The sequence below is a fragment of the Eleutherodactylus coqui genome, chromosome 7, assembly GCF_035609145.1.
Source record: "Eleutherodactylus coqui strain aEleCoq1 chromosome 7, aEleCoq1.hap1, whole genome shotgun sequence".
Taxonomy (NCBI): Eukaryota; Metazoa; Chordata; class Amphibia; order Anura; family Eleutherodactylidae; genus Eleutherodactylus; species Eleutherodactylus coqui.
In genome coordinates this window covers 222,100,124-222,215,146 of record NC_089843.1, presented here as the reverse complement: position 1 = coordinate 222,215,146, position 115,023 = coordinate 222,100,124, and the positions used below count along the sequence as shown (strand labels likewise).

Genomic DNA, 115,023 nt, shown 5'->3' with positions numbered 1-115,023 from the left:
AGACAGAGGATTCAGAGGAAGAGCTGGTGGATGATGAGGTGACTGACCCCCACCTGGGTTGCTAAGCCTACTGAAGACAGGGCTTCAGCGGGGGAGGCAAGTGCAGCAGCAGAGCAGGTTGGAAGAGGCAGTGGGGTGGCCAGAGGGAGAAGCAGGGCCACAGCAAATAATCCCCCAACTGTTCACCACAGCACCTCATCGCTGCAAGCCTCTGTACAGAGAGCTAGGTGTTCAAAGGTCTGGAGCTTTTTTTTTTAGTGAGAGAGCGGACGACCGACGAACAGTGGTGTGCAACCTGTGCTGCACCAAGATCAGCAGGGGAGCCACCACTACCAGCCTGACCACCACCAGCATGCGCAGGCATATGATGGCTAAGCACCCGACGAGGTGGAACTAAGGCCATTCACCACCTGCGGGTCACGCCACTGCCTCTTTCCCTGTGTCACATCCTGGCACTAAGATGCAATCCCCCTCCCAGGACGCAGGCACGAGCAGCTCCTGGCCTGTACCCACACCTTCACCTCCACGGTCCTCCACTGCCTCCATCAATGTGTCCCAGTGCAGCGTTCAGCTGTCAACCCACGCATTGGAACGCAAGCGAAAATATGCTGCCACCCGCATGCACAATCGCTAAACGTGCATATTTCAAAACTACTCAGCCTGGAGATACTGCCATATAGGCTAGTAGAAACGGAGGCTTTCTGCAACCTGATGGCGGCAGCCGTCCCTCACTACTCGGTCCCCAGTTGCCACTATGTTTCCCACTGCGTCGACTCCGCCCTACACCAGCACGTTTTACGGAATATAAACCGTGTCCTCACCAACGTGGTTACTGGGAAGGTCCACTTAACCACCGACACGTGGACAAGTGCTGGCCGGCAGGGACACTACATCTCCCTGACGACGGCACATTGGGTCGACCTGGTGGAGGCTGAGATTGAGTTAGACCCTGGGTCTGCTCACTTGCTACCCACACCGAGGATTGCGGGTCCTACCTCGGTCATGGTTTCTCCAGCTTATTATGCCACCTCCTCAAAACTTCCTCCTCCACCTCTCAATTAGCATGTGTAAGCACGACGCCTTCAGTCGGTAGTTCGAGGCGCTGCAGCACTGCCGTGGGGAAGCGTCAGCAGCCTGTGCTGAAACTCCTGAGCTTAGGTGACAAGAGGCACACCACCCAAGAGCTGTTACAGGGTTTGATGGAGCAGACAGATCTGTGGCTTTCGCCAATGAACCTCCAACCAGGCATGGTCGTGTGCGACAACGGGCGTAACCTGGTGGCGGCTCTGCAGCTTGGCAGACTAACACACGTGCCATGTCTGGCCCATGTGTTTAATCTGGTGGTTCAGCGCTTTCTGAAAAACTACCCCAATTTGTCGGAGCTGCTCAGCAAGGTGCGTCGCATGTGCGCACATTTCCGAAAGTCCACAGATCCTGCCACCCTCAGGACACTACAACAGTGCTTCCAGCTGCCAGTGCACTGACTGTACCCACGCGCTGGAATTCAATGTTGCACATGTTGGCCAGAGTTTACGAGCAGCGTAGACCATTGTTGCAACATGCCCGTCAGAGTGGTGTACGGGCTGCGGGTACCCGGGTCATCGCTAAGCGACGGTGCGGGAAATACAAACCAAAAAAAAAAAAATTGTACTGCGAATGACCGCCTGTGTGAGTAGGCAGTTATGCGCAGTTCATTACGCGGTCGTACGCAGGGTCACAGCCAGGCTCACAGCTGGGATCCGCTTAGGGCCTCAGCAAGCGGATTCCACCTACGGCTGCGTGAGCCCGGCGTTATTCAGACCACTACCTGTAATCCGTAATTTACAAGAAGCTCCGGGAACGCTCGCCTTCCTGCAGTTCCAGGAGCAGCTTGTTGAGCGTCTTCTGTGTGAGCCCGCCGCACCTCAGCAAGCTTACGGAGACTCACAGAGCGCCACTTTTTACACCCCATACCCGCTACTGAGGTCACAAAATACCCCCAAAAAGCATAAGAGGAGGGGGGATACACGGTTTTATTGCCCCATGTGTCCATTCCAACCAGCCTCCGTAATTACCCCTGTCTTCGGAAATACCACGCAGTTCATATTATTACTTTTATCTAAGATTTGGGGAAAGCCGAAAAGGGCGCTGAATGTGTGTGGGCGGGGGGGGGGGGGGGGGGGGGATATTTTTAGGGAGTCAATTTTTATTCTGTACAAATGAGCAATGGGGCCTGGAATTTATTCAGTTGTGCCCTGCAATCCAACGGGTGTTCCCTCCATTATAGGCCTTGCCATGGGCCCTGTAAGTAGATTAGGGCCACAATGGGTATGTTTCTGAACTCGGGACAAACGGGGGTATCCATTTTGGGGTGAACGTCTTTATTCCTATGTGTGCTGTCCAAAAAAACAGTTTTTAAATTGTAAAAATTGCCAAAAAATTTGAAAGTCGTAATTTTTTTCCTTCTGCTTTGCTTAGATTCATTCAAATACTGCGGTGTCAAAATATGCAGTACACCCCTAGATGAATTTGTTAAGGGGTCTTGTTTTCAAAATGGGGTCATTTGAGGGGGTTCCTTATCGTTTTGGCCGCCCAATGGCTCTATAAGTGGGCGATGGGGCCTGGAATTTATTCAGTTGTACCCTGAAATCCAACGGGTGCTCCTTTCATTGTAGGCCTAGCCATGTGTCCTCTAAGTAGATTAGGGCCACAATGAATATGTTTCTGAACACGGGACAAACAGGGGTATCCATTTTGGGGTGAAAGTCTTCATTCATATGTGTGCTGTACAAAAAAAGCTGTTTTTAAAATGACAGAATTGCCAAAAAAACAAAAAATCACAATTTTTTCCTTTTGCTTTGTTTGAATTCATTCAAAAACCGTGGGGTCAAAATGGGCAGTACACCCCTAGATAAATTTGTTAAGGGGTCTAGTTTTTAAAATGGGGTCATTTGTGGTAGTTTTCTATGGTTTTGGGCGCTCAAGAACTCTACATGTGTGCTATGGGATCTAAAAGGACTTCAAGCTAAATTTCTGTTCTAAAAGACACTGACTACTCCTTTCATTTTGGGCCCCGTTGTGGACTCAGATATAAGATTAGGGCCACATTGGGTATATTTTTGAACACAGAACAAACAGGGGGATCCATTTTGGGGTGCAAGTCTTCATTTATATGTGTGCTGTACAAAAAAAACCTGTTTTTAAATTGACGCAATTGCCCAAAAAATGAAAATCGTAATTTTTTCCTACTGCTTTGCTTAGATCTATTCAAAAATTGTACGGTTAAAATACATAGTACACCCCTAGATGAACGCGTTAAGGGGTCTAGTTTTCAAAATGAGGTCGTTTGTCAGGGTTCTCTATTGTTTTGGTGCGCTCAAGAACTCTACAAGTGTGTTATGGGGCATAAAAGGCCTTCAAGCAAAATTTATGTTCTAAAAGCCACTGACTGCTCCTTTCATTTTGGGCCCCGTTGTGCATCCAGACATAAGATTAGGACCACAATGGGTATATTTCTGAAAACAGCACAAACAGGGGTATCCATTTTGGGGTGCAAGTCTTCATTCATATGTGTGCTGTACAAAAAAAGCTGTTTTTAAAGTGACAGAATTGCCAAAAAAATGAAAATCACAATTTTTTCCTTTTGCTTTGTTTGAATTCATTCAAAAACTGTGGTATCAAAATACACAGTACACCCCTAGATAAATTCGTTAAGGGGTCTAGTTTTCAAAATGGGGTCATTTGTGGGGGTTCTCTATGGTTTTGGCCGCTCAAGAACTCTACAAGTGTGCTATGGGGCCTAAAAGGTCTTCAAGCAAAATCTATGTTCTGAAAACCACAGATTACTCCTTTCATTTTGGGACCCGTTGTGCATGCAGACATAAGATTAGGACCACAATGGGTATATTTCTGAAAACAGGACAAACGGGGGCATCCATTGTGGGATGCAAGTCTTCATTTATATGTGTGCGGTACAAAAAAAGCTGTTTTTAAAATGACAGAATTGCCAAAAAAACAAAAAATCACAATTTTTTCCTTTTGCTTTGTTTGAATTCATTCAAAAACCGTGGGGTCAAAATGGGCAGTACACCCCTAGATAAATTTGTTAAGGGGTCTAGTTTTTAAAATGGGGTCATTTGTGGTAGTTTTCTATGGTTTTGGGCGCTCAAGAACTCTACATGTGTGCTATGGGGTCTAAAAGGACTTCAAGCTAAATTTCTGTTCTAAAAGACACTGACTACTCCTTTCATTTTGGGCCCCGTTGTGGACTCAGATATAAGATTAGGGCCACATTGGGTATATTTTTGAACACAGAACAAACAGGGGGATCCATTTTGGGGTGTAAATCCTCATTTTCATGTAAACTATAGAAAAAAAATGTCTTTAAAATGACATTTGCAAAAATATGAAATTTTAATTTTTCTCCTCTAAATTGAATTAATTCATGAAAAAAAACTGTGGGGTCAAAATACTCCTGACCCCCCTCAGTGAATACACTAAGGGGTGTAGTTTTTAAAATGGGGTCATTTGTGGTGGTAGCTATCATTCTGACACCTATGAGCCTTTGCAAACTTGGCTTGGTGCAGGAAAACAAAGTGTTCCTCAAAATGTTGAAAAGTTATGTTAAATTTGTACGTCTCCTAAATGGTTAAAAAAACATAAAAGTTTTTCAAATGTGCGTCCAGAATAAAGTAAATAAATAGAAATATATATCTTAGCAAAAGTTTGTACAGTATGTTTGCACATATTTGATATATTACAATTGAAAATGTGAAAAAACCATATTTTTCCCAAAATTTTTCCAATATTGGCACTTTTAACAAATATACACAAATTATATTGGACTATTTTCACCACCTAAATAAAGTACAACATGTGGCGAAAAAACAATGTCAGAATCACTTGGATATGCAAAACCTTTATGGAGCTATTCTATGTTAAAGTACACGTCAGATTTCCAAAATTTGGCCTGGTCACTAAGGGGTTAAGCTGGAACAGGAGAACCATACACCCTCTATCACCCCCAAAAAAGGGAGAAGTAGCTTGGTCTATCCTTCTCTGGTTCTCCTCCTCCTAAACCATGTCACACACAGGACAGCCAATTCTTCAGAGGGCTAAAAGGCTCTGTAAAAACTAATTTTTTCGCAGGGCTGCCTCCAGGCTTTGTTAGCAAATTAAGCAAGTATGAGCTGTATTTAAAAAAATAAAAAAAAAATTCATGGTTTCACCTGCACTCTTGGTACACAAATGTTTCAGGGGTACACCTATGCTCTTAGTGAACAAATTTTTCAGGGGTTCGCCTATTCTCTTGGTACACAAATTTTTCAGGGGTTCGCCTATACTCTTGGAAGACAACTTTTTAAGGGGTTCTCATATACTCTTGGTAAAGAAATGTTTCAGGGGTTCACCTGCACTCTGGGAACAAAAATCTTTGGTTGTAGAATGCTGAATTGTGCAAATGGTTAGAAGTACTAGCATCTGAGTCCGCTTTATGGCCACTTTTGTGACGGAGGTGGCATGGGATTGGAATTATTGGAACCCAACAGTCCTTTCTAGGACTACAACTCCTCTCACTGTGTGCATCATCAGTTTGGCTGCCTGGGACTAGTAGTGCACACAAAGCATTCACAAGCATCCCGACTGTATATTACATACCGTTACCGGTTCTATACAGCATACTGCTACTGGTGTACAGAGACTATATAGCAACTAACAAAACTCTCATTTTTCATTCTTTTATTTGTTTTGTGCTGAAAGCATTTGCATAATAGGCCCAAGTGTGTGTCCCGTTGATAGAAGTAGCTTGGTCTATCCTTCTCTGATCTTCCTCCTCCTCCTAAACCAGCATGTCAGCATGCTGGACAGCCAATTCTTCAGAGGGCCCCATAGGCCCCTTAAAAACAATTTTCTTTTACCAGGGCTGCCTGCAGTGTTTGTCAAAATAATTTTTTCAGAGGGCGCCTCCAGGTTCTCGCCACCAATTTTGAAGAGGTTTACCACTACAATTCAGAAAACATGCGGGTTCCAGCATCATACACCCACAGAGTCCACAAATGTATCCCAGCGCAGTGTCCACCTATCTGACACCTAGACAGAATGAATCGTCCTGCTTTGGCCACTCAAATTTCTTCATGTGTCCCGCTGTCCTTGTAGCGATCAAAGGAAGTGTAACTGATTTCATGAGACATTGACAGTTTCACTGTATGCCTGTGGTGGCAAAGTTTGTGACACCTCCTGCTTAAAACCAATCTTTGGTTTTAGAATGCATTGCTGAATTGTGCAGATGGTTAGAAGTACTAGCATTGGAGTCCGCTTTTGGGCCACTTTTGTGGCTCCTGGCAATTTTGTGACGGAGGTGGCATGGGCATTGGAATTCTGATCAGCACTATATAGCAAGACAGAACACTATTTACTATTGTACACTATTTTTGGATTTAAGCGGACGTAAAATACCCTGAGTGGTAAACAGTCGGTTTGGTTTGGGTCTGATAAACGCACACATCCCTGGGGGTCAGCGCTGGTCGGCATGTATTAGCTCTCGTTTTACCACAGTTATCCGAGATATTGGATTGGAGTGTTCAAAGGAAGCGTAACTGATATAATGAGACGTTCACAGGGTCACTGTATACCTGTGGTGGCTACTTGTGCGACACCTCCTGCTTCAAACCAATCTTTGGTGTTAGTATGTGCTGCTGAATTGTGGAAATGTGTAGAAGTACTGGCACCTGAGTCCCCTTTTGGCTCCAGACAATATTGCCACGGAGGTGGCACGGGATTGGACTTCTGATCATACGTTAATTTATCACCAATTCTCATCAGCATAGTGGGATATCGCCCATAATTTCAAAGGGGGTCGCTGCCTGGCCCAGCCAACCCTCTGCAATGTCTGTCTCCTGTTCCTCCTCATCCAATACGCACTTATAAATAGACATGAGGGTGGTGTGGCTATCAAGCGACCGTGTGGCATGAGGGCAGCTGCACTGGGAAAAAATTGAGTATGCTGTGAATGCAGGCTTGTGCTTGTGTGGACAGCAATGCCAGCATGTAACCCAGGAGAAGAGGCAGTGGTGTCACCCGCAGGCAGTGATTGGCCTTCGTTGCACCTAGTGTGGTGTTTAGCTAAGATGTGCCAGTGCGTGTGCCTTGCTGATTATGGGCTGTCCCAACTAAATTGTTAGGGGGGTGACCACCAGGCTCTTGCCGACAATGTGGCTTAATAGTGCGACCTGGGAGCCTCAGATGCAGCCATGCATGCTTCCCCTGCTGTTTCCTATCCGTTTCTGTGGTATTTCCATCACTTTTTGATGTTTTTAGGTGATTCACACAACCTACCCTATGTGGAGCATGGGTCACCTTGAAAAATGCTCGAGTCTCCCATTGACTTCAATGGGGTTCGTTACTCGAAACGAGCTCTCGAGCATTACGAAAAGCTCGACACGAGCACCCGAGCATTTTGGTGCTCGCTCATCTCTAGTTCTAAAGCAACACTTTGTTAAGTGAATATATCTGGCAAGTAACCTCAGGCTGAGAATTTGCTTAGTCGAGTGACGCGTAATATAAGGTATATTTATACCTCCCTACCAAAGGTTATGGTCAAGAATTCAAATTCAACCGTTCCTCAGACCTTGTTCACACACTGTTATTTATCCTGGAGGATCATGAGGGACACTGAAAGAATTACCATGCACAGACCATAAGATTTACTTGGTATGCCCCTTGCTGCGAAAATCACGTTTTTGCCTTAACAATATACTATTGTATTCTTATTCTACTTATGTTGTGTTGAGCCAGGTTCACACGGGCGACAAAATCACGCAATTTTCTGGTGATGCAACAGCGTTATAAATCACATGTATGTGAAGCCCATGTTTTCCAATCGGTTCCTTCACATTAGCGATGTTTTGTAGGCTGCTACATACATTGGGAGAATACAAAATCCTGGCATGCTCTGTACAGCCTCGATTTGCAACATTTTGTAGCCCACGTGTCCCTATGGAGCCTTCCTATGTGTTGCATCGCACGAAAACACAGTGCTCGTGCGGTGCGATGCAACTTTTACAGTAGGAAATCCTACTGACAAAGCCCTAAAATAAACTCTTATCTGCATTAAAAAAAACAATCCATCACCTTACTTCTCCTTGCAGGTCCCCTGCACACTTGCTTGTAGTTTTTCTCCAGCACTTCCTGGTCAGGGGTTCAAAAACTCCACCTCCAGGAAGCGCTGGCTCTGATTCGCTGAGCCACAGCGCTCGATGAACCAATCGCAGCCATCGTATTGAACGTTAGTGCCTGTTAGGTGATGTATTGTGTTTTTTTGGTTTGTTTGGTTTTTTTATGCAGCCAGGGCCTATTTTCAGGGTAGGGCAGGAGTCCTTACACAGATGTGAACGGGGCCTAATCTGTTGGTTTTAGTTTGTTCTTTATTTGCTGCTTATTTCTTTACAGAATAATGAAGATATGATAAAGTAAATTCATATATTTGCTGGTTTTGTTTTACGTCTTTACTGAACTTGTGGTGGCTGAGGTCTGCTGACGGTTGATTTCCTTTACATGTGGAAACTCATTTGATGCGTGTGCCAAGGTTGCTGTAGTCTTAGTCAAGAGAGTCGGCGTGTCAGGGGAGCGACTTCATCCAGAGTTTCATTAGTTTTCGTAGAGGAGCGGGAGGAGATTGGGACAGAAAGGACTGTAAGCAGTCTATAAAGTGTGTGTGCGATAGGTAGGAGTGTCCGGGGAGACAAAAATGTTTGAGCGTAAAGGAGAGAAGGTTATGGTCATAGAACAAGAGAGGGGAGTTTAAAGGTTAAGAGGTGGAACAGATCTGAAGGAAGACCAGATGAAGTGTGTAACTATCTTTCTGTACGGGAGGAAGGTAGATTGGGATGATAAAGTCATCCAAAATTAGAGCGAAGTATCATGAGAGAGAATGGGGAAGCAAGGAAAGTGCTCCAAGAACTGACCCGAGACCGTTCTATATATTACAATAGGTAGGACAGCTCTCTGATGGAGCGCTGTCCTGCATAGTGTAATATACATATACAGAACAGCCTCCGGCGGCGGAGAGCTGTCCTTCATACTCCATTCATTTCTAATTGACATCATAAGACTGTGTTGTTTCTAATTTCTCTAATAATATTTATCATTAAAGAAATTAGAAATGAATAGTCTTATTAAAGAAATATATGTATATCAATCTTCTATATATTTGTCAATGTCTGTTTGTTGGAGCACAAACTGTACGACCGGCTGACATGACATTGTGCGCACCGTATAATCTCGTCCCGGAGAAGGTTATAGGCTAAACAATATTCAGAGATGTTGTTGTCTTCACAACCTTATTTCTATTATTTTGCCTTTGCTTGAATTTTAATGCAGCGACCCCCATTGCTTTCACCAATGGATTCTACGGACTGGATTTAGTATTCCTGGTTGTTTCCAACAAGTAATTCTCACTAGAAGAGTCAGACTGAGCGCTGGACATTTGGGGTTCAGGACTGCCTTTAGCCCCCGTCTAACCCTGGTGGAGCCACCCATCATTGGCCCATTGTGTCCTTCCTAATTCCACCCTGGATATTCATGTGGATAATGATCCCCAGACAGGAAGACATGAAGAAAATATATGAACCCCGGCCCTCATTTATCAGAACTGTCTAAGAGGAAATCAACTAACAGTAAAAAACTGCATCACAGAAGGGGAAATAGAAAATTAAAACCAATCACAGAAAACGGCCGTTACTTACTGAGTGAGGAGTGCATATAGATACATCCTCTCACCATGCAGGTCGCTGACTACCAAATGGGGGAGCGAATAACACCTGTGCAGGACACCGATAAAACACCCACTCACACTGCCTCCTGATAATGAGGGGGGTGGATGCTTGGTGTATACTCCCACACATAGTGGATACAGGGTGCCAGACCATTCTGATACATGTAGTTCACCATGCAGACCAGCAACCTATTAATGACCCCATGATAATTCGGCGGGTTGTCCTGCATATCCATCAGTGAAGCACATTGGTACTGCCACCCTGGGCTCCCCCTGGAGTCTTAATGCCACACTGCATGTGAATGATAGATAATAAATGCAAGGCATTGGTTGGATGTTGGCCAAGATACATCAGCCCACTAACCGCATCAAGGTTCCTTGCCTGTAGTGGGTCCCTACACTAATATAATTGCATCACAGAAGGGGAAATAGAAAATTAAAAACAATCACAGAAAATGGCTGTTACTTACTGAGTGAGGAGTGCTACCTGCATGGTGAGAGGATGCATCTATATGCACTCCTCACTTAGTAAGTTTTTTTTTTTTTTTTTTAGAAAGGGGGGGGGGGGGGGTACTGTCAGGACCGAAGGCTCGCAGGGCCACCTTGCCCACACCGCTGGCTCTATTAGCCGGACTGCAGGGGTGCGGCACAGGGGAGCCCCGGTTCTGGTGACCTCCCCTGGCCACTGGAATCCTACTTGCCGCCGGGTGCCGCCCTGCGCCACGTCCCTGTCACCATGACGACCAGGCGCACATCCTTGGTCTTACTCTCTCCAGCTAGGCTGGGGGCGGTTTCCCCAGTGCCTTGGTGATTGACTTGCTGCTGTCAGGCTCCCCGCCACAATCAGCTGTTGGGGAGGGAGTTCTGACAGCATTTAAACACCTTTGCTCCTTCCAGCATTGCCAGTGTTAGTTTGGTCTCCTGCTACACTCACGTACTTTGCACTTACCTGATTCTCTGTTTTTGATGTATTGCTTCTGACCCTGACTTCGCCTGATCCCTGGTACCGCATATTTTCCTGTTGCCGACCCGGACTTCCTGACTTGCCTCTGTATCTGTTTGTAAGTCTGACCCCTTGCCCCTCTTCCTTAGTGAGAATAGGGACTGTTTCCCAGTTGTCCCCCTGGGACAGGGGTTGCGGGCAGCTTATAGAAACTACCAGTACCTGGACCCCAGTTTCTTGACACACAGTGAGAAAAGGGTGGATTCTTGTGATGTTTTTGAGGTGCAGGTATTGGATATAGGGGGTAAAGGAGAGATTGGAGTTGCATATAACCCCAAGACAGCGGGCGCGCTGCCTGGTTGTTGTGGTTGTGCCACTAAGATGGAGATGTTAGGATGAAGTCGATTAGTGGAGGACACAAACAGGAGAAGGTAAGTTTTTGAGAGGTTCAGTTTTAGGAAGAGAGAGGACATAGTGTTAGAGACAGCGGGCAGACAGTCGGTGTCGTTCTCGAGGAATGTTGCTGTAATGTCATAGGTAGAAGTATATAACTGGGTGTCATCAGCATAGAGATGGTACTGAAAGCCAAATCTCCTGATGGTTTGTCCAATAGGGGCTGTGTAGTTGGGTTCCCCTAGGGCTTGGTCCTCAGCCAACTCCTCTTCTCCAACAGCAAGGGGAAGAGGAGGGGAGGTAGAGTCAGCAAAGGTGACACTGAAGGAGCAGTCAGAGAGGTAGGAGGAGAACCAGGAAAGAGCAGTGCCCTTTAGCCCAATAGAGCGAAGCATACTGAGGAAGAGTTTGTGGTCAACAGTGTCAAATGCTGCAGAGAGATCGAGGAGGATCAGTAGTGAGTAGTCGCCCCTCGATTTGGCTGTCAGGAGGTCATTTGACACTTTAGTCAGTGCAGTTTCTGTTGAGTGTAGAGGGCGGAAGCCGGATTGTAGGGGGTCAAGAAGAGAGTTTTCTGAGAGATAGCTTATAAGGTAGGAGTAGACCAGGCTTTCTAATAGTTTGGAGATGAAAGAGAGGTTGGAGATGGGTCAGTAGCTGGCAGCATCAGTCGAGTCAACAGTCTTTAGCAGTGGGAATATGATAGCATGTTTGAATGAAGAGGGGAAGAAGCCAAGGGTCAGAAAAAGATTGAATATAGTGGTGAGGTGGGAGATGACCTCCGGGATAAGGGACCGGAGGAGATGTGAGGGAAGAGGGTTGCTAGCGCAGGTGGTGGGGCGAGCAGAGGAAAGCAATCTGGAGACTTCTTCCTCTGTTGGTCTGAGTATAGAGGGTGAGCAGGAGCTGTATGCAGTACTGATGAGACTAGGGTCGGGGCTAGTCTGGGATTGGGAGGTCATTTCCTGCTGGATGTCGTAGATTTTCGTTTTGAAGTAAGCAGCCAGCTCTTCAGCACTGAGATCCATCACTGGGGGCTGTAATTTTGGGCTGATAAGAGAGAGGAAAGTGTCAAAGAGTCGTTTAGGGTTGTGAGATAGTAAAGAGACAAGAGAGGTGAAGTAGACGTGGGCTAGGTTGTAGGTTCTGAGCATGAATTTGAAATGAAGATAGTCTGCGGACTTTTGGGACTTTCTCCGCAGCTGTTCAGCACATCTAGAGCACCGCTGGTTAAAGCATGTTTGAGGCATGAGCCGAGGTTGCCGAGGTCTGCATCGGATGGCTTGGGTCATGGAGGGGTGCTGCTTCATCCGGGGCATGTTTGAGAGTGGTGCTGTAATGTGCGGGAGCCAGGTTGGGGCAAGAAAGGAGAGAGATAGGGGACAGAAAATCTTGTAGGGTCTCAGCAAAGTTTTTGGTGTGAACATGTGGTAGCCCAGAATAACAGGGCCCCTCCATAATGTATGCATGCATGTGTCTTGTGCCTACGTGTTGTCAATGTCTTTCATGTTGCATGAATATGATATGTATTGTACCTCTGCAGCACTGAATGGGTTAACTGTCGGTTATGTGAGATGTCTGGAGAATGTATCTTGTTGTGTGTCAGGTGATTGTGCTTTGTATATATGTGATTGCAAGGTGTTTGCAAGACTTCTAGTCTGGGCTTGCAAGAGAGAAGGAAGGAGAGATTGGAGTTCTGCAAGTGAGCCACACAGACACCATCTGCTCTGTGTGGTCCAGAATGAAAGAGGCTGAAAGGTTTCCACCAGCCTGCCCTGGGCCTACTCTAACCAGGAGATTCCAGTGCTACCCTTAAACAGTGTGAGGGAGAAAGAGAGGAACCGCCATGCAGAGTGGAGTGCCTGTATTCCAATCGTGAGTGCTGACTGGTAGAGAGCTGGAGAGAGTAAAGGATTTTGACCGGGAACAGAACCCCACAGATAACGTGGACTGTGGATTCTTCTGCTATCCTGTGATTTTCCTCCCTGTCACATCGCTTTGTGTTTTGCACCATTTTTCTGCTGGCGTGAGTTTGTACCATTGTTGGACTGTACCCAGTTATTTTGCAAGTAAGCGAGCTCTGCTGACCGTTGCTGGCTTTGCTCTTTAAACGTTTTCTTTGTGTGTGGACTGCTTATTTCTGCTATCCGGATCCACCGCAGAGGAAGGAACGGTGGCGTCACGAGTGACAGGACTGTTAAAGTAATCTACATATTGGATTATTCCTGTGAAAGTTCCCCCAGCAGTAACTTGGATGTGCCCCGTGCTACCCCAGGGGAGGAGATGGTAGAGCCCCATGACAAGGCCCAAATCTACCCCACTGTCTTCTCGGCTGTAGGCCACCTCCTAGCTGGTTTAGAGATTTAGCAGTGGAAAAGTCATGGATGGTGGGGAGTTTGTTGCATGCTGACTGGCAATTCCAGAGCGCACGTTGAGAGAAAACCTGGGAGGATATGCACAGCCTAGTGGTTGGGCTAGAAGGGTGTTTTTTAGTGAGGCAGGTGGGGGGTAATAGTTAGGGGCACTAGAGGGTGGGCCAAGATTGGGAGTAATGTCCCCTGCTACTAGTAACAGCAGGATAGTGAAGGTGAGCAGATGGGTAGGGGCTTTATGAGGGTGATTGTTATGTTTCACTATGTCTTAGGAAAGTGAAGAGTGCATGCGAACTGTACATGGGTGAAGAAAGGAGAGAGGGGCTGATATGGATAGAATGTACCAGAGGTGGACGTTGGATGTGGGTTTGATAAAAAACAATAAAGATAAGAATAGAGACTACTGTAGTAGTGATGGTCACGAAGTGCAGGTTTTAAGACAATTTATGCGGCATAGCTGTCGAACTGCCATGTTTAACTGCATAAAAGTACACTTGATCCTGGTCACACTTCATCCAGGGTACAGCAACATTACATAGGGGTGCACCTACTTTTGCAATTAGCATTGAATAATCGAGTTGTGATCCCTTTACCTTTCCTGTTTAGGACCTAAAGAATGCTCGTACCAAATTTCATGTTTGTATAACACCGGGAAGTTACATTACATAGGAGTGCGCCTACTTTTGCACTTCGCATTGAAAAATCAAGTTGTGACCATTTTATTTTTCCTATATAGAACCTAAAGAATGTTTGTGCCAAATTTCATGTTTGTACGACACCCGGTAGTTAGAGAATTAGTGGCGAGTCAGTCAGAGAGGGCTTTTGCCTTTTATATATACTTGCTGATATACTCGGCCTCGCTTGAGTTAATTTGAAACAGGTGTTTGTTTACGTGTTGTTTGTACAGAAAATTTTATGAAGTCAAGGTTACTAGAGAGTAAGGCCCCCTGCACACGGGTGGAAATTCCGCGGCGGGATTTCCCACAGAATTTCCACCCGTGGAAGCTACCATAGGATTGCGTTAGAAAACGCAATCCTATGCAGAGAGCCGCTATTTGTTAGCGCAAAATCTCGCGCGGAAAACAAATCTCGGCATGCTCTATTTCTGTAACAGAGATAAACAGAGTCCATATAACATTCTTCAGTAAATATACGCACCCCACCTGGGTGTTGAGGTTAGGGTTGTCATGCCTGTCAAGCTCCTGCCTTTGCTGGTCTGCACTGGACTCTGGGGCTAGCAGCCCTTCCAGCTCCACTGAGCTGCCGCTCTGGCTCTCTCAGCCAATGTCTCTCTTGCTTCATGCAGAAACTGCCTCTTTTGTAGCAAATTCTTGCTACATCCAGGGTGTTAACCCTCTCTTTCCCCTTTGCCGGTATCAGAATGCCTAACTAGCACACACTGCAGGTCATTCTGTGTAATGCACCACTAAAATATATATTAGGAGGTATACCCCTGCGTCATATATATATATATTAGGAGACATACCTGTGCATTGTGTGTATATATATATATATACATACACACACACACACACACATATACTAGGACAGTGATGGTGGACCTTTTAGAGACTGAGTGCCCAAACTGCAACCCAAAACCCACTCATTTATTGCAAAGTTCCAAAACGTCAGGGGGCGGGGCTTACCACGACATATGATTTTACCTCCGTCGTTCTAAAAAGGACAGGGACGCTTCAAAATAGACAGTGTGCAGATTCTGACTGCTCTTTGGATGCGAAAATACTGCAGAATGTCCCCAGCGGAAATTTCTGTGGAAAATTCTGCAGTATTTGCGCATCCAAAGAGCAGTCAGAATCTGCACCCTGTCTATTTTGAAACAGCCCTGCCCATTTCCGCCACATGTAAACATACCCCAGCGGTAATAGTGACCCCCTCCAGCAGCCCCAGTAGTAATAGTGACATCCCATAGCGGCCCCCAGTAGTAATGGTGACACCCTTATTACTGGGGGCCGCTGTAGTAATGGTGACATAGCCCTACTTAGTAGACTTGCTGGGGCCCACAGTGGGAGGAGCTAACTGCGGCTGCAGACTCCTGGGCCCAAAGCATTACCAGCCGTAGAACAAGGAGCATGTTCACCTCTACGGATGTGAATAGCTGCGTGATGCGCAGAGTGCCTGCTTGATACCCACCACCCGAACCCCGTTATTATTGGGGTGATAAGCCGAATCTCATGGAGCTCTGGCAGGAAATCACTCTGACAAAAAGGAAATGTATCAAACCGGAGACCTTAAAGCCGTGCAGACCAAGGAAGACACCCAAGCCTGTGGAGGAGGCCATGTTGCTGCCAGCCATTCCTTCCACAGAAATGTCAGACCAAGACAAGTGCCGCTGCTGTGGCCACAAGGGAGGGAAGAGCCACTGCTCCTGTGGATTGGGGTCCACAAGGACAACCAACTCGCTCGGGCACTGATACCCCCGTTGTTGCATCCCCTGATCTGGGATTTTGAGGACCCGCGGGTAAAGGTGCATTTCAGTGCCAGGGAGCATCTGCTCCTTTGGAAGGAACTGAGGCCACCATTGACGGGACCTCCAATGATTCCGGAACTGGACATGTCAGCCACACCCCACAAAGAGGTGCAGAGACGGCGCCGGGATCCTAACAGCCGTCCTCAGTAGCGGACATAGAGATCACCTCCTGGGAAAGTCTACTGTCTCCGTTGGGTTGGTCAACTGAATCTGAGACTGGGGAGATTTACGTTTCCCAAACCTTCTAATAGACCCAGACCAGATTTGTCTACAAATAGACTCTTTACGTAAGATACATCGCTCTGTTAATGGGTTTTCATATTTTTCTATTTTTTTCCATACTTAAGCAAAAGCCTCTAACGCACCAGAGACTGCAGTATTATACCGTTAGCAACGCTCAAGAATATGTGCGGGGGGAAGTTCCAGAAGTGCAAAGTTTAAAAAGTTACATACTAGTGTGCTCTCTCTTAAAGTTAATTTTTCTTAAAGGCATTTTTCTCAAAGTTATCATTCTTAGAGTCAATGTACATGCCATAAGTATTGTGTAGTCATATATAAGTAATGTTTAGTATAGAACAGTCAGTGTTAGGCCTTAGTCAGACGGGCGTTTTTAGCCGCGATTTGCGCATGCGTCCGGCGATTTTTTAAAACCATTGCTTTGCAATGGTATCGGACACATGAGCGCTTTTTATGCGCTCGTCCGATAAATTATAGAACAAAAAATTGCAGATCGTACCTATCTGCGATCTGCGATTCCTGTTCTCTTCTGTATATGCGCTCAATGGGGCCGGCGGCAGCAGCGCCGACCCCATTGAGAACATATAGAAGACAAATCATTCTTCTCTGCCACAGCTGTAACAGCTGTGGCAGAGAAGAACGATGTTTGCCCATTGAATTCAATGGAGACGGCAATACAGCCGCTCCATTGAAAGCAATGGGCTGCCGGCGTGCGCGGGGTGAATTGTCGGGAAGGGGTTAAATATATAAGCCCTTCCCTGCAATTCATCCTAAAATGTGTTAAAATTAAAAAAAATTGTATACTCACCTTTCCGCTGCAGCCGGAGTCCAGCCGCCGCCGCTGTCAGTTCTCCTGAACTACTTCTCGGCACTATTCAGCCGGCGGGGCTTTAAAATCCCCGCCTGCTGAATGATCTGCCTCTGATTGGTCACAGCCTGACCAATCAGAGGCTGAAAACACTCACACACCCATTCATGAATTCATGAATGGGTGAGTGACTGCTGCCTCTCAGCGCTGAGCCAATCAGGGGCAGGTCTGACTCACATCCATTCATGAATTCATGAATGGGTGTGAGTGAGGCATGCCTCTGATTGGCTCAGCACTGAGCCAATCAGGGGGCAGGTCTGACTCACACCCCCTTCACACCCACTGCAGGACGGCCGCTCGGAGCTCTGGCTGCCGGCAGGTGAGTATACAATCTTTTTAAATTTTTACACATTTTAGGATGAATTGCAGGTAAGGGCTTATATATTTAAGCCCTTCCCGACAATTCATCCCGGGCTCGCCCGCAGCGCATTGCTTTCAATGGAGACGGCTGTATTGCCGTCTCCATTGAATGCAATGCGCTGGACAGCTCCGGCCCGTTTCTAATGAAACGCGGCTAGGAGCAGATTTTCGGGCGATTTGCGGGCGACTTGCGCGCACCGGTCACGCGATTTGCGGATGCGCATCTGTCATGCGATCCGCAAATCGCGCGAAAAAACGCCTGTCTGACTGAGCCCTGAATGATAATTTCATGCAAAATAATTCAGTACAGTTGATATATTTTTAATATAACGCAAAGTAATGTTAGTAAATAATAAGTAATGTAAATGGATATTAAGTGATGCAAAGTAGTTAATTACATATAGGTATTGTATAAACCCAAATATAAGTCCCCCTATATACAAGATATATGTGTATTAATGGTATGGCTGTAAATGTGTATGACTGGAGGTCTCTTGTGACCCCTTAGATCATTCTTCTGTGTTTGCAGCCCGTCATCAGCCTGTCTCAGGGGGCGGGGCCTTCCCACCACTTTTTCAATCACAGGGCAGCAGTATAGACTGAAGCTACTGACTGATCTGATGATTTTTCTCCTTTTCCAGGTACATCCTGCGTTCTTTCTCTGCCAGTCACCTTTTCTAATTTTTACATAGGTCCCACAGCGTGTTTCATTCTCTTAAAGGGACAGTGATATTTCCACTGATCTCATTTTTCACTAGTCTTTGCAGTAAAGAGTTATGTATGAAGCTCCATAGCAATAACTGAGGTTTGAGATTCTGTCCACCCTGGTAGAATTTTTCAAAAGTACTTGCAAATCAATTTTCTTACAAGCTGTCATAAACCCAAAGTCTTACACAAAAATGACATTTCCTTTAGTCACTAGTACACAGGGGGTGGGCTAAGCCTTATCTACAGGTAAGCAGAGGCTGGTAATTGTGTTTACAGGTTTCCCCTTGCACAATCCTCGACTGCGCAGAACGTTTCTAGTGTTAGTGCAGTAATACACTTAAGATGGCACGTCTCCGGATGTATACACTCTGTTTTAGAGGCGCCGGGTTCAGCTTATTTTTAAGTAGAGGGGAACTGTAGTGTCCCAGAACATCATCCTGGTCCCCTCCATAATTGTCATACATGTTTGTCTTATGTGGATGCACTCTGAAAAGCTATCATGTCTATTTTCTGTATATGAGTTGCACAGCTGCAGCGTCTTAAGGGTTAACTACACTAAAATCATTGCTGTAAGTTTGGTTGCATGTTTGTTGTACCTATCTTGCTATGTCATGTGACATGGTGTGCATGAATCTATAAGTATTAGTGATTGGGTTCCAGAGAAGAGTCGAGTCCGTCTTCAGGCTGCTGAGGAGCGCCCATCTACTATCTGAGGGTTTGCTACCACAGAGGGCATGAGGGCACCATAAGCCCTTGTGCAGCTGAAGTTGGAGGAGACGAAGAGACCGCCAGACTGTATGTGAAGCGCATGGGAGTGAGCCTAAATGTTTTCCCCCAAAAGTCCCACCACAAGAGGGAGCCGTAGTGAGTAATTACCCTGCCAGTGACAAGAAGTGATACAGTTATATAACAGTGCAGAAGTCTACTGAACCGCTGAAGATAATATTGAAATAATTGATGATTCCTATGCGGCCGTCTGGAGTATAGATCACCGTATAGAGGTACACCCAGAACTGACACCCACTCGTACTAAAGTGGGGTGATCATTACTGCCACCCTGTGGCCATTGACTCTCATGTCAAGTATTGCTGAATACGCACTAAGTTTTCCTGCACTCTGCCTGCTGAAGTCTGCTGTGTTATATGGAGAAGTCACTAGTAAAGATTTACCGGGCCTCCCCCGCTCCAGAGGACCTGAGGTACTATACACTTGTCCAGTGTCATTAATGCGCCGAGTGTGAATGTTGGCGTATGGAACGGTGGCATCACGAACTGACAACTACTACCCCCATCATTGCCTGCCGTTACAGGTAACAAGAAGCTTGTTTATAGTTTTAGCCCTCGGCCCGGTGTGACAAAGCTGCCGTTCGTCAAGAGTCTTATTACAGAACTACTTTAGGCAGTCACAGGATGTATATATTTTACATAGTTGTTCACCACATATATACACACACACCAGGTGATATACCCATGGTTGTGTGTGTGTATATATATACTGGGTGATATACCCATGGTTGTGTGTATATATAAATATATATATATATACTGGGTGATCTACCCATGGTTGTGTGTGTGTGTATATATATACAGTATATACTGGGTGATCTACCCATGGTTGTGTGTATATATATACTGGGTGATATACCCATGGTTGTGTGTATATATAAATATATATATATACTGGGTGATCTACCCATGGTTGTGTGTATATATAAATATATATATATACTGGGTGATGTACCCATGGTTGTGTGTATATATAAATATATATATATACTGGGTGATCTACCCATGGTTGTGTGTGTATATATATATACTGGGTGATATACCCATGGTTGTGTGTATATATAATTATTATTAGGTGATATACCCATGTCTTGCTCTTAATTTTATGACTAGCAGTCGTTGAATATACAAAGTGGCCAGAAGAAGGATTCCAGCACCGCACTGTTAGGAAAACATTCCAAAAGAATAATAATAATCTGTATTTGTATAGCGCCAACATATCCCGCAGCGCTTACATAGACAGGGGGGATACAGAAAGACAAAAGTACAAACATTACAGAACCACGGTTACATAGTAATCAGCTGATGGAGACAATGGGGGTGAGGGTCCTGCTCCAACGAGCTTACATACTATAAGTAATGGGGGATACAGAAGGTAAAGGAGCTGGAGATGGGCACAGTATGGGGAGGTGGAGATGTGCACGGTATGGGGAGGTGGAGATGTGCACGGTATGGGGGGGTGGAGATGTGCGCGGTATGGGGAGGTGGAGATGTGCACGGTATGGGAGGGTGGAGATGGGCACAGTATGGGGAGGTGGAGATGTGCACGGTATGGGGAGGTGGAGATGTGCCCGGTATGGGGAGGTGGAGATGGGCACGGTATGGCGGGGTGGAGATGTGCATGGTATGGCGGGGTGGAGATGTGCACGGTATGGGGGGGGTGGAGATGTGCACGGTATGGGGGGGGGGGGGAGATGTGCACGGTATGGCGGGGTGGAGATGTGCACGGTATGGCGGGGTGGAGATGTGCACGGTATGGCGGGGTGGAGATGTGCACGGTATGGCGGGGTGGAGATGTGCACGGTATGGCAAGGTGGAGATGTACCCGGTATGGCAAGGTGGAGATGTACCCGGTATGGTGGGGTGGAGATGTGCCCGGTATGGCAAGGTGGAGATGTGCCCGGTATGGCAAGGTGGAGATGGGCACGGTATAGCAAGGTAGAGATGTCGGGATGGCGGGATGGAGATGTGCACGGTATGATGGGGTGGAGATGTGCCCGGTATGGTGGGGTGGAGATGTGCCCGGTATGGTGAGGTGGAGATGGGCACGGTATGGGGAGGTGGAGAGTGAGGGATTCTATACACATAGACAATGGTCAGACATTTAGCCATGTGACTGCAGAAACAGTATGACTGCAGGAGCGGTTTATGGTGGCTAGCAGGGATTGCAGTCAGTAGGTCAGGGAGCATGTTATCAGGGGGGTACAGAGGGGTTTGTTTAGGGAATGTGGTATGCCTCCCTGAAGAGGTGCGTTTTTAGAGCACGTCTGAAGTTCTGCGGGTCCTGGATTGCTCGGGTAGCCTTTGGTAGTGCGTTCCAGAGGACCGGTGCTGCTCTGGAGAAGTCTTGAAGGCGGGAGTGAGAGGTTCTAATTAGAGGAGTGCGCAGTCTGGTTTCATTAACAGAGTGGAGAGTCCAGGCTGAGTGATGGATTGAGATGAGGGATACAATATAGGGGGCGCTGCATTGTGGATGAGGGATACAATATAGGGGGGCGCTGCGCTGTGGATGAGGGATACAATATAGGGGGCGCTGCGCTGTGGATGAGGGATACAATATAGGGGGCGCTGCGCTGTGGATGAGGGATACAATATAGGGGGGCGCTGCGCTGTGGATGAGGGATACAATATAGGGGGGCGCTGCGCTGTGGATGAGGGATACAATATAGGGGGGCGCTGCGCTGTGGATGAGGGATACAATGTAGGGGGGCGCTGCGCTGTGGATGAGGGATACAATATAGGGGGGCGCTGCACTGTGGATTGTGATAGACATGATAATTAGTTAGTATAAAATGTCTATTGATTTGTATAAACCAAATGTATTATGCTATTGTAATGACTTTTAACTTTGTGGAGGTTAATGGCCACACAATCTCATCATGGTATTTGTTGGACAATGGCATGGTGAAAGATGTGTGGTGTAATGTTAGCTGAGTGCATAAAGTTGCACAAGCAGCCTCTAAGAGTTAAAGGTCATAGTGTTATACGTATACCTGTATTCAATAGTGAGTGTTTTCCTAGCCCTCTTCCACCCCCCACACTGAAGTTATTTAAACAATGAGTTGTCACGTACACAGGAATTCCTTAAAGGGGTTGTCTCGAGGAAGCAGTGAAATTTTTTTTTTGCCCAGTCCCCCTAATTAAGCATACATTACTAAGCCCCCCTGTAAATGACTTTTCTAGCTGGTTTGTACTTACAGTTCCAGCGTTTCAGCAACTTATAAAAAGTTTCCCCAAGATGGCCGCCGGCTCTTTTCCCGTCGCTTGCTGTAGCCCGACGTGCGCGCTCCCGAGACGCTACCAGCTGTGTCTCCCTGACAACCAGACGCCCCGCAGCTGCCGACCGGACCCCGGGATTGAACGCGGCCGACCAGTCACCCACCGCCAGGCAGCAGGTAACCGGCGCTAGCCCCCGGCTCCTCCGCGCTAGCCCCCGGCTTCCCCGCGCTAGCCCCCGGCTTCCCCGCGCTAGCCCCCGGCTTCCCCGCGCTAGCCCCCGGCTCCCCAGCGGTAGGCCCCGGGGCCCAGCGGTAGGCCCCGGCTCCCCAGCGGTAGGCCCTGGGGTCCAGCGGTAGGCTCCGGGGCCACAGCGGTAGGCTCCGGGGCCACAGCGGTAGGCTCCGGGGCCACAGTGGCAGTCAGTCACGCGTCACCCCCGTCAGTCCGTCACCCATCACTTACCTGGGCGGCTGGGCTGGGCTGCTGGGCTGGGCTTCTCCAGTTTCTGCACCTTCCTCTAACAGAGGATGGTAGCAGAATGGCCGCTCCAGCGCGCTCCCGAGAAGATACAGCTCGTTTGCGCATGCGCAGAAGAGCTGTAGAGCGAGCACACTGAAGCGGCTCGTGCTCAGAGCAGAAGACCGGACTGTGCAAGCGCGTCTAAAAAAGCAAGCCGCCAGCGAATTTAGACGGAACCATGGAGACGAGGACGCTAGCAATGGAGCAGGTAAGTGAATAACTTCTGTATGGCTCATAATTAATGCACGATGTATATTACAAACTGCATTAATATGGCCATACAGAAGTGTATAACCCCACTTGATTTCGCGAGACAACCCCTTTAAGGTTGCCTGCATGCTAAGAAGACAAAGTCCAAGCTACATCGGACTTGAGGAAGGGTGGGCAGAGAGGCGGGAGATTCTATATGATCCGACAAATGAGAATCTTATATGTTACTGATGTAATCTGTTGCACGCCCATTAAAGGGCAGGTGTCATGTGTTATAATAAGGCTGAGGCTCTACACATTGTAGAGACTCTCCCGGTTTAGACCAGCATTTGTGTCTGATCTGGTCGATGATGTGTGCACACTATACAATTTGGAAGCTACATAATACCCCGAAGCCTGCTGGAGAAAATATGATCTAGCACAGGATGAGGGATACAATAAAATGGATTATACCTACCTGATAATCAGGTTTCCAGTAGTCTCCACGACAGCACCAATTGAGATTGCCTCCTCCTGATAGGACAGGAACACACTGAGAGGTTAAAAGCTCCCCCCCTTCCCCACTCTCCTCAGTGGATTCTAACGAATTGCCGGGGTAGGAGCTCAACTTAAAATTTTTTTTATTTTTTTTTCTTTTAGCCGGGTTTTTTTTTTTTTTTTAAATAAAATTATATTATATATATGTTTTTTTATATTATATTCTATAGTTTCTTTTCTATGAATTTAGAGGGGGGGGGAAGGTACGGGTGCTGTCGTGGAGACTACTGGAAACCTGATTATCAGGTAGGTATAATCCATTTTTTCCCCAGTCGTCTCCACGACAGCACCAATTGAGACGTACCAACTAAAGTTTCCCTAGGGTGGGATTGTTGCCGAGAGGACTTTGCGGCCGAAGGCCATGTCCTCGTCCTGCTGCACTTTTACCCTATAGTGTTTAACAAACATGTGGGGTTTCTTCCAGACTGCGGCTTTGCGTATCTGCTCGACCGAGGCTGAGCTATGTTCGGCCCATGAGGATGCTACTGCCCTTGTAGAATGGGGTTTAAGAGCTAAAGGGATTTCCTTCCCGAGGGCTTTATAGGACTCTATGATGGCCAGGCGGATCCACCTGGCTATGGAGCTTTTGGCTGCTTTGCTCCCTTTATTTGGGCCACTGAACTGGATGAACAGGTTGCCGTCCCGTCTCCAGTGGCTTGTCGCCTCTATGTAGCCTAGGACTGCTCTCCTAACGTCCAGGCAGTTTAGGGTTTTTTCTTCCTCGTTTTTAGGTTTGCTAAAAAATGAGGGAATTATTATGTCCTGGGACCTATGAAAATGTGATACTACTTTTGGCATAAACGCCGGGTCCGTTTTAAATACTAATTTGGTGTCCGAGATTTTCAGGAACGGGTGGCGAATGGGCAAGGTCTGCAGCTCGCTAACCCGTCTTGCGGAGGTGATGGCTACTAAGAAAATGGTCTTGATAGTAAGCATTTTTATGGGTAGTGCTTCGATCGGCTCGAATGGTACCGTTGTCATGGCCCTTAGGGCCCAATTAAGGTTCCAGTCTGGAAAAAGATTTATGGGCCTAGGCCGTAATCTAGTTGCTGCTGCTAGGAACCTGTTGACCCATCTGTTGTCTGCGAACTTTGTGTCACATATGGCGCTACGGGCTGCGACCTGGACCTTCAGGGTGCTTGGAGAGAGGCCCATCTCTAGGCCCTCCTGCAAGAACTCTAAGATTAGAGGGATGTCCAGGATAGAATCCCCGCGATCCCTTCCCTGTCTCCATGAGGAAAACCTTCTCCAAACTTTCTGGTAGATAAGGTGGGTAGTCTTTTCTGCTGGACATTAACGTTTCTACTACTCTTTCTGAGAATCCCTTCTCTTTTAGTGAGGATTCCTCAAGAGCCATGCTGTTAAGTGGAGACTGTCTAGGCTCGGATGGCTCAGTGGCCCCTGCGATAGAAGATCTGTCCAGGTAGGGAAGATGACTGGGTCCTGGACGCTCAATGTTGCTACAAGACCGAACCAGCTTCTTTTGGGCCAGAAGGGGGTCACCAGGATTAGTGTGCATACCTGGGTTCTGAAATGTTGTAAGACTCTGGGGATCAACGGTATAGGAGGAAAGGCGTACACTAGCCCCTCACCCCAGTCTTGGCCTAGGGCGTCTACTGCTGTCGGACGATCTCCTGGCCGGAGGGAGAAGAAATTGCTTACTTTGGCATTTTCCTTGGTTGCGAACAGGTCCAATTGTGGGGTCCCCCACTGGTTGATCAGGATTCTGAATGCTTTCAGGGAGATAGACCATTCTCCTGGGTCTATTTGCCTCCTGCTGAGAAAGCCCGCTTTTTGGTTTAGCGTCCCCTTCAAATGGGTTGCCGTGATCGAGAGGATCCGGCCCTCTGCCCAGTGGAAAATTTTCTGTGCGATGTTTTGCAGAGCGGGAGATCTTGTGCCCCCTTGGTGTCGTATATGGGCGACCGCGGTGATATTGTCTGACAGTATCTTTATATGCTGGTCCCGTAGCGAGTTCCCTAACTGCTGTAGGACCCGCCATACGGCCTGTAGTTCCCTGTAATTTGAGGACTGTTCTTTTGTCCTTTGAGGCCATGGGCCCTGAAAGAACTGGTTCCCCACATGCGCTCCCCATCCCCAGGCGCTTGCATCCGTTGTGATGCGAGTGGCTGGGTTTTGTAGCCAATGAACCCCTCTCCGCAGGTTCTCTGGGGATGCCCACCAACGCAGGCATGTTTTCACCGCGCTTGGAATGTACATTCTTGTCCCTAGAGAGGACTGCTTTTTGTCCCACGTGGATAGGACTGAGGCTTGCAGGGCTCTGGTGTGAGCCTGGGCCCATGCCACTCCTGGAATGCATGAAGTCAAGCTTCCCAGGAGAGACATGGCTTCCCGAATTGTGCATAATCGTCTCCGTAAAAAGGTTTTGACTAGCCGTTGTATTTTCTCCTCGGGTAGGCAGGAGCATTGCGATTCTGAGTCGAGCGTTATACCCAGAAACGTTTTCTGTTTGTCGGGATCTAGGCTGGATGAGGGATACAATATAGGGGGCGCTGCGCTGTGGATGAGGGATACAATATAGGGGGCGCTGCGCTGTGGATGAGGGATACAATATAGGGGGCGCTGCGCTGTGGATGAGGGATACAATATAGGGGGGTGCTGCACTGTGGATGAGAGATACAATATAGGGGGGCGCTGCGCTGTGGATGAGGGATACAATATAGGGGGGCGTGGTGCTGTGGATGAGGGATACAATGTAGGGGGGCGCTGCACTGTGGATGAGGGATACAATATAGGGGGGTGCTGCACTGTGGATGAGGGATACAATATAGGGGGGCGCTGCGCTGTGGATAAGAGATACAATATAGGGGGGCGCTGCACTGTGGATGAGGGTTACAATATAGGGGGCGCTGCGCTGTGGATGAGGGATACAATATAGGGGGCGCTGCGCTGTGGATGAGGGATACAATATAGGGGGGCGCTGCGCTGTGGATGAGGGAGGCGATATAGGGGGGCGCTGCACTGTGGATGAGGGATACAATATAGGGGGCGCTGCGCTGTGGATGAGGGATACAATATAGGGGACGCTGCGCTGTGGATGAGGGATACAATATAGGGGGGTGCTGCACTGTGGATGAGAGATACAATATAGGGGGGCGCTGCGCTGTGGATGAGGGATACAATATAGGGGGGCGCGGTGCTGTGGATGAGGGATACAATGTAGGGGGGCGCTGCGCTGTGGATGAGGGATACAATATAGGGGGGCGCTGCGCTGTGGATGAGGGATACAATATAGGGGGGCGCGGTGCTGTGGATGAGGGATACAATGTAGGGGGGCGCTGCGCTGTGGATGAGGGATACAATATAGGGGGGTGCTGCACTGTGGATGAGGGATACAATATAGGGGGGCGCTGCGCTGTGGATAAGAGATACAATATAGGGGGGCGCTGCACTGTGGATGAGGGTTACAATATAGGGGGGCGCTGCGCTGTGGATGAGGGATACAATATAGGGGGCGCTGCGCTGTGGATGAGGGATACAATATAGGGGGGCACTGCGCTGTGGATGAGGGAGGCGATATAGGGGGGCGCTGCACTGTGGATGAGGGATACAATATAGGGGTGCTGTGCTGTGGATGAGGGATACAATATAGGGGGGCGCTGCACTGTGGATGAGGGATACAATATAGGGGGCGCTGCGCTGTGGATGAGGGATACAATATAGGATGGTGCTGCGCTGTGGATGAGGGAGGCGATATAGGGGGGCGCTGCGCTGTGGATGAGGGAGGCGATATAGGGGGGCGCTGCACTGTGGATGAGGGATACAATATAGGGGGCACTGCGCTGTGGATGAGGGAGGCGATATAGGGGGGCGCTGCGCTGTGGATGAGGGAGGCGATATAGGGGGGCGCTGCACTGTGGATGAGGGATACAATATAGGGGGTGCTGTGCTGTGGATGAGGGATACAATATAGGGGGGCGCTGCACTGTGGATGAGGGATACAATATAGGGGGCGCTGCGCTGTGGATGAGGGATACAATATAGGATGGTGCTGCGCTGTGGATGAGGGAGGCGATATAGGGGGGCGCTGCGCTGTGGATGAGGGAGGCGATATAGGGGGGCGCTGCACTGTGGATGAGGGATACAATATAGGGGGCACTGCGCTGTGGATGAGGGAGGCGATATAGGGGGGCGCTGCGCTGTGGATGAGGGAGGCGATATAGGGGGGCGCTGCACTGTGGATGAGGGATACAATATAGGGGGGCACTGCGCTGTGGATGAGGGAGGCGATATAGGGGGGCGCTGCACTGTGGATGAGGGATACAATATAGGGGGCGCTGCGCTGTGGATGAGGGATACAATATAGGGGGGCGCTGCACTGTGGATGAGGGATACAATATAGGGGGGCGCTGCGCTGTGGATGAGGGATACAATATAGGGGGGCGCTGCGCTGTGGATGAGGGATACAATATAGGGGGGCGCTGCGCTGTGGATGAGGGATACAATATAGGGGGGCGCTGCGCTGTGGATGAGGGATACAATATAGGGGGCGCTGCACTGTGGATGAGGGATGCAATATAGGGGGGCGCTGCGCTGTGGATGAGGGATACAATATAGGGGGCGCTGCGCTGTGGATGAGGGATACAATATAGGGGGGCGCTGCACTGTGGATGAGGGATACAATATAGGGGGCGCTGCGCTGTGGATGAGGGATACAATATAGGGGGCGCTGCGCTGTGGATGAGGGATACAATATAGGGGGGTGCTGCACTGTGGATGAGAGATACAATGTAGGGGGGCGCTGTGCTGTGGATGAGGGATACAATATAGGGGGGTGCTGCACTGTGGATGAGGGATACAATATAGGGGGGCGCTGCGCTGTGGATGAGGGATACAATATAGGGGGGCGCGGTGCTGTGGATGAGGGATACAATGTAGGGGGGCGCTGCGCTGTGGATGAGGGATACAATATAGGGGGGTGCTGCACTGTGGATGAGGGATACAATATAGGGGGGTGCTGCGCTGTGGATAAGAGATACAATATAGGGGGGCGCTGCACTGTGGATGAGGGTTACAATATAGGGGGGCGCTGCGCTGTGGATGAGGGATACAATATAGGGGGCGCTGCGCTGTGGATGAGGGATACAATATAGGGGGGCACTGCGCTGTGGATGAGGGAGGCGATATAGGGGGGCGCTGCACTGTGGATGAGGGATACAATATAGGGGGGCGCTGTGCTGTGAATGAGGGATACAATATAGGGGGCGCTGCGCTGTGGATGAGGGATACAATATAGGATGGTGCTGCGCTGTGGATGAGGGAGGCGATATAGGGGGGCGCTGCGCTGTGGATGAGGGAGGCGATATAGGGGGGCGCTGCACTGTGGATGAGGGATACAATATAGGGGGGCACTGCGCTTTGGATGAGGGAGGCGATATAGGGGGCGCTGCGCTGTGGATGAGGGAGGCGATATAGGGGGGCGCTGCACTGTGGATGAGGGATACAATATAGGGGGGCACTGCGCTGTGGATGAGGGAGGCGATATAGGGGGGCGCTGCTCTGTGGATGAGGGATACAATATAGGGGGCGCTGCGCTGTGGATGAGGGATACAATATAGGGGGGCGCTGCACTGTGGATGAGGGATACAATATAGGGGGTGCTGCGCTGTGGATGAGGGATACAATATAGGGGGGCGCTGCGCTGTGGATGAGGGATACAATATAGGGGGGCGCTGCGCTGTGGATGAGGGATACAATATAGGGGGCGCTGCGCTGTGGATGAGGGATACAATATAGGGGGCGCTGCACTGTGGATGAGGGATACAATATAGGGGGTGCTGCGCTGTGGATGAGGGATACAATATAGGGCGGCGCTGCGCTGTGGATGAGGGATACAATATAGGGGGCGCTGCGCTGTGGATGAGGGATACAATATAGGGGGGCGCTGCACTGTGGATGAGGGATACAATATAGGGGGGCGCTGCACTGTGGATGAGGGATACAATATAGGGGGGCGCTGCGCTGTGGATGAGGGATACAATATAGGGGGGCGCTGCGCTGTGGATGAGGGATACAATATAGGGGGCGCTGCGCTGTGGATGAGGGATACAATATAGGGGGCGCTGCGCTGTGGATGAGGGATACAATATAGGGGGCGCTGCGCTGTGGATGAGGGATACAATATAGGGGGGCGCGGTGCTGTGGATGAGGGATACAATATAGGGGGGCGCTGCACTGTGGATGAGGGATACAATATAGGGGGGCGCTGCACTGTGGATGAGGGATACAATATAGGGGGGCGCTGCACTGTGGATGAGGGATACAATATAGGGGGCGCTGCGCTGTGGATGAGGGATACAATATAGGGGGGCGCTGCGCTGTGGATGAGGGATACAATATAGGGGGCGCTGCGCTGTGGATGAGGGATACAATATAGGGGGGCGCTGCACTGTGGATGAGGGATACAATATAGGGGGGCGCTGCACTGTGGATGAGGGATACAATATAGGGGGCGCTGCGCTGTGGATGAGGGATACAATATAGGGGGCGCTGCGCTGTGGATGAGGGATACAATATAGGGGGGCGCTGCGCTGTGGATGAGGGATACAATATAGGGGGCTCTGCGCTGTGGATGAGGGATACAATATAGGGGGGCGCTGCGCTGTGGATGAGGGATACAATATAGGGGGCTCTGCGCTGTGGATGAGGGATACAATATAGGGGGGCGCTGCGCTGTGGATGAGGGATACAATATAGGGGGCGCTGCGCTGTGGATGAGGGATACAATATAGGGGGCGCTGCGCTGTGGATGAGGGATACAATATAGGGGGGCGCTGTGCTGTGGATGAGGGATACAATATAGGGGGGCGCTGCGCTGTGGATGAGGGATACAATATAGGGGGCGCTGCGCTGTGGATGAGGGATACAATATACGGGGGCGCTGTGCTGTGGATGAGGGATACAATATAGGGGGCGCTGTGCTGTGGATGAGGGATACAATATAGGGGGGCGCTGCGCTGTGGATGAGGGATACAATATAGGGGGCTCTGCGCTGTGGATGAGGGATACAATATAGGGGGGCGCTGCGCTGTGGATGAGGGATACAATATAGGGGGCTCTGCGCTGTGGATGAGGGATACAATATAGGGGGCGCTGCGCTGTGGATGAGGGATACAATATAGGGGGCGCTGCGCTGTGGATGAGGGATACAATATAGGGGGCGCTGCGCTGTGGATGAGGGATACAATATAGGGGGCGCTGTGCTGTGGATGAGGGATACAATATAGGGGGGCGCTGCGCTGTGGATGAGGGATACAATATAGGGGGCGCTGCGCTGTGGATGAGGGATACAATATAGGGGGCGCTGTGCTGTGGATGAGGGATACAATATAGGGGGGCGCTGCGCTGTGGATGAGGGATACAATATAGGGTGGCGCTGCGCTGTGGATGAGGGATACAATATAGGGGGCGCTGTGCTGTGGATGAGGGATACAATATAGGGGGGCGCTGCGCTGTGGATGAGGGATACAATATAGGGTGGCGCTGCGCTGTGGATGAGGGATACAATATAGGGGGGCGCTGCGCTGTGGATGAGGGATACAATATAGGGGGGCGGTGCACTGTGGATGAGGGATACAATATAGGGGGCGCTGCACTGTGGATGAGGGATACAATATAGGGGGCGCTGCGCTGTGGATGAGGGATACAATATAGGGGGCGCTGCGCTGTGGATGAGGGATACAATATAGGGGGCGCTGCACTGTGGATGAGGGATACAATATAGGGGGCGCTGCGCTGTGGATGAGGGATACAATATAGGGGGGCGCTGCGCTGTGGATGAGGGATACAATATAGGGGGGCGCTGCGCTGTGGATGAGGGATACAATACAGGGGGCGCTGCGCTGTGGATAAGGGATACAATATAGGGGGCGCTGCACTGTGGATGAGGGATACAATATAGGGGGCTCTGCGCTGTGGATGAGGGATACAATATAGGGGGCGCTGCGCTGTGGATGAGGGATACAATATAGGGGGCGCTGCGCTGTGGATGAGGGATACAATATAGGGGGGCGCGGTGCTGTGGATGAGGGATACAATATAGGGGGCGCTGCGCTGTGGATGAGGGATACAATATAGGGGGCGCTGCGCTGTGGATAAGGGATACAATATAGGGGGGCGCTGCGCTGTGGATGAGGGATACAATATAGGGGGCGCTGCGCTGTGGATGAGGGATACAATATAGGGGGCGCTGCGCTGTGGATAAGGGATACAATATAGGGGGGCGCTGCGCTGTGGATGAGGGATACAATATAGGGGGCGCTGCGCTGTGGATGAGGGATACAATATAGGGGGGCGCTGCACTGTGGAGGGCTTTGTGGATGAAGGTAATGAGTTTAAATTGAATTCTGTATGTAACGGGCAGCCAGTGCAGTGACCGGCACAGGGCAGAGGCGTCCGAGTAGCGGCTGGACAGGAAGATGAGCCTGGCTGCCGCATTCAGGATGGATTGGAGAGGGTAGAGTCTGGTGCGGGGAGGCCGATCAGCAACGAGTTGTAATAATCGAGCCGGGAGTGGATGAGGGCAACAGTGAGCGTTTATAACGTGTCCACAGTGAGAAAAGAGCGGATTCTTGCGATGTTCTTGAGGTGCAGCTGACATGTTCGGGCCAGAGATTGGATGTAGGGGGTAAAGGAGAGATCGGAGTCAAACATGACCCCAAGGCAGCGGGCATGCTGGGAGTTATGGTGGCGCCACCAATCTGTGTTGCCAACAGCAACCAATCACAATGCAGCTTTTGTTACCTCAGTATAATATATAACAACCAATCACAGCGCAGCTTTCATGTTACCTCAACAGTATAAAAGATAAAAGCTGCACTGTGATTGGCTGCTGTTGGCAACACAGATTCCGGGGAAGTCCCTAGTTTTCCACATGTATTCCCGCCGGGATGTCACTCCGCGGTGGATCTGTACGCGGTACAGATAGACTGTTTTATATATAGGACACGGCTCGTGTTATTCATCTGCAGGCGGTCCCATCGCTTCATCACCCCGACTGGCTGAGGAAGCGTCTTTGTGCGGCTGCATCCAGCAGGACTCCTCAGCGAGGCCCCGGGGTGTCCGGGCACTGCCTGTTTGCAGGAGGTGTGCCCGCGTGCGGCTGAAACCCCAAATATGCGGCCGCGTACCCGCCGTGTTACACCCCTCACACACGTGCAGTGTAACCGTACAGCGGCACCCGGCGCCCCTGCTCCCCGATAGGCAGGCCGAGGAGGACAGCCCGGGTCCTCGGAGCTCCTCACTTCCGGCGGTCCTCCCGGTCCCTCACTTCCGGCAGTCCTCGCAGGTCACATTGAGCCGTCATGCTGGTGAAGCTGCTTGGACCGCGCTACGCACAGCTGGCCCGGACGTGGTGAGGGTCTCCCCCGCTATGCCGGACCTCCGTGCTGGCCGCCCGCTGACGTGTTGTGTCTCCGCAGGGTTCCGACGCTGTCCGCCTGGGGGTCGGTGGGAGCGGTCGGCCTCATCTGGGCTACCGACTGGCGGCTCTTCCTGGATTACGTCCCCTACATCAACGGCCGCTTCAAGCCGGAGAAGTGAGGTGAGTGTTCCGTGTGACCCGGCCGCCCCCCGGGCTCCTGCTGGCCGGCAGCGTGGCTTCCCGGGGGTATAGTGGGGTACAGCGCTCCGTACAGACCCCCCTCCTGCTGGCCGGCAGCGTGGCGCCCCCTGGGGGCATGTGGTGTGGGTGGCTTCATGGGGGTATAGTGGGGTACAGCGCTCCGTACAGACCCCCCACCTGCGGCTGGCAGCGTGGTGCCCCCTAGGGGCATGTGGTGTGGGTGGCTTCATGGGGGTATAGTGGGGTACAGCGCTCCGAACTGAGACCCACCCCAACCTGCAGCTGGCAGCGTGGCGCCCCCTGGAAGCATGTGGTGTGGGTGGCTTCATGGGGGGTATAGTGGGGGAACAGCGCTCCGTACAGACCTCTCCCACCTGCGGCTGGCAGCGTGGCGCCCCCTGGGGGCATGTGGTGTGGGTAGCTTCAAGGGGGGTATAGTGGGGTACAGCGCTCCGTACAGACCCCCCACCTGCGGCTGGCAGCGTGGCGCCCCCTGGGGGCATGTGGTGTGGGTAGCTTCAAGGGGGGTATAGTGGGGTACAGCGCTCCGCACTGAGACCCACCCCAACCTGCAGCTGGCAGCGTGGCGCCCCCTGGAAGCATGTGGTGTGGGTGGCTTCATGGGGGGTATAGTGGGGGAACAGCGCTCCGTACAGACCTCTCCCACCTGCGGCTGGCAGCGTGGCGCCCCCTGGGGGCATGTGGTGTGGGTAGCTTCAAGGGGGGTATAGTGGGGTACAGCGCTCCGTACAGACCCCCCACCTGCGGCTGGCAGTGTGGTGCCCCCTAGGGCCATGTGTGGGTGGCTTCATGGGGGGTATAGTGGGTACAGCGCTCCGTACAGACCCCCCTCCTGCTGGCCGGCAGTGTGGTGCCCCCTAGGGGCATGTGTGGGTGGCTTCCTGGGGGTATAGTGGGGTACAGCGCTCCGTACAGACCCCCCACCTGCGGCTGGCAGTGTGGTGCCCCCTGGGGGCGTGTGGTGTGGGTGGCTTCCTGGGGGGTATAGTGGGGTACAGCGCTCTGTACAGACCCCCACCTGCGGCTGGCAGTGTGGTGCCCCCTGGGGGCGTGTGGTGTGGGTGGCTTCCTGGGGGGTATAGTGGGGTACAGCGCTCTGTACAGACCCCCCACCTCCGGTCCAGCTGTGCGTGACCAGCGGGTTTTTGCTCTTGCATGTTGTATCGGCGTGTTACGTGTGCGTGCTCTCAGACGGGGCGTGGGGATTGGCAGAACGCAGTTAGTACACGGCATTGCATACTTGTGTGTCGCACTTGGTCATGTGATCCCGGGGGGCGGCGTGTTATGTAACGTCTCGTCCTATAAGCCCATCCATTAACAGGAAGCCGTTCGCACATAGACTTTTTATGTGCGGGAAAACAAAACCGGCGCGAGCTGCTTGTAGCGCATGTTATGTGCAATCTAGGCTTAGGGGGTAGAACATGGGTCAGTGAGTGTACAGCCTCAGCGCGCCTGCCCTCCTGGGTCGGGGAGTATGCGGCCCCGCCTGCCCTCCTGGGTCGGGGAGTATGCGGCCCCGCCTGCCCTCCTGGGTCGGGGAGTATGCGGCCCCGCCTGCCCTCCTGGGTCGGGGAGTATGCGGCCCCGGGGCCGCGCGTGCGCGCGCCTGCCCTCCTGGGTCGGGGAGTATGCGGCCCCGCCTGCCCTCCTGGGTCGGGGAGTATGCGGCCCCGGGGCCGCGCGTGCGCGCGCCTGCCCTCCTGGGTCGGGGGGGGGGTGCGGCCCCTTTCAGTGATTGTTTGAAGGACAAATTTTGGTTTATATTTTCTCGAAAAGCTAAAAATCCCAAATGTAGTTGTCCTGAGCTCCGAGGACGGCGTCGGTCCGCTCGCTGGGGTGTAGTCGGAAGCTCGCGGCCTTGTTGTGGGCTTTGATGCACTTGCAGTTTTTAGTGTGTCTGCACCGTCTGGAAGCCCACTAGCTGTGGATGTGCGGACCCCCTTGTCAGCCATCGGTGGGGGATGTAATGGGCAGGGGGACAGCCACCGTCCTCACAGCGCGGTAGGTTGTAAGGCTGCGATCGGCACAGAACCTTCCAGCAATCCCGGACGGGCACAGCATGCTGCACTAGATTGTCCTGGGGCACGCGGCCCGTGTCTGCAGCGCCTGTTCTGGTGAGACGGAGTCAGTGGGCTTTTAGGACTGCGTATTGTGTGTGGACTTTACAGGTGTAATACACAGGTGAGGTCCGTCCGTGTGACGGCGCCCTTGGGGTTATCTAGCCAAGGTCAGTCAGGATGATGTAAATGCTGCAGATTTGTGTGGATGAGCTAACAATCCAGAAGAATATCGCATGGCGCCCGCGGTGGCGTTGGCACACGGTGCAGATCTTAAATCCGCAGCATGCCAGTTGTCTTCAATGCAAAAGGTGAAATCTACAGCAAAATCTGCGTGTCATACATGTGGGTCTTGGTACGGATCCGATCAGGGATTGGGTAGCCTGTGGGTGCACCCATAAATTAGACTTATCGCCCAGCCCTAATTTACAGGCGTTGCCTGGCACTGGCTGAACATATTTGTCCCTTCTGATGGGTCTATGATCCACGATTGGGATTTGTACGCCGTTATTAACGAGTTGTTCCCACTGACTCCAAAGCCTTGTGTTGCTGATGCCCGGCGTCCAATTCGCCATGGTCCGTCCTGTGGCCTCTGCAGATGTCTCTAAGAGGAAGTCCCGGAGCACTCCAAAGTAAGCCTGTATCGGGCCGAGGTATTTACTTCATGCCAAGCCACTAGTAGGACCATGGACCTCTAGTCCCAAAGTGTCCAGAGAAGCAAATGGAGTGGCAGCATCTGCGGTGGATTTAAAATAAAAACAACTTGATTGCCCGTATTTTTAATATGGAGCAATGTTTCGACTGTAAGAAGTCTTTCAGCAGCCTGTGGCCTCGGCAGACACACTTTGTATGGCAGCTCAGCTATTCTACAGCGATTACCAGCTGTAGATACAGATAAATGTAGCCTAGTCCCTATGACCCCCAGGAACCGGGCCAAGTTGGGTGCAAATCCACTGCATGTTACTGTTCTGGAATTGTGCAATATTTTTCTTTCTCCAGAATGAGCAGACAGCCCAGAGACGCCGCCTAAGATGTGCTCTCCGGGTGATGGCAAGCCGTCCTGTTTACATGAAGAACTTCAACCATTGTTGATCTGACAATTATTTGAATGTCCATCTGATGTTCTCCATCAAGCACCTCAATGCTGTCTAGACAATACAGTCAAACCATCCCGTCCGCAGAAGGTTCTGTTTGCTGCAGAACGTGGCATGCACTAGATATACAAGTGATGGGTTGTGGGCTGATTAGATGAACGGTCTGGTCACCGGAGGTCCTATAAAAGGCTCTCGGAGGCTCCTTGTGTTTAGTGACGGAGTTTAACCGGATTCTTTTCAGCGATGAATCCAGGTTTAGTTTAGGCGCTGACGACAGCCGTGTTCCTGTCTGGAGACCTCTCGGTGAGCGCCTCAATCCTGCCAATGCTGTAGATCGGCACACTGCCCCCTGCTGGTGTGATGACCTGGGGACCATTGCATACGACAGTCGGTTTCCCCCTAGTGGTGGTACGAGGGAGAAGGACAGCTCAGTGATATGTTCAGGACATCCTGCAGCCACATGTGTTCCTCTCATGGTGGCTTCCAGCAGGGTAATGCTCGGCCGCACACACAAGGGGGTCACAGGAGCCCCCACAACATTGTCACACTTCCGTGGCTGCCCAGTCACCAGACTTATCACCAATAGAACATGTATTGGACCATCTGGGACGCCAACTTCCACAGCCTATGAGTTTACAGGATTTATAGGTAAATGTGGAGCAATATGCCGCAGAATATCATATGGAACCTGTATGCCTCCATGCACCCCGCTCGTATCACATCTTGTATCCAAGCTAGTGGTGGTACAACTGGATACTCGAGCCTATATGCCCGCCCGTAAATCCTCCTTGTATACAAGCTAGAGACAGTACAACAGGGTAGTAGAGCCTTCATGACCCGGTATCGCATCTTGTATCAAAACTACAGGTGGTACAACAGGGTACTAGAGCCTCCATGCTCATCCATATCACATCTTGTATCCAAGCTAGAGTAGGTACAACAGGGTACTAGAGCTTGCATCCCGCCCGTATCACATTTTGTATCCAAGCTAGAGGTAGCACAACAAGTTACTACAAGCCTTCATGACCCAATATAACATCTTGTAGCTAAGCTAGAGGCAGTACAGGGTACCAGAGCCTCCGTGCCCGCCCGTATCACATCTTGTATCCAAGCTAGAAGCGCTATAACAAAGTACTAGAGCCTCCATGTCTGCCCGTAAATCCTCCTTGTATACAAGCTAGAGGTGGTACAACAGGGTACTAGAGCCTCCATGCTCATCCGTATCACATCTTGTATCCAAGCTAAAGTAGGCACAACAAGGTACTAGAGCCTGCTCCATGCTCTTCCGTATCACATCTTGTATCTAAGCTAGAGGTGGTACAACAGGGTACTAGAGCCTCCATGCCCGCCCGTATCACATCTTGTATCCAAGCTAGAGGTGGTACAACAGGGTACTAGAGCCTCCATGCCCCCCATATCACATCTTGTATCCAAGCTAGAGGCGGTACAACTGATATTGTAATCACTTGTATCAATGTTACAATCACAGTTTCATTCCTCTCTGACAAGTCCTAGCGGAGGGCTTGGTTTTGTGCCCATGAGTTCTGATTGGCAAGTTGTTTTATGTTTTGTGTTTCTTTTGTAGATTCTTTCCTGATCCATACGAAGGGGAAGATGTACTTTGAAGCCGGACGCCGTGACTGCTGGTTGGCGATCTCCATTTCATCCATGAGAACGGATGGCGATTATTTATGAAGAAGCTTCACTTCAGCTTCCAAATAAACCATGTTATTTAATTGTAGGTCTGGATGTCTTTGTGCAGCATCTGCATCCGCTGGTCTTATCCTGGGGATTACAAACAAGTGGTGATACAATCTTGGTCACACAATGGAGTTAGTTGAGTATCCAGACTCCCCATAAATCATAATGTCTGTGAATGAAAGAAAGGGCTTGCAGGCCGGACTACACAATACCTTGTTACTGCAGCGCATGTGGTTCACTGCACACGACCTTTCACATTTGCGTTGGGGCTCAGTTCGGGGTTTCTGTCTCTCTGTTCCCCCCCCCCCTTTTTTTTTTTAACTCCCCTTTGAATACAATGGGGGGTGGGGAACAAATCCCTTTTTCTTTTTTCTTTCCATTACTCTATAAAAACTGAGCCGAGGGACGAAGCCCCTGAACGGAGCACGAGCGCAGGCGTGAAGCGGCCTTACGCTGTGTTGAATATTTCTGCCCTCGCACGCAGTTTGTTGCACGCAGTGTCCCTCGGGCCGGACGCTGTCCATTCGCACATCCCACGGTACAATGGTCTTCAAAATTCCTCTACCTTGAACTGTTGGATAAGTCTTCCAAAAGCCTGTAATTTTACTGAGGTAGATGATGGTCGTGCTGCTGAAGAAAGGGGATTCACCCCCCCAATGCCTTCAGTTTGTTTTCTTCATACAAGCTCTTGAAAACTAATCAGTAAATTTCATTGAGATGTGAATGTGATGACTGGAGATACTAGAAGTTCGTCCTCTCTGTATCTCGCTCTCCGCCTCATATCGCATAAGTTACATTCTGGAATTATTTGTTGCCCTTTTTGTATAGTTAATAATTTGAAAAAAGGGGAAAAAAACGCAATTGTGTAAAATAAGTCGCACTGCGGTGACCCTCTACAGACGGTGATTATTTGCAGTGCTCAAATGTGGAGGAGAACCGAAAAAGTACACATTGGGGGGGATGGGGGATATTTAACGGTTTCCTTATTTTACCACATTCTGAGACTTTAGAAAAATGAGTCGAATCGGCTGGAAAACCCCTTTAACTCCTACCGTTCTGTGTACAGCTTCTGTGGTAAAGAGCGAAATAGAGAAGTTCAGTTTTGCCAGATAGAACTATTCCAGCAAGTCTGTTCTGCCCCCTCCCTTTTGGAATTCTGTGCCTGCATAGGTTGGCAGATGTCATTTTTGCTAACCACAGTCAAAGTAAAAAAATCTCACTTAAGATGGTGCCTGATAAGTATCCGACAATGGGCTGCATTGCAAGGAAATGGCTGCAATACAAAGAGGAGACCTCCAGAGTGTGACAGGTAACCAGGTGAGGGGGGTCAAAATATATTTGCACAGGAGTGACCTCTTAAGGAACCATCCTAGGAAGGGACAGTTTATTTACTACACACTGGAGCGTTTTTACTTCTCTGGATCAGTGAATGATCTTATGTTTTTGCGATTCTCAGTGCATAGGCTTCTATTGAAGGTGGCCCATGCATTGAATTCAGAAGCTTTGTCTTCAAGGAAAGTTTGGACATGCGGAGTATCCGCAGTTATCGGTGTGAAGAGACTGTGCACCTCAGAGAATTGTCGAGACGGGAGTGCTGCAGCACCATCGGGTGCAACCATTACCTCAAGGAGAGCGGTGAGCTATGATCAAGGGATGCAATGCTAAGCACTGTGCTGCTACACTTGTAGAGGGAACTTTGGTGAGACTTTGCATTTGCCACAATGTCTTTGGGAATTCCCTGATGGCAGAACCCTACGGGTGAACTGTTACTGCTGGTTCTCGCCTACCACAAGTTGTAATGCTCTGAGATTAATATGCATAAAATTACTAGCAGTCCAAGCGACCTAAAAAAATCTGAAATTTCCCTCCCTGTAACAGCCTTGTATAACAGCTGAAAGGGGTTGTGTTGTGCCTGTAGATTCAGGAATGATGATCCTCTTTATGTAGCACCAGCGTATTCCACAACACTTTCCAAATCAGAGACATGTCACCCAAAATACAAGAATAGGAGGAAGGGCCCTGCTCACAAGAGCTTCCAATCTACGGGAAATAAGGGGGAAACAATAAGGAAAGGCTTCTGCTCCAGTGTATTTTTTCCTTACATTTCAACCTCAATACAATATATAATTCACCAGTTTATACGACACTAGGTATCATTTCTCCTTAGGGAGCGAGACTTCTAAGGCCGCCCATGCTCTGGGAAATATGCAAAGGGAGAGATGGAACAATGCCTCTATAGCGCCACCTACTGGAAGGACTGAAATATAAGCCAGGGTCTACCACACAGTTGCTCACAAAAGTGGAAAATATTGGACAGTGAAGGCATCAAAGTGCAGATTACACGCCTAAATAAATTTAGACCTCAGATCAGACCCTGTTATTTAAAGAGACTGTCACCTACTTTTAGTCCTATGGGCTGTAAGTAGATGACCCGCTGAGTCCGGGGATGAAGTGTTCTACTTACCTCCCCCGTGGTTCACCTGGTGTCAGTGCTGGAAGCTGCTGCTCAGTGCATGGAGCAATGCTGCTAACTACGCCCATTATAAATTTGGAACAAGTGGACTACTTAGTGTCCTTCAATGCACTGAGCTGCGGCTTCCAGCACTGACATCGGGGGCATGACGGGGGGGGGGGGGGGGTAAGTATAACATTTCATTCCTGGACTCAGCAGGTTACCTGCTTATACGACTAACAGGGATAAAATTAAGCCCCCACTAAATATCACCTGCCTAACGCAGGAAGTGCAGAGACTGCTTAAAAAAAGATTAAAATCCACAAATCGCAGGGCCCAGATGGAATACACCCAAGGGTACTAAGGGAACTAAGTGATGTGATACACTGGCTGCTATTTCTTATATCTAGGGACTCTATTGAAACCGGGATTATACCTCTGAATTGGTGAATTGCCAACGTGGTTCCAATATACAAAAAGAGGTCAAAAAGAGAGCCTGGTAACTACAGGCTGGTAAGTCTCACTTCAATAATTGGAAAAATATTCGAGTAGTTTATGAGAGATGTCATCCTAGAATACCTCAAGGAAAACAACAGTGTAACCCCTTATAAGCATGGGTTCATGAGGGGTCGATCATGTCAGACCAATCTGATCAGCTTCTACAATGAAGTAAGCTCTAGGCTGGACCTGGGAGAGTCTATTGATCTCGTATATCTGGACTTCTCTAAAGCATTTGACACCGTGCCACATAATAGGCTAATATACAAAATGAGAAGCTCGGATTGGGTGAAACGTGTGTATCTGGGTAAAGAACTGGCTCAGAGATAGAAAGCAGAGGGAGGTAATAAATGGTTCATACTCTGATTGGGCCCCCGTCGCTAGTGGGGGCCACAGGGCTCAGTATTAGGTCCGATTCTGTTCAAGATATTTATTAATGACCTGATAGAGGGGCTGCACAGTAATATTTGCAGATGATACAAAATTATACATGATAATACAACAGAGGACAATGTGCGGCTACAAATGGACCGAGATAAGCCGGGGGCTTGGGGGGAAAAATGGCAAATGAAGTTCAATGTTGATAAATGTAAGGTTCTGCACATGGGCAGGAGAAACGGATGTCACCAATATACACTAAATGGGGTACTGCTAGGGAAAAGTGATATGGAAAAAGACCTGGGGTTACTAGTGGACTGTAGACCTAACTGGAGCAATCAATGCCAGTGAGCTGCTGCAAAAGCTAATAACGCCTTGGGATGCATTAAAAGAGGTATAGGGGCGAGGGGCGAGAACATTATCCTCCCACTATATAAGGCACTTGTCAGGCCTCACATGGAATACTGCGTACAGTTCTGGATCCCAGCGCTCAGGAAGGATGTTGCAGTACATGAGGGGGTTCAAAGAAGGGCGACTAAACTAATAAACGGAATGACGGGACTGGAATACCCAGAGAGGCACCAAAACTGGGATTATTTACCCCGGAAAAAAGACGGCTAAGGGGCGATCAAATAACTCTGTATAAATGCATGAGGGGACGATACAAGGATCTCTGCCAGGATCTGTTTATACCCAGGACTGCGACGGTAACAAGAGGGCATCCGCTACGATTAGAGGAAAGCAGGTTTCATCACCAACACAGAAGGGGGTTCTTTACTGTAAGAGCAGTTAGACTGTGGAACTCTCTACCTGAGGACGTGGTGATGGCAAAATCCGTAGAGGAGTTTAAGAGGAGACTAGACATCCTTTTGGAGTGCTACGAAATTGCAAGATATAGACATTAAATAACCAGCGGGGTTGTTGATCCGGGTCTTAGTCAGGTAGGAACTTTCAAATCTTGATCCAGGGATTATTCTGACTGAAACTATGGAGTTGAGAAGGAATTTTTCCCCCCCAAAATGGGGTAAATTGGCTTCTGCCTCATTGAGTTTTTTTGCCTTCCTCTGCATCATTTGTCTATTTTTCAGCCGTGCGTACTATGTACTGACAGTAGGTGGCAAATTCCTTTTTACTTGTTAGCCATTTAGTTGTTCACAACCCTTGGCTACCCTAAAGGCGAGCTCCCTCCGTGTTTTTCGGTTTTGCACTGCTGCTTTCAGTTGTGTGATCTCCATGCCAGGATCCGCTCTGATAGTATCAGCCGTCGTGTTGTTTGGCGCTGGGTCTTTCTTTGTCACTGATCTGTCCAAGCATTATAGATTTTTCTAGCGACTCTGCTCACATTACATGGCCAAAATCCGTGATCCTGAGCCGGGCCATCTTGGCCGTCAGTGATATATCGGGTCTTATACGATTCAGGACTTCTCTGTTTGTTACTTTTGCTGTCTTACTCTAATTCAGTGCGCCTCTAGACATCCACGGTACGTGCTGACCGCAGTGAGCGGAGATGTTTTCAGTATATCTCCTCCAGTGTTTCACTAAGTAAAATGTCTCAAAACTGAGCTTAAAAGGTCAGTAAAGGGCAGCTTTATTAGGTATTGCAGATAATGACCAAGGGGGAGATGTTTAATGAGACAGATGTAGTCTTCTCTAGTGTAAATGTAGCAGACTGGGGGAAGGCTTTTTGGTGGAGGGTGAAACATTGTGCTTTGATGGAGGGGGAAGACACTACATGCTGTGAGGGACTCTGTATGGAAGTGTAATATATAAATATCCTTACACTGAAGCTGCTGCCTGGGCAGACTTCTTACAGAGATCATAGAACGGTCGCCTCTGCTCAGCACCTTGAAGGAGTCCCTTTGTCAGGATCTGAACCGGCAACCTCCTGCACTCCAAGCGGTAGCCCTTCCTATTGAGCTATCCTGCATCTGGACAGCTCCTCTTCTGAAACTATATGTGATCCTTGACTCCTAGTTCTGCAATATAAACCGGGCTTTGAACCTCCCACCCGCACATGTTTATTGTGCTCTGAGCCCTCAGCCAGTAAACCTGCTCTCTCCTATACTTGCTCCATACAAGAGAAGATTGCTACCTTGTGTACCAGACCTCGGCTATCTCCTGATGACTCTCCTGCTTACACCCTCTGTACTGCACCGCCATCTTGGGTACCAGACCTCGACTATCTCCTGCTTACACCCTCTGTACTGCACCATCATGGGTACCAGACCTCGGCTACTCCTCGACCACACTTCCTTCCAGTAGTGGCTACAACAGGTGACTCCAGTCCTGCAGGAGATTAAGACACCCTTGTTATACAGTATCAGCCACTTGTCCTGGAGGAACACTGGAGAACTTTTGCTTTCACCTGCTAGCGGCAAAACCATACTGCTGTGACACTGCCACCTGCTGGACACAACATTTATCCTTTAAAACAGCTGCAGCTCTCTGCAACTGCTGTCTCCTTCAATTTCCTATTCAGCAGAACTGGTGGCATGTCTGCCGCTAGGAGCAGTTGGCCCGCATGGACAGCTGACGTGCTATCCTGCAACTAACTGCTTACAGCAGGTCTGATGGAGGCTGCGGCCATACGTACTCCCCTGTCATCTGGGTTTGGGTGTATGTCCAAAGGGTTCCCGGTATACCCCTCCACTGGCAGGCTCTGGAGGATGTATAACCAAAGGGGGGGGGGGGAGCAAAAGAACCAGGGATCATCTGGTGAGCGGGGCGTTACTAGTACCAGCTTCTGTTGCTAGGTGGATGTCAGCAGTACCCTTCTGGGGCGTGACGCCAGCAGACGTTGTTGGGAAAAGTTGCGTTTGGCTTCAGTATTTTTTTTCACATTTGTGTAGTTTTTCACCTATTTTGTGATGGCGGATTCATACGAACAATAAGCAGCTGGGAAATGTTTCCTTTCCCACTGCTCAAAGCACCCGTAAAAAATAGTCGCATAGAACGAGATGGGGTGAATACAGAGGGTGAGGCGGGGGTGTCAGTGAGATGGGGTGAATACGGAGGGTGAGGCGGGGGTGTCAGTGAGATGGGGTGAATACGGAGGGTGAGGCGGGGGTGTCAGTGAGATGGGGTGAATACAGAGGGTGAGGCGGGGGTGTCAGTGAGATGGGGTGAATACAGAGGGTGAGGTGGGGGTGTCAGTGAGATGGGGTGAATACGGAGGGTGAGGCGGGGGTGTCAGTGAGATGGGGTGAATACGGAGGGTGAGGCGGGGGTGTCAGTGAGATGGGGTGAATACGGAGGGTGAGGTGGGGGTGTCAGTGAGATGGGGTGAATACGGAGGATGAGGCAGGGGTGTCAGCGAGATGGGGTGAATACGAAGGGTGAGGCAGGGGTGTCAGTGAGATGGGGTGAATACGGAGGGTGAGACGGGTGTCTGTGAGATGGGGTGAATACGGAGGGTGAGGCAGGGGTGTCAGTGAGATGGGGTGAATACGGAGGGTAAGGCGGGGGGGGGTCAGGATGAGATGGGGTGAATACGGAGGGGTGGGGCAGGGGTGTCAGTGAGATGGGGTGAATACGGAGGGTGAGGCAGGGGTGTCAGAGCGAGATGGGGTGAATACGGAGGGTGAGGCAGGGGTGTCAGTGAGATGGGGTGAATATGGAGGGTGAGGCAGGGGTGTCAGTGAGATGGGGTGAATACGGAGGGTGAGGCAGGGGTGTCAGAGCGAGATGGGGTGAATACGGAGGGTGAGGCAGGGGTGTCAGTGAGATGGGGTGAATATGGAGGGTGAGGCAGGGGTGTCAGTGAGATGGGGTGAATATGGAGCGTGAGGCAGGGGTGTCAGTGAGATGGGGTGAATACGGAGGGTGAGGCAGGGGTGTCAGTGAGATGGGGTGAATACGGAGGGTGAGATGCAGGTGTCAGGACGAGATGGGGTGAATACAGAGGGTTGAGACGGGAGTCTCAGCAAGATGGGGTGAATACGGAGTGTGAGGCGGGGGTGTCAGTGAGATGGGGTGAATACGGAGTGTGAGGCGGGGGTGTCAGGACGAGATGGGGTGAATACGGAGGGTGAGGCGGGGTGTCAGTGAGATGGGGTGAATACGGAGTGTGAGGCAGGGGTGTCAGTGAGATGGGGTGAATACGGAGGGTGAGGCAGGGGTGTCAGTGAGATGGGGTGAATATGGAGGGTGAGGCGGGGTGTCAGTGAGATGGGGTGAATACGGAGTGTGAGGCAGGGGTGTCAGTGAGATGGGGTGAATACGGAGGGTGAGACAGGGGTGTCAGTGATATGGGGTGAATACGGAGTGTGAGGCGGGGGTGTCAGTGAGATGGGGTGAATACGGAGGGTGAGGCAGGGGTGTCAGTGAGATGGGGTGAATACGGAGGGTGAGGTGGGGGTGTCAGTGAGATGGGGTGAATACGGAGGATGAGGCAGGGGTGTCAGCGAGATGGGGTGAATACGAAGGGTGAGGCAGGGGTGTCAGCGAGATGGGGTGAATACGGAGGGTGAGACGGGTGTCTGTGAGATGGGGTGAATACGGAGGGTGAGGCGGGGGTGTCAGTGAGATGGGGTGAATACGGAGGGTGAGACGGGTGTCTGTGAGATGGGGTGAATACGGAGGGTGAGGCGGGGGTGTCAGTGAGATGGGGTGAATACGGAGGATGAGGCAGGGGTGTCAGTGAGATGGGGTGAATACGGAGGGTGAGGCGGGGGGGGGGGGTCAGGATGAGATGGGGTGAATACGGAGGGGTGGGGCAGGGGTGTCAGTGAGATGGGGTGAATACGGAGGGTGAGGCAGGGGTGTCAGAGCGAGATGGGGTGAATACGGAGGGTGAGGCAGGGGTGTCAGTGAGATGGGGTGAAGATGGAGGGTGAGGCAGGGGTCTCAGTGAGATGGGGTGAATACGGAGGGTGAGGCAGGGGCGTCAGTGAGATGGGGTGAATACGGAGGGTGAGATAGGGGTGTCAGGACGAGATGGGGTGAATACAGAGGGTTGAGACGGGAGTCTCAGCAAGATGGGGTGAATACGGAGTGTGAGGCGGGGGTGTCAGTGAGATGGGGTGAATACGGAGTGTGAGGCGGGGGTGTCAGGACGAGATGGGGTGAATACGGAGGGTGAGGCGGGGTGTCAGTGAGATGGGGTGAATACGGAGTGTGAGGCAGGGGTGTCAGTGAGATGGGGTGAATACGGAGTGTGAGGCGGGGGTGTCAGTCAGATGGGGTGAATACGGAGGGTGAGGCAGGGGTGCCAGTGAGATGGGGTGAATACGGAGGGTGAGGCGGGGTGTCAGTGAGATGGGGTGAATACGGAGTGTGAGGCAGGGGTGTCAGTGAGATGGGGTGAATACGGAGGGTGAGACAGGGGTGTCAGTGATATGGGGTGAATACGGAGTGTGAGGCGGGGGTGTCAGTCAGATGGGGTGAATACGGAGGGTGAGGCAGGGGTGTCAGTGAGATGGGGTGAATACGGAGGGTGAGGCAGGGGTGTCAGAGCGAGATGGGGTGAATACGGAGGGTGAGGCAGGGGTGTCAGTGAGATGGGGTGAATATGGAGGGTGAGGCAGGGGTGTCAGTGAGATGGGGTGAATACAGAGTGTGAGGCGGGGGTGTCAGTGAGATGGGGTGAATACGGAGGGTGAGATGGGGGTGTCAGGACGAGATGGGGTGAATACAGAGGGTTGAGACGGGAGTCTCAGCAAGATGGGGTGAATACGGAGTGTGAGGCGGGGGTGTCAGTGAGATGGGGTGAATACGGAGTGTGAGGCGGGGGTGTCAGGACGAGATGGGGTGAATACGGAGGGTGAGGCAGGGGTGTCAGTGAGATGGGGTGAATACGGAGTGTGAGGCGGGGGTGTCAGTCAGATGGGGTGAATACGGAGGGTGAGGCAGGGGTGTCAGTGAGATGGGGTGAATACGGAGGGTGAGGCGGGGTCTCAGTGAGATGGGGTGAATACGGAGTGTGAGGCAGGGGTGTCAGTGAGATGGGGTGAATACGGAGGGTGAGGCAGGGGTGTCAGTGAGATGGGGTGAATACAGAGGGTGAGGCAGGGGTCTCAGTGAGATGGGGTGAATACGGAGTGTGAGGCGGGGGTGTCAGTCAGATGGGGTGAATACGGAGGGTGAGGCAGGGGTGTCAGTGAGATGGGGTGAAAACGGAGGGTGAGGCAGGGGTGTCAGAGCGAGATGGGGTGAATACGGAGTGTGAGGCAGGGGTGTCAGTGAGATGGGGTGAATACGGAGGGTGAGGCAGGGGTCTCAGTGAGATGGGGTGAATACGGAGGGTGAGGCAGGGGTGTCAGCGAGATGGGATGAATACGGAGGGTGAGGCAGGGGTGTCAGTGAGATGGGGTGAATACGGAGGGTGAGGCAGGGGTCTCAGTGAGATGGGGTGAATACGGAGTGTGAGGCGGGGGTGTCAGTCAGATGGGGTGAATACGGAGGGTGAGGCAGGGGTCTCAGTGAGATGGGGTGAATACGGAGGGTGAGGCAGGGGTGTCAGTCAGATGGGGTGAATACGGAGGGTGAGACAGGGGTGTCAGCGAGATGGGGTGAATACGGAGGGTGAGGCAGGGGTGTCAGCGAGATGGGGTGAATACGGAGGGTGAGGCAGGGGTGTCAGCGAGATGGGGTGAATACGGAGGGTGAGGCAGGGGTGTCAGCGAGATGGGGTGAATACGGAGGGTGAGGCAGGGGTGTCAGTGAGATGGGGTGAATACGGAGGGTGAGGCGGGTGTCTGTGAGATGGGGTGAATACGGAGGGTGAGGCAGGGGTGTCAGTGAGATGGGGTGAATACGGAGGGTGAGGCGGGTGTCTGTGAGATGGGGTGAATACGGAGGGTGAGGCAGGGGTGTCCTGCTTAGCGCTCAGTGCTGTGCGGCAGGCGGGTTGCCATGATGGCGGACCGGCCCGGTGTTTGTGGGGTTTTCATCTGCTGCATTCTTTGGTTGCTGGCCGCTCGCCGCGCGCTCCGTCTCTGCTGTTTTTTCCTATGGAGAAAGCCAACGGACAAAAACACGTTTGAAAAAAACCCCAGAAGGACCGCGCTAAAGATGGGCGGCGTTCGCACTGCGGTTTTGTTGTGATTTTTAATTGCATTTCTTTTCTTAACAATATAGACAGTTTAACAAAAAAACTTGTGGTCTTTTAAAAGCGTTTTTCTAATTGCAGAGAATCCGCTCGGTGTGACGGCGGCCGCAGCGCTCGATCACACGGCGCCATTTGTCAAGCATTCTGCCCATCTGCGTCAGAACCTTAATTACTTCCGTCTTCTCTTGACCGTTACGTAAATCTGCGCTCCGTGCGGCGCGGACGGTTCTGCACGCGGATTCTGAGATTCGTGTTGTGGTTTCTGCGCCGGACTCGCATCATCAACTGCAAGATCTCCACGCGCCTCCTCAGAACCCACGAGAACCGCGAGGCCGGCGGATTATACTGCGAGGCCACATGCCACGGGTGAGCGCGATATCACCGAGTAACTCCGCCCACGCCGCGCTCGCCAACCTGCGGGTGTGAGGCGGTTTTCATCCAAAACCTCCTGCCTCTGTGAACTAGCGATCCTGCGGCGTCTCACGCACTTCAGAGGGCACAAGCGTCGCCGTCGGTGTCATTGCCATCGCGGTGTCTCTCTGCCCCATACAAAACAACGGGCGATGCGCTCCGAAAAAACGCCAAAACACGGAACACGCAGCGCCTTCTTACCGCTCCATCGCTGCGCCGGGGAAAAAACAAATGGCTGGTGTGACAGCGGTCATATTTGTGCGTCTCGTAACGCTGAAAGCTCGTGTGCGATCATCGGCCGTGTAACACCGCCCCCGCGGTACGAGCCGCGCGGAGGGGCTTTACGATAAAACCTGCTTCACGCAGTGCGGACAGGTACGTCGTGCCGCGGAGTTCAACCCTTTAATCTCACGGCTGATCCGCCATTTACGTGCGGATTTCCAACAGGATGGCAGCAGCGGCCCTTTCTTGTAGTGTGAGGCGGCCCTGGCGCTGATGGACGGGCGGCTGTTTTACGCTTGTAATGGCGGTGTAGTCGGTTTAACGCCGCCCTCACAGTTTCGCGGCTGGAGGATGATTTATGGCGGTGTAGTCGGTTTAAGGATGGAGGATGATTTATGGCGCTCTTCATTTGTTTCTTTAGAGAAGAAAAGCGCGGGATTTTAAATCTACATTTTTGAGGTCGAAATTTCCTCACAAGAAGCGAGCGGCCGCGTGGGGCCCGACAAGGCGCCGCGCGCTCACGACATGGCCGCAAGTGTCGCGATACTTCCGCGCAGCTACAGTAACAATAGCGGTGCTGCGGTCAGCCCCGCCCCGGCAGCAGGTCAGCCAATCAGAGAGTACTGAGCGGCCCGCCAATCCGTGCGTGACCGTGTCGGCGGAAGGATACGTGCTCGGCGGCTCAGAGAGTGACCGGCGGCGAGATGGAGAGGAAACGCTGGGAGTGCTCGGCTCTGCCCCAGGGCTGGAAGAAGGAGGAGGTGACCCGCAGGTCAGGCTTATCCGCTGGCAAGAGCGATGTCTACTATTATAGGTTGGTCTACTTCATTGTAGTGCTTGTGGGCTGAGTGATGGGAGACCCGCAGGACGCGGCCGCCACCGCCGCCACAAAGTAGTCCCTATCAGCTGTTATATCGCTGCCCCAGACCGCAGCGCCGCACACCTTCCCGGCGGCCGGCGGGGGCACTTCCTGAGGAGCCAGGTGTGTTGGAGGGCGGGCAGCGGCGGGACGGGCAGCCCCTGCTACTACATGGGGGGACCCGGAGCTGCCTGCAGCCTGGGGGCCGGGACTGGATGGAAGGTGGTCTGAGGGGGCAGCCCGGGGTCGGAGGAGGGGGCAGCACGGGGGCCATCTTGGAACCAAGTTGATATTTTCAAATGGGCCATGCGGCGGACCCCCGAGGAGCTGTGAAGGTAGCGGTACTGCTGCGGCTATACCCGCCGGGCGTCCTGCAGAGCCCCGCGGGGGTGATGGTCCGGACACGGGGGGCTTTATTTACGACGACCCTCCAGGAGGCGCTCCATGCTGTTTCCAGGGGATCCTCTTCCATCCACCAACGGCGGCGACTCAGCGGTAACACAGCGGCGCCCGCTGCTCTGTGCGCCACACTGCGACCACCCCGATGTGCCCGCACCGCGCAGGTGGACGGCCGAGGGGAGAGCCACAACACCCGATCCCTAGGAGCTGCGGACATCCTGTGGGGTCATCCTGCTGGGCGAACGCTGCTGTGCGCCATATTGGGAAGACATGGCGACGTAACAACCACCGATACTGGGCAACAGCGAGGGTACCGCCTGCGCGCCCCCCTCGGACGACCGTCTGCGCGCCCCCCCTCGGACGACCGTCTGCGCGCCCCCCCTCGGACGACCGTCTGCGCGCCCCCCCTCGGACGACCGCCTGCGCGCCCCCCTCGGACGACCGCCTGCGCGCCCCCCTCGGACGACCGCCTGCGCGCCCCCCTCGGACCGTGGTTCCCATGCGCCGACCAACTCCAGTGACCGATGCCGGCTGCCACCATGTGGGTCTTGCAGGCGGCCATTGTTGTTGCCGCCTCTGTGGCAGTTTTGCTCCGTCCCCTTTTTGGCAGCTCCACACAGAACTTGCTTGGTGAGATCTTGGCAGGCAGTCTGCCCGCTGTGCCGGAGGGGCGTCTGTAAGGCCCAATGTCCCCGCGCAAAAGCAAATGATTAAATCAGCACCTATTGGGCACTCGCAGGTAATTCAATACCTGTGGATGTCATTTTTCCCTGGCGCCCGCGTGTAGGCACCCACAGCATGCTCTATTTCATGCGGCGCCCGCACGGACGGCTCCCACTGCTGCCATGGACGCCGTCTGGTCCCGCGGCACACGGCAGCTGTTTTTGTGCTGTGCAGCGGGAAAGAAAGAGTAAAAAAAAAAAAACGTGTGCACGGCGCTGCCAGCGTGCCAAGCCCATCCACAGGGCTGAAGAAAGAAGATCCGGCCAGGACGGAGGGGAGACCTGCAGCGTCCGTCCGTAGAGGTAAGTAGTATTGGTTTTGGGGCCTCATGTCTGCGGGGCAGGACGGACCCGCTGTGGGATTCTGCATGGAGAATCTGCCGCCTGAACTTCCCCGTGGGCATGAGGCCTCGGGGTGCTGACTGTTGGGATCTTCTGCAATCACTCAGATACTGCGCCCCCCAGAGGTCACCACAGTCTGCGCTCTCCTTGTGCTACTGTGAGAGTACACTGATGATGACGTCGGCCGTCATGAGGGTACGGCAGATTTAAGAACAGGTTTGGATCCCCCCGTCGGACGTAGTGTCCGATACATATGTTACATCCACCCCTTCCTAGTTGAAATATGGACGTGGTTCCAAGATGGCGGCTTCAATATGGCAGCCGTGTTGCACAGCCCCCCTTACCTTTAGCATCATGCCACACAGGATGGTGGTCCCATTCACTGTTTTCCATTTATTCAGGTGTTTCCATAACTTTGGACCCCCCTGTAGATCCCCAGGGGCACAAGTGGTGTCACCCAGTACCAACCTCTGCGCTGTGAACCCGCATGGCGCTGATCCTGGCCTCCTCAACCAAGAATAGTTCAGTAGATAATTTTTGGGCCGCGTTCACATCTGCGCTGGACACCTAGTTTGGAGCTTCTGGTACTGATTCATCAAAAAATCCCAGAGAGAGTGCAGCATGCTGAGCCTTGTAGTCCGCACACGGAAGAATACGCCTGGAGAACCAAGACGGACTCTGGTTTTTATCTGTTCGGCAACAAAAGGTTAACGGGGTTGTCAGTTATGTCTCGGGCAGCTCAACGGGTCCCCCACGGTGTAACGTAAGAGCAGCTGATGCCCGACCACCGCCAGTGGCTCCGGATCTCCCCACTGATGTCATCTTTACACGCTGCAGCCAATGAGAGCGCTCAGTGAGAACTGGCAAATTCTGCTACGTTCTGTGGCACAATGTGCTGTGTGACGGGTCCTTGGTGCGTACATATATATCGGTGACTTCAGAACAAGCAGGAATAACACTGCTTCTGGCCATTATATAACGTGCATCCTTGCCCTCTGAGCCCGGTCTCTAATGGTTAGTGCCAACCCATTAGGTCTGACAACCGTCTGCTGGGATGTCTCATAGAGTGCACCGAGAAGAGATCCCGCTCCCCTCCCTCTCCTCTACAGGGAGATGGCATGGAAAGCATTATAGAGATGTACTGAGCAGTGGAGATGTGATTCCAGTGGATGTGTGGCAGGAAAACGCCTGCTTTTAGCTGAAGCAGCATGGTTGTGTATATTTTTGCTTCTTTACACGGCCCCGTACGCTCGCCATAGATGGCTGCATGTAATCTCACAGAGCCCCGCACAGAAACATCACTCCCTGGCCGCCGACTCTGCTTTGTGCCGGCAGCCGGCACATGAAAGAGCCGCGGGAGCGAGGGAGTCATGTGCTGCTCTCTGCAGACGCTCGGGTCCCGCTGTGAGAATTCTTGCAGCCGGATCCGACCCGGCCGTCTGCAGGTGGCCCAAAGAACATGGCCCTGGTTTTTTTTGTTTTGTTTTTTTTCCATTTTTGGTTTCTTCTCCCCACTTTGAAAAAATCTTCCCTCTTCTTCTCCCATCGCAGCCGCCGAGGGCTCGTAGTATCTTCAGTCATGGTCATTTAATCTACAATATAATGTACTGAAGAATATCTAAGTGAAGAGAAAAGGGGGGGGGGGGTACAAGGGCACCATCTATGCTGCGGTCTTGTTTGTAGACGTTCACACTATAGTAGGAATGACATGTGATCTTATTCTGTGTTTGTGTTTGTTTTACTTTTTCATTAACTTCCATTGATTCCATTCACTGCCTATCACGCCTCCATGTAACACGCATGTAATACACACTATAAACGTGGTTGGGTGCCTGAGCCCTTACTCTGATAGATTGGATTTATACCGATGCAGCGATACCAAATGTTTTGTAGGTTTAACTCTTTTTTTTTTTTTTTTTTTTTTTTTTTTTTTTTCCCGTTCCATTGGAGACTTTATAAATGATCAAACGATTGCAGGTTGGAGTATAACGCTGTGCCCTAGTAATGCCCTAGTAATGCCCTAGTAATGCCCTAGGCCTTCAGGAGGCCCGGCTGCCATGCTAACTGACATCTCACCATCAGCTGTTCTGGACTCCCAAATACTGATTGTGACATCTAAATGCTGTAATCAGAATTGACCGCTGCGTTTACAGGGTTGACAGCTGCTATCGGTGTTCAGCTGATCGTGGCTGCTGTGGGCGGGTGACGGCTGTCAGCTGTCGCTGTGTACAAATTCCGTGCCTCCACGATGTAAATATGTTGCGTCGTTAAGGGGTTGAAATAGATTGAAAAAGTCTAGGTTAACGATCGCATTGACGTTTCCATTCTTCCTCCCTTCCTTTTCAGCCCGAGCGGTAAGAAGTTCCGTAGTAAGCCGCAGTTGGCTCGCTATCTGGGGAACTCCATGGACTTGAGCACATTTGACTTTCGTACGGGGAAAATGTTGATGAGCAAAATCAACAAGAACCGCCAGCGTATGCGATATGATGGACTGAATCAGGCCAAGGTATGTCCGTTGGTACCGCGAGATACGCTGTATATATTACACCCGACATACATTACTGGTTACAGATGTTTGCACTTCAGCTTCTAAGGGGTTGTGAAAACAGAAGTTGTCTATATGGTGATCAATGGAAAGTAAACTCCCTCATTTACATTATCTGGGGGCATATTTTATAATTCTGCCACTTCCTCACATCAGCCGCCTGCAGTCATATATCATGTGTGTATGAGAAATATCACCGCCCCTATAGTGGATGGAAGCTTAAAGACTTGGAATCATGAACAAACTAGCGCTTCTAACCTCAGCCTGCAGGGAGTTGGGGTGGCTTTACATGGGACAAGCGCCACCCCTTAACAACCCCTCGTACATCTTTGGACAGCAGCCGTTAAGGGGCTTCATTCTGCAGCGCTGTATTTTGACGGTGGCTGAGTCACAAGCCCAGCACAAATCTCCCTTGTCAGGAGCAGCGGGCGCTCTGCTAACAGCGGGATCCAAAGAAAACTTTAATTCTCGCTCTTAAACCCCCACGATGTGTTTGTGGGGTCCGGTGGGTTACTATGGCACACTGAGGCTTGAATCTAGTCTCAGGACTTGCCAGCTACGGTGGCCTATGTGGCTCGAGATTGAAATAAAATAACTTTTTGAAAAGTTTGAAAATTTTAATATCTATATATTTATTATTGACGTAATCGTACCGACTGTAGAATTAATGTAACATCATTTATACGGCACCGTGAACAACGTTAAAAAAAAAAGCCAGAATTGCAGGTTTTGTTAATCTTGCAATCTATAAAAAAAAAAATACAATAAAAAGTAATCAAAATGTTATATGTTCCCAAAAATTGGATAAAGACTAGAGTTCATGCCTTAGAAAAACAACAAGCCCCATAGAGCTCCTTCTGTGGAAATATAAAAATGTTCAGGCTCTTGGAATGCGGCGACACAAACTTGGTATTGCCAGAATTGTGCCGACCCAGAGAATGCCGTAAGAATATAATGCAGAAAACAAAGGGCAGAATTTTTTCCTCCCAATGCCGCCCCCCCCCCCCACTCCAAAAAGATAATTTAAGGGGAAAAAAAACTAAACGCATTATATGTGCCCAAAAATGATGCCATTACGAAATACAGCTTATCCCACGATAAACGAGCCCTCATAGCTGTCAGCAGATTCACACAACCTAAATCACAACTGCATGTCTGTTTGTGTTTTTCTGCCATTCCTGCAGGTTTTTGTGCGAGTAAATAAAAAATGCAGAAGGTCCAGTTTAGCCCTTTCGCTTCAATGGCCTATTTAGCCATCAGTGGGTTCTGTTTGGTGTTTTATGGCCCATTTGCACGTAACGATTATAATTATCGCTCAAACTTTGCGGTTGTTTATTGCTGACTTTCAGCCTGTAGTTCCCCGGTAAGTAACTTCTACAGGAGGTGTCTGTCTGCCACTTCTGCCCCTCTAGCCCGATGGCAGCTTGGCTGACCCTGTGGTCCTCTCAGAGAGGGCACTATACATTGAAAAATGTGGTCTCATAGAAGCTTTCGCTGTATAATTTTACCATTTTCAGCTCGTTTTATTTTATTTGCTAGGGTAAGCCTGATCTGAACACGGCGCTTCCCGTTAGACAGACCGCCTCCATCTTCAAGCAGCCAGTCACCAAAGTGACAAACCACCCTACCAACAAAGTGAAAAGTGATCCCCAGAAAGCGGTTGACCAGCCGCGCCAGGTAACCTACTGACCAATATGTGCATCATGGGAGCTCATCGTCCCCGCAGTAATCACGTATTTGTTTTTTTCCTCAAAAACAGCTTTTTTGGGAAAAGAAACTGAGTGGTTTAAATGCTTTTGACATAGCGGAAGAGCTTGTGAAAACTATGGAATTGCCGAAGGGGCTGCAAGGTAAGTTCTTCTTACTGACTTATCTAAAACTATTAGCCAAGTACATCGATCTTCATCCCATAGAGATAATTGGCGCAGTGGTCACGCATATGCACCACCGCTACATTCTGATGGCGAATTCGGGGCTCACACATTTTGGGATTGCCAGGGACAACCCCTTTAGGCCTCATGTCCACGGGGAAAATCAGGCCCACCGTGGATTCTCCATGCAGAATCCACAGCGGGTCCCTCCTTTCCCGGGGACTTGAGGCCTGAAAATAATAAACTCACCTGTCCTGGACGCTGCGGGTCTCCCCTCTGTCGCGGCCGGATCTTCTTTCTTCGGCCCAGCGGATGTGCACGGCACGCCGTACTAAAATGGAGCATGTCGCGTTTTTTTCCCACACGCGGATCCGCGCCTGAAGAGAAAAATGACATCCGCAGGTATTTAACTACCTGCGGGTGTCCAATGCATCCCTATGGGGCGCGGATCCACGTGCGGGGAAAAAACGCAGCGGATTTTAAATCAGAATTGTCCCGTGGACACGAGGCCTTAAGCTGTGCCTCTGCAAGGGCTTAACACATAGGCACACATGGCAAGGCCAGAGGCCTTCACTAGGCCCCAGGCTGCATATCAACCCATTGGTGTATGTATGTCATTGGTCTTTAAGAGGTTAATATTATCCTGATTTTTATTTTTGCATTCCTGCCTCACAACCTAGCTGTGTGTACAGCTGTGCGCTTGTTTTTGGTCACCCCATCTCCAAGAAAAAGTTCCTAAAAAGCAATCAAAAAGTCCTAAGTACCCCAAAATAGTACCAATAGAAACTACAGGTCATCCCCACAAAACACAAGCCTCTACATTCCCTCATTAAACAGCTATGTCAATGGAAATATAAAAAGGTAGACTTATATTTCAAATAAAAACGTGAAAAAGCTGAAAATTGCTTTGAAGACAAAGGTTTTTTGTGTGTGTTTTGTTTTTTCTGTTCCTAACCTTGCTCTCATTCTTAGGTGTAGGGCCTGGGTGTACAGATGAAACCCTCCTTTCTGCTATTGCAAGTGCCCTACATACAAGCACCATGCCAATCACTGGGCAGTTGTCTGCAGCGGTGGAGAAGAACCCAGGAGTGTGGCTTAACACTTCTCAGCCACTGTGCAAAGCATTTATGGTGACCGATGAAGACATAAGGTAGATTTGTTCTACAATTACTACAATTTGGGAAAATTAAAACCAGATTTAAGAATAACTCTTAGAAACTTTTGACCTGTCATAGTGACAAAAATTGTGTCCAGTGAGGGTCCGGTTGCTGAAACGATAGATTTCTAGGAGTCGGTCTTCAGCTGCCAAGAACAGCTTAAGAGTAACAAACGCTGCCAAAATGAAAGGGTTTCAGTGCTCACCCAAGCTCTGTGCCCCTTTTGGCCATCATTGGGTACCAAAACTCTACTGGTCAAAACTTTTGAAGTCGTGTTCTTAAAAGGTAACTGCACTTTCTCGCCTCACAGCTGAAGACTGTCGGTATAGCTGCCGCCACTAGGAGGCGGACACTAAGTAGAAATGCATTAGCTCCTTCTATTAGCTATACCCTCCTGCAGGCACCAAGCTAACAAGTTTTAACTTGGTGTCCGTATTGGGCAGACCTCTTTTTATCGGTAGTATTCCAGAAACCCATGGACTCAAGGAATACAGGGAGGCAGGACTGTTACCCCATCGAGGGTGGTGAACAGAACATTTAGCGTTAACTGTTCTGTTGTCTGTCCTGACCTCAGAAGAAAAGAAGGCAAGCACTAACTTGGACGTGACCCGCCAGCTGAAGTGTCCCCCTTTTCACTTGAGCACTACTTTCCTCCTTAAAGGCAGGCGGGTACAGGGGTATACGCTGCAGGAACTAAGGAATCTACTTCCTCCTCGACAGAAGGGGTAAGTGTCTATCCTTATTTGCAGAGAGGTGAGTATTTCCCCTTTTTCCTTCCCTCTTACTGGCTGCTACAACTCCCATGTTCAGGGAAGCTATTCCCTGCGTCAGGGAGGGCCCCAGCCGGCATCTTGCCTGCAGGGGCGCAGGTCACCTCTTCAGAGTTTTCTTTGCTGGCTTCAGGAGGAAAGGCAATTTGGCCACCTCCCGTGAGCAGAGCTCCTTTCTGGCGGCTGCAGCTTTCTGCAGTGCCCGTTTTGGGCATCCGCTTTCCCTTTGCGTCGGGCGCATGGAACAGCCTGTAGTTTCTTCGGACCCAACATCAAGACACCGAGTGCTGCGCGCAGTCTTGAGCAGCCAGCTGGTATTTCCCTTCGGAGCTGCTGGTCGCTCTGTGGGTACTTCTCATGCAAGCCGCCGGTCCTTTATCTCCATTGCCGGCTATGGCTACACATTGAAGCCCTGGCTTGCACTCGCCGTACACGGTTGCGCCAGTAGAGAATAACACAGTATGTCATGCGAGGGTTTCCTCTCCTTTTAATTCAATCATTTTTTTGAGTTTTTGTCACTTTCTCCAAATACAAGCTTACATTTTTAACCCCCTCCCCTCTGTCCGTCTCACTCACACCCTTTGAATCAGACTTTTAACACCGTATACATCAACATATTAAACAATTATTCCTGTTGATACAGAACGTCCTTAAATGTAAAGTCTTTTTCCTTGAAATCTCGTAGTCTGGTCTCCTCCAGAGAACACAAGAAGTCGGTCTGTAACGTTTCTATCAAGTACATAGGATATGACCCATAGAACGCATTTACCATATTAAGTTTGTCCCCCCCACTACCACCCGCTGCAACAGAGCAGAGACGACACTCATTCCTAGGCCGGGATAGCGCCATAATCTAGTCGTTAACCGCTAGTCTCCGGTTTGCCGCTCCAGCTGTTCTCAGCCGTTTCCCCCATATCTTGGCATATTTCTGGCCAGCGTTGCTTTTGAGATGGATCCCTTTTTGGGGATTGGGTAAGCACTAGTTGATGGATGGCTTCCCTGCCCTATTGCCCATCCTGCAGTACTATTTGCAGTAGGTATTTACAGTAATATTCTATCAAATACTGCTTGCGGTTGTTTTGAGCAGCATGGGCAATTCCAGAGCAGAAGACTCCAGACGGCCGGCCAGAGCCACGTACTAGGCATGTTCTTGTTACTAAATTTACATGCAACCAGTTTGAACAGTTTTGTTCTAACTGCAGCCAATCGCAGCAGGCGGCCATAGGACAGACTACTGGCAACCCTCCTGCTCAGCCCCTACAGACCGCTGAAACGGAATGGGCACGCTTCCTCTCACAGTCGGTCTCGGAAATTCTAGAAAGGCTGGACCGTTCGACCAGTCAACCATTTCAAACCGTATCCAGAGATGACTCGCTTCACGCATGACTCTTCCTGTGGTAGATCACAGAAGAGAACTAGACCTTCACATCCAAGGCGATCATCTAGATCCCCTACATAATCATCCCATACAGTCCTACCAGAAATGCGCTCTGACTGACTATTGTCCCTGAAGGGCGGTACCAAGGGCGAACTAGGAGCCCCCTTCCAACCTGGATGAAAAACAGGCTTCTAAACTTTATACCTTGGTGGTCGCCTGCTAGTCGCCGTAAGGGATACCTTTCAGGTTACAGAGCAGACTTTGAATATGCCAGCGGTGGATTTTTCATTCAGACGCCAGAAGCATTCTCCTAAGGCAATGTTTCCAAACTCCAGTCCTCATGGAGCCCCAACAGTCATGTTTTCAGGGTATCCTATAGTAAGAACCCCTGTGGCAATGTGTGAGGCCCCGACAATAAGTACATCACCTGTGCAACACTGAGGAAATCCTGACAACAGGACCTGATGGGGGGTCCCTCGGGACTCGAGTTGGGAAAGACTGCCCTAAGGCAGGGGTCCCCCAACCGGCGGACCGGGGCCGGGCCGCGGCACCGCCGGGAACTTTTGCTCTAAACACAAGGCCTGCGGGCCGAATGCGGCCCGCTGCCTTGTGCTATGTGGCCCGCGGCGTGCCGACGCCGCTGACCACTGAAGCGATTACCAGCGGGGGCGCCGCAGCTCCCCGCTGGTAATCGCACTGATCCCGGTGCACACACTGACGTCTGTGTAGCCAGGATTCTCCTCCCTGAGTCCCCTGCTCATTAGTTCCGCAGGAGAGGACTCGGGGAGGAAGCGTTCCGGGCTGACGTCAGGGCAAGCAGAGAGAGAGCGACAGCAGGGAGGAGGTAAGTATATGGGTTGGGGGGCTGCCTATTACGGGGGGGGGGGGAAAGAGTTGGGGCTACTTATTACAGGGGAAGGGGCTGCCAATTACTGGGAGGGCTGGTTATTACTGGGGCCTACTTATTACAGGGGAAGGGGCTGCCAATTACTGGGAGAGCTGGTTATTACTGGGGGCTACTTATTACAGGGGAAGGGGCTGCCTATTACTGGGGGGGCTGGTTATTTCTGGGGGTGGGGGCTGCTTATTACTGGGGGGGCTGCTTATTACTGGGGGGGCTGGTTATTTCTGGGGGTGGGGGCTACTTATTACAGGGGGAAGGGGCTGCTTATTACTGGGGGGGGGGCTGCTTATTACTGGGGGGGGGGCTACTTATTACCGGGGGGGGGGGGGGGCTGCCTATTACTGGAGCAGGGGGGTACTTATTACAGGGGAAGGGGCTGCCTATTACTGGGGGGGGCTGCCTATTACTGGCTGGGGGGACCTGCTTATTACTGGGGGTGTTGCTTACGGGGGGGGGGGGGGGGGGGGGCTGCTTATTACTGGTGGGGGCCTTATTACAGGGAAAGGGGCTGGTTATTACTGGGGGGGATTGCTTACTGGGGGGACCTGCTTATTACTAGGGGGGATTGCTTACTGGGGGGGGCTGCTTATTGGTGGGGTGGGGGCTACTTATTACAGGGGAAGGGGCTGCTTATTACTGGGGAGGCTGCCTATTACTGGGGGGGGCTGCCGCCTAGTACTTTGGGGGGGGGGGGGGGGGGGGGCTGCCTATTACTGTGGGGGGACTTGCTTATTACTGTGGGGGGACTTGCTTATTACTGTGGGGGGACCTGCTTATTACAGGGGGGGGGGGGGGCTGCTTATTACTGAGGGATGGGGGCTGTATTACTGGGGGGGAGATAAATTATATGCTGCCCTGTGTGTGTGTGTGTGTGTGTGTGTGTGTGTGTGTGTGTGTGTGTGTGTGTGTGTGTGTGTGTGTGTGTGTGTGTGTGTGTGTGTGTGTGTGTGTGTGTGTGTGTGTGTGTGTGGGGGGCTACTTATTACAGGGGAAGGGGCTGCCTATTACTGGGGGGGCTGCCGCCTAGTACTTGGGGGGGGGGGGGGCGCTGCTTATTACTGGGGGGGGACCTGTTTATTACAGGGGGAGGGGCTGTTTATTACAGGGGGAGGGGCTGCTAATTACTGAGAGGTGGGGGCTGTCTATTACTGGGGGGGGGGGAGGTAAATTATATGCTGCCCTATGTGTGTGCTGGGGGGGGGAGATTATACACTGCCCTATGTGTGTACTGCCAGGACATTCTAAATGTCATAACTAAATAAGAATGCACTAAACTCCAACCCCCTATAACCAAAGCCCCGCCCATGTCCCGCCCAACCCTGCCGGGCCTTGTAAAAATGGTCTTGCTTGAAGCCGGTCCCTGGTGCCAAAAAGGTTGGGGACCACTGCCCTAAGGTATTCCCTCCTCACGCAGAGTTCGATGCCTTGACCAAGGAAGGTAGGTTTCTCAACAAGCGCTTCACTAAACCGAAGAGTTTAGACCTCGTGTATTGCCTTCACCAGCAATAGATCCCCCAGTGTTCTGTTTGTCGAAACGTACCATGTGACAGGAAAACCGTAACTTGCCAAGACATTCCTTTTGAGGCAGTAAGGTCGGCACTCAAGCTGGTGTTCGCTTTGATTTGGGTCTGCGGGGCCTCTACTGAATGGGCTAAACAACTACGCCAAAGTATTCCTTCAGATTCTTTTCCGCAAGCATTAGCAGACATTGCGCATCAGGTGGGGAAGTTGTATATGCGTAGCGTCCCTGGATGCGGCCAGACTTTTAGCTCGTGCATCGGCGGCTTTTGTAGCCACATGCCAGATGCCATCTCTAAGACTTCCTTAACAGGCCTTTCTTTTGTTGGCTCAAGTCGTTTCGGAGTTAGACTTGGTGGATACTGGTGGTAAGAGTTCCCACCTACCACAGAACAGACCCAGACGTGCAAAGGAAAAGAACTCCTTTTTGCCACCCCAGTACCAGATGGTAAAAAGATCTCACAGGAAGAAAAGTGAAGGTCCTTCAAACTGAGGTCCTCCCCAGCACTCCTGTTCTCAGCTGTGCAAGTCCTCTTCTGCTAAATATTAAACATGAAGGGGCGGCTCCCCCACCCGATCTGTCCAGGGTGATGAGGGGTGACTCCTCTCTATTCAGGGTAACTCGGTTCACCCATGTCTCAGACGCCTGAGTTTCAGGTGGTCTTGTCTTCAGGCTAAGCCATAGAATTTTCTACCCTACCTCCAGCGTCTTCAGTTCTAGAATTCCCTTTGAAGGACCAAGCTTTCACTCAAGTGAAAGGCAACCTGTCCCTCAGGTAAGAAAGCAATGTCTAAAAATCCTGCACTCAGGTCACTGGGTGGAGATATTTAAATGAGGAATGAGAAGCACTTGGAGGAGGGGTCGGATGGCATTTGTAGACCACTCCCCTGCCACCTCCCCAGTGGCTATGCCAGAAGTGGTTGTGGGATTATCAAACAGGTCCTTTATTGGGATGAAAGGCAAACTGAGAAAAGGCATGCAACGTGTTTCGAGGCTTATAACCTTTTGTCAAGCATAACGTTCCTGATCAGAGGGAACATATTTATAATAGACGCCAGCAATTCCAAAAAGTCGGAGTGTCGAGGCACCAACGCTGTGTGCCACAAAAGCGTCTGAGTCCCGCTCATGCCGGAGGATTTAAAGAAATGGGCGGAGATAGGGGCACAACGCTGCGTGAAACACAAGTGCCGGCATCTGCTCTCCACTCGTCTGAAGGGACCGCAGGTTGGGGTGTAGCATGTGCCCCCACGTGACGGGAGGGTGAGGGTTTTGACCAAAAATCAAGTGAAATATTCAATAGAATGCATCAGGAAGGCTGACTGAGTCGGTGCCTTACTCCCTCCCCAAGGAGACCGGGGTGCTGGAAAGACGCTCCAATACTGGCCAAAATGACTGGCTGAGTGTAAATACAAGAATATGGAACATCGGACTAAATAAATTCTATTTTTCCTTTTTCAAACTGGTATGTAGAATATAGAATATAAAAGGATAAAGCTACACATAAATGTGCAGAATAGTAAGTATAAAAATGTAACCTCTTGTGCAAAACCAATCAATAAGTCAAAAGGCAGCTAAAATAACTCTATAAATACATACAAACATGCATATGAATACATAAGAAAATACCGAAGGTAAAAAATGGTAAAAAGGTCACACTTTTTCTAAAACTTCATTCAGCCCACTTGATGTATGTAAACGAAAGACCCAGAACTTTTCTTTTTCTTTCAGGTGTTTAAAATAATCTCCTTCGGGGGCAAAATGGGGCTAGGAGGTTTTTAAGATTCTTGTTTCTGCGAGTAACCTCTTCGCATAGGAATGGGTCGTCTCTTGGGATACTCCAGCCCTCCGTAGGGTTTGTTTCAGGGAGGTGTCCTCAGAGTTCAAATGAGTGATTAAAAAGAAAAAAGAAAAGGGCCGGGGGGGGGTTCTGTAGACTTCTTGGTGTCTGAGTGCCCATGGTTGTCCCTCAAATTCGTTCCCAGTTACGCCAATCTATTTATGGGAGCTTTTGAATAAAATTTTATAAACTCTTTATTGACATTTTAATAACTTTGGGATGGGAGTTTGATTGATCTTCAGAAGTTTTGTTGAGTCTCTAAACAAAAACAAATGGGGTATAGAGTTCACTGGCAATTTTGGCCCCAACAAAATCACCATTTTGGATCTGGAACGATGTCATGGATGCTAAGGTACATACCATGGCCTACTTTAAACCAGTAGATTTTTTTGCAGTAGACATGAAAAATATTGGAAGACCAACATTTCACATGGGCACTTCTAACCTACAGGGGGAAACCTCTCCAACTGAGGTTTTTAAGGGGACTTAAACTTGCAGTTGCGTGACACTTACTTCAGTGTCCAGACCTGCCAATGTTCTGTAGTCTATTAGGCTCTGACTGTCATATTGTACACTGCAATACCCAAGTATTGCAGTGTACCATGTAACAAAAAAATGTGGGAATCAAAGTAGCGCTCCTACAGACATCAAATGGAATAACAATAAGAGAAACAATTGTATTAAATGGACTTACCCCGGTACTCGGTGAGGTCACAGGAATGCCCCACCGGTACTTCCAAGTCAAGAAAAGCCTGTAGGAGTGGTGGTCCTCGGTCCCAATCCTTAATGGAGAGTAGCTCAGTTCTTTGTGTACCCCTATGAAGGGGACCCAATGTAGTGTAATCCAAAGATAAGAAAAATGATCCAATCGCTTCCCGGGAGAGAGGCAGGTCCACTCAAAAGTTTTGTCCTCTCTCCCGGGAAGCGCTTGGATCATTTTTCTTATCTTTAGTGTACCATGTAAGTGATCAAATGATTCCATTGTCAAGTCGTCCCCTAGTGAGACCAGAAAAAAAGGTTTCAAGTAAAAAAAAATTTTCCCCCTGTTAATATGAGAGAAATTTTCGTCCAAAGTCATATTTTAAAATTGGTGCTAAATGACTATAAAACAAAGGTACTTGCCCATCCTGTCCTGGCCATTCAGTCTGACAGAGGAAGTCAGGTAAGCACTGGCTGCCAATCAGAGGCCGCAGTTCTCCTGGCATCAGGGCTCAGATGCTTGGCATCATGATGCCAGGAGCTTCAAACAATGACTTGCTAAAATCAAGCCCATAATGTTGATAGAAAAATAAACCATTTTAGCCCTTAGACCAGAACATGTGGCCATTTATATGATCTGCTGCCCCATTTTATTTTTTGTCTACTCTCTCCCACTCTTGCTTTTTGCGGGATCATCATAATCTCCCTCCAGATCCATTGCTAGTATATTATTGTATGAGAGAGGCCTTTTCCTATCTCAGAAGCAAGGGAGCGAACAACAAGGAGAACTCGAGGCCAATGTTCCTCCTCATTGCATCCTGAGGACCTCAAACTTGTTTGTTACAAGTCCCACATCTCGCTTTCCATGTGGTTTTGTCCTATGCTGGGTTATGGCGATATTGAAACCTCGCGCTCATATATTGTTTAATAATCCCTTTTCAGGAAACAGGAAGAACTTGTGCAGCAGGTGAGGAAAAAGTTAGAGGAGGCGCTGATGGCTGACATGTTCGCTCACGTGGAGGAGATATCAAAGGATGGTGGTGCCCCATACGATAAAGACCTGGATGACGATGAAGAAGATGATGATGTTCGAGGGCCAGAAGCGGACGATGTATAAGTACGAAGTGCTCAGGATTCCGTCTGCTGCTTTCATTGTTGTAGAGATTTGTGGACCATTAGTGTTTTTCCCCCTTGACTCCACGCCTGATGCAGGACTAATTATCACTTAAATCTACACAAACCTCATAACTTGTATACCGAGGGAAGACTTGTATATCGGGACAGGCCTTCCTCAGAAGAGCTGGTCACTCGACTGCCATCGCTGTCTTATCTGTAATTTCTGTTTGGCAGGAGTGCATGTACATTTGAGCTCATGTTTTAGGCTAGGGTTACCCAGATGTAGTTGTTCACATGGAGTGTTCTTTTTCTTTTATTTTGCATTTAACGTGCTTATCAACTTTAAAAACAAGTTTTAATTATAGCTATGATGAGTTGAGTAAGTATGTTGCCCTAATCCTTTTATATGAGGTTCCCAAGTTACTTTAGGCCTCTTTTTTTTTTTTTTTTAGATATATAGAGAAAAAAAAAAAATCAACTTTCATGTATGGTTGATACGATCGTGACATGAATACAAAGCGAATTGTATATTAGGGGGTAAGCTCTGTGTGTACATCAGGAATAACACTTTCTGGCCATTATGACCCGTGTCACGCATTTATCACCAGTATTTCCCTCTGCAGGCTGTAGATCTGATTTTTCAGTTTTTCCTGACCTAGTGGGTGGAGACTGCTGTTATGCTGTGTTCTGGGCACACAGACTGCAGATACTGGTTCCTAACTGTAACACAAAGGAATAACCTCATGGAGGACTCTATAGAAGTACTGAGCAGTGTTGATATGATTGCAGTAGCTATAATACAGTAAAGAATCACCAGTAAGTTGCTGGTGTGTCTGTACGAGTCTCTCTTCCTTCAGTAGCTCTCCTCCTTTTCTCACCCTGGACTTCTAGGGGCAGCATGAGTTAACCCCACCCCCTCTCCACTTGACAGGTAGAGGACAGCAAATTGCAAAGGAAGACCTTTTATTGGCCAGTAGATTTAGAGCAATTTCTCATCACAAAAAAACTCATTTTAGGTAAAGTGATTTGCACTTCTGCTAGTTGGTGACCAGTTAAATGTCACAATTCCATCTTTCAGTTCCTTTCTGCATCCCCGTGTGACATTTTTGTGGTTTTCTATGCTAGAAGTCTAAAAAGATAAAAGATATTCCGCTGGTGGAGAGCTGTATGTGTAGCTTCATCTACCCGCCCGTGCCTTCCGTGGGTGTGACCTATATTTACATGTTACCCTTTGAGAAGGCATTGTCCCAGTGTGTGATGCTGTATACAGATGGTTATATGCAGGTTGTGTGCCGTCGGAGATACCCGCAGCCTCCGCATTACTCGTCCATGAAAAAGGAAACACGGGGCACGGAGTGATTTCGTTTACATGCGCCATCAGTCCGTGTAAGTGGCTATAATGGGCTGTATGCTGTCTTACTCCCATCTGTGTGACCCTTATACTTGGCCATCCGTTTTAGGACCCTGTACATCCAGCAGAATCCCATCAGGAAGTTGTCGGATGATTGGAAGTGTTATGTATGCCACTGAACCGTCACAACCGTCCCAGCAATAGGCGCTTCAAATGTGGACTCCGTGTGGATAGATGAGGTCCGGCTTAATGAGAAACAAAGTAGAATATTCCTTGCTAAATAAGATTAGACTAAAAGCTTAGTGGATTGTAGTGTGTGGACACTTCACCTATAGATCTGGTAGGACAAAGATGGATGGAAGTGACTGTTAGGAATCTTACAGTCCCATTTAGTGCACAGAGAAGCCTTGATGCCCAGACCCATCCCAAACCTTCCTTTCTCCACTAGTTTGTAAAAATGGATAGTAACACCATGGTCCTGACTTGTAAATCCAAAGGCTGTGTTGTCCGGCAGGGGTCAGAGTGTTCGGCGGGGTTTGGGGGGGGGGGAGGAGAGCGTCCGGGGTGGGGGAGGGGGGGGTCAGCGGTCCAATAAATTAATAAAAATGAAATGAGAAATCGTGCTGTAAAGATCCACGGGGGTCTGTGCACCACATGGCAAGTGCCAGCAGCACCGCACATGCATACAGGCCGCTCCGGAGGCTCGTGTGCAAACATAAGCCATGCAGATTTAACCCATTCATATAGTTCCTAGTCTGTAAGTGAATATGTAGCTACGTTGCTGGTTGTATAGTTTGCAGTTTGTGTAGGATGTGATTTAAGCAATGTTTTTGCAGTTTAACGACGCTGCTGTTGGTCTCTTTTACAAAATCCCATATTTTTGTCATTTTTCACACACTTGTGACAAACTGTCCAGATGTTTGCAGTAGATCATTAGTAAAATATTACGTTCATACACCGGTCAATGTAAACTAGGCATCGCCACTGTATTAAGAAGCATACCGTGCCACTTGTAACCCTTTCCAATCCAATTTGTATCCTGGTTTTCCTAGGGGGCTTACTCTTTTTCTGCCGTTATACAATGGCGCTATCTGCTGGCTAAAGCCAGTACTGCATGAGGTGACACGTTGGATAGGCTCCAACAGCGGAGAGGCTGGCAATATACAGTAAGAGAACCTCGACAGACGTCTTCCAACATCGGAGCTGTACAGCCTTAAATCATAATGTCTTCAGAGGTCAGACAGTGGATTGGAGAGGGTTAAAGAGACTCCTCTTTTTACGCGCCTCTCTGAGCACCATAAGGTGGTGCCAGTCACGTTGATTATGTCTGCTGTGTGGATCTGTGCAGGAGTTTGGGAGGAAGGAACTTTCATTTTATCAGTAGCGGCACCTGAGGATATTCATGAGCTGCGGGCTCCCTACACCCAACCCCACCCTCCAGCCAGGGATTGGCTGCTGTCTATTACTGTACATAATCATCTGCCAATCATTGGCTGGAGGGTGGGTGTGGCTGCAGCTCATGAATTTGCAGGACTAGTTCTGTCTAGTTGCTACTAGTAAAATGCAAGTTTCTCCAAAACTCCTGCACAGATCCACACAGCAGACATATAATGTAATCAGTGTGACCAGCGCCACCTTATAGTGCTCTCAGAGGGGTGCAGAACATGGTGACCTATTCCTTTTATCCAGTGATGGCAGCAGGCTCTAACTCCAGACTGAAGCAGGTAGGTAGGTTTCTGGCCTACATTATGGTGAATGTTGATGGTCTGTATGTAGCCACACCTCCTAAAGCTAGATCCCACCCCCCCTGTTGGAAGAGTCGGGGCCTGGTATAAAAGCCCCAAAATGCCAGTGTTAACAACTGCGAGCATCATCTCACCAGCCATGTGCAACTTCTTTGGGCTTTTTTCCCCACTCCAAATGGCGCCAGAGCAAGGACCGTCTGAAGGAAGCCTCGCGGTCTGTTTTCTGTTCCCGTGAATGTTGTGCATTCTGCACGCTTTCTTTTCTATATGTAAATATTAAACATTTGTACAAATCTTTGCGTTTGTATTTATTGCTTCAGGTTTGTTTCATCCATTGTTTATTTTTAAACTTTGTTTTCAATATTCCATTAGAACAGCGACTAAAAAGGTGGTAGGAGTACCAGGCCAACTCCACCCCTTGGTGACCTCCCATCCATGTTTTCACAGCCTGGGTGCCAGGGATTTAATCTACAGGGCTGTAGGACTAAAGCCCCGCGGGTCTGAGTGTGACGGCTCCCTGCTATCCAATGGGTAACGGCGAATGCATGACTGGTTTACAAAAGATAGTTTTATCTTCCCTCACGGATCTGATCACTGAATGCAGATGGAGCAACTGGCCTTCGCGATGTCCTGCAGTGATCAAGGGCGCTCCGTGGGCTTCTGTGCATGCGTATCCTCTGCAAGATATTAGACGCATGCGCAGAAGCCGTGGGAATCTGGGAAACTTGAAATCTCCCAGCTATCCAAGGTAGCGCAGAGCCTCGGGATTTCAAGGGACATCGCAGTCCCCGTTCACGGTGATCATGTAAAAGTTAAAAAAAAAGTTAGTTTTTATATCTCCTTATGGATCAGATCTGTGAGGGGGGATGAAATTGCTGACCTGAGGTCCCCAGATTTGTCCCCGAATTAGATCGTTAACCATGGACCTTACCCCGGCTTCTGCACGTGTCTGTTGTCAAAAGGGCGCACACATGCACAGAAGCCTAAGATTGCCTGGAAAATGTAATCTCCCAGCTCATAGCTACCGAGGGGGGAGGGGCAGCGGTATATGGTCCCTGGATCACCTAAGGCCTCGGGTGATGGCGCTGACAGGATCTTTATCCGGTGACCTTTCCCTGGCTTCTGCACATGAGCCAATCTGCAAAACGGTGTACACAAGCGCAGAACCCGGATAGGGCCTGGGAAATTTAAAATCTTGCTCCTAGCTACCAAAGGTGGCTGCGGAGTGTGGAGATGAGACTTCTTAGTGGAGGCCTCAGCATTTAAACCCCCACGTGATCATCCACCACGGCTTCTGAACATGTGCCTGACTGCTAAATGCCGGACGACGGTGAAGAAGCCGGGCAGCGCCTGTAACATTTCCTTGCTTTTGGCCACCAAAGAGCCTGGAGCAGTGGCGGGAGGACCCGCTGAGCGGTCACCAGTCACATGGTCACCATTAGTCAATGGTATAATAAGGTAGTGATGTACCTTAGGCTCACATAACCAGATAGGAGTTGCACATTCCGCATGTGTTTGACCCGCAGTAATACGTGGATTAATCAAATAGGTTAGATTACACCCGGGGTCCCCAACTCCAGTCCTCAGGGACCACCAACAGGTCATGTTTTGAGGATATCCCATGCTAAGAACCCCTGTGGCAATGTCTGAGGCCCCGACAATAATGACATCACCTGTGCAACACCGAGGAGATCCTGACAACATGACCTGTTGGCCGTCCCTGGGGACTGGAGTTGGGGAACACTGCATTACACAATTCCGCTCACGTTGGCTTGAAAGCATTATCTAACCCACTCACAGAACGCAGCATGTTCTATTTTACCGCAAATATACCTGACATCCAGCCTACTGTGCTGTATGGTTGCGGATATACCAACAGTCCATACACAGTTATGTACGGGCTGCGGGTACCCATGGCATCGCTAAATGACTGCGCAGAAAATCTAAATAAAGAAGTTGTACTGCGCATGACCGCCTGTGTGAGTACGCAGTTATGCTCAGTAGATTACGCATCCGTATGCAGCGCCACAGCTGGGATCTACTGCAGGCCTCCGCAAGCGGATCCCACATACGGCCGTGTGAGCCCGGCGTTATTCAGACCGCTACCTGTTATACGTAATTTACAAGAAGCCCCGGGAACGCTCGCCTTCCTGCAGTTCCAGAAGCAGCTTGTTGAGCGCCTTCAGTGTGAGACCGCCGCAACTCGGCAAGCTTACAAAGCAACACTTTTTACACCCCATCCCGCCACTGGGGTCAAGAAATGCCCCCTGAAGAAAAACATGAGAGAAGAAGGGATACCTGGTTTTATTGCCTCATGTGCCCATCCCAACCAGCCTCCATAATTACCCGTTTTCAGACATGCCACACAGCTTACATTATTTTATCTAAGATTTAGGGGGGGGGGGATTATTTTTAGGGAGTCTATTTTTGGTTCTACCCAAGTGAACAATGGGGCCTGTAAGCCAGTGGCTGTTCCCTGCCTTACAGCCCTAGCCATGTGTTTAGTAAACAGATTGGGCTACAATAGGGGTATTGCTGAACATAGAAGAATTAATGGAATACAATTTGAGATGCATCTCCCTAGTTTTCCCTGCTTGGAAAAAAAGAAATCGGTCATGAAAGTAAGAGATTTGAATAAAAATATATATATATTTCACATGCTTTATAATAATTTTTGCAAAAAATTGTGGGGTCAGAATATGCAGTACACACCTAGATGAATAGACTAAGGGGTCTAGATTTAAAAATGAGGTCACTCTAATAGCTATGTATAGATATATCAGGGGAGTTAGAACAGAGATCTCTCCCATCATCTATTAGACCCAGGAGTGTAACAAGGGGGCGCTCTAATAACTATGTATAATATGTCAGGGGTCAGTACAGAGATCTCTTCCATCATCTATTATACCCAGGACTGTAACAAGGGGGCGCTCTAATAACTAGGCATAATATATCAGGGGTCAGTACAGAGATCTCTCCCATCATCTATTATATCCTGGACTGTAACAAGGGGGTACTCTAATAACTATGTATAGATATATTAGTGGACAGTACAGAGATCTCTACCATCATCTATTATACACAGGACTGTAACAAGGGGCGCTCTAATAACTATGTATAGATATATCAGGGATCAGTACAAAGATCTCTCCCATCATCTATTATATCTACGACTGTAACAAGGGGGCGCTCTAATAACTATGTATAATATATCAGGGGTCAGTACAGAGATCTCTCCCATCATCTACTATACCCAGGACTGTAACAGAGGGTGCTCTAATAACTATGTATATCAGGGGAAAGTACAGAGATCTCTCCCATCATCTATTTATACCCTGGACTGTAACAAGGGGGCGCTGTGATAACTATGTGTAGATATATCAGGGATCAGTACAGAGATCTCTCCCATCATCTGTTATATCCAAGACTGTAGCAAGGGGGCGCTCTGATAACTATATATAGATATATCAGGGGTCACTACAGAGATCTCTCCCATCATTTACTATACCAAGGAATGTAACAAGGGGGTGCTCTAATAACTATGTATAGTGTGATAGCTTGTTTTCTAGGGGAGGGGCGGCAGTGACATACTGGACTCCAAGTTGGGTAAAACTCACTTCCGTTTTATTTGGCACGGTACACTCCAACAAAGCAACACAAAGTCCACATAAGACGTGCAATTTCTGCACCACGCAGGGTGCTCAGGTTATATGCCTCTCCTCAGGCTGTACAATCCATCCAAATCTGCACCACGCAGGGTGCTCAGGTCCATCAGGCAAGTGCTAATCCCACCTCAACCTGTTAGACACTGACTCTCTGGAGCTGCAGTCTTTTATGCTCCACTAACGGGGTCAGTGCCTTCAGCTGAGCTTCCTCAGAGCTAGGGTGAAGTTGTGGACTGGATTGCCACCCTGTCCAGACTAAGAGCCTGGGAGGGAGATACACTCCATCCACAACTTCACCCTTTAACTGCCTACATACCCCCCCCCCCTCCCTCTTCTCCAAATCGTAGGGCTGAGTCTTCTTGGTTATCAGACAATGCACCCTAGACAGGGCATCAGCATTACTTTGTGACTTGCCTGGTCTATATTCAAGGGTGAACTTGAAGTTCGGAAGTAAAAAGAAACCACCTCATCACCCTCGCATTCTTTTCCTTATTTTGCTTTATCCAGGTCAAGGGGCATGGTCTGACACCAACTTGAACTCCCTCCCCAAGAGATAATACCTTAACATTTCTAGTGCCCATTTTACTGCTAAACATTCCCGTTCAACAATAGCATAAGTCTTCTCCGCAGGAGACAGTTTCCGGGTGTTCTTCCCCATTTATGGACTGGGACAACACTGCACCCAAAACTACATTAGAAGCATCTGTCTGCACAATAAACTCTTTTGTGAAGTTGGCCGTTACCAACACCGGCTGTTGGCAAAGAGCAGACTTTAAATTTTGAAAGGCCTGCTCGGCCTCGGCTGTCCACGCCACCATTACCGACTTGCCCCCTTTCGTCAAGTCCGTAAGTGGTGCTGCAATGGAGGCAAAGTTAGGCACAAATCCACGGTAGTACTCAGTCAGTCCTAAAAAAGCTCTGACCTGTTTTTTTGTTAAAGGTCTAGGCCATGCCTGTATGGCCTCTACCTTGCTGACCTGGGGATTAATGACGCCATGGCCAATAACATAGCCAAGGTACTTGGTTTCCTCCAGGGCTACTGCACATTTCGCAGGGTTTAAGCTTAACCCTGCCCCTTTTATGGCATCCATGACTGCCTGTACCTTCCCAAGGTGACTCTCCCAATCGGTACTAAAGACTACCACATTGTCTAGGTATGCGGCAGAATAGTTACAGTGAGGCCTCAAAATCCGATCCATTAACCTTTGAAAGGTAGCAGGCGCGCCATGTAACCCAAACGGCATGTCTTTGTACTGGAGCAAGCCCTCTGGGGTTGAGAAGACCGGTTTCTTTTTGGCCTTGTCAGTCAGAGGTATTTGCCAGTACCCTTTGGTAAGGTCAAGCGTGGTGATATATCTGGCATTACCCAATCTCTCAATTAATTCATCAACCCTGAGCATGGGATATGGATCAAATTTGGAGATTTCGTTTAATTTCCTGAAATCATTACAAAACCTCCAAGTACCGTCCGGTTTGGGAACTAACACAATGGGGCTTGACCACTCGCTTTTTGATTCCTCTATCACCCCTAGTTCCAGCATGCGCTTAACCTCGGCAGAAACTGCTTCCGTACGGGCTTCTGTAATCCTATACGATTTTAAGTTTACCTTCATCCCGGGCTCAGTTATGATGTCATGTTTTATGACGTGTGCAGGACCTGGCAGGTCGGAGAGCTTGTCTCTGTTTCTTTGCAGGAACTCTATCTGGCTGCTGGGGGCGCGGGTGCCTGGCCGGCGTGGGTGGCGTGGTGCTAGTGGCGCGTGGCACCGTGCGCGCGCACAACTGTGAGTGCAGCTGCCGTGCACGAGCTCCCTTTTATTATGTTCTGTTGACAGTTGTCTGTCTACCTCTCTCCCCCCTGGGCGGAGACTTGCAATCACTGCCAGTTATTGGTTTCTCTCAGTCTGCTAGCTAGTCTTCCTCTGTTGGTCTTCTGCCTCTGCCAGCTTGTCTGCTATTCTTTGCTATTGTCCGCCAGGTTTTTTCATCTGCCTCAGTTCTGCTTAGTATTGTTTGTGTTGGTTATTACATCTGCCTTTTCTTTTGATATTCTACCCTTTCCATCCAGGTACGCCAGCGTCCCCTTTCAGTCCCTAGTGTGGAGTAGGGACCGCTGCCCAGTAGCCTGCCAGGGGTTAGCCAGGAGTTGAGGCAAGCAGGCAGCGACAGGGTTGTGGGTGAGATATAGGGCACCCGGGCTGACGTATGAAGGCGTATACTGTAACATAATAAGTGGCCCTTAAAATTGCTCTCCAATGGAGGCCATGAGTACCCTCGCAAGTCAGTTGTAGGATTTAGTGGTCGTGATCCAAGACCTGTCCGGTCGTATGGTGGCCCAGGAGCAGCAGCGGGAGTTATTGTATGTTTCTACCGCCCCTTCTATTCCCAAGCCCAAGTGTCCTCTTCCTGAGGTATTTTCAGGGGAGAGGAGCAAGTTTTTTGTTTTTCAGCAGGCATGTAGATTGTATTTTCGGATGTGGCCCCGCTTCTCCGACTCAGAATCCCAGGAAGTTGGATTGATTATGTCCTTACTTCGGCTTGCCTGCAGTCAGTTGATTTGTTTTTTCAGGAACTTGAAGGCATTTTTGAAGAGCCGGACCGTGAGGGGTTGGCGGTATCTTATCTCATGTCTCTACGTCAGGGGCAGCAGTGGGTAGAGGACTATTGCTCTAAATTTAGACTGTATGCAGGTGAAACCTCTTGGAACGATAGTGCCCTTAAAGATGTGTTCTTGTTGGGTCTTTCTGACGTTAAGGATCTACTCATTTCTCATCCCACTCCCATGACACTCAATGATTTGATGGAATTGGCGGTCAAAGCTGACAGGAAACTGAGATCTGGAAAAGAGAAACGTCAGGCCCCTAAGGCTAGGGAATCTGGAAGACCCGCTCCCCCTTCTCCGATGCTAACTTCTGGTGTTGAGCCTATGGAAGTGGATCAGCTAAGTCCGGATGACTCGTCGTCTCTGCCTCTATTGTGGGAAAGCCAGACATCGTGTAGCTACCTGTCCTCAGAAGCGACTACAAAATCAGTCCGAACCGGCGGAAAACTTCAGATCCTAGGCGATCTTTGGGAGGATCGCCTAGGATTACAGGTACTCCCTAAGTTGTTGGTGCCTTGTCAGATTCGCTTCCAGAATTTCACTCGGTCCGGTAAGGCTTTTATTGATTCGGGTGCTGCCGCCAATTTGATTAGTTTAAGTTTTGTCAGACCTCTAAAGACTGAATTCTTGGCGTTAAAAATTCCCATATGCTTCACTAGTATTGATTCTACCCCTCTGTCTGCAGGGGTTGTACAATGGAGGACTCCCATGTTACAGTTCACTGTGGGTGTTCTCCATTCTGAGAATCTGTCGTTCTTGGTAATAGAGAGGATGTCTGTTGATGTAGTGCTTGGTATGCCCTGGTTGGCACTGCACAATCCCTGATTTGATTGGTCCACTCAGGAATTGACACATTGAGGGTGTCCTGTCATAGTCACTTAGCTACTATATCCTTGTGTTCAGCGGATACCATACTTATTCCTGAGTATTTGTCTGATTTTCATGATGTATTTTCCAAGAAACTGTCTGAGACTTTGCCTCCCCATAGGGAGTGGGACTGTGGTATTGACTTGAACCCCGACAGTCCCATCCCTAAGGGAGCCATTTTCAATTTGTCTGGGCGTGAGCACAAAGCCCCTAAGTCCTACATCTCAGAGTCTCTGGCCAAACGACATATCAGGCCGTCCAGTTCCCCTTCCGGGGAGGTCTCTTCTTTGTAAAGAAGGATGGGCCATCGAGGCCTTGTGTGGATTATCAATTTTGAATAAAATTACCGTGAAGAACCAGTGCTCCTTGCCCCTGATTCCTGATTTATTGAATCAGATGGTAGGGGCCCACTGGTTTTCCAAATTGGACTTAAGGGAGGCTTACAATTTAATTTGCATCAGAAAGGGAGATGAGTGGAAGACCGCGTTCAAAACCTCATTCGGACATTTTGAATGTCTAGTCACGCCCTTCGGACTTTGTAATGCCCCCGCTGTGTTCCAGGGATTTATGAACGCGGTCTTCCACGACTTCCTGGGGCTATTTTTGGTCATATATCTCGATGGCATTCTGGTGTACTCCCCAGACTGGGACTCACATGTGCGGCACCTGAGGCTGGTTCTGACCCGTTTGCGTGAGTACCAACCTTTTGTCAAGTTGGAGAAATGCATTTTCGGTACTAAACAAGTGTCTTTCCTTGGTTATGTGATTTCACCCACGGAGATTCAAGTGGAGTCTGATAAAGGGGCAACAATCTCCCAATGGTTCAGACTAGATAACCTGAAAGCTCTCCAGCGGTTTTTAGGTTTCACAAATTTCTACCATAGATTCATTAAGAATTATTCTGTTACTGCTCGACCCCTGACTGATCTTACCAAGAAGGGTGCTGACTTGGAAAGATGGTCGCCTGAGGCCCTAGACGCTTTGTTGTCTCAAAAGGGCGTTTACTGCTGCCCTGGTGCTAGTACAGCCTGACGCGCGACAACCGTTCTTCATTGAGATAGATGCGTCTGAGGTGGGGGCGGGGGCTGTACTGTCTCAGGAAGTCAGCGGGAGACCTGGGTATAGTCCATGTGCGTTCTTCTTACCGAAGTTCAGTCCGGCAGAACGTAACTACGACGTAGGTAATCGTGAGTTATTGGCGATTAAGTGGTCTCTAGAAGAGTGGCATCACCATCTCGAGGGGATACGGCATCCCATTACCGTGTATACTGATCATAAAACTTGGTATATCTCGCCAATGCTGAGAGACTCACAGCTCGTCAGGCCAGGTGGGCGTTGTTTTTCGCCAGGTTTAACCTCGTCGTTACATATATTCCAGGGAAGAAGAACATGAAGGCATATGCCCTCTCACGGAGTTTCGGTTCGCCGGAAAGTGAGACAGTGGCTCCCGAGAATATCCTGGCACCTGGGGTGGTGGTGGCAGCTGTAGAATCTGATCTCGTTCCTCATCTACAAAGTTGTCAGCAGGAAGCTCTCTCGGGGGTTCCGGATGGTAGATGGTTTGTGCCAGAGACCTTGAGTCTCAGAGTCATTGAAGAGTCTCACTCATCTGTTCTCACAGGCTATTCGGGGGTTCAGGGGATTCTGGATCTTTGTACTAGACACTACTGGTGGCCAGGCATGTCTCGAGAGATCAGCAACTTTGTTAAGGGATGCTCTGTCTGTGCATGCGGTAAAAGTCAGCGTCCGGAGGGGCCTCCGAGACCCTTACCGGTGCCTTTTTGTCCGTGGTCGCATTTATCGGTAGATTTTATCACCGATCTACCTGGGTCTCAGAAATTCCCCACTATCCTAGTTGTTGTAGACCGTTTCTCAAAGATGGCACATTTCGTGGCGTTAAAGAAGCTACCTTCTGCAGTAGAATTTTCCAAGATTTTTGTAATAGAAATCATTCGTTCACATGGGGTTCTCGAGAACATCGTATCCGATTGCAGAGTTCAGTTTGTTGCGCAATTTTGACGAGCCTTCTGTAGAAACCTGAGAGCGTCACTTTCCTTCTCGTCAGCATTCCACCCGCAAACTAATGGTCAGACTGAGCAGAAGAACCAGGATTTAGTGCAATATTTACGGTTGTTTGCTAGTGAAAAGGCTCATCAGTGGGCAGAATTCCTGCCGTTGGCAGAGTTTGCACTAAACAACCGTACTTGTTCTTCCACTGGGGTGTCTCCATTCCTTTGCGTATATGGTCAGCATCCTCGCTTCCTTACAGCTATTTCTACTCCGTCGGCCTGTCTTGCAGCTGATGTCGCCACTGATGCGCTGTAGGGGGTATGGAAAGAAGTACAGAAGAACCTGGAAGCAACGGGGGCTCATATGCAGTTGCGTAGTGGGAGGAGTCTGTCAGTATCCGAACCTTTCAGGATGGGACAGATATACCTATATTTGTCTTCTAGAAATCTCAAATTGAAGGTTCTGTCTTTGAAACTGGCGCCGCGTTACGTGGGTCCCTTTGTCATCACGCAGGTAGTAAATCCACTTGCTTATGAACTTGATTTGCCAGCTACATGGAGGGTTTATAGGGTTTTTCATAAGTCATTATTGAAACCTTTTGTCCCTGGCAGAAAAATTGTACACTCTGCTTTGGGCCTCCTGTGCCCTCTGCAAGTGTTTCCTGACAATGGGAATTACAGTATTAATGCGATCCTGCATCTGAGCCACATGCTCTATGACGCTCCTAGGTTTCTCTGGCTATATCCAACAACCCTCTGGGGTGCCGACTATATAGCAACTCAAATGGCGAGAAGCCTGTGGAACCCTGTGGTACTTCCCGTATGGAGTCCATGAGATAACGTAACAGACAGCCCCAGTGCCGACCATCTTTCTCTACTACCCGCTTTAGCATTTGCTTCAGGGTCTTATTGAACCTCTCTACCAACCCATCCGTCTGAGGGTGGTATACCGAGGTTCGTATGTGATCAATTTTAAAGAGGTGACAAAATTCTTTCGTTACTTTGGACATGAACGGGTCCCTTGGTCCGTGAGGATTTCCTTGGGAAGACCTATTCTGGAGAACATAAGGGACAATTCTCATGCAATGTTTTTGGCAGTAGGGCTTCTTAAAGGGATTGCCTCAGGGTACCGAGTGCATAATCTTACACGACAAAAATGTATTGATGTCCTCTAGCTGACTTGACTAGGGGACCCACAAAATCCATTACAACTCTCTCAAAGGGAACCTCTATAATCGGGAGAGGACAGCATTTATTACCACAACATTTTCTTTTGCATAAACAAGAGTGGGGTCCCTTAATTGGGCTGTCCTAAAGTTCTCAGGCGCATCCTCCAGATCAGACACATCCTGAACCGAGGGGTAGGCTTCCTCTTCCGCATCATCTCTAGCCAAGACCTGTAAAGGAAAAGTTACATCCTCAGGGCCATTGTTCACATTTCCCCTGCTATCCTGCAGAGGTGTAAGGTCAGCTGGGTTTGCGTCAGTCTCTTTCGAAGGGATTATCACCTTCAACCACAAGTCCCAGAATACAGGGAAATCATGTCCCAATATTACGCTGTGCATTAAGTCCTTGACAACACCTACATCGTAGGTTACAGTTCCAACAGGGGTCTCAAAGTCACACTGCACCATAGGATACACCCTGGTATCACCGTGTATACACACCACACTTATGCGCTTACCCGGTATGAAGCCTTCTGCGATCAGGCTAGCATAAACCAAGGTAACCAGGCTACCCGAGTCCAGTAGAGCCTCCACAGAGGTGGTTTATCCTCATGCGATACAGTTGAGGCTCAGTCTCTAGGTGCTGTGAGGCACCACAGCCAGGACCCGCGAACAAAGACCGGTGCCAAGCACCGTCACACTCCATAGGCTCATCTTTCGGCAAAATTTTTTTCACGGTCTCTCTGGGCCCGGCCGTAGTCAGAGCTCAATCTTTCCTCCAGGCCGGATGCTTTTGGAGGACATCCGTCAGCCGTTGCACAAGCGCAACCAGCTCCTCCATAGCTGGGGTCGGCGCTCGCATTGCAACCGCAGGCGTCATGCAGAACACTTTACCAGGTGCCGCGCCGCTGCCCTCAGCAGCCGGGATTGCTGCCTGCATCCGAAACACCAAATGTGATAGTTTGTCCTCCAGGGGAGTGGCGGCAGCGACACACTGGACTCCAAGTTGTGGGTAAAACTCAATTCAGTTTTATTTGGCACGGCACACTCCAACGAAAGCAACACAAAGTCCACATAAGACGTGCAATTTCTGCACCACGCAGGGTGCTCAGGTTATATGCCTCTCCTCGGGCTGTCAGGCTGTATGCCTCTCCTCGGGCTGTCAGGCTGTACAGCCACACAAAAGGTCCATATGACACACTCCATCCAAATCTGCACCATGCAGGGTGCTCAGGTCCACCAGGCAAGTGGTAATCCCACCTCAAGCTGTTAGACACTGACACCCTGGAGCTGCAGTCTTTTATGCTCCAGTAACAGGGTTAGTGCCTTCAGCTGAGCTTCCTCAGTGCTAGGGTGAGGTTCTAGACTGGACCGCCACCCTGTCCAGACTAAGAGCCTGGGAGGGAGATACACTCCATCCACAACTTCACCCTTTAACTGCCTACAGTAGATATATCAGGGGTCAGTACAGAGATCTTTCCCATCATCTATTATACCCTGGACTGTAACAAGAGGGTGCTCTAATAACTATGTATAGATATATCAGGGGTCAGTACAGAGAGCTCTCCCATCATCTATTATACCCAGGACTGTAATGGTATTATTGTATCTTGACGCCACCAGGAAGCTCGGGGTTTGCCATGGCAGGGATGTAGGAATGCCCCTGTCACACCCTTAGCTCCCTATTGGCTGCATTCGTCCAGGTCCTTGAAGGTCTTTTAGCTGTGTATGCATACAGTCCCTCTGTAATAGGAGTCCGGAGTGAAGATCTTCACACCGCTGTGAGTCTCCTGTGCCGCTGGCTCACTGCTCTGTCAGCAGTGATGTGCCTAATGGGAGTCCGGAGAGCGGAACTTCACCCCGTTGTCCCCGGAGGGCAGAGGTGTAAGTATGCTGTGGCCTCTGTACTCCGATGTTTGCCTGTAGGCAGGCCCCAGACCACGCACCTCTAAATGTCCCGTTCCCTGCTGTTGCGGCAGTCGGGTGTGCCAACACCCCTGACTCCGCGGTGTTTAGCGATGTGCGCCTATCCCCAGAGGCCGCAGCTAAAAGTGTCCCATCCCCGATGTGCTGTCCACACACCCCTTTAGCACTGAACAGTTGAGGGGGTGGCCTTCACCAGCACCGGGAAGAAAAGTGCTCGGACGTTTAGGCGAACTCAGTGCAGACTCTCACTCTAGCAGTGAGAGAGCACAGGCAGAAGGCCAATACCAGGGAAGCTGCAAGGGGAACTGTATGCAGACTGTGGTAAAGGACCTTCAGGGACCTGGACGAATCCAGCCACCGGGGAGCTAGGGGTGTGACAGGAGCGTTCCTGCATCCCTGCCCTGTCCAACCCCGAGTTTCCGGTGGCATCAAGATACAATAATGCCAAATGTAACAATGGGGCGCTCTAATAACTATGTGTAAATATATCAGGGATCAGTACAGAGATCTCTCCCATCATCTGTTTATACTCAGACCTGTAACAAAAGGGCGCTATAATAACTAGATATAGATCATGGGACAATACAGAGATCTCTCCCATTATCTATTAATACCTAGGACTATAACAAGGGTGCACTGTAATAACTAGGTATAGATCAGGGAACAATACAGAGATCTCTCCCATCACCTATTTATACCCAGGACTGTAACAAGGGATCGCTCTAATAACTATGTATGGATATATCAGGGGACAGTACAGAGATCTCTCCCATCACCTATTTATACCCAGGACTGTAACAAGGGATCGCTCTAATAACTATGTATGGATATATCAGGGGACAGTACAGAGATCTCTCCCATCACCTATTTATACCCAGGACTGTAACAAGGGATCGCTCTAATAACTATGTATGGATATATCAGGGGTCAGTACAGAGATCTCTTCCATCATCTATTATACGCAGACCTGTAACAAGGGGGCGCTCTAATACCTATGTATGGATATAATAGGGGTAAGTGAAGAGATATCTCCCATTATGTATTATACCCAGAACTGTGACGGTAACAAGGGGGCGCTCTAATAACTATGTATAGATATATCAGGGGTCAGTACAGAGATCTCTCCCATCATCTATTATACCCAGGACTGTAACAAGGGGGCGCTCTAACAAGGCACAGGTTAACAGGCTGCACTGGAGGGCCGGGGCTCTTCGGCCTCATGTCACCTCTCAGCAGTCCCTCGGGCTGTGTTGGTCATCACAGTCTCCTGACTAGAGGCCAATACACAGTGGTAGAGCCATGCGGCTGCTGGGCAGTGCCCGACAGTTGGGCTGGGGTCACACGGAACGGAATGCCAGCGGAATGGCTGCACCGAAAAAAATGCAAGAATTTCACTGGAAAAGCGCAGCTTCAACCCCCACGGCCTTTAGCGGCTTCGCCGTCGGCGTTCTCTCCCCATAGAGAGGCCGCTGTGGGATTGACCTCCGCGCCGCACGTCCGTCCGTCTCTGTCCGGCTCGGCCGCAGCGTGTGGATGAGATTTTTGCAAAATGTCGTCCACTGTGGTGGCTGATCCCGGGATTAGGAGCCGCGGGCGGAACTGCTGGGCGGACATTCTGCACGGAAATTCAGCGGCAATTCCGCCCCGTGTGACCCCAGCCTAGGAGTGACCGCAGACCGCAAGGAAGGGCCCGGCTCCTCGGGGATGCCGGCCGCACAACACGAGGCTATCTAGTGAGGACCAGAGCCCCGCGGCCGCCTGAAGGTGGCACTCCGCTCCGAAGAGTCGCTCGCTCCATTAGTTGCGTTCAGCGGTTTAATTTGTTCTTCTTCGACGTTTCTTCCCCCAAATAGCTGGGGGGTGGGGCTTACTGGTGATGGCGTCTGCCTGTATATACTGTACACGGGGAGGACCCCCGGTCTGCCACCATGGAGCCCTCCCCGCCCGCGGCCGCCATGCTGCTGTGGGGAACGATACGTCACAACTGCGCGCCATTAGGATTCCATTCGGTGACGTCACTCGCCGGCCGGCTTTACTGGGGCGCGGCTTTTCCACGCCCCTTTCTCTAGCTGCCCTCAGAATGCTGGGGGCGTTGCCATCGCGCAGTGGGCGGTCCCAGCGGCTCCTTTCTCGCAGCCTCAAGTCACCGGAAGTCCTCCTCGTCTAATCGTATCAATGGCAGGGCAGTCCGGCGCCGCCCCCCCGCCGCCAGAGGGCGGGGCGATCTCCATGCAGCTGTTGTGGGCTTCACCCTATGAGCAGCAGGCGCGCGCCGTGCGGGAAACAAAGGGGGTGAGCGGCGGGGACGAGCGCGGGCCGGGAGCGAGCGCCAGAGGTGAGGGCGGCATGGAGGAGCCCTGGGGGGAGGAGGAGCCGGGCGGAGAGGGCCCCCGGGGGCCCCAGGAAGGAGAGCCCCCAGGAGAGACGGACAGCCGGGGGCGGGCTGCAGACGTCTACCCACACTGTGGCTGTGAGAGCGCCCGTCCTGCCGCAGAGCACTCAGCCCGCCGCCCGGGGCGCTCACACGGGGAGGCTGCCGAGGACTTCCCGCTGCTGCTGGGGCTCCGCGATGCTGAGGAGGCGGATCCGGCGGAGCTCCTCGGGGAAGAGCAGCTGCTGTCCGCGGCCCGCAGGAGGGGAGTCAACATGACCGAAGGCGTCCCGGTGCCGAGCTCCGAGCATGTGGCCGAGATCGTGGGCAGACAAGGTGAGTGCGGAGCCCGAGGGAGGAGGCACGGGAATCCAAGGGGCCGGCTGGGGTAACGAGGGGGGACACCTGGGATGGTGCGGAACCCACGGGAGGTGGTGCGGGGTCCCAGGGGGGCGGCTAGGATGGTGCGGAACCCAAGAGGATGGTGCAGGGTCCCAGGGGGGCGGCTGGGATGGTGCGGGGTCCCAGGGGGGCGGCTGGGATGGTGCGGGGTCCAAGGGGATGGTGCGGGGTCCCAGGGGGGCGGCTGGGATGGTGCGGGGTCCCAGGGGGGCGGCTGGGATGGTGCGGGGTCCCAGGGGGGCGGCTGGGATGGTGCGGGGTCCCAGGGGGGCGGCTGGGATGGTGCGGGGTCCCAGGGGGGCGGCTGGGATGGTGCGGGGTCCAAGGGGATGGTGCGGGGTCCCAGGGGGGCGGCTGGGATGGTGCGGGGTCCCAGGGGGGCGGCTGGGATGGTGCGGGGTCCCAGGGGGGCGGCTGGGATGGTGCGGGGTCCCAGGGGGGCGGCTGGGATGGTGCGGGGTCCCAGGGGGGCGGCTGGGATGGTGCGGGGTCCCAGGGGGGCGGCTGGGATGGTGCGGGGTCCAGGGGCCGGCTGGGATGGTGCGGGGTCCAGGGGCCGGCTAGGATGGTGCGGGGTCCAGGGGGCGGCTGGGATGGTGCGGGGTCCAGGGGGCGGCTGGGATGGTGCGGAACCCGAGGGAGGTGTTTGGGGTGGCGTGGGGTCCCGGGGGGGGGCGGCTGGAATGGTCCCTCCCCCCAGTGGGGCGGCCCCACGTGGGAGGGGCCTTCAGCTGCCACACTGCTACAACAGTTGAGATCGAGGAGAGCCGTTAAACCCCTTAGATGCCGCGGTGAGCAGCACCCAGAGCACTGAGCTCCCATGCCACTCCATCCCACAGCGATGCAGCCGGGGCTCCATAATGGCAGGTGGGGGGATGTCGTAGATCCTGCCGGAGGCGCGGCTTAATGGGCCGCCTGTCAGCATTATACTAATAAGAATAGACCAATACCCGCCTGTCTGCAGCCCCCGGACCCTGCTCCGCGCTCCCACTGCTCTCCATCACTGACCGCTGCCAGTCAGGTGACCACTGCAGCCAATCACAGGCTACAACGTCCCTTTCTGAACGCCTGGCATCAGTGCTCACATTATGGCCGCCATGATGCCAGGAGTTCGCAGTGACCTGTGATTGGCTACAGCTGTCACCTGACCTTCAGCTGCCATCTGCGACTTGGACTTGGTGTCAGGAACTGCCCAGCTGCGTACCAGGGGGACAAAGACGGGCGAGTGTGCGGTCCTATAGTTTTAACACTTGCCCAGCCGTTACATTTTGGGATTGGATGGGTAGTGTGGGCATCAGGGCTCTGCCACGTGGGGGTGCGACCGTGTATGTAGTGTTACTAGTAGGGATATGGTTGCCGCTTGGTAAAGTTGGCAGGGACCTTCAGGGTCAGCGGGTCGGACCCCTCTCTCAGTATCTGAGGTGTTGGGTGCCCGCAGTCCACCTACCTGAGGAGCACAGAGCGGTCAGCTGGATATATGTGGCTGTATTTACATGGGTGAGGCCCGTTGGGCAGTGATGCGGCGCTCGCAGCGATATGCCCGGTACGGCTGTCCGTATCTCTGTTGAATGGCGCTCGCACATGCAGACCACGCCCTAACGCCAGCGGTGTTCACCCGAGCGACTTCTCTCTGAGATAGAAAAGTCGCAGCCCTTCTGACCGGCGACTGTATATAGGACCGACCGATAGTATCTGTGGGAGGAGAAGGTAATTGCGCTGCATGCAGAGGTGCGTTTCATGCGAGCGCGATTTTTCCTTTTTTCCTTTTGAGACATGCGACTTATCACCCTCGTGAAAAACGTATGAGCAGCGATTCAATGCGGTTTTTGTTGCCCAGCCTTATAATGCCAGGATAAGTCGGCCATGTAAATGCCGCGGCCCGCGGGCGTATCGGGGGCCGTGCGCTGTCCTCGTTCATGCACGGACCCTTCATAGCCTATGATGGACGCTGGAGTTCTAGAGTAGAAGCGGCCTCCAGTGCAGTCGGGTTGGAGGACGTTCTTCCTGGAAATGACAATAGTGAACATCTGCTCAGCCTTCAAAGAGTCAAGGAGGAGGAGCCAGAATATAAATGCCAGCAGGTTTAGAAGTACGATGTAATCTTTTGGGGTTCAGCTGTAATTGTACCAGATGGGGTTCACAGCTTAACGGGAATCTATCACCGTCTATTCACAGTCCTCTCCGAGATCTCAGGAGTTTGGGAGAAACTTGCATTTTATTAGTAGTAGCCAGACCCAGAAGTAGTCCTAAATATTCATGAGCTGCAGCCACACCCACCCCGACCCTCCAGCCAATGATTGGTGTCTGGCTATTACTGTGCATAGAGAGAGCTGCCAGTCAGTGGCTGGCAGTGGGGTGGGCTAGCTGCCGCTCATGAATATTCAGGACTACTTCCTGTAGACCAAGTCCTCTTATATAGTTTTGCTCTGTACGGACTGTAAACATTTGGGCTGACATCCCTCTAGTCTCACCGCAATCAAGCATCTCTCCAACTGGGAAGCCAGAAGGATTTAGAATGAGATGAAAAGGTTGATCTGGTCAGGAAGACTACAGCTTACTGTCCAGCGATGGTTGTAATGGGGTCCAGGAATGGAGGAGAAGGTTCAGCAGTGGATTCCCCAGTGGCCCCAAGTACTTCAGTCCTGTCTACCAGCAGGGTGGAGGTGCTGGGCAGGTGAGCGGAGGCTCTGAGGAGGTGCTGGGCAGGTGAGCGGAGGCTCTGAGGAGGTGCTGGGCAGGTGAGCGGAGGCTCTGAGGAGGTGCTGGGCAGGTGAGCGGAGGCTCTGAGGAGGTGCTGGGCAGGTGAGCGGAGGCTCTGAGGAGGTGCTGGGCAGGTGAGCGGAGGCTCTGAGGAGGTGCTGGGCTGCCCAATCTGGACCATGGATGATGTTTGCACAGTCAGGCCGGCTTCAGTGTTTTAGTAGGCCATGGCGCCCTAGTGTAGTGGATCCACCCAAACTGCTCCACACCGGCGGAGGGAACAAGTCGTTGGGGGCTGCTTATGTATTAGCACACCACTGAAGGGCGACAGATTTAGAGTAGGCTTCTGGGACTTGCGTTTCTTGCGTCTGCTTCCACTGGGCCGGGCCTCATCATTAGTAATAACAAAATAGCAAAATTGGCACTTATGCCCAAAGTACAAAATCCTGGTGGTCCGGGGCAAACTCTGTAGTTGTACTGGTCAGTTCCATCTAGTAAATGAGCAGAAAATGTAACTTCAGTTGCTGGAAGCTGCTTGAGGGCTCTTTTACATAAGACGCTACCGATGGTCATGCCAGTGATGGTCGCTCAGTAAAAGAAGGCTTGGCGAACCAGAAGTCGCTCCCAGCCTCCTCCATTCACAGACCGGCGGCCTGCTCGCACGGGACGACCGGCTTTTGAGTTTTTATTTATTTTTAATGGCTGCTGAAACTGAACAAATGATCAGCGATGGAATTATTTCTGCGTCGGTCAGTCGCTAAACTGATTATCGTTCAGATTCCCGCAATTCAGTGAGAATTGGGAGAATAATCGCCCCATGTGCGGCGGTCCTACGGCTTAGTTCGCTCACAGCGGAAGCCTTCTGGAATCATAACTGCAAAATGTGAGCTGAAATTGCGCATCAACGTACAACGCAACGTCCTACCACATGTACTGTCACGGGGCGTCGCCACGCAATGCATGGCACTACAGTGAGTGAATTGGGCAGTGGCCATCTGTACAATGTCCGCTCGTGGATTGTGGCGCGGGTGAGAAGGGAATCGGTGTGTTGGAGACGTTTTTCGTTAGGATGAACCGGCGTACTCGATCTATACGCTGTATCTACAGGCTCTGTGTAGCATGCAGTAGTCATGTGACCTCTGTAATAACTAGTGTGTAATCACCGCCTCGCCTGCTGCTTCTTATATAGAGGCTTTTTTTCTCATAAAAATAGAAACAATTGTCCAGGACAAAACTCAGTAAGCATGGAGGGAAAAATGTGCAAACCAGCCAAAGTAAGCAAAAAGTCTTAAGGAACCCCCATCGTGGGATAGAATTAGCGGGCTGCGCTGCTCTGTAGGCACGGCCTCACGAACCTCTTTTTTTTTCTTCTCTTCCTAGTCCCCTTCCGTCATCTGGATGGCTCGTCTTTGGTCCGGCTCTCGGTGCTGCCAACAAGACGGTTCCCACAGCTCCGTTGGGTGACAACCGCTGACAGTGACTGGTGGGGACGGCCCATGTTACCCATTGGCAGTGCCGGTAGTCAGACCCGAGAAGGAAGGAGTACAAATAACAAGTCAGCAGAGCTGTGCCGTCGGCTCTGCCGGTTCTATCCTGCTACAGGTCCTCTAGACATAGGTTAGATATACACACATAGCTTCCTAGCTGGTACAGCGGGTGTATGCTGTATGCCGGTGGTCTCCAGCCTGTGGCTAACTTCACACGGGCAAGGGTGATCTCGGGCCTATCATTCTTCCATTCACATGCATGTGGGCACGGTCTATTCGCAGGCCTTGCAGAGGGTCAGTGTTTCAATACGCTCTGCGCAGAGTGGGGAGTATGGGGGGGGAATCACACTGCGCATGTCTGTGACGCCAGAATCCCGGGCATGTGCGGTACCAATCGCAGCCCATACGCGATCTCTCTGTGTACAACGCTGCGGGGGACTCGCTCATGTGGAGGAGCCACGTCACTGAACCGGTATGTGAACCAGTGTGAACAACTGGAATGGCCAATATGGATGAAAACTTGCATGGCTAGGTCTCTGAAACCACTCAGCAGGCGATTGTTCAATCATCACCCTACTTCTACCTAATGCGTCTGGCCGTCTGTAAAATTGGCCTTTTTGAGCATCAAAGCGACCATTCATAGGCTAATTAGGGTTATGTGAGCACCAACTGATCCCGGGGGCAGAAACTATAGTGCATCTTGTGTAAAGTAGATGGGTGATGTCGAATATAAGAAGCGTATGCGTTACAATGTATTATAGGCTGCAAACAACATACAGATTGGTAAAAAATTAGAGGTTAAAAACTTGTTCAAGGATGGCTGGTCCCCCATGACGCTCGCCCCATGACGCTCGCCCCATGACGCTCGCCCCATGACGCTCGGCCCATGACGCTCTCTAATTCTTTCCTTTTTTTTTATAGGGTGTAAAATTAAAGCTCTTCGAGCCAAGACTAATACTTATATCAAGACCCCTGTCCGAGGAGAGGAGCCGGTGTTCATCGTGACTGGAAGGAAAGAGGATGTGGAGATGGCCAAGCATGAGATCCTTGCAGCTGCCGAACACTTCTCAATTATAAGAGCCTCCCGAAATAAAATAATTGGAATTCAAGGATCTACACAAGGACCTCCAAACTTGCCAGGGCAAACTACAATTCAGGTCCGCGTCCCGTACCGCGTGGTTGGTCTTGTGGTAGGGCCCAAAGGTGCTACCATTAAGCGAATCCAGCAGAGTACTCATACTTACATTGTAACACCTAACCGAGATAAAGAACCTGTTTTTGAAGTCACTGGAATGCCAGAAAATGTAGACCGGGCCCGAGAGGAGATCGAGGCGCACATCACCATGAGGACAGGTTCTCTGATAGATTTCCAACCAGATAATGACTTCCATTCAAATGGCACAGATGTTTGCATGGATTTGCTAGGAGGAGGCTCGGGAAACTTATGGTCCAAGGCGTCCGCTTCACATCGAGGTTCCAGTGGGCCACAAAATGAAACTTTGCAAAACTCCACATTAGAGAGTCCCTACTATGGTACGGAAGGCAAAGCGCAATGTCCTGGAAGTCCTTTGAGATCAATTCTGCCTGGAAACCTTCCATTGGGAGGAGAGACTAACGCGGGACAGCCGCCGGTAGGATTAGAAGACTGTGAATTTGGCCTTGAGCATCTTGCCCTGGATTTGAATACACCTACACCTTTTTGGTCAACCCTTGAAACATCGAATGGACAACTTAGTGGGTGTACGGCTCACAGGCGGAATAGTGGCTTCAGTGGCTGTACGACACCTTTGCTCTCCCCTACGCTGCCTGACAATGGTATTGGGCTTGAGCATCCGCTGGCTCGCAGGATACAAAGTGACCCAGTCAGTAGCGTTTCATGGCTGCAGAACCAGGGATCCTTTTCTTTTTCGAACAGTGCTGGTTATTCGTCGTCCTCCTCTCTTCCGAACAGTTCGTCTGTGGCATCTGGTTCTCCCACGGACTCCAGCAGCTCAGAAGGCCAACGCAAGAGTGGACGGGACTGCGTCGTTTGCTATGAGAGCGAGGTCATAGCAGCCCTAGTGCCTTGTGGGCATAACTTATTTTGCATGGAGTGTGCCATCCGGATCTGTGAGCGGGTGTTACCAGAGTGTCCCGCCTGCCATGCCCCTGCCACACAAGCAATCCGCATCTTCTCCTAAGGTCCTATTTCGCCAATAACACTAGCCAAAGCTTTACACTTACCTTGTGGTCGTTGTTTTATTTTTGCCATTTGCATTTTTAAAATAGATTGATTTAGATGAGATGCAAAAGGGGCGACGGTCACTGCGCTGGTAAAGTGGAAGTTAGGTGAACTTTACGAAAACGCTACATATGTTTACAGACAGCCCAGATACTCCTCTGGGGAACACGAGTGGGTCCACAAGTCTTCCATTACCCCGGGCACTGCTCAGCTTTGAGAAGTTAAAGGGGAAAAGTAAACAATAAGAAACTAAGAATTCAACAAAATGCCAATGTTCAACAGAGAAGCCTCTTATAGGGCTCATTCCTACGGACGTATTACTAGGGGATAGAACCCGCTGACCTTCAGTGGGTTCATTCACCGCTGCGTGTGAAAACACTCAGCATGTCCCCATCTTGGAGTGCAACGAAATGGCCCATAGATGTGAACGAGGGGCGCGGGTAAATACGCTGAGACCTTGCATATTTGCTGCATGTTTACGCAAGAAGCAAATCTGATTTCGTACGGCGTCTTTACACGTGAAAATAAAACGTGCGTGTTCGCGGACTGAAGTGCACAATATGGCCGTTTGAATGAGCACTTATGATTCCAGTAGTGTCCCCTCATGAGTGTATATTGGGACTGCATACATTACGCCAAGGGATGACCATTTTGGTAAATGACTACATAAGTGTTACAGTATGACATAGCTGATCACTTGAAACGTTCTACATTGTTGCACTTGTATGAATGCAATACCGGGCCTTATGTTTTAGTTTCCACATCTGTAAAATCCCCCCTTACCTTGCATACAGAATTGTAATTCAATAGTTACTGCATGGATTAATTGAAGCCCATGGAGAGGGTATAAAGGGTGGGACCGTCTGGTCGCCCTCCAATGCATTTGCATTCGAATGTTGAATTCTTCCTTCAGTAAATAAAGGGTTTGGCTTTCTGATTTTGGATTTGGTTTGCAGAGGAGCGGTTGTAGCTTTGTTAGCAGGGCCGGCTGCATAGCTTGACTCCAACAATGTCTGCCTTTTGGCATTCGTTGACATCAAACGTGATTGACGGAGAATAGTAGGGACCGTCTGACACATTTACAGTGTTGGGAGCCCATGTGTGGGAACAGGATGTGGTTGGGGGGAGCAGGCTGCGGCCGGCCCCACTGGCATCGGCCCATGGTGGCTCCTCTGTAAAGGCCTCAATATGTTTGTACGGATCATGACTACACGTTATGAAGCATGGCTGGGTATTCCTTCGGTCAGCTTTTTGTTTCGCATTATAGAAATCCTTTAAGTACATATTTGTATCAGTGAGCTCTGTAATGGGCTGAGGTTGGGGCGCCGCGCTCCCATCAATGGGATTATCATGTCTATGCAAACCCACATCTATGAATTAAGGACTGGGACATGTTCACACTTGCATTCTTTCTTTTTCTTCAGGCTTCCCTCTTTGCCCACAATATGTTGTACCTGATGATTGGAAACTCCCAAGCAGTTATCCATTATGACTCCTATAATTGGAAGCCACAACTGTATTTACTGTGAACGGAGCCCTAGTGTTACTGTGCTGTTGTATCGACTGCTTGCCTGTCGCACTCTAGAGGTCTCCTATGTATATTGCAGTCGCTGTCCAGCAGTGAAACCCCCTGTCTGATACTTATCAAGCACCATCTTTGCTGAGAACTCTTCCTGCTTACTTTTTCTATACTTTAAAGCTTCCATGATGCTTAAACACACATCACATGACCAGCTAGAGCAAGTTCCATCTCTGCCTGCTGGGAGGACACTGCCATTACTTTCTATAGTGCACTAAATAAACTACAGACCACAATTATACAGTCAGGAGGATGAGCGGTGGTCTTTCATTAGAAGTGTGGCAGGAGCCTCTAATCCTTATCAGTAAGGCTGAATTCACATGTTGTGTATTTGCGACGCCTTTTTTGCACAAAGGACGTTGCATATTTCCATGCACAACTGCTGCGATGTTCTCAGACATTGAATTGGCCAATTCATTTAATGAGTTCAAGATGTGTTCGCAAACGCGCAGGAAAATGGAGCGCGCTGCAGATTTCTTTGCACAACAGAATTGTGCATGCCAAATACGCATTTGAACAAGCCCATTAAATCACTGCCTTCTATGTTCTGCGTATTGCATGCGCAAATCCATTCATGTGACTGACAGGAGTTGGTCACCTCCTTGGAAGAGCTTGTGTGATACAGTCCATCTTATTTCATCATACAAGGCTTTTGCTGACTTCTTGAGAACATAAAGCCAAGTAATTCTCAAGTGGTCAGAATTAGATCACATGACCCACCAGAGCAGAAGGACTAACTAGCCAACTTCTATATACTGGGGCGGCTACCTGCATAATGAAGAAGAAAACTCACTGGCGTGGCCTTGTAATAAAATACTTGGTGGGATTTCACAATAATCACTAACTCGATTTGCTTTATTCTTTATCTGTAGCAGAACGCCTCAGGGTCTCCCCGCTAGTATTAGGCTATTAGTGTGGGGAAGCTCTGAAGGGTTGGGACTTTCACCTAGACGTTTTGATTGAGATGGCATCAAACTCAACAGTCGGTGTGTTTCAAAGGAAACTTGTCACATTGGGCATGGCGTCCTTTGTGAGGCAGCGGCCTAAGGGCTGAGCAGATTGAAATACATTTTTTCCCTAATAAAACTATTAAACTTGGTAGACCTCTCTGCTCCCTCTGACATTTAGGAGGGCGGTCCTACTCGGGATCGATCTCTCGGGATTGCTGTCGATCATTGAGTGAGGCGCCCCCTGACTCAGAGCCGAGGCTAAGATCAATAGATTAGAAGTTCTACTGAATCTTTTCCCATAAAACTAGATCCTTCTGCTCACCGTCTCTCGCTCTAGGACATGTTGCCCAAAGATGGGACTACATGGTCCATGACGGGTCCCCTTTAAGGATTAGCACTATTTGGGAAATGTCACTTATGGCTCTAAAATTAGAGTATAGAGTTTAAATTCTTTTGGGACCTTTGAACTTAGTAAGGTGAAGGGGTTATCCCAAGAAGCAAAGTTAGGCCTTTTTAAGTGTTTTTGTTTTTTATTTTTTTTGTCTTTTGTAATTCTAGCACTGGTTTTGTCTTGGTTTCCATTATATGCAGAAAACTGCATCCAGACAGAACCGTGAAGAGCCATACCCCTCAATAGGTGAGATGGGAGACCTCTTTGGTCTCCATTTTAAATGTTTCATGCCTGTCGGTCTTTAGAGTTGGATAGAAGAGCCCCAACACTGGCACATCTGTGGTCTCCATTTCACATGGTTTCCGTCGCTGTTTCATCTATTGAAAGGTCATCCAGGACGGACCCGGTGCGGGATTAAAAAACGTTACGTGAAAATGTCCTTATTCCTCTACCGATAGGACCTAACTGTCTGGGGGGCGGGGTGCTACCTTACCATTCATCTCTATGGGACTGCGGGAGACGGCAGAGTGCTTGTTCTCGGCCATCTCTGGAAGTCCCTCTCCATAAGGTAAAACCTATAATCTTGGGGCTAAACCCCTCTAAGCTTTCTGAATGTTACATTTTCTTTTAAGATGCTGCTGCACATTTAAGAGTAGATTTGCAGATGGGGAATATTTTTGGTACAGAACCTTGAAATCCATTTTATATTTTTTACATATGTCTTCAAGCAGTATTTTTCATAAGTCTGGTTTTTATGAATTAAGATTGTGTGATAATTTTGCTTAAGTCAGAGGTTACTAAGGGGTTAACGAAATGGACGACCACGATAGCGGTTATTGTTTTACAAGGGTCATGTGTTCACAGTAGTTCTAAGCACAATTCTGTATGAATGCCGTTGCTACCATCGACTTATTGTAATGTTAGGAGACGTTTAAACTCTGGTCACCAAACATTAACTTCTTCCAAGTGACACATTTCTAGCTAGTTGGGAGCGTCGCTCCTTATGTTCCGTCGGCACGTCCCGATATGTCTACTAAATACCCGGCTGCAGAATGTTTTATGGACTCTTTCCTGGCTGCTATCGGTGATCTAAAGATGATTGTTTAGTCTGGCTGAGATGATGACATTGTCTTGGCATATGACGACCGTCTGTGATGCATTTCATAAGACCTCCGCTTGTTGCTGAGGCACAAATCCTGGCCACAATCCCACCAAAGGTTGGACCAACTTACGGAACATGAAAGATGTTGCAGATTGCAACTAACGAACTGTAAGTGGGGGCGACACAATAGAAGCTGTGGCCTCAGTGCTTGGGATAGAAATGGACTCCACATTGCTGGGTTGTCTTCCATCACATTTCCAAATACTTGTTTTTTGTTTAACCTTATATTGACCCACCCCCCACCCCCACCCCCTGGGCTTCAGGGCCCGAGTATCACAACTACACAGGAAAAAAGTGCATTCCAATGTAAATCTTTTTTTGATGAACTGATGATAGATTTGTTATTTATATATTTGTGTAATGATAACCTTGTATGGCAGCTGATGTCACTGCCGACACGGTATGCAACACGTTCCTCAGGTGACCAAAACTCTTAAGAGGGGTCCATTGGTGAAAATGTCATGTTTTTGTCTGTTTTTATTGGGGATTGTGGGTGTAATAAGCGTTAAAAACAGATACTTTTATTTTAAAGAGTATTAAACAATGTTTTAATCCTGAACGTATTTACATACACGCGGTACCCGAATGGGTATGAATGGGTAACAGAAGTTTTTATTTTTTTGTAATGTAAAACTTTCTTTAATAAAATTTTTCATATAAAATGCTTCCCGTCTGACTGTATATGTGAACTGACTAATCATGTTACCGATTCACCTGATTACGTTACACACGGGACGTAATATAGCCACTGACTGAACTATTGTGATATCTCTAATAGTCCAACAATTAAGGCAGTGTTTTTTTAAACTAATGTTTACCCCAAAATAAGTAATTTTTGGCCCTAAAAGAGGCACAGGGTCTTATTGTCAGGGGATGTCTTATACTTACATAGCAGGCGCCTTTCAGGTCCTGCCCGCTGGCCTCCGGATTTCCAACGGTCTTGCTTCAGTCCTCAGCAGCTAACAGAACATTGCTTCCTGGTTAACAGGTCATAAACTCCGCCTCCAGGAAGCGATGGCTGATTGGCTGAGCCTTGGCGCTTGAGAACCAATCACAGCCATCACAAAAAGGTGTGTTTTTACATATTTTTGAAGACTATTAAACTTAATTTTACTATAAATGTTTGTTTTGCACCCTATTATTGGACTTCAACTAGCCCTCCAGTCATGGACAGTCCTGTAAGGAAGGATAATGGTCTTTTAACTACAACCCATTAAGCCCCTCCACAGATGGGGCTTAATAAGCTGAATTCCATGGTGGGCCTGGGAGTCTTTATTAGGGTCCCAGGCTACCATGGTAACCCATAGTCAGCCTGTGATCACATCACAGGGGGTCAGAGGGCCCCCCCCCCCCCCCCAATCCAGCTGCTTAGACACTGCCGTCAGTATTAACCACATGACCTTTAAATAGCAGTGATCAGATCTATATGCTATACCTGAAGCCACCAGTAGTAGTCCCTTTAAGCTGCGCAGCTGTGCCGTTTCTACATTGTCCCTACTCTGACGGCCTCCTTTTCCTCTCCCGGTGTTAATGACCTCACATCGTGCAGCCGCCACTGAGTGCGTCTTCCATTCTCCCGTTTTTTTGGCGATTTGGAGCAGGACGAAGCAGAGAACAGATGATGTGAAGAGGATGGAAGAACTGCACAGCGCCAGCGAGGAGGCGCAATATAACTGACTAGGAGCTGTGTGAGTATCTGAGCGACTAGAGAATAATGATGGGGGGAGCACCATTATGGGGGCCGTAACGAGTGTTATAAATGTGGGTTTATTACTGCCCACATTGTCTTTTTAAAAGTCTTTGGCATCTTTATTCTTTTCATGTGTTCTCTGTGCAGTAAAAATTACACATTAATGTTAATCTGCAAGTCACTATTATGGGGATAAAAGTTGTATTTTAAAAATAGTAAAAAAAAAAAAAAAATGCATTCTGACACCCATAAGTTCAGACGGGCTTGCTGACAAAGGTACTGAAGTTCTAAAGTAAGGTTTTCAGATTGGCCAGCGCCCTTAAGCCTCTGCTCAACAGTTCCCACGGCGGAAAGGGAATATTGGCTATTTGCTATGGAGCAGGCCTTGTTCCTGAGCCCTCGCCACCCCTTGTGTAACCTTCCGAATAGAGAGCTTAAATAGTGTCCAGTCCTGCCGTACGGCTGGGAGAGAAATGCTGTAATTGCCATCAGTTCTTCCATTCTCTTTAAATGATTTAGGGAATCGAGTAGGACTTTACTGAAGGAGGTTCCTATTTGTTTCCAATGGGCGGCTATAGCTTGGTGTGTAGCGGCCAAGTAGACATATCCTGATCAAGGGTGGGTGAGCTAAGATGGGGGGTAAAAGTGCAATATTTGGGAGACTACTGATTTTATAACTTTTCCCTCCTGATGTTATGCGGACCTGAAAGGGCTCAGCTGTTCTCGATCTATACACTTTCCCCTATATGGAGTAATTTCCTCTTTTACTAACTTTGCCATTGGTGGGGTTCAGTAATTGCAGCTACCGTACAACCATGAATGCTGCAGTTTTTTTCCCTGTACATACATACCACATCAAGGCCTTCTGTATTATTTGGGATAAATATTGGCTTTTTTAAAAAAAAAAAAACGTTTAATAAAGAAGAACCCGGTAAAACTACATACTTGAATACAATTTCACAAGAGTTGGGCCTTCATGTCCACAAATTTTAAAGATTCCTTCCTTCTGCATTATGGGGAACAATGCTGCACTTCTTCATTTGGATTTCCGGGTGCCGGGGAATTTGTCAGTGGCGGTTTGATGGCTACCCTGGCTCTTGTAGTTGATAGAGAGGATACTGCTTTGTGGCGAGCCACCTCTCAAGCACGGAGTTCTATTGTGGAATTTATTTGCCAGCATGGTCCTTCAGAGCACTTAAACTTTTTTTTTTCTTTTTGTTTTCTATAACAGTTGGCAGACAATTTTTTTTTTTTATTCAAGTTTTTTAAGAACAATTAAGATTTTGTACAAAACTTGTTGGTAAAAGGTCGTATTTCAAGTAGAATACTAGAGTTCTGTACATCATATAATAATGCTAATAGAACATGGGAGAAAAGGAAGAAAATAACATGACAAAAAGGAAAGGTGAGTGCTATTATACTGATCAGAATGAAGGGTATCTAGAGTCACGGCAAAAGGGATAATATTGCAATCTGGAAGATGCTGTACCCAAGTCTAAGCTCAGTTTTTTGGTTCTAAGACGTTCCGGAAACAAGCCAAATCTCTCCAAGGTGGTGAATTTTTTTGAGCCAAAAATCTCACTCAAGGTGGAAGACAGAAATCGTGTTTTGTCTAGAGAAAAACAATTGCTGAAGTATGCAAGGATTCGATGATATGGCTCTTAAAGATTCCACAGAGGGAGGGGCAGTGCTTCTCCAATGTCTTGTAATTATAAGGGATGCTGATTAGAGAATAAGGCATATCAATTTGATTGTCGGGTGGGAAATTATCATTGTCTATAGCGAGTAGAGCCAACGCTGGATCAATCGCAACAAGCATGGTGGTTGGCTCAGAAACCAATTCGCAGAGAAAAGACCACCGAAGGCTAATTGTTGGCCAATCCCAATATATGTGAAGGGACCCCATTTGACCACAGTCATGCCAGCATAGTCTTGAGGAACCAGGAAATAAACATGCCAGTTTAGAGGGGTGGTAATATCATCTCAAGATTAGTTTATGGTAAATGTCATGGAGTTTGGCCCAAGTCTTTTTGTCAGTTAGGTAAGTGTGCTTTCTTAGAGAACACCACCTCTCCATTAAGATATACATAGAGTTTGTGGACTTCCGTTTTAGTGTAGGAGAACCAAAGAGAAAATCATGTAATTGCTGAGGGATTTCTTGATTTATGTTTCGAATGTGAAAACAAATGGCTTCTAATCTATATGGTGACTATAATATTCAGTCACAGGGATACTGTGTTGCTGAGGGAGCACACCAAAGGACTTAACTTTTCCGATGAACCAATTTGACAACACACAGTATGCCTTCTTTTAATCCAAAGTTGTATTCTAATACCTGGGATAATTAATTTGAGGGTCTCCAACGGTTACCAGACAGGAGAGAGGATCCCAGATGTTTTAATGGATTGTACTAAGAGTACACATGGAGAGTGATGCCTTTACTGAGGGAAAACTGTGGGATGGGCAGTTTCGGGTGGACGAGAAGTCGTAGTAAATTAGAGCAGAGGGGGACTCTGCCAATCAAATCTTGTTCTAGTGTGGGCCAGCTAACTACCTGAGATGGCTTCCACCAACTCCCAAGGTGATGTGAAAGGATAGCATTGTATGCTGTAAGAATAGGCACTCCCATTCCTCCCTGGAACTTGGGGTTTTGCAAACTAGAGGCAGCTAACTTGGAATGCTTACCTTACCCTTCAAAACCATTTAGTTGGCTCTGAAGTTTCATTAGGATACATTTGGGAATAGGGAGCGTACAAAAAAAGTGTAGGATTTTCGGTAAGCTAATCATTTTATAGAATACGATTTATCGCATCCAGGAGGGTTCAGCTCTAGAGAAAAGTGTCCGTTCTTCCTTTTAATGGTATTCAGAAGTGAGACAAAAGTTTCCTCCACCGAACTTGACGTGGGGAAACAGATTTATGTCCATAGAAGGGGTTCTATTTTCAGCCCATTGAAAGGAGAATTCAGCTAGGATGGCCTTCAGCTAGGTTGGCTTTCAGCTAGGTTGGCCTTCAGCTAGGTTGGCTTTCTTTGGGTCTTCCCTGAAAAAGCAACCTAGTCATGAAATTTCCTTAATGTATTTTATAGTAAGTTATCTTCCCAAAGTCTTCTAAAATTTGAAACTCTGCCCTCAGAGATGAAAGAGGGTTTGTTATAGTGATAATGATATTTGCATAAAGGCCTATTTTGTGCTGTCTGAGGCCTGCAGGTATCTTCTGACCCCTATATGGTCAGATCATATAGCCTCCAACCCAAGGTTCCATTATCAAAGTGAATAGGAGAAGGGATAAAGGACATCCCTGTCTGGTTCTGTTGGTTATCTCAAAAGAATTGGACATAGTCCTGTTTACCAGCACACTAGCCAAGGGAGAAGAGTATGTAAGGCTTGAATAGCCTTCATGATTTTTCCTGCAAAGCCAAATGTAGGACTGAAAATGCAAAACCGCAATGGATTCTATCGAAAGCCTCCACATCCAAAGCTAGAAGCAGAGACTGTGTCCAATCCCTCCCCAACACAGTTATCAGATCTATTGCACGTCTTGTGCCATCTGGGGCCTGTCTGCACTTGATAAAGTCCCCCTTGCATTATTCCTGGAAGTATATTGGTAGAGTTTTATGTCGCTGTTTAGTAAAGAAATGGGCCTAAAGTTAGCCGGGAAGGCCGGAAACTTCCCCATGTTTAGGGATTGTCACTATTGTGGCATGTAGCATCTCAGGGGGAAGACCTTTCCGGCCCATGCAATTTCATCAGAATTTTATACCAGAAAGGGTTGGGAAAAATTTTGGTAGTATTCGTTCAAAAAGCCATCTGGGCCTGGGGCTTTCCCATGCTTGCCAAGTTTTATAGATTTACAGATCTCAGCAAGGAAGACCAGGTTTATTAACATCGAGATAACTGTAAGAAAGTTTGGGGAGGTTAAAAGTTGGAGAAATTCATTAATGTCTTTCTCCATAGGGTTAGTAATAGAGGAATCGTTTCATAGGTTGTATAACCCCCTACGATAGGAGCTGAAGGCATCCCAGATTTTCCTGAGGATGGGTGATTTTATGCTTTTGACCTGTCTAACACATATAGGGGAGCCTGGCCTTCAGACATGGCTAGCGGGGGTTAAGCCAGCTTAAGTTTACTAGCCTTGTTGTAGGGCATATAATACGTCATGTAGGGAGGTGAGATTCTTCTCGTAGTCTGTCATGAGATAGGTTATCCAATTTGAGATCACATCATGCCATTATTGGGCAGGGTCCAACTGAAGCTTACCCTCCAGCACCTTAATTTGCTGGAGGAGGTTAGTTGCACATATTTGCAGGGTTTTTTTTGTATTGCTAGCTCTGTTGTATCATGATACCTCTGATGTAGGTCATATGCGCATTCTAGACAATTATAAAAGGAGGTGTCTGAGGAGTCATTGTTAAGGTCAATTTACACACTCCGATATCGCTCAAAACTTGTCAGAAACTGACAGCTTTGAGTGATCATTTTGCCTAGGTGCTAAATTAGCCCTCTAGTACTTCATTGCATGTAGTTAGAGAACAGCTGGTGGTCTGTTCTCTAAATACATAGCTATTATTCTCCAGCGGGACAGCGGCTGTTAACAGCTGTTAAAGAATGTTATCAGCGCTGCCCATGGAGAACACAGCGTGTGGTCCGTCTTATCTTATCGTCCTGAGGGACAAGGATGTCATGCAGACCTGAAGTCAGCGATGGATGAAAAGTGCACGATGGGCACACAACGATTATCGCTCAGAAGATGGCTTTTGAGCGATAATTGTTGCGCGCAAAGGGGTCTGTAGAGAAGTATTCTTTTAGGTGGGTCAGTGTTTTGTCTTTAAATGTTGGAAGAGACCATAAAAAGGTGTTGTTTCTCCAGTAGCTAACTGAAGAAACCTAGGGTGAGAGTTGTACGGCTAAATGTAAAGGAGCGTGATCCGACCAGGTGCTAGAGCCTATCTCTGCAGATTTAGCTCTTCGAAGGGCCCATCAGCCTAAAATAAAGAGATCAATTGTAGAAAATGTTTTGTCTATTGGAGTAAAAGGAGTGCTCTCTGGAGAATACGTTTTAGGTAGCAAAATGTGTCAAAGAATTCCTCTGTGCAACTGATGAAGCAGAGTTTTGGGGTGCTGTAGCATTCTTGATAGAGGTGTTTAAGGATTCATTAGGGATCAGATCAAAATTCCCACATAGGATCAGGAGGCCTTGTTCAACTTTCCTAGTTTTCCTGAGAGTTTTGTTTAGGGAACATATATGAGAAAAGTTTTGGAGATCTAAATTGGCTAGAGTTGTTATAGTGGTGGTTGTGGTATATTATTGATGAGGTGTCACCCAAACGTCCCTGGCAACTGCCCACCATTCTGGACTAGGGAAAAGTTGAGTGGGCTCTTCATTATTCATCTCTTTCCACTCCTCCTCTTAAGTGAACTGTGAAATGCATGAGTCCTCAGGAAGTCCTTGATGATGGCAATAAAGTTAGCCAGTGACAGGGGGATGCTAATTACCCCTCTGCCAGCAGGGATCGACAACTCCTGGTATTTCTCAGACAACCTGGCTCCGAGAGTCAAATTAAGGGGAAAATCTCTTAAGGAGTATTGGTCACGTGAAGGTTCTAGCACGATATGAATATTTTTTTAATCAGGCGAGCCAGCTGGTTAAAACACATCAAAACTCAGAGGTGCAGGCCCCAAAACACCCCCAAATATAATTTCCAGGTCATGCTTGGTATCGCTGAGTAGAAACATGACCAGAAATATGCCAGGCATATATTCCTGATCAAAGGATCTGCTGCGGAGAAGTGGCTGAAATAGAATTATGGTTTTTCCACGAATGCATTTACCCCATCCATCTCGGAATGACCTCAGAGGGGGCGGGGAAGGTGTGTTCTGGGGAAACCTTAAAAACCTGGAGGGTTTGACAGACCCAGTGTCAGACTTTCGGAGGTGTGCTACAGCGTATGGCCTTTCCTGTTTACTTCCTGTGACTGCACAATCAACCCTGGGCCATACATCCCAAATCTGGTATCTTTCTGTTACTACTTCCTTGTTTTATTTTAAGTACTGTCTGTTATATGGACCTGTAAAACTTATCTCCACTAGAACATGCTTTTTTTTTTAATACAAATATTTAGCACTGCTAGTCTTTTTCGGGAATAAATCTGCAATTTATTAGTCGAACCTTGCCTGTTTTAAAATGAACCATAACTCCAAAAATTGTGTTAATAATTCCTAGTCCGGGTTCCAGCTCGCCTGTGAAACAACAAGCTGGTGGTGGCAGCGAGTGTTTGTGGGTATTGTAGAGTGCTGGAAGCGTTAGACTGGTTCAGGCGGTGATTTGAGCTTTTGTTCTGCGTGCGTGCAGAAGCCTGGGAAAACTGGGTCCAAATCCACCTGTATTCAAACAACTCCGCGCTTGCAATCACGTTGGAGTGATCGATTGAGGCTCTCTCGTAATGCGGTCATAGCGTCGAGACTGCTTGGAGTGGTCGATCCGTGAGAGATCTGTGATAGAGGCGGGATCGATTTGGGTTATCTCTACCCTCTTTTCCTCCCCCCTCTCTCCCATACATTGTTTTTACAGAATAGTATTATATACCTACCCGTGGGATCTTTTAAGTAGGCAATGAGGTGGAAAATCAGTGTATTTTGAGTAAGATCAGAACACCTGCTTTTTCAGTACCGGCGTTGGCCATAAAAAAATATTGGGGAAACATTGGTGGAAGAATTTAGGAGGGTTGTGGAGAGAGAAATCTATCTCTTGCAGACAGAGAATATCTGTACGGCAAGCTAGGGCATCCTTCTACACAGAGGCTCCTCTTAAAGGGGCAGTTCACACCACTTAGAATTTAGTGAGGCTATTTTAATAGTCATATTTATATAATAATGGTTGGATTATATAGCGCAGTAGTGCCATATAACAATGCAAAGTCATACTCTAGACCTCTAAGAGAAGGGTTGATAGCACTCATGTACCAGGTTCGACAACGTAAACCTGTTGGGGGAAATATAACCAATAGTGCAAACCAGAAATGGCATAACATACGGTAGTATAGTAATAGGATAGACCGTCACTAGGCAGCATTTATCCTGCAAAAAAGAAAGGGACTAAATTCGTCCTGGAGTTGAGATCATCCTCCCAATCTAAAAGCAAGAAAGTACCTTTTGGAGTGGCCTATGCTCTTCATTAGGTGATCCAATCAGGGGTGCGATGCAGAGGAAAGGTCTGGCCTTTTTTGAGAGGAGAAGCCATCAGGTGTAGGTTCCATGATTTAAGAAAAGAAAGACCTTCCGGATTGTTTTGATCAAATGGGATTTCCTGACCAAATTATTGGTCTCCAAGGATGAGAAAACCCATTTGTAGGCACTCCTATGGTTGTGTAGAGATGATGTGACGTGACAGAATTTCTTTCTCAATTGAATTGTCATCTGAGAGTGATCTATAAATAGACATAACCCACTAGAAGAGCCGGCAAGCTCTGATTGGCTGAGACAGTCAATGAAGGGCTGTGATTGGGCATCGAGCCAGCTCTGAGAACCAATCACAGCAATCTATTGCTGGAGGCGGGGTTCTCAAACCTGGCCTACGGCAATAGATTTGTCAGTGCAGGGGAAGCCTGGAGCAGCAGCAGATCAGCGTCTGCAACCCGGATAGCAGCTGCTAGGTGAGTATTGTTTTTTTGGTTTTTTTTTCTTTCATCATCATTGGCTGCGTTTTCAGCTGTGCATAAAGAATGCCAGCGTTAATGAAACCAGGCTGAATCTGCAGTAAACGCAGCGTTGAAAAGTGCTGTGTTTCTGCAAACGCCTGTGTGAGGGAGGCCTAAGGGTCTGGGAAAGAGGTAGTTTTCCTTGCAGCTTGTATCGGCACATCTTGTATTCTTGCAATGCCATCTCTTGGAATTTCCTCCAGAGGACCTTTTGGGCTTAGGCAGCCTATGTACTCTATCAAGTAGTAGATCTTGTAGGCAGTACCGACTTGCTCAGACCCTGTAAATAGCCAGCTAGCTCTGAGTTTTGGAATTTTTTTCTGGGATCCCTCTACATTTTTATATTATGCCTGTTGACAATTTTAGATTTTAGAGCTTCTACCTCATTTTCTGGAGAATAGTGCGCATCAATATGTCGTCGCCGCGTTCCTGCGTTATCTCTCCCATTTTAGAGTCTTTATGGGTCACCCTGCTTCCCAAGTTGTCTATGGTGGCATTAACTTTAGTAGTAAAGAGGGATCGGTCTCGTTGTAATGACCCTATAAGAGCCAGCTCCAGCTCCTTCACAAAAATCTCAGAAGCAGCTTCAGAAAAACTGGGCATATCTTGGACAGTTCAGTAAATGGTATAAAGTACCTGGAATGCATGCCTTCCCTACTAGCTTTCTACTTCTCAGGGCTGGATGTAGAAGACGTCTGCCCGCAATATGGTGTCTTAGGCTGCTGTAGCTGCAACCTTTGGGAGCGCCGAAGGGGCTGCTGGATCCAAGATACCTGATCTTCCAATTGCATGCAGGACTGCACGTGAGACCTCCTGTGGAGACATATTCTACTCTGTGAAGAGGAGTCAGACATGTGGCCGGCGCCATCTTCCCCACCGTCCCGCCGTGAGTCGCGAAAGAAGAAAAAGTAAGTCCCCTTACCTGGCGCTCGTTTAGCTGTTCCTAAACATGATGGGGATCACCAAGGTGAAAATGGAGGGTTGCTGGAGGGGCACAACCGTGTTTCTTGAGGTAGCTTGGAGGATCTCTGAGAGCTCAAGGAACCGTGTCTGTCCTGGAGCTTGTTCAGGCGCTGCCCCTGGAGACAGTTTTTAATAGGGAAAACACCATCCATAAAGAATAAACCACAGGACAGTCTGACAGAGGGGAAAGTAAGTAGCAAGAGCCATTACACTGCCCGCACAAGTCAAGAGGTGATGGGCATATATTACAAAGTAACGCCCCTTTTACGTGGGATGAGAATCTCACAATTCTCATTTGCTCGAGCGAACTACTTGGTGATATCACCAGCTCGTTCCCGCTTGGGAAAGCCTGTTCAGACTGAACGGTTACCGTTGCCTAATCATTCAGTGTTTCACAGCATGGACTGCAGAGGATGGGTGTGGGAAGAGTGGAACAACTTATACACTTCTCTAGTGGCAGATTATCAATAGGAGTAATCTGGGAGGCAAAGGCTCTCAAGGAGCCGGTATGTATGTACAGGTAGGTCTACTTGAATACAGGGTTTTCAAAACAAAATGAGAGCTGCCTATGCAGAGCTGACCAACCTAGGAAGGTAACACGTTTCTGTCAATAACTAAAAATAATAACCTTACCCAACTTGTACAGGACCCAACTAGCGGGACGGCCATTTTGGACTTACCCCTTAGCTTGCACCGCTGTTATTGTGTCAGGTCTGTTGGCTAATAGTATCTGGCAAATGGGGACCATAATATAATTTACACTTCTCTTTCAAAGAGGAGTTTTATCGGAGAGCTGCAAAAATACTATAGGAAGGTTTGATCAGCGAAGAGATGCCCATAACCTTATTGGCTGGGACAATGCCCTCAAAAATAAGAGTACAAACAAATGGGAAATGCTTAAAGTCTTAAATACTTACTGTGAACGGTTTATACCTTACAGGAATAAAAGGGTTCGGAATATGAGAAAACTAATGTACCTCAAAAATGTAGCGGGAACAATGAACAGCAAAAATAAAGCATTTAAACTAGAAGTTAGTGAAGAAGCAATGAAAACCGATAAGGAAATAATGTATGTAAAAGGCAAACAAAAGCGGCAAAAGTGGAGACAGAGAGACTTATTGCCAAAGAAAGTAAAACTAACCCTAAACTGTTCTTTAAGTATATAATTAGTAAAAAGGTTAATACTGAAAGTGTCGGCCCTCAAATAATGTAGGAGAAATTGTAGAGGGCGATGAGGAGAAAACAAATCTATTAAATAGCTTTATCTTCAGTGTATTCACAGAGTAAAATGAAATGCCAGATGAGATGCAAAGAGATAAAGTAAACTCTACTAAATGTAAAAATCAGATAGAGGCAGCAAAAATGGAGACAGACTTTTTGCCAAGGAGAATAAAACTAACCCTAAAATGTTCTTCAACTACATAAATAGTAAAAAGGTTAATACTGAAAGTGTCAGCCCTCTAATAAATAATGTAGGGGAAATTGCAGAGGAGAAAGCAAATCTATTAAATAGTTTTTTCTCCAGTGTATTCACAGAGTAAAATGAAATGTCAGATGAGATGCAAAGAGATAAAGTAAACTCTCCACTAAATGTAACCAGTCTAACCCAGGAAGAAGTGCAGAGCCATCCTAAAAAGATTAAAATAGACAAATCACCGGGTCGTGATGGCATACACTTCCGGGGTTCTAATGGAATTATGTAATGTGATAGACAAACCCTTGTTTCTTTAAGAACTCTATAGTGACGGGTCTGTTCCACTGAATTGGCATATAGCTAGTGTGGTGCCAATATTCAAAAAGTGAACCTGGAAACTACAGGCTGGTAAGTGTGTTTTTGTTTTACTGCTATCGTGTGTCAACTCTTTAAAGGGTTTCTATGAGATGCCAACCTGGAGGACCTCAAGGAAACTAGCGGTATAACTCCATATCACCACGGGTTTATGAGAGATCACTGCTGACAAACCAACCTGATCAGCTTCTACGAGGAGGTAAGTTCTAGACTGGATCGTGGAGTCTCTGGAAAAGCCCAGATACAGAAGATCCAAAGTGTTTGATCCTGTGCCGCATAAAAGGTTGGTATATAAGAAGAGAATGCTTGGTCTGGGCGAGAATGTATGTAAGTGGGTAAGTAACTGGTCAGGGATAGAAAGCAGAAGGGGCTTATAAATGGTAAATACTCTGATTGGGTAACCGTTACTAGTGGGGTACCACAGGGGTCGGTATTGGAGGGGTCACCGTTACTAGTGGGTCGGTATTGGAGGGGTCGCCTTTACTAGTGGGTACCACAGGGGTCGGTTTTTGACCCTATTCTTATTAATATACTTTGTAGAGGAATTGCGCAGTAGGATATCAATATTTGCAGAGGATACGAAACTGTAAAGTTATTACCACGAAAGAGCACAGGATGTGACTACCAAGAGATCTGGCTAGGGGCTTCTATGCATTCTAAACAGAGAATAGAACCCCGTTAATTTCAATGAGCTCATTCTCAGGAGTGAGTTTCGTGGGCGCAGTAAAAAGTAGGACCTGCTCTATCCTTCTGCAAAAGTCCCATCTGTATGGGAGGTGTGCAAATACGCAAATGGAAGGGTGTGACACTGCAAAATGAAGGTAAAAGAACACATCTGGACAGAACGAGGTTTATATAGTCACTAAATCTATGGAAAGGATGTGTTATGTGTGAACTGGCCCTGCATGCGCAAAACGTACAGGAACACGCACAGACACATGCGCAAATATACCTCAACAGCCTCATCCATGTACAAATACATCACACAAGGGGCGAGCGGGTTTTGCGCATAGGCTCGTGTGAATCAGCCCTAAATTGGGGGATTAGGCAGAAAAGTGGTCAATGAGGTTTAACCTCTTAAGGACCAGGCTGTTTTGTACCTTTGTATATATTATTTTATTCTACTTATGCATGTAATTATGTTTTTTACTATCTATGTCCCCCATGATGTCATATAAGACCTCTGGGGGACAGTCCCGTGTTTTTAAAGATTCTTTTTTTTTTCAATTTGACACTCCCACTGTAGCTGGGGCGTCCATAGGAGCCGCAGTTAAAGGGGAAAACACCCCCTTTAGTGACATTAGTCACTAGCAGAGCTAATCAGGGTCTTCTGGGACCCTGCAGCCCTGCTGTAGCAGGGAATCCCGACTGTCACATGAATGTATATACCCAGGACTGTAACAAGGGGATGCTCTAATAACTATGTATAGATATATCAGGGGTCAGTACAGAGATCTCTCCCATCATCTATTATACCCAGGACTGTAACAAGGGGGTGCTCTAATAACTATGTATGGATATATCAGGGGTCAGTACAGAGATCTCTCCCATCATCTATTATACCCAGGACTGTAACAAGGGGGCGCTCTAATAACTATGTATAGATATATCAGGGGTCAGTACAGAGATCTCTCCCATCATCTATTATACCCAGGACTGTAACAAGGGGGCGCTCTAATAACTATGTATAGATATATCAGGGATCAGTACAAAGATCTCCCCCATCATCTACTTATTACAAGGACTGTAACAAGGGGGTGCTCTAATAACTATGTATAATATATTAGGGGTTTGTACAGAGATCTCTCCCATCTATTATACCCAGGACTGTAACAAGGGGGCGCTCTAATAACTATGTATAGATATATCAGGGGTCAGTACAGAGATCTCTCCCATCATCTATTATATCCAGTACTGTAACAAGAAGGCGTTCTAATAACTACAGTGTTTTCCTAAAAGTAGGACCTAGCTAACATGCCCTCCCCACCCCCAAAGAAAAATCAGTACTCACCTGGTCCGTAGTGTCCCAATGGTCTCCGGTGGCGCTGCCGCAAACCGCTAAGTCCTCCTGGTCTGCTATCTCAGCTTCTGCTGGTGAGGGGGCTTTGAATACCCTGTCTTCAGCAAAGTGAAGGCTATGATAGGCTAATCGAGCGCGGACTGTGATTGGCTAATCGAGCGCCAGCAGCCAATCACAGCACTCGCTTTGCTGGAGGCAGGGTATTCAAAGCCCCGTCACCAGGAAGAAGCTCAGCTGTGAGACGAGGAGGACGCAGTTTACCACAGCGCTACCGAAGACCATCGGGACGGCGCGGACCAGGTGAGTTAAAGGCCCCCTATCCCCCAAAAATAAGACACTGTGCCCATTTTGGGGCAAAAATTAATATAAGACAGTGTCTTATTTTTAGGGAAACATGGTATGTATAGATATATCAGAGGACATCAATTGATGATTGGCTGAGCCCTGTGACCAATCAATGATGGCTGGGCGCTTCCTCTGATTGGTTACTGCGCTCAGCCATCAGAGGCAGCACTTTCTGGAGGTGGGGATCTTTCAATCCCTGGCCTTCAGAAGACAGAAGATGACAGCCGGGGATGAACAGAAGAGGCGGACAGCTTGTCTGGGTGAGTTACATTTTTCTTTTTACTTTTCTTTACAGCTAGGGATGATATTTTGAGATGGACTTATATATCAAGCCCTTCCCCAAAAATCCTCACTGTGGCGGATGCCTACAACTCATTGCTTTCAATGGGGTGGCGGCTGCAGCAGTGTCTGCCCCATTGAAAGCAATTGGATAGCATCGCGGACCTCTGTCACAGCTGTGTCAAGGGAGCGTGATGTACTCCCTATGCTTTTAATGGGGCCAGCGCTCCTGGCGCCGGCCTCATTGAAAACCATGGGCGATAGAGCAGATTCTTCTTCGCACTGTCCAGTGAAGGCATCGCAAATGAGAATGAAACTATTGAAAATCATTGGTTTTATTTTCATGCGCTTTCACTCACTCTCGCAACGCAAGATAGGCTATTGCCAGTGTGAAGCCGGCCTCATACTTCTGTTCTTCCCTCTCATCAGCATTATTGCAGGGATTACCAGGACCGGGTTGGTTGGAGTCGCCCTTTTCAGGGTGGGGGCTCCGTCTAGGTAGGCTGACACTAGGCTGTTGGTAATTTGTTACCCTTTGTCTATTATATGTATAAATACCATTTCTTTCTTAATTGATACATAATAAAAGTTATGTTTTAATTTATTATTTCATAGTATATAATATTTAATGTTTGAACTTAACTCACAGAAAAAGAAGCCAAATCCGCACCACCTGATACCCCTCAGGGCGGCTCAATCACCATATACCACTCCCGTAGCATGCAGAAAGCCAGATTCCAATATGGAGGAGCTAAATGTTCATGTGCCGAATAATGAGCAGCCACTCACCTCAACCCAGATTTGGGGAGGTGTGACTGCAGACAGACATAGTCCGCACATATGAACTGATACCAAGGATGCCAGCCATAGATACCGCACACCATACAGGATTACAACCCCTGCTGGCAAAGCAGTGGACTGCCCTGTATCACCACAGTGCGCCACACTGGCAGGGCATCTATAGCACACTGCAGGCAAAAAAGCACTGATAAATGTGGAAGTTAGTTTGTATTTTGGACAAAACACGTAAGTTTCCTTTTTTATTCTTTGAGCTTGGGCTAACTGTCCTTTTGGGCGTTATTAGTGCAGCCACCATGTGTAATATTAGTGTATGGACTCCTAAGACAATGCCCTTAGGCCGTATTCACACAAGCATATACATATTTGCATACGCATGAGCATAGCGTTGTTGGGGGAAAACCTTGCCTTTTTGCTCACACATCAGTGTAATTAACACTATTTTGTGTGCCCAAAAATCTGTTACAATGCAACCATCCAGAAGTGGTCTAATGAGATCAAGATGTGTTCTTCCTGTATTTTGCGCATATTGGTGCAGGAAATATACGCTTATGTGAACAAACCCATTGAAATAAATGTGTTCTATTCATTGCAGTTCTGGTGGTGTGAGTCCGTCCGTAGGGCTCGTGGTATTAGTGTATTACAGGCGTGTGAAGAGATTGCGGCTATACTGCACTAAGAATCGCGTGAGCCGGTCGTTTCCAGCTATTAAGTCTCAAGCTTAATTAGCTGTGAAATTGCACAATGGAGAGCTGCGTGGTGCGTGTTAGCCAGCTCCCATAGGAGTCTATGGAAATCCTGCGCAGCTTGTACCAAAGATAGGTCTGGTCCTATCTTTTCACGCACCACAAACCTTAGATGCGACCTCGCAGTCACATGTCCAGTGGCTTCTATAGGAAACCATTGATCTAATAGATGCAATCCTTTCACGCGCCACTAATGCACTCCCTTGTGTGAACGAGGCCTTGAAGTGCGTTGCACGCTTGCACATTTTGCAAAAATATTAACCAATACCTCCTATTTATCTGTATTTATCATTATTTTTGGTTCTACAATACTGGCAGAGCCCAGCCTGCCGGTCCTGGTGTGGTCTTGTGAGGTGCAGGATAGCCTGCTGGGCTTTATCATACGGGGCATCATTAGGCGGTAAGCCTGCTTGGTGTACGACACGTATTAGTGGGACTGGCACCCGCTCTATGCCTTGTTTATGTGCAAGTATAGTACTAAGCAGCCCCCGCCCCTAAATATGTGGTAGGCGCCAACTATAATCCAACTACTATACAGTATTAGTTCAGACCGTCAGCAGTGAATGTATTCCCATCCACAGCTTCACCCCCACAGTAATCATATCCACGGCTCACCCGCTGGTCGGCTCCACGGCCGGCATTACTCCACTGTCTGTTGCAAGGTATCACTACTCTTATTACCTGAGCTTCCTTCCATCCTGTGATGCTTTTTATTGGGTTTATTGTACTTTTCTTGATGAATAGGATATGTATTGATTTCCACTTTCGCCTTGAACGGATATTACTATCCATACCAGCAGTCGGCATGCTCATCGTTGTGTTGGTTACATCACTTCATCCTCCAAGATGGCCATAAGTGACCAGAATAAACATGGTATATTAAATGGGCAGGATTAAAGACACCTGGTATTAGTGTATCTTGACGCCACCAGGAAGCCCTGGTGGAAACAAGACAGACTGCCTAGTAACGCCCCCAGAAGCTGATTGGCTGCAGCGAATGCTCATGCTGTGTAATCCCCGCCCGTGTAATGTGCCCTGTTGTTCTCCCCTCCCGGCTCACCAGCTATTCATGCAGCTCTCCGCACCCTGCTCCCCTGCTGTCAATAGTGGCTCTATGCGGCCGGTTCCCGTCTGTGAAGACTGCTCCCCCTGCACAGCATATGGATTTGAGGCACCTAAACCACCTTCCCGCGGCTGCTGTTTGTTGGCCGCTCCGGCAGTTTTCTGTCCACCGCTGCTCAGCTGCCACATGCTGCTGTTTCTTCGATTACGCTGCGCTTCCTGCTGCAGCAGTTTCCCCTAACCGGCCGGTCCAAGCTGCGCTTCCATCTCCACCCTTACAGCTGACTTTACAGCTCCTGTCCAGCCTCCTCTCCACAGATGGCCGGACCTCGGTAATGGCATGCATGGCGCCGGCTGGATATCCACGGGAGTGGTACATGTATAGCTGCATCCTGTGAATTGATTGCTGGCTGGCGCGGACGGTTGGAGCTGATGTAATAATGTAAGCCTAAAAGGAACATCATCCCTAACCCCAACCGTCCGCGGCAGCCAGCAATCAATACACACTGTGCTGCTACAAGCTGTCTGACGTCACCCAATGGGGAGCTGGGGGTGTGAGAGGGGCTTTCCTCCTGTCAAACCCCCTAGCTTCCTGGTGGCATCAAGCTACACTAATACTAAGACACCCTTCCTAATATTTGGTTGCACAACTTTTGGCAGCAATGGCAACATTTTCTCAGGCTTGTGATTTGTTCTGTTACTTTGGCAAAGTTCAGTCACTCTTTTTTATGCCTTTCTTTAATCAGTGGAGTCCTCCTTGGCCTTCACCCATAAAGCCTGTTCTGTCCTGTGCGCCGCATATGGTGCAGGGTGACGCCATCACTCTGGCTGTCGCCAGCTCAGTCTGAAGTTCTTTCAATATTCTATGTGGCTTTTTGCCACCTTTTGAACAAACATCAAGTTTCCTCTTTCCAGCGCATCCTGAAAGGTTCTTGACAGTTGAAGCCGAGATGCCAGAGTGAATTTGGAGATAGTCTTGTACCTTTTAGACTGCTTGCACAGGGAAGTGGAGTAAGTCCAGCGAAGGGTAAAAAACTCTTTATTAACCCCTTAACGCTGCAGGGCATACATTTACGTCCTGCAGCATCGGTGTATGTATGAAGATAGAGCGCGGGGCGATCTCTCTTCATACAGCGCAGGTGTCGACAACCAGCGGCAACAGCTCCAATCAGCCACGCGGCTGATCGGAACTGTTAACCTTTTAAATGCGCTGTCATTTTTGAGATCGCAGGGAGCCGTTCAGGTGTCATGCCAGCTGAGGCCCTTCTGAAAGGCCCAAGGGCTGTCTTGGCAGAATGCCTATCAAGCCTTCCCCATGGGGTGGCTTGATAGACTGCCTGCCCGATTGCAATATGATGTAATGCTATGGCATTACATCATACTGCAGGAGCAAGCAAGTCATCGCATATTGTTGTCCTGTCTGGGGACTAAAAAAAAAAGTAAAAAGAACAATAAAGTTTTACTAAATATGCTGCGACACTGCTCGACCATATAAATAGCAGCTCGTCAATGTTTCCTTGTTATTGTATCTTGCCTCTGGTGTCATGTGTTTTTGTTTCAAGCACCCTATTGGCTGTCCATTGTGATTTAAGTGTTACTCACATGTGCCTTGATGCCTATTATTAAGGGCAACACGCTTCCTGTTCTTCTATTTCATGTCTGGGTTTTCTACCCTACGCTGGACTTTCTCCCTTTTCCTGTGCATCTGTTGTGGTTTGCAGCCAGTCCTTGCATGGGAGCGACTGCAGAGGAGCTGGTCTCCGGTTTGCATTTCTCTTTAGACTGCTTGGTGATACCATTTCGTGTCTGCTTGGACGGCTCTCTTGTCTTTGCTCTTGTGAATAATAAGGGGCAGGGAATAAAACTGGCCTTTTACGCATTAAAGCCGCCATTGATAGATTAAATAAAGTCATGTGAGCTCCGACCAGATGGGATCGCGTAGTCTAATTTCCAGTTAATCACAGGTTAGTCTGATTTTGTCTTAAATGCGCCATTTATTGTGTCCTGGCGTTGTTTTCCATGTTGTATCCTTTTTTCAGCAATGTTTTTATTTTATTTTTTGCATCTTTTTCTGTAGCAAATCTATGATTTTATAAACCTTCTGTCCAAGCCGTTGCACCAAACACATTTCGGGAGATATCTTACATGGCGTTGTTAATCTTCAAGGGTACCAAGAATGTTGGCCACAACTGTATTTAAATTCATCACTGGAAATAAGCTTCTGCGGGCTTCAGTACGTGTCAGCCCCAGGAAGAAGGGGTCACTTACTAAAATACTGCAGATATCCCTGTCAGACAAATTCCAAAGCCCCATCCACGCTTCTCCTTTGTATGAAGGTTCTATCTATTATCTTGACATGTCAGCGATGCTACTTTGTCTGCACTTGATAGAATAGCAAATGCTTCAGAAGGAAGTAAACGGAATATCCCAAATGTCATCGGTGGTCTAAGGCTATCGAGGAGCGCTAGGGTTTACTTCAAGTTTAAATTAGTGTTTTAGGTGACTACCCAATACGGTTATTTTTTTCTCCAGGGCTCTATGGGACTTGTTAATGTTAAAATCGTATCACGCAAAATTGCGATTTCGCTGTAAATTGCGATTTTGCCGCAATATGTTTTTAACATTAGAAAGCCCCATAGACACCTGGGGGAAAAAACGCAGCAAATTCGCAAACACTAGTGAGTAGTCACCCTTAAATGGTTTTCACATTTTAGACTATATCCAGGCGACATAATAAATGGGGAGGTGGCAGCGCCCTCCATGGAACCGCTGGGCTGTTTCTGTAACTCCCAGAGAGTTCGATGGAAGAAGCACGGCGCCTCTACATTCAGTCTCTTAACAGAGATCTTTGATTGTATAGCAACAGCATATTCCAAAGCACTTTGTATCTCCGAGTCCATATATATATATATATATATATAGACATAGAAGACTAATGAACCAATTAACAATTCAAATAATAGAACTGAAGGCTCTGCTCGCAAGAGCTTGCAATCTATCAGTATCTGGATCAATCCACACGACTGGTCAAAAGTTTTAGAACGTCTCAATTTTCCAGTTATTTTTGATGTGAACACAGTTCAAGTCCACCAAAAAATGTGAAAAGGTTCAAAAAAAACTTAAAAACCTAAAAATATTATGAAATTTTAACCTAAAACGCAACAATATTATGAATTTATGATTTTGACTAAAGGGCTTTTTCAGGGAACACTTCAAGAACAGCTGCTCTGCAGCACCGAAAGCAAATTAGGGTTTGAAATTGGATACAAAGGTAGTGGCCCGATACAACGGGGCCCCGCCTGAATGGTGTGTATGCTCAGCATTGTGTTGTCAGTGTCTTTCATGTTGCAAGAATGATGTGTATTGCATAACCTGCAGCGCTGAAAGAGTTAACGGTCTGGTACGTGCAGATGACTGTCTGGGTTTTGTATCTTTTTGTCTGTCACATGACTATTTATTATTTATTGGTATGAGCGGAAGTTTTTGGGACGTTTTTTCTATCTTGAAGAGAGAGGAACAAGGCCACTGTCTGTGGGTACCTTCAACCCACAGGCACGGAATAGAGGAGGCTGAAAGGATGGCCTAGTGTTTGTGGGATTCCACATCCCCAGAAGTTCTTCTGCGTGTGAGTGTAGACCGGTAGAGACTGAAAGTGAAGGAGTAGAGTACCAGGCCAGGACCTACCGATAACTGTGACTGTGGTTTCTCCTGCATCTCATTAGTTCTCCCTGTCACACCACTTGTCAAGCCACTGCCTAATTGTTATCCACTTAAGGAAAGTTGTAACCCAGTTACAGTAAAATGACCAGCCACCCGTCTGTTTCCGGGAGGTGTGTCTTAAACAGTACCCGTGTGTGTGAATTTACTCCACCAACTTCGAATTCCCTCACGGAAGCTGCACATGAGATGATTTACTCCACCATCCAGGGCTCCTCTGCTACAGGAGAAATGGCGTCACGCGTGACTAAAAGGATTAAAGGTAATCCAGTATTTGGGTTCCCCACTTATTAACCTGCCCTAGGCCCTTGGACGTGTCACCGGTTACCCTCTGAGTCGGAGACGGTAGAGCCAC

At 49.1% G+C, this 115,023-nt stretch overlaps 3 protein-coding genes across 4 annotated transcripts; all 3 read left to right on the top strand.

The window, feature by feature from the left end:
* The first annotated feature begins 32,618 nt into the window (after positions 1-32,618).
* On the top strand, positions 32,619-37,883 carry UQCR11 (ubiquinol-cytochrome c reductase, complex III subunit XI). Its single transcript, XM_066574479.1, has 3 exons — positions 32,619-32,760; positions 32,828-32,949; positions 37,728-37,883. The coding sequence occupies exons 1-2, from the start codon at positions 32,711-32,713 to the stop codon at positions 32,946-32,948; spliced, it is 171 nt and encodes a 56-aa protein (XP_066430576.1). The 5' UTR covers positions 32,619-32,710; the 3' UTR covers position 32,949; positions 37,728-37,883.
* Positions 37,884-49,491: 11,608 nt separating this feature from the next.
* MBD3 (methyl-CpG binding domain protein 3) lies at positions 49,492-65,356 on the top strand. Of its 2 annotated transcripts, none has more exons than XM_066574478.1 (6): positions 49,492-49,624; positions 53,521-53,680; positions 55,259-55,396; positions 55,479-55,569; positions 56,563-56,740; positions 64,797-65,356. In XM_066574478.1, exons 1-6 carry the CDS (start codon positions 49,557-49,559, stop codon positions 64,969-64,971), a joined length of 810 nt encoding a protein of 269 aa, XP_066430575.1. In that variant the 5' UTR covers positions 49,492-49,556; the 3' UTR covers positions 64,972-65,356. The 2 variants fall into 2 exon arrangements, with proteins under 2 accessions (XP_066430575.1, XP_066430574.1); XM_066574477.1 differs by having other exon boundaries at positions 49,500-49,666.
* A 17,249-nt stretch (positions 65,357-82,605) lies between these two features.
* Positions 82,606-94,228, top strand: MEX3D (mex-3 RNA binding family member D). The gene is made up of 2 exons (XM_066574476.1): positions 82,606-83,008; positions 88,183-94,228. Exons 1-2 carry the CDS (start codon positions 82,648-82,650, stop codon positions 89,439-89,441), a joined length of 1,620 nt encoding a protein of 539 aa, XP_066430573.1. The 5' UTR covers positions 82,606-82,647; the 3' UTR covers positions 89,442-94,228.
* The last annotated feature ends 20,795 nt before the right edge of the window (positions 94,229-115,023 follow it).

Excerpts from the sequence above, each read along its gene's own strand:
- UQCR11 (XM_066574479.1), top strand. The coding sequence starts at position 32,711 with ATGCTGGTGAAGCTGCTTGGACCGCGCTACGCACAGCTGGCCCGGACG. Across the intron at positions 32,761-32,827 it reads GCACAGCTGGCCCGGACGTG|GGTTCCGACGCTGTCCGCCT; the intron begins GTGAGGGTCTCC and ends GTGTCTCCGCAG.
- MBD3 (XM_066574477.1), top strand. The coding sequence starts at position 49,557 with ATGGAGAGGAAACGCTGGGAGTGCTCGGCTCTGCCCCAGGGCTGGAAG. Across the intron at positions 49,667-53,520 it reads AGCGATGTCTACTATTATAG|CCCGAGCGGTAAGAAGTTCC; the intron begins GTTGGTCTACTT and ends CTTCCTTTTCAG. Across the intron at positions 53,681-55,258 it reads ATGGACTGAATCAGGCCAAG|GGTAAGCCTGATCTGAACAC; the intron begins GTATGTCCGTTG and ends TTTATTTGCTAG.
- MEX3D (XM_066574476.1), top strand. The coding sequence starts at position 82,648 with ATGGAGGAGCCCTGGGGGGAGGAGGAGCCGGGCGGAGAGGGCCCCCGG. Across the intron at positions 83,009-88,182 it reads CGAGATCGTGGGCAGACAAG|GGTGTAAAATTAAAGCTCTT; the intron begins GTGAGTGCGGAG and ends TTTTTTTTATAG.